Genomic DNA, 144,179 nt, shown 5'->3' on the forward strand with positions numbered 1-144,179 from the left:
CTACATTCACACAGGTAACTTGTCCTACTTCCTACATTCACACAGGTAACTTGTCCTACGTCCTACATTCACACAGGTAACTTGTCCTACTTCCTATATTCACACAGGTATCTTGTCCTACTTCCTACATTCACACAGGTAACTTGTCCTACGTCCTACATTCACACAGGTAACTTGTCCTACGTCCTACATTCACACAGGTAACTTTTCCTACTTCCTACATTCACACAGGTAACTTGTCCTACTTCCTACATTCACACAGGTAACTTGTCCTACTTCACAGGTAACTATGAACAGTTGTGTTGTAATTCAGACTAAAGTGGCTGCTGCACCAGAATTCCCACAGGTTCTGACATCTTTCTCAGAATGGATGCAGGCTCACCATCTAGGAGACGGACACTCATTCGCCATCGTCACAGACGGGTGGGTGTGATATCTTCCTCTTCCAGTAACTTATTCTTGTCAATAGAGTCAGGATACATATTATTTTATCAAATATCACGTGAAACAATCAGATCTCATCATTCGGACATGGAGATATGGTAATGATTTTTCTTGCTAATAATGAGTATTAGTCTCTAGATTAATGATTAAATAATTTTGAAACCCTGGTGTGTGGACTTGGATGATTTATTTGTTTATTGGGTCTTTAAATGGAGGCATTCAGTAAGTGAAATTTGGTGTCAACCTTGCTGGTGGTTAAAGCATTAGGGCCCATTTCACCATGCATTCACAGTGCTATGATGATTGTACGTTTTGGTAACTGTAACATAGGCTTACAATCATTGTAGTCCTAACTGCAGTCTGTGGAGTGGGGCCCTGTTTGGCTTGCATAAGACCAGGTCTTCATTGCCCCAGTTATTGCAGTGATATGGCTGATGTCATGTGTATGTCCCCGACTTTAAATCCATGCTTGCCATAAAAAGCGACTATGCTTGTCGTAAAAGGTGACTAACAGGATCGGGTGGTCAGGCTCACTGACTTGGTTGATGCATGTCATCGATCCCAATTACGTGGATCGATGCTCATGATGTCAATCACTGGATTGTCTGGTCCAGACTCGATTATTTACAGACTGCCGTCATATAGCTGTAATATTGCTGAGTGCGGCGTTAAACAACAAACCAACCAACCAACCAACCAACCGACTTTAAATCATGACGGTGACATTGATTGCAGTCCCTGGGACATGAGCCGGTTCCTCCACATGCAGTGTCAATTCAGTGGCCTGGACTTCCCACGCTGGGCCCGCAAGTGGGTGAACATCAGGAAAGTCTACAGGTAACATAGATGGTCATGTGACATAGTCACCCATGAAGATCCGGGGTAGAATAGGTCTTCAGCAACCCATGCTTGCCGTAAAAGGCAACTATGCATGTCGTAAGAGGCGACTAACGAGGTCGGGTGGTCAAGCTTGATGACTTGGTTGATGCATGTCATCGTATCCCAATTGCCTGGGTCGATGCTCATAATATCAATCACTGGATTGTCTGGTCCACTATTGTCTACTATTGCTGAGTATGGTGTTAAAAAACAAACATCATATCAGTGGTCAGTGTATTTGTGTGATATGACTCATATGCTATTCAAAACAGATTTAGACTCAGAGACTATTCTTATGTACATTTTTTGTGATCCCATAGGAAAATTAAAATGAATATACATAACTTCATCAAATACAGAAATTGTTGAACAAGTCATCTCCTGTAATTTAGTACTAAACCAAAAGATTATGTCTGATGAAGGCCTGGGCCCTGCTCAACATAGCGATCTTAACGCTACGACAGTCGTAAGTCTATGTTAAAGTATGGGAGTTACGATCGTGTTTGTGCTACATTTGCTTTGTGGAACGGGGCCCAGGAGGCTGGAAGATTGTCAATTTGAGATTATGTATATTTATGTATTGTGTAGTTATGTGAAAATAATGAAATATGTGAGCAAGTGTTTCCTTTTTCCAGCAACTTCTACCAGTGTCGTCGATGTGGTATCGAGGCCATGCTCATCAGCCTTGGTATGTCCTTCGAAGGTCAGCTTCATTGTGGGCGGGATGATGCCAGGAACATCGCACGCATCGCCATGCGACTGCTCAGTGATGGTGTCACTTTCAAAATTAATGAGTATCTAACACAGAGCACTAACCGTCGAAAAGACAGAACAGCCGAAGTGGAAAATGTGTCCTCATCAAACCCAATACCGTCAGATATCTGCTCAGAGGACGAGTTGGAAACAGGAGATGGTGCAAAGGTCACTGATGAGGTCAAGACAAAGGTCAAGGCTAGTAAGGTTGATTCAGAATTATCAAGTGGTGTTAAGAAGCTGTCTCTGTGTGACGAACAAGATGAAGGTATTGAAGATTTGCTGGCTTACTACAAACTGCAGTCTTCGTAACGGGCACCAGCTTATGGCCATACAGTCCATCACGACCTTTGTAAGTGCATTATGGTACACACTTTCCACTGATTGGATGATCTCCATATTGCTTCTACTGAGCTGATTGGATGACGTCGTCATTGCTTCTACTGAGCTGATTGGACGATGTCATCATTGCTTCTACTGAGCTGATTGGATGATGTCCTTATTGCTTCTACTGAGCTGATTGGATAATGTCCTTATTGCTTCTACTGAGCTGATTGGATGAAGTCCTCATTGCTTCTACTGAGCTGATTGGATGATGTCGTCATTGCTTCTACTGAGCTGATTGGATGACGTCCTTATTGCTTCTACTGAGCTGATTGGATGATGTCCTTATTGCTTCTACTAAGCTGATTGGACGATGTCGTCATTGCTTCTACTCAGCTGATTGGATGATGTCCTCACTACTTCTACTAAGCTGATTGGATGACGTCCTCACTACTTCTACTGAGCTGATTGGATGATGTCGTCATTGCTTCTACTGAGCTGATTGGAGGATGTCGTCATTGCTTCTACTAAGCTGATTGAATGATGTAGTCATTGCTTCTACTAAGCTGATTGGCTGATGTCCTGATTAGAAGACGTCCTCATTGCTTCTACTGAGCTGATTGGACGATGTCATCATTGCTTCTACTGAGCTGATTGGACGATGTCATCATTGCTTCTACTAAGCTGATTGGATGATGTCGTCATTGCTTCTACTCAGCTGATTGGATGATGTCATCATTGCTTCTACTGAGCTGATTGGATGACGTCGTCATTGCTTCTACTGAGCTGATTCGATGACGTCCTCCCTTCTTCTACTGAGCTGATTGGATGATGTCCTCATTGGTTCTACTGAGCTGATTGGATAATGTCCTCATTGCTTCTACTGAGCTGATTGGATGACGTTCTCATTGCTTCTACTGAGCTGATTGGATGACGTCCTCATTGCTTCTACTAAGCTGATTGGATGACGTTCTCATTGCTTCTACTAAGCTGATTGGATAACTTCCTCATTGCTTCTACTAAGCTGATTGGATGACGTCCTCATTGCTTCTACTGAGCTGATTGGATGATGTCCTCATTGCTTCTACTGAGCTGATTGGATAATGTCCACATTGCTTCTACTGAGCTGATTGGATGACGTTCTCATTGCTTCTACTGAGCTGATTGGATGACGTTCTCATTGCTTCTACTGAGCTGATTGGATGATGTCATTGCTTCTACTGAGCTGATTGGATGTCGTCATTGCTTCTACTAAACCGATTGGCTGACGTCCTCATTGCTTCTACTAAGCTGATTGGATGACGTTCTCATTGCTTCTACTAAGCTGATTGGATGACGTTCTCATTGCTTCTACTAAGCTGATTGGATAACTTCCTCATTGCTTCTACTAAGCTGATTGGATGACGTCCTCATTGCTTCTACTGAGCTGATTGGATGATGTCCCCATTGCTTCTACTAAGCTGATTGGCTGATGTCGTCATTGCTTCTACTAAGCTGATTGGATGACGTCCTCATTGCTTCTACTAAGCTTATTGGATGACCTTTATCATTGCTTCAACTGAGCTGATTGGATGATGTCCTCATTGCTTCTACTAAGCTGATTGGATGATGTCGTCATTGCTTCTACTGAGCTGATTGGATGATTTCCTCATTGCTTCTACTGAACTGATTGGCTGACGTCCTTATTGCTTCTACTGAGCTGATTGGACAATGTCGTCATTGCTTCCACTGAGCTGATTGGATGACGTCCTCACTACTTCTACTAAGCTGATTGGATGACGTCCTCATTGCTTCTACTGAGCTGATTGGATGACGTTCTCATTGCTTCTACTAAGCTGATTGGATGATGTCGTCATTGCTTCTACTAAGCTGATTTGATAACGTCCTCATTGCTTCTACTAAGCTGATTGGATGACCTTATCATTGCTTCTACTGAGCTGATTGGATGACGTTCTCATTGCTCCTACTAAGCTGATTGGATGATGTCGTCATTGCTTCTACTAAGCTGATTTGATAACGTCCTCATTGCTTCTACTAAGCTGATTGGATGACCTTATCATTGCTTCTACTGAGCTGATTGGATGACGTCCTCATTGCTTCTACTGAGCTGATTTGATGATGTCATTGCTGCTTCTACTGAGCTGATTGGCTGACATCCTCATTGCTTCTACTAAGCTGATTGGATGATGTTGTCATTGCTTCTACTGAACTGATTGGCTGACGTCCTCATTGCTTCTACTGAGCTGATTGGATGATGTCCTCATTGCTTCTACTAAGCTGATTGGATGATGTCCTCATTGCTTCTACTGAGCTGATTGGACGACGTCCTAACTACTTCTACTAAGCTGATTGGATGACGACCTCACTACTCCTACTAAGCTGATTGGACGACGACCTCACTACTCCTACTAAGCTGATTGGACGACGTCCTAACTACTTCTACTAAGCTGATTGGATGACGTCCTAACTACTTCTACTAAGCTGATTGGACGACGTCCTAACTACTTCTACTCAGCTGATTGGATGACTTCCTCACTACTCCTACTAAGCCTATTGGATGATGTCCTTATTGCTTCTTCTGAGCTGATTGGATGACGTCCTCACAACTGCTACTAAGCTGATTGGATGACGTCCTTATTGCTTCTACTAAGCTGATTGGATGACTTCCTCACTACTCCTACTAAGCTGATTGGATGACATCCTTATTGCTTCTTCTAAGCTGACTGGATGACGTCCTTATTGCTTCTACTAAGCTGATTTGATGACATCCTTATTGCTTCTTCTGAGCTGACTGGATGACATCCTCACTACTGCTACCAAGCTGATTGGATGATGTCCTTATTGCTTCTACTTAGCTGATTGGATGATGTCCTTATTGCTTCTACTTAGCTGATTGGATGATGTCCTCATTGCTTCTACTTAGCTGATTGGATGAAGTCCTCATTGATGCTGTTGAGCTGACTGGATGATTTTGTTTTGAAGATAATAAATAAGTGTGATTGTGCAGGTGGCCACATGTCTATTTGGATCATCAGTGTATGTAAGGTTTGTGTTCACTGGGAACATGCAGCTTGTTTCTACCAAAGCGCAGTTGTCGGGTTATTATTAGATTAAGAGATTAAATGCTTACCAGTTGGCAAGTATTATTCAGACTTAACAATTTACAGAGTTTTAGTGTAAATATATCAAGCACAGCACTCATATTAACGAATCAGCATTTCGCAGCCAGTTGTTTTGGTTGATCATTAGCATGATTAGAGCAGGATATGCATTTGTTTCCACTTCACAAAGGGATCATTTGATTTCCATGAATCAACATGCCTCATTTCACTGGATGATTAAAAGTAGATATACGTCAAGCTTCCACCACAATGTAGATGTATGTATTTACTGGTCATGAAGAAACCTAGTGTGGCCAAGTGGCTGGAGACAATTCCCTTTATAAGTCCTTATAAAGGATGTTCTTGAGAAGTTACACTGAAGGGGTCGTTGTCGACAGGAGTAATACGGATATGTACCCCAGGTACGTTTCTGTATACAGAAATGTACCCAAGCCAAAATCAGAATACAGAAAGGTACTTGGTACCCTAAACAGCGGATGAGTCCGTATTTCTCAACCCGAAACCGAAACCGGTTCATGTTATGGTCCTGGTTCGCCTGATGACGAGTGCATGCTGGATAATGGTGTGCATCATGGAATATTAGAGTAGTACGTAGATGTCACTGTGTTTGTTTGATTTTAACATAGTACACTGGATGTGTCGTATATATAAGCGTTCAAGGAATCGGTTAAGTGCATTGCACAATACAACCTGCAGCTGAATGGACTCATCCTGGGGTACCTTTCTGTGGCAAGAGTACATTTCTCTGTCCCCGGGGTACATATCTGTAGTACCTGTGCCGACAACGGCCCCTTCAGCAGAAGTTACCTGTTATGTTTCCCTTTACCATGTTGGCTTAATAACGCTCACCTGAATGAAAAAAATGAATGAATACAGCTACTACAACAACAGTGTTCCCGCTGGCTTTTGAAACTGCCAGTCCCCCCCTAATTTTTGCCAGTCCAACCTTTCAACAGATATAAAAATGTATGAAAATTATTTGTTTTTAATTCTTTCAACATCATGTTCAGTGCAAAGATGTCATCTCTGAAGTAACTTTGATCTATACGTCATTCAGTCACAATTTTCTCTTTTTTTTGGTTAATATTTCAAGACGAAGTCGCTACAAATGGATATTTAACCTAGAAATAGACAAGGGGAAACCCTATTGGTAACAGACAAGCTGAAAAATGTACTTATATGAATATCACCGATGTTTTATTCACCAACAAAGATTTACTAGGTACTTTATTTGCCGATCCACAGGGACTGGCAGTCACATAAATTACCGGCCCAAGCCTAATTTTACCGGTAAAAAACTGGTTATTACTGGTAAATGGGAACTCAGGAACAAGGAAATCACCTAATACACGTAGAATAATATGGAAGATTTATGTTGAGTGTGTTCATTTTCATCATCACATATATGTAAATGAGCTAGATATTAAGATTGATAACTGTAATTTATTGTTGATAAGTTTTTTAATTCACTTTGTTGAAAAGCACAAATAAATATCTCAAAATTAAAATAGTTGTGTTGTTTTGTGGATACCATCATGTTAAGGAAAGGATATCTGATGGTTAACCCCAGTGGGGATTTCGGGTTAGAGTAAGCCCCCAGCAATGTATACTTATACAGATTCCACACAAACATCGTCAAAATAAACCCTTCACATTTCAAACACAGCCAGGGTTACAAGTGGCCAAGTTGTCTAGGTGCTGTATTTTGCTGTGCAGAGTTGCATCCCTTATGTATGCCAGAATCCTATGATCATTGGTTTGAATCACAGAATTACCCTGATTTATGTCTGTAGGCTTGTTAGCACCCAATCTCATTAAAATCAGATCTTAGTTTTCGCTACCGCTAAACAAAGATCTGAGGGTATTACGGGTCACGTCAGAATGACCTTTCGCGAATTTTGACCGACCAATGAAATGACTGACAAGAAATCGACATTGGCCAATCAGAAGGCAGCTTTCTCGAGCTTTATGACACTAGTTTCAAACGGGTGACTACGCTTAGAAATATATTTTGACGTATTCTCGATTAACAATTTTAAAACTGATAAGAAGAACATTCTGGAATGGCTTATAGATGGCCTAGATTGTATGGATATAATCATAAAACCCGTAAATATTGTTCGGAATACCCCATGTTAAATATATCGTGGTTGCATGATTAGAAAACACATTCCGACTGCCACTTTCATGATCTGGTAAGCGACACTCTGATTGGTTGGATGAAAGGTCGTTCTGACGTGACCCGTAATGGGATGTCCTCAGATCTTTGTTTAGCGATAGCGAGAACTAAGATCTGATTTTAATGAGATTGGTTAGCACCATACCCATGGTCATGGGTTGCATCAACATGGTAAAAGACCAACACCACTTTGGGCTTTCCTTCAACATCAAGTGGGCATGCCAAGTAAAATATTACTGAAATACAGTTGAGGTGGTGTTCATTGGAAGCAAATTCACTCACTTAGGTACACACAGTACCAGTCTTGATGTGTGTCTAGACGTGGTGAGGTGAGATGAAAGGAGGTTTAACGTTGCGTCCAAGATTATTGCACTTATATAGTGACGTGCATGTACGTGTGTGTCTTTGTGTGGCTGCTTGTACTAGTCCGGACTGATGCCGATTTATAGTGCTAGCTCACTGAGATACCATGCCGCAGTTTAACATGAATACCCCACTCAGACACAGTATACTGACTCCGAGCCGACCAGTCCTTGTTCAGCCCCTTAATGCCGAGTGCCAGACAGGGTAACAACAAGGACCATCTTTTAACGTCTTTTGGTATGACGCGGTCGGGGATCGAACCCCGGACCTTCCGCTCTCCGGGTGGATGCTCTACCACTAGACCACGGAGGCGGTCTGTGTCTAGACAGTAATTAGACAGTATCTAATATACATAACACTCTATCTAGACAGCACCTGCCATTCATTACACCATAATGTGTGAAGCCCATTTCTGGTGTCCCGCGCTGTGATATTGCTGGAATATTGCTAAAAGCCAAAACCATACTCACTCACCCTGATTACACCATAAATTATTCCATGGGTGGCTAACCAATGAAGAATTGACATCAATATTATTTTGTGTTAATGTAGATATAAACATAATAACCAGCATGCACACTTTGCCCATATTTGTTTCTACATCAGTTTTAAGTATCTCTGCACCATTAGACATTCAAAACACTGTTTTAATCTCGAAAGCACCTGACATTCTTGACTGTTGGAAGGGTTTTAGTGAAATGCAACCTTATTATAATAGTGAATATTTTTAGCATTCAACTTAAAATTGGGACTATGACACTGAGGTCATATTTTTATGTATATTTTGTAAATTACAACAGAATAAAATATATATACATACCGTATTCAATGCCCTGGGCGCTCTCACAATTTGAAATAGGGGGCGCTTATTAGAATATTATTTTGAGTTGAAAGATCGTAAATTTCGTGGTTTATGCTAACAGCCTGAAGTGTTTACATACGACAGATATATTTTTCAAGTATTTAATTGCCCATTATTAAGGGTGATATAACACACGAGTGCGTATTATACACGAATAAAAAAAGTCTTGTGTACATTGATCAATCGGAAGGGGTGCTGATTGGGATTGTTTACTAGCCAATATATTAGGAAATATCGCCGTGGGCGCTTATTGGAGCGGGGCGCTTATTACGTCGAATACGGTATTTCTGACTTTAGGTCATCGGGGATAAATGAAAGAATCAAGAATGGAGTGAAGATTCGTTTATTTCACTGTAACTGTTCAGTAGTGAAAACATGACAACAATTATAAAGCTTGTAAACTTAACCTGAAAACCTGAACACAATCATAGCAAAAGAAATGCATACCCTGACCCAGAGTGGCTAGAAATAGGCCAGAGAGAAATGATTTGTCAGATAAGTTGGACGGACATTTGAAATATATCAACCCTAAACCATGTATGTCTTGTGTTTCCTTTTACAGGACACCTCACCCTGCATCCACTATCAGCTTCCCCACACACCTGGATTTGCCACACCCCTTAACTTTGCTTCAACATACTGTCAACAGTCTTTTACATGTCACGTTTTGTTAACTCTCACCCCACCCACAGAATCCTGTATCCTCACTTGACCATCCCCGAGACCTCACTCAGAGCCCTAACTAGCCTAACTCTTACCCCCTTAATTCCCACCTCATCTAACCCAACCCTACCCACAGTAGCCAGATTCTCACCCCACCCTACCCATAGAAGCCTGATTCTGACATAATCTAACCCCACCCTACCCTACCCACAGTAGTCTGATTCTCACCCCACCCTCGAACAGTAGCCAGATTCTCACCCCACCCTACCCACAGTAGCCTGATTCTCACCCCACCCTACCCACAGTAGCCTGATTCTCACCCCACCCTCGAACAGTAGCCAGATTCTCACCCCACCCTACCCACAGTAGCCTGATTCTCACCCCACCCTCGAACAGTAGCCAGATTCTCACTCCACCCTACCCAGAGTAGCCAGATTCTCACCCCACCCTACCCACAGTAGTCAGATTCTCACCCCACCCTCGAACAGTAGTCTGATTCTAACCCCACCCCACCCTACCCCCATAGCCAGATTCTCACCCCACCCTACCCACAGTAGTCTGATTCTCACCCCACCCTCGAACAGTAGTCTGATTCTAACCCCACCCTACCCACAGTAGCCTGATTCTCACCCCACCCTACCCACAGTAGCCAGATTCTCACCCCACCCTACCCACAGTAGTCTGATTCTCACCCCTACCTCGAACAGTAGCCAGATTCTCACCCCACCCTACCCACAGTAGCCTGATTCTCACCCCACCCTCGAACAGTAGCCAGATTCTCACCCCACCCTACCCAGAGTAGCCAGATTCTCACCCCACCCTACCCACAGTAGTCTGATTCTCACCCCACCCTCGAACAGTAGTCTGATTCTAACCCCACCCTACCCACAGTAGTCTGATTCTCACCCCACCCTACCCACAGTAGCCTGATTCTCACCCCACCCTACCCACAGTAGTCTGATTCTCACCCCACCCTACCCACAGTAGCCAGATTCTCACCCCACCCTCGAACAGTAGTCTGATTCTCACCCCACCCTACCCACAGTAGCCTGATTCTCACCCCACCCTCGAACAGTAGCCAGATTCTCACCCCACCCTACCCACAGTAGCCAGATTCTCACCCCACCCTACCCACAGTAGCCTGATTCTCACCCCACCCTACCCACAGTAGCCAGATTCTCACCCCACCCTACCCACAGTAGTCTGATTCGCCCCCACCCTACCCACAGTAGCCTGATTCTCACCCCACCCTCGAACAGTAGCCAGTTTCTAACCCCACCCTACCCACAGTAGTCTGATTCCACCCCACCCTACCCACAGTAGTCAGATTCTCACCCCACCCTACCCACAGTAGCCAGATTCTAACCCCACCCTACCAACAGTAGCCAGATTCTCACCCCACCCTACCCATAGAAGCCAGATTCTAACCCCACCCTACCCACAGTAGCCAGATTCTCACCCCACCCTACCCACAGTAGTCTGATTCGCCCCCACCCTACCCACAGTAGCCTGATTCTCACCCCACCCTCGAACAGTAGCCAGTTTCTAACCCCACCCTACCCACAGTAGCCTGATTCTCACCCCACCCTACCCACAGTAGTCAGATTCTCACCCCACCCTACCCACAGTAGCCAGATTCTAACCCCACCCTACCAACAGTAGCCAGATTCTCACCCCACCCTACCCATAGAAGCCTGATTCTGACATAATCTAACCCCATTCTACCCACAGTAGCCTGATTCCACCCCATTCTACCCACAGTAGCCTGATTCTCACCCCTTTCCATCTTAACCCATCCTACCCATAGTAGCCTAATTCTCACCCCACCCTACCCACAGCAGCCTCATTATCATCCCACCCTACCCACAGCAGCCTAATTCTCATCCCACCCTACCCATAGTAGCCTAATTCTCACCCCACCCTACCCACAGCAGCCTCATTATCATCTCACCCTACCCACAGCAGCCTAATTCTAACCCCACCCTACCCACATTACTCTGATTCTCACCCTAACCTACCCACAGCAGCCTAATTCTCACCCCACCCCCATCTCACCCCACCCTACTCACAGTAGCCTGATTCCACCCCACCACACTCTACCACAGCAGTATTATGCTCACCCTCCCTATGAACTCACTCAGACTCCCCCACTCCAGTTGCCCTTGCCTTCACCCCACCCAGCAGTAGCCTCACTCACATCCATCCAGAATGCCCACCCCCTCACACTTATTGCATATTGATAATCTTCTTCATTGTTTCCCATCAAAAGAAATAACAATAGAACATTAGGAAACTATGACTGTGCAAGTTCATCAAAGTTCACAAATGTTTGGTCCCATAAAATATGATAAAACCTTTTAAAAACGAGATGGACAAAATTATGCTTTGACTGGATGCCATTCAGTGCCACTGAGCTTCCTTGATCACCTGACTGAACAATTCATAGAAATCATCTGAAAATTTAGTGGGAAAAAAGAGATTTCCAGAATGTGTTCGCTGTTATGCTGAGAAGTAGGACCATCTCTTGAGCTTTCCAAAAGTACTATACAAAATACAGAGGTAGAGTAGGAGAAAGTTCCGAGCCAGTTTACAATAAGTGTAACATGTAAATTGTGTACATATATAGATGACTTCAACATAATACATGTGGGGCTATGGATCTCCTTGCTGCAGCCACAAGGCACAGTATCAGCTTTCAACCAAACTGAGTACAGAGTCGGCCAGCCCGGTTAGTCGTGTGACAGCTACCACGCCTTGTTATCCTCAAACATGTCCATCCCAGCCCCGGCTAGCTCAGTGCTTTGGAGAGGCGGATCCAGCACTGCCAAAAAGGTGGGTGTGCACCTTACACCCAAGTCATGAAATGACCTGCCCGAGGGTACAGTTAACATGTAAGATGTCTGCAAGAAAGGGGTGTGTGCACAACCTGCACCCCTTCTCTGGATCCGCCAATGGCATGTCATAACACATACTTTAAACCTAATACATGCTACCGTAACATACTCATTTCACAAGATATCTGTGTAACACGCCGCTGTTATTTTAGTCTTCAACATATTTCTTTACTACTAATAAAATTAAGAACCACCTTATTCTTTCATATTACTAAAGCTGATCTCTAGCCATGACAGATTAACTATAGCAATATCAAAGAATGGTGGTCCTTAACTTTTTTTGAGTAGCATAATTTGAATCATTTGCTTGATTCCATATAAGATTAGCACGTAAGGTTTTAAACATACAGAAATGTAAAAACTTTGGAATGTCAAAAGTTCATTCCAATAGGCCGACATGTTACGAGAAAATCAGTAATGTAACAATTATATAATCAGAGGACCTTGTCACTTGAAAGAGGGTTGACACACTGTTTGATCCAAGGACTTCTAACAAAGATATTACAGCCATGTATGCCTAAGATAAAGAGGCTGGTCCATATTTTATGCTGGTCATTGTGTTGAATTTCTACAATAGTCTTGTCATTCAAATGACAAATGATAAATATTGCAATGTTTAGTTGAAGTTTCCATATCTATAACGCTAAAAAAAATAATAGTCTTGGTTCGTTCTCAGGCACTGCCCGCATCATCATATAGGTTCGTTTATATTTCCATTTTTAGAAAAAAGAAAAGAAAAAAAGTCCAACACCAGTCAAATACTGTTTGCTAGTATTTTACTCATCCAGGCATACATTTATGAAGGAAGGTCCTTTCCCAGGTTGATGGTACACAACTGTTTATTTGGTTACATACTAGTTGGAAGCAAAAAAAAAAGACACCGCCACCCGCACAATATTTTCAAAAACCATTGCCTGAGAACCAATTCTTTAATTTGTTTTAGCCTAAACCTATGCACCTAAAATCTGTACAGTGTCATGGTACCCGGAACTATTTCTCTGTGCCTAAACCTCTCTAATAAATGACAAGTTCCTCAGGAACAAATCACTGCAATGTCATCTTCAAACAGCTGCATCTCATGCCCGACTGTACAGAACACACAATAACACGGACTCAGGACACACACAAACACACATATATATGTATATATATATAAATAATAAATATTTATAGTCCTATTCAATAACCCACCAAACGTGTGAGTCAACGCATTCATTTCACATGTAAGTATGGTTGATATACACAACAGAGTTTATTTGCCCAGACTGCTCTGAACAAGTTGGACGGCTTCATTTGAGAGTTATCTCCCCTACTGGACTCCATTTAAGACCAATGTAGGTCACTTTACAACAAACTGTCTGAAATCTAACACTTGAATGTAGAGCTGCAACACTACACGATGTTGAGATCACATAGTTAATAGCTGAATAATGGGACTAAGCCAAAGATAACTAAAAAATATACTCCTGAAAAAAAGTAAGGGACCACTTGATTCTTTTCATATTACCGTAGGCACCCTTAATTATGGGCAATTAAATTCTGAAAAAAAAATATATCTGTCGTACATATAAACATTTCAGGCTCTCAGCATAAACCACAAAATGCGACGACTTCAGGTCACATGAAGTGGTCACGTGACTTGACCCAAGATGTCTGACAGTCAAAATACTTAGAATGAACTACGGTTATAACAAACAAAATTAGCGGTCCCTTAGAGTTCATTGTAACTAGATTACTGTATAGTAATATGAAAGAATCAGGTGGTGCTTTACTTCTTTCTAGTAGTATATGTTCACATCTACCTTTCATGTTTATAGTTTACATTGTATATAGGTACCCGGTAACTAGTTTCCATTTGTGATGATACATATTTCTTGTATATACCCTGGGTAATAGGTTATCACATCATTCCCATTGTATTGTATATTGTATATTGTATATTGTATATTGTATATCAGTCAAACCAGACCACCCCAGCAGAATATTCATTCTCAGTTGAAGGTCCAAAGCTTGGCACAAGATTTATAAAGATCTCAAAATGTATCCAAATCGTTGAATCTTTCTGCAGTCAAAACATCTCTTAAAAAATACTATTAAACTTGACACATTATTTTCCCATGTCAAGCGCAGAAAATAAGCTGTTCAAAATGGGTTAGAAGTTCAGCACTATATAAATATATGTATTATGATAACTATTATGATATTACTATTATTGCTGCTGTTAGGGACCGATGATTTCATATTCTTTGGAGGGGGGAGTGTGCCTGGGACTGTTTCAAAAGAACTAAACTGTTCCAGTGAGTGAGTGAGTGAAATTTAATGTCACATCAGCAATATTTCAGCCATATCGTGAAGATAAACTGTTCCAAAAAAATGCTTAAAAAATATCTTGATACTGTTGAAAAGAAATGAATTGTGCCACAAAAAAATATTGATGAAACATGTTTGTTTTATTTAAATATTTAGGATCATAGTTTTAATTAAAAATATACGTTTTTTTGCAGTTGTGGCTGAAAAAATATCCAGTCCCCTAGTCCAGACACTAGCCTCAACACACAATGTCTGTCCCACAATTTTGAGCATATAGGATCAAATCTGCTACTGCAAGGGCTGCATGTGATCCTGACCATTGTTCCTTTGTAATATATGCTGGGACTATGTTGTCAAATATCACAAACTACTACCAGTATGTATATATGTATAGAGACTGTACAATATGGTGACTGGTGTATTTTTCCTATATCCACTGTGATCACAATCTCCTGAAAGTTCACTGATTGGACGGATTGAGTCAAACAGACCTACAGGCCTTGTCATCTAGCTAGGTATATATACATTGTACATAGACAGTGGTAATGATTTGCACATTAACACTGTAGATATGAGCAAGTTACATCCAATATACATCAATACTGTTGGTGATAGTCTAGGAGAGCCTGTATTTACAACATCTGCACAATCAACAGAAGTGTGAACTACGAAGTGTCAAATAATGTGAGATTCAGAACCACTTACAACAAACAATACAAAAAGCATATGTAACATATATTATTTGTTTGTGATCTTAATGTGGCATTTTAGACACAAAGATGGGCATGCATTTCACAATCTGACTTGGTCACCAGATTGAAAAAAATAAATATCAACAAAACTTTTATCACCTGGGACCATAAGGTGGAAATAGCTGTATAGCTGATTCATCATTGATCCGATTGTTTGTTTTTTAACTCTGCATACAGTCTGGATCAGTTGACATCATGAGCATCGAACTACGTAATTGGGATACGATGCATCAACCAATTCAACGAGCGTGACCACCCGATTCCGTTAGTCGCCTCTTACGACAAGCATAGTCGCCTCTTACGACAAGCATGGGTTGCTGAAGACCATTTCTAACCTGGATCTTCACAGGTCAGTGAAAAGGTCCACGGTATTTATCATAATAGAATGGAGATATAAAAGGTAATGTGTAAAAGTGGTGTTAAAACCCAATTCAATCACCCTATTTCAATAGTCAAAGACAAGACAATATATCTCTTAATTCTCAATACATAATAAAGACTATAAAACAACACCTTTATGACTGGCCTCAATTACAATGGAACTACGGTTGGTAACTTCAAGCAAGTGCTGAAAGCCTGAACTTCAATTACCACGTAGCCAGGTACACAAGCTGATGACATTCGTGACCAACTCGCATTATTCTGGGACAAGCCGAATAGCGACTCGTGCCCCTCTCAAGGCCATTTTTGTGACCGGGTTCCATCTTAGCGCAAACGGGCATACCTAAAACAATTGTCAACTCAATGCGTAATGGTTCACATATATTTCTCCATTTATAACATATATTTCAGATGCATTTTAAAGCACATCAGGACATGCGGAATTATACAGTTTGATTGAACACATTTAACTGTGTCTTGGGTAAATATTTAGATGCAAGACATATGTAAAATCAAAAATTATTTCTGAGGGATTCTTTGACGAAGAACTTGAAATCATACGCGCATTCTGATTGGTTTGTCGTATTTTCATCGATAGAGGAGCGAGTCTTCTTGCAGGCTACAGGGAGGGGCGAGTGGTGACGAATGAAGCTGATGACTGACTGCCTTTCATGATATTACCCACATGACAAATCTTTGGTAGCGTAAGCCATGACAGTTAAAAGGTGAGATGAAGATGCTCTACACTTAACCCAAAATTTCGGACTTCATAGACTTCGATTCAGGGATATATTTCCACAGCAACTTGAATATGAAAGAAAGAAAAGAAAGAAACATGTAAATAAATTTAGAAATTGGCCCAAAAAATTGAAGCTAGCTTTGCATGTATCAGTTAGACTTAGCTTAGCTCATGTCTTTTTTATGCCTCCTATGTTGTCTTTGTCATTAATTTTTCCAAAAGATTGCTTTTGTTCAGCAAAGTCATTTTGCATTAAATCTGACTATAACTTGTGGGCACAACAAAATAGGCAGTCTCGAAAAAAATTCTTTTTTATGTACCGAGAATGATTCAAATATTTGTTTTTAAAGTTATCATTTCCACATATAGTTGTTATTGCACTTTCTTTGATATTTCAAACTGATAAATCAGAAGTTTATATGTCTTAAATCGAAGTCCATCACAATCCGTCACTACTTGCTTATGACTGATTACATCAAACATGACATCGAAAACAATAATTCCTAATATGACACATGATAATTAACTGGTCACATGACCATTGCTATGGATCACATGACAACATGACCACAGTCAGGTCACATGACCATACTTACTGATCACATGACAATAGCTACAGGTCACATGACCATAGTGTCAGATCACATGACAATATGTACAGATCACTTTCCCTTATGTACAGGTCATGAACATTTGTATTCTTTGATCCAAATACTGCTTGACTTTTAAACAAAATATATCAACTGCCATACAGTACTGCCAAACACTCACAGGCATATGCTACTACAGGACAACTGCTTCCAGTATCACACATTGTTATGTCTTTACTCTGGACTACAGTATTGACAGATTGCATGCTCAAAAATATTGCCTATGTTTATTGTACACCTTGTAAACATTTGCCTAAAAAGTTTGCTTTCTCAAATCATGATGGCATAATCTGAAACAAAACTGGATGATTCTGATAAAGAATATGTTCAAGTGGATAAAGCCTGACAATAGACTCAATAACTATGGGTAGCCTACATATTAGGACATGCTGCCAAAATTGAGGAAACAATTGTGTGAAAATAATTGTAAATAACAGTAAACTGTGTCAGTAGATGAATCTCTGTGTTGAAGTATTATTTCTGTGAAAACATCAAGTTGCAATTACATCTTGTCACTGACAATACAGAAAACAACAGTCCATATATATTTTAAAAAACACAAAACATTTCTGAGACCAGTGGTTGAATAATGATTTTAAAACCCAACAACACAGTCGAGCAGGTGAGCCATAAGTGTTGCCTGCCCATCTTTAAAGTTACCTGCCCACATTCAGACATTATAAATATTGTCAAATTGGAAAAAGTAAGAGACAGATTCAATTCAGTTGAAACAATGCAAACAATTGCTTGAGAATCTAGAAGGAGTTGTAATAAAACTTGAATACGTACGCAGTCCTAGAATGATCTGCCAGACAATCGGGCAGGTGGAGTAAAATGTCAAGCGGCCTCGCGAAACATGTTACCAGCCACGAGCAGGCTGATGATGTATGATTAGTCACATAAAAATATATTTGCCAGCTGAATTTGACAGTCTGATCGTAGCACTAAGACAATGAGAACCAATATCATAGACTTTAACCTTAGGGTTAAGATCACCTTCTCAAAGTGGAGCAGACAAGATACGTTTCTATTGACGAGTGATTAATGCAGACAGTAATTGGATCCAATTATTTCCAATTCCAAAATGAAGATTTATGGCACAAGATTTAGATATAAACAGGACAAGCATTCCATGCTCTGTTCCCCATAACTATCAGCCATGCATCCAATACTGTTGTTCCCATGAAAGCTCAGATACATCGAGCTTTTTGGAAAAGAAGGGGAGAATATGTGATTATTAACAGAAATTGAATGCAAATAGGAAACATGGCAATAAGGAGGTAAACATACCGTGTTTTCAATGTAGAGCTTGGTTATCTGTAGATTTAACTGTGTTAAATTGAATTTGGAACCAGATGCGCAGCTTGAGGTTTCAAATGTTAAATTTAGTGCAGTTAAATCTACAGGTAACCTAGCTCTACATTGAAAACACAGTATGTTTATCCCCATTCTGCCATGGATAAATAAAATGCGAACTCGTTGATGTTAGCAAATATATTGACTGAAGCGGCATGGGTTGAGTCCAGTGTTTTGAGTGGGTTGTCGATCTGAATTTCTGTATCACTGACAACAGCCATTGAACAAAATATGGCACTGTATATGCTCAAGCAGTTTGTTTACACCTTAATATTTCACTCAAACATATAAGCATGGCTGGTTGGTAAGCTAACATGAGGTTGGCACCCCTACCTATAACTGTAGCTATAATTATTTAAATATGCCTACCTACAATGACTGAAAAAAAGTAGTATTTTATTAATATTAGCTTCCTTGGTGACGCGGCCATCAAATCAGCTATATCAATCATAAGGGATTTATTGTGATTTGACAACCTCTGATTGACCAATCAATTACTCTGATTGAGTAATTTCCAAATTCATGCTAGAATTTGCATTTAGTAGTCCTGGTTGTACAATAGTTTTATTTTTGAGTATAGTGTTGTGATCTGTACTTAAAGTATACTCACTCACCAATTACATTTCCAAATATATAAATGTGTAGTATACATAAATTGGACTCTCCTGTCTTGTAACATTCATTATGGCCTCTAAGATGTTGTATATATCATAGTGGACTCTCCCAACTACAGGTGTTGTATACATGATAGTGGATTTGTCCAAATACATCATAATGAACTCTCCCTGGTGTTGTATTCATTATAGTGGACTCTCCCAGGAGTTCATACATCATTTTGGATTTGCCCAAATACATCCTAATGGACTCTCCAAGGTGTTGTATACATCATAGTGGACTCTCCCAGGTGTTGTATACATCCAAGTGGACTCTCCCAGGTGTTGTATACATCCTAATGGACTCTCCCAGGTTGTTGTATACATCATAGTGGACTCTCCCATGTGTTGTATACATCATAGTGGACTCTCCCAGGTGTTGTATACATCATAGTGGACTCTCCCAGGTGTTGTATACATCATAGTGGACTCTCCCAGGTGTTGTATACATCATAGTGGACTCTCCCAGGTGTTGTATACATCATAGTGGACTCTCCCAGGTGTTGTATACATCATAGTGGACTCTCCCAGGTGTTGTATACATCATAGTGGACTCTCCCAGGTTGTTGTATACATCTTAGTGGGCTCTCCCAGGTGTTGTATAGATCCTAATGGAGTCTCCCAGGTGTTGTATACTGCTAAAGCTGCATGGTTGACTGTCCAAGGTGTTGATTACATCAATGCTCAGTGTACATCTAGCTGCCCTTCAGGAGCGTTAAGTATGTCCATAGTGAAACATTCAATTTTCTCATATTATCTTCAGCACTGCAACAGGCATTGAGATACCAACAGAAATATCAGTCTCACAAGAGTCCACCAGCCTGCTTGTGATGGTCAGAAGAACACCACTGAAACAAGCAGTCCTTTGGATGGTCACACACAGATCCATGAAACCACTGTCACATCATTCTAGTCCAAATCCTTCAGCATTCTGAATGGCAGCAATCAGCTTCTGCTTGAGGACCTTCCGGGACTTGTAAGGAGGCAGCACCAACTGGTTAAAACAGGTGTGAGCCATCGGCAGTCTGGCAACAGACACAAGGAGGTGAATGGGACAAGTATCTACGACAACACTGGACCTAGTCAGGCCATTCCTGTACTGCTACAGTCAGGATCACAGATCGGGTCACATGGCAGTGGCGAATTAAGATGAATACATAAGTATACTGACACACTTTGAAAACACATATGTGATTTTTCGTAATAAACACCTATTGTAGCAATGGAATAAAAACAAGATGTATGTCTATGGTTCTAAACTAACTTCAATATTTTGAGGTGTCAATATACTGACACACTTTGGAAACACATATGTGATTTTTTGTAAGAGCTGTGTATTTAGGCATGAGAGTGAATGAGTGAGTATGGTTTTACACCGCTTTTAGCAATATTCCAGCAAAATCACAGCGGAGGGCACACATATGAGCTTCACACATTGTACCCATGTCGAGAATCGAACCCGGGTCTTCAGCGTGACGAGCGAATGCTTTAACCACTAGGCTACCCCACCGCCCCTTTAGGCATGAGATCACCCAACAATGAGATCATCCAATGTCCTCACTCAGGTTTTAATCTCATTCAATGTATTTTGATATATAGGCTTGAGCACAAAACACATCATGTCTGATGTGTGTTAAAGGTGATTATGAGATTTCATTGTGTGTCAGTATACAGTCAAGTCATGTTTATCTTACCCTCTGGTGACTCATTAAACTGACAATCGACTTTATCAGACACTAATGATGGAAACCAATTAATTCAGTGCAATAAAACCAAATACTTGCTGTATAATGATACATGCAGAAATTGGTAAGGTACATCCAAAAATAACATTTTCAATATGGCTGCCGGAATACGGATCAGAATTCTGTGAGCACATTTTTTAGAGGCCTGGGATCATTCACACAAGATTCATCTCCAAAGACGTTGCAGTCTCAGAGGAGATTCAAAAAAGGCAAAGTTAACAATGAATGTACAGATGGACACAGGCCACAACATAAGCAGCACTTACAGATCAGTTCCAGAGATCCTAGAGATCTTGAACTGCATCTCCTGGGTTCCACCAATGGGAATCCGGTCACTTCCTGTGGCAAACAGCAGCAGCTTCTTCTGCAGTTCCATGGGCATACCATTCACCATGTCCCAGAAGTACCTGCCAACACACAGTCAACTGTAGTCAGTGAACAAACACATACCTGGATGGCAAACATCCACCTCAAGCTACCAAGTACTCTGTGTACACAGGTAAATGTAGCCTGATTGTCAGCTCCTGAGGAGTCTAGGGAGGGTATACAGACCTGATTGTCAGCTCCTGAGGAGTCAAGAGAGGGTATACAGACCTGATTGTCGGCTCCTGAGGAGTCAATAGAGGCTATACAGACCTGATCGTCAGCTCCTGAGGAGTCAAGAGAGGGTATACAGACCTGATTGTCAGCTCCTGAGGAGTCAAGAGAGGGTATACAGACCGATTGTCGGCTCCTGAGGAGTCCAGAGTGGGTATACAGACCTGATTGTCAGCTCCTGAGGAGTCAAGAGAGGGGACACAGACCTGATTGTCAGCTCCTGAGGAGTCCAGAGAGGGTATACAGACCTGATTGTCGGCTCCTGAGGAGTCAAGGGAGGGTATACAGACCTGATTGTCAGCTCCTGAGGAGTCTAGAGAGGGTATACAGACCTGATTGTCGGCTCCTGAGGAGTCAAGGGAGGGTATACAGACCTGATTGTCGGCTCCTGAGGAGTCAAGAGGGGGTATACAGACCTGATTGTTGGCTCCTGAGGAGTCAAGAGAGGGCATACAGACCTGATTGTCAGCTCCTGAGGAGTCCATGGAGGGTATACAGACCTGATTGTCAGCTCCTGAGGAGTCCAGGGAGGGTATACAGATCTGATTGTCAGCTCCTGAGGAGTCTAGAGAGGGTATACAGACCTGATTGTCAGCTCCTGAGGAGTCCAGGGAGGGTATTCAGACCTGATTGTCTGATCCTGAGGAGTCCAGAGCTGGTACACAGACCTGATTGTCAGCTCCTGACAATAGCACGATCGCAAGGTTCTGGTTAGGTAAAATAGTTCAGCCTCTGAGACAGCTTTGAGGAAAGGGGACCCTGATTGTTTGTTCAGAGTGTTACAGTACTGACCTAATTGTCTGATCCTGAGGACTGTAACCTTCATACATTGTCACCTTCTTGAGGTCATTGATGTTGATGGTCGGGCTGCCACACACCAACATTTCCACCTCTTCAGGCCGCAACATCTACAACAGCAGTGTGTGAGGTTACGGTGCAAACAATTCTTTTTTGTATTTTTGAACACTAGGGCTGGGACTGGTAACTCGGGTTCTCAGGTCAGGTGGTTCTTGAATAGGATCTAGGACTACCCGGACCCTTGATATATTGTTTTATGACAACGACTCACTATAGCTCAGTGGTTACACTTCAAGACGCTAAAGTTTGCATTTCTTTCTGACGATGAACACATTCCTTTGACTTGTATATGGGTGAGTAGAGATAAAGCTTCAGTCAACTTCCGTGTACGCATGATCTGATCGTTTGATACATGTATCTAAGTAGTTTTTGCCAGGGCTGTGGTAAAACAATTCCCAATCAGACATTTCGTTCCAAACTCTTGAGACCTTCAGTGGGTACCCGGGTAGGGTCGGGTACCCCAGTAATAAATTTGGACTCGTTCCAGCCCTATTGAACACGCCTTCGTGTAAACTCACTATAATATTTGACAGAGTGCAGATAGGGCGTACTTACAATTAGTGCATTTGATGCACACACACTGTGAAATCCATGGTAGAATGCTTGGAATTGTGGGTACACTGACTTGTTGAGAATGAATTCCACATAGAGCTGAACATACTCTGTAGAATACAAGATGTTGGTCGGAAATTTCATATTCAAACATATTCTGGTACTTTAGACACTAAATACATTCATATATATTCAGACAAGAAATAAGATACACATTCACACTTTTAGACACATTTTAACAGTTAAATCTTACAAAGGTTAACTATTTTAGAAATTGGTCAGAGGTGCATTCAATGAAATAAGGAAGAACGAAGAAATAAGTCCTCTGCTCACCATTGGCCAGTAATCAGTGAAATACAAGTCATCTGTACAAAGCACAAACTGTATTCAACGTAATAAGCGCCCCACACTGATAAGTGCCAACGGCGATATTTGCTAATATATTGGCTACTGAACAATCCCAATTAGCACCCCTTCCAACTGATCAATGAACACAAGACTTATTTCTTCGTGTATAACACGCACTCGTGTGTTATATGCACCCTTAATTATGCGCAATTAAATTCTGGAAAATATATCTGTCGTGTATGATACGCACATACTTTTCGTTTGTATAATTTCAGGCTGTCAGCATAAACTACGAAATTTACAATCTTTCAACTCTGTTTTTTCTCTCACCAAAATTATATTCTAATAAGAGCCCCCTTTTTTCTAATTTTGAGAGTGCCCCGACGCTTATTACATCGAATACGGTATGTTAGTTATAACTATGATATAATATCATGTATTCTAAATTCCAATTTGGAAATTTTAACAAACATTTGCTTCAGACTTGGGGATGAATATTGCCAAGTAATCTGTATGTATGTAGATGTTGGCCAATGGGTGGAGGGGTTGAGAAGAATTCTCTTTGTTAAACGTTGTTGATAAAAAAGAATTGGTGGGATGAGTGGACCTGGGCGCCTGCTCCTACAGGCCTGACATCAGATGCTAACAGCGACACTGACCTTTCCTGTTCTCCTTGGTGACTGCGATGTTGTCTCCATTGGGCTTCAGCAGCACTGTCTTCATTGACCCATACTCACTGCTGGACACCTGTCACACACACAACCAGACCAAATTTGGATATGTGACTACAAAAAATAGTGGCTCACCAGAAACTACACTCGCCCCTTTCCGTAACCTACAAGAAGACTCGTCCCCCCTATCGATGAATGTTACGTGCGAAAATACGACAAACCAATCAGAATGCGTGTATGATTCTTCGTCAAAGAATCCCTCAGGAATAACTTTTGATTTTACATGTCAATTTCAATGTATAGTCCAATCAACTATAAGTAATTGTCACTAGGCCAAAAATGTACTGAGAAGTGTAGAATGTTTTATTGGTTTGTTTGTTTGTTGTTTAACGCTGCGCTCAGCAATATTCCAGTTACAGTAAACTACGGTTATAACGAACTCAAAGGGACCACTAATTTTAATTGATTGTAACTGTAGTTCGCTATAAGCAAATGTATGGAATATATACAGCAATAGACAGGACCAAAAAAATAGTTCGTTATATCCGTCAGTTCATTATAAGCATGTTCGTTATAACCGTACTTTACTGTAAATGATGGCTGTCTGGACCAGACAATCCAGTGATTGATATCATGAGCATCAATCCATACAAATGGGATACAATGACATGCATCAACCAAGTCAACGAGCCTGACCACCTCTTACGACAAGCATTGTCGCCTTTTATGGCAAGCATGGGTTGCTGAAGACCTATTCTACCCTGGACCTTCACGGGTTAGAAATGCAGAAGGGTATATAATTTCTGGGTAACTATTATCAAGAAGGGTTATTTTCATTCACATTTAACCCAGTTTGTTTTGTACCACTTGATCTCCCACAACAAATATAACTTGTAATGTACATGGTCAGGGTTGATTTAGCTATATAAAACATGCACCAATGCATCCTATTGTTGAAAAATGCAACCTAACATTTATGTCTACATGCATGCAAGTGCATTTAAAAACTTAAGTCTGACTAACCGTTACTTGTCCACATAAAACTGATCTTTGGACACACTCAATACCTTTAAACTAAATTTACCACATGACATCACAAATCCCTGTGTTATGTGTAGTTAGTCACACTTTCTTGTGCATGACACCATGAAACCGTGGACACTTGTTACAGTAATGCATCATTAATTTATACGACTCTGGCAGCGGACCCACCTTTATCAGCTTTGATAAACTTATGGAACCAGGGTGACGTTGTACAAAGTAATCTTAGTGCTAAGGTGATTGTGACTCCCATACCTTAACATAGACTTCTGACAGTCGTAGCGCTAAGGATGTTTGAACAACGGTACCCAGGGTGCAACCTGGTTTTGTTTGGTGCGACTTGGTTTTCATGTCAACATGCATCTGAGGCAGGTTAAATCAAGTGCCTTAAATCGAGCCCTGATGGTTTATAAGCACCTCCCTTTGTCAATATTCTTAGCATAAATATTATGATCAATATATGATCATAATTCCCAGGTCAGTTTATAATAAATCATTGTCATTTTTAGGGAAAGGAGCAAACATCAGGTACAACAAAAAGATTTGAAGCTTCCTGATGAGACCGTATCATATTTTATATATTTTTGAAAAGTTAAACCAAGATGGCTGCCAGTCACATCTGCTCACCTCAAATGTAAGACAGAAATCCTCCTCCACATCCTCCTCATACTCCATCAAGTCCTTCAAGCCTTTCGCCACCTCCTGCACACAAGACACAACAAAACCTGTTTTTTAGAATTCATACAGTCCATTTCATGTTTTGTCCCACCAGTTCTGATATCTCAAGAAATCAACTCTTCTCAAAGTCTATTGTAATATGATGTTATGTTCAGCATTTGCCTGTGTCTAAAGGGTGCACAGGTGACCAGTCGCCTAAGGTGCTGCAATTTTCTGCAAGGAAAACTATGATTGTGGTCTTGAATACTAGTCTTGCCTTGATTATGTCAGGACCATACCCCTGCTTGAGGGTGTCATCAAAGCGGTAAATAACTTTGATGGTGCTGACAAACCGAGAAACATAATCGGGGCGAACGAAATTTGAACCTACAATCATAGGTTTCTGGCGTGCCGAAGGGACGCAACTCTGCACAGCGAATCGCGGCGCCTAAGACGACTGGGCCACCCGTGCCCCCTTTATTAACTTGAAGATCTGCATATCACTTCAGATTTTCCACCCACATTAAGCTCACATTACAACTGAAATACTGTTCAAAACTGCATTAAACCCAACTCTTACTCATTCACACTATAAAATGTATTCCATTTATACAACATAAAATTATATGAGTATTCTTAAAATAATGAGATTACACTTGTGTGATCATAACAAAGTTGCTTCAGATTCTTTTTGTCAATTAAGAGCCTTAAATTCTTTTATTGTCTTTCTGTAAAACATTCCATTCTGGTGATGTGTACTTACCGGTTTGACATGCATGAGGTCATCAACTGTGACTGTGGTGACGCCAACCGTGGCACGAGGATTGGAGAAGGGGACTACAGCGGGACTGAGCAGCTTCTTGTAGCAGCAGGGCGGGAAGCGGATGTCCAGGTTGATGGAGTTGTACACAGCCAGACCCATCAGCTTCACACGCTCAGGAAAATAGCAACACTCACACCAATGTTCTTAGACTTCTAGTTATAAACCATGATGTAGGTACAGCATTACGTTCAGCATTATCCATGTAACGTTCAAGGTGCGACTTATATTTATATATTTGTCACCTCTAGATGTATTAAGACAAAGTAGGCACTTGATAAATTCTGATGAATCTATTTTTAGCTGATAGTCACGTTGGGATATAATACTGAAAAATTGCAACACCCTGAATCTGTATAGTTTAAACATGTATGTGTGGAAGGATCTCTATAATAACTGTGAGAGGATCTCCATGACAACTGTATGTGTGTTAGGATCTTCATGACAACTGTATTTGTGTAAGGATCTTTGGCAACTGTATGTAAGGATCTCCATGACAACTGTATATGTGTAAGGATCTCCATGACCACTGTATATGTGTAAGGATCTTCATGACAACTGTATGTAAGGATCTCCACGACAACTGTATGTGTGTTAGGATCTCCATGACAACTGTATGTGTGTTAGGATCTCCATGACAACTGTATATGTGTAAGGATCTCCATGACCACTGTATATGTGTAAGGATCTTCATGACAACTGTATGTAAGGATCTCCATGACAACTGTATGTGTGTAAGGATCTCCATGACAACTGTATATGTGCAAGGATCTCCATGACAACTGTATGTGTGTAAGGATCTCCATGACAACTGTATGTGTTAGGATCTACATGACAACTGTATATGTGTAAGGATCTCCATGACAACTGTATGTGTCTAAGGATCTCCATGACCCCTGTATATGTGTAAGGATCTCCATGACAACTGTATGTGTGTATGGATCTCCATGAAAACTGCATGTGTGTATGGATCTCCATGACAACTGTGTGTATGGATTTCCATGACGACTGTATGTGTGTATGGATCTCCATGACAACTGTATGTGTGTATGGATCTCCATGACAACTGTATGTGTGTATGGATCTCCACGACAACTGTATGTGTGTATGGATCTCCATGAAAACTGCATGTGTGTATGGATCTCCATGACAACTGTGTGTAAGGATCTCCACGACAACTGTGTGTAAGGATCTCCACGACAACTGTATGTGTGTTAGGATCTCCATGACAACTGTATGTGTGTATGGATCTCCATGACGACTGTATGTGTGTATGGATCTCCATGACAACTGTATGTGTGTATCGATCTCCATGACAACTGTATGTGTGTAAGGATCTCCATGACGACTGTGTGTAAGGATACAACTCCTACAAGGTTAAACTCCTGGTAGTTCTCACAGGGCATGGCACTGAACCAGTAGCAACCCGCCATCTTGTCGTAGTTGAACATCCCTGGAAAACAACATCAGTAGTCACACCGACTGACACCAATACTGGTTGATACACCTTTGATACAGGGATACATTAGATCTCCACACAACATTAACATACTTTTAAGATAAATCAACCCTGACATACCTCATGCTTGTCATAAGAGCAGACCAAAATGTGGATTCGGAGGTCGACGACACCGTTGATTACGTGTCATCATATCTTGATGGTGATCATTGTTCATAACTTTGTTTTTGACTACTTACAGGAGATAATATCTCTGGAATATTGCTGACTGAGGTTCTTAACAACACTCACTCACTTGCCAATGATCTGTGATAGTCAGTGAATGCTTATTTTATGCTACTGTTAGCAGTTCTATAGCTTAATCAGGCCATGACATTTGAAATCAAGTAAAATCTGACATAGAAACGGTTTATAGCATTAAGTATATTTTTCTTATGTGATTCAAACCTAATTCTATCATGAATTTTGAAAATACTTGATTGCAATTGGTCAATCAGAGGTATCAAACCACAATAGACCGGCTCTGATTGAAACAGCCCATTTGAAGGCTGCATCACCAATGGTGATTCAACCCACCCTGACCCCCCTCCCTTGGCTCAACCCTCCCACCCACCCTGACCCCAACCCCCCGACTCCACCCACTTTGACTCCACCCACCCTGACTCCACCCACATAGACTTTATCCACTATGACTCCACCCACATAGACCCCTACCCCACCCACGTAGACTCCACCAACTGTCATTCCACTCACCCTGACCCCGTAACTCACCCTGACCCCACCCATCATGACCCCACCCACCCTGACACCACACTAAATCCACCCACCCTGACCCCACCTACCATACTCAGGCTGGAATATCTGTCTGATTAGCAGCAGGAACCACTCCTTGGTCAGACCCCCCATGTCCAGGCCTGGCTCCCCGGCGAAGGTCACCTTCAGCTTCTTCTTGAGGTCATGATGCTTCCTGGCAATCTGGAACATGTCAGACGGTATTACACGATCGGAGCTTCGGCCACAGAACTGGATCATCCTACAGGGATGGGCCATTATGACTTCAGATCGTGCTCTGAAGCAGAGCCAGGATTTTTAAAAAGGGAGTGGAGTGCATATTTCCAAATTATCGAAGTGAACAAAACACAACGAGGGGAGGACTGACACAGGTCGACAGAAAAAAGGGTGTCATTCTGATTCTCACCTGGCCAGGTGCTCTGTCTTACCTCGTTGAGAGAGTCAGACACCAGGTGAGACCTCCGCACCGTCAGGTTCAGAAACAACATCCCAATGTCAGGCAGTTGTCGACGCTGCACTTTGGCCACCAAACTTTTCTGTAAGGAGAATGCAGATTATTAATATTCTTTAATATGTGATGCGGCCACACCCATTTTGATCACTACAGTGTCTACCATCTTACCCCTCCCTTCTATAACACTCTACACCTACCCCTCCCTCCTATCACACTCTACACCTACCCCTCCCTCCTATCACATCTCTACACCTACCCCTCCCTCCTATCACATCTCTACACCTACCCCTCCCTCCTATCACATCTCTACACCTACCCCTCCCTCCTATCACATCTCTACACCTACCCCTCCCTCCTATCACATCTCTACACCTACCCCTCCCTCCTATCACATCTCTGCACCTACCCCTCCCTCCTATCACATCTCTACACCTACCCCTCCCTCCTATCACATCTCTACACCTACCCCTCCCTCCTATCACATCTCTACACCTACCCCTCCCTCCTATCACATCTCTGCACCTACCCCTCCCTCCTATCACATCTCTACACCTACCCCTCCCTCCTATCACATCTCTACACCTACCCCTCCCTCCTATCACATCTCTACACCTACCCCTCCCTCCTATCACATCTCTACACCTACCCCTCCCTCCTATCACATCTCTACACCTACCTCTCCCTCCTATCACATCTCTACACCTACCCCTCCCTCCTATCACATCTCTACACCTACCCCTCCCTCCTATCACATCTCTACACCTACCCCTCCCTCCTATCACATCTCTACACCTACCCCTCCCTCCTATCACACTCTACACCTACCCCTCCCTCCTATCACATCTCTACCCCTACCCCTCCCTCCTATCACATCTCTACACCTACCCCTCCCTCCTATCACAACTCTACACCTACCCCTCCCTCCTATCACACTCTACACCTACCCCTCCCTCCTATCACATCTCTACACCTACCCCTCCCTCCTATCACATCTCTGCACCTACCCCTCCCTCCTATCACATCTCTACACCTACCTCTCCCTCCTATCACAACTCTACACCTACCCCTCCCTCCTATCACATCTCTACACCTACCCCTCCCTCCTATCACATCTCTGCACCTACCCCTCCCTCCTATCACATCTCTACACCTACCTCTCCCTCCTATCACATCTCTACACCTACCCCTCCCTCCTATCACATCTCTACACCTACCCCTCCCTCCTATCACATCTCTGCACCTACCCCTCCCTCCTATCACATCTCTACACCTACCTCTCCCTCCTATCACATCTCTACACCTACCTCTCCCTCCTATCACATCTCTGCACCTACCCCTCCCTCCTATCACATCTCTACACCTACCTCTCCCTCCTATCACATCTCTACACCTACCTCTCCCTCCTATCACATCTCTGCACCTACCCCTCCCTCCTATCACACTCTACACCTACCCCTCCCTCCTATCACATCTCTACACCTACCTCTCCCTCCTATCACACTCTACACCTACCCCTCCCTCCTATCACAACTCTACACCTACCTCTCCCTCCTATCACATCTCTGCACCTACCCCTCCCTCCTATCACATCTCTACACCTACCCCTCCCTCCTATCACATCTCTACACCTACCCCTCCCTCCTATCACATCTCTACACCTACCCCTCCCTCCTATCACATCTCTACACCTACCCCTCCCTCCTATCACACTCTACACCTACCCCTCCCTCCTATCACATCTCTACACCTACCCCTCCCTCCTATCACATCTCTGCACCTACCCCTCCCTCCTATCACATCTCTACACCTACCCCTCCCTCCTATCACATCTCTGCACCTACCCCTCCCTCCTATCACATCTCTACACCTACCCCTCCCTCCTATCACATCTCTACACCTACCCCTCCCTCCTATCACATCTCTACACCTACCCCTCCCTCCTATCACATCTCTACACCTACCCCTCCCTCCTATCACACTCTACACCTACCCCTCCCTCCTATCACATCTCTACCCCTACCCCTCCCTCCTATCACATCTCTACACCTACCCCTCCCTCCTATCACATCTCTGCACCTACCCCTCCCTCCTATCACATCTCTACACCTACCCCTCCCTCCTATCACACTCTACACCTACCCCTCCCTCCTATCACATCTCTACACCTACCCCTCCCTCCTATCACATCTCTGCACCTACCCCTCCCTCCTATCACATCTCTACACCTACCTCTCCCTCCTATCACACTCTACACCTACCCCTCCCTCCTATCACAACTCTACACCTACCTCTCCCTCCTATCACATCTCTGCACCTACCCCTCCCTCCTATCACATCTCTGCACCTACCCCTCCCTCCTATCACATCTCTACACCTACCCCTCCCTCCTATCACATCTCTACACCTACCTCTCCCTCCTATCACACTCTACACCTACCCCTCCCTCCTATCACAACTCTACACCTACCCCTCCCTCCTATCACATCTCTGCACCTACCCCTCCCTCCTATCACATCTCTACACCTACCTCTCCCTCCTATCACATCTCTGCACCTACCCCTCCCTCCTATCACACTCTACACCTACCCCTCCCTCCTATTACATCTCTACACCTACCCCTCCCTCCTATCACATCTCTACACCTACCTCTCCCTCCTATCACATCTCTGCACCTACCCCTCCCTCCTATCACACTCTACACCTACCTCTCCCTCCTATCACACTCTACACCTACCCCTCCCTCCTATCACAACTCTACACCTACCTCTCCCTCCTATCACATCTCTACACCTACCTCTCCCTCCTATCACACTCTACACCTACCCCTCCCTCCTATCACAACTCTACACCTACCTCTCCCTCCTATCACATCTCTACACCTACCCCTCCCTCCTATCACACTCTACACCTACCTCTCCCTCCTATCACATCTCTGCACCTACCCCTCCCTCCTATCACATCTCTGCACCTACCCTGGCCATGATAATCATCTGCTGCTCCGAGTCCTTCTGCAGGATTGTTCGTTTTGCTGCAATGCTCAGGATGAAAGGATACTGGCAGAACGAAAACCTGCAACATTGGAAAACATATGACATTGACCAGAGTATCTACACAATAAGGTTATTGACACCATCAATATCGCCCATGCTGGAAACTCTGAGATTTACTGCCTGAAAACAGCTACAAGTTGGCTTCACTGGCCTGTCAAAGAAAGAAAGTGTACACTGGTACATCTACCGTATTGAAGAGACATCATTACGGTTTGTTTCATTGGAAATTTATCAATCTGCATAACTGAAGTCTTAATGGATGGGAACGGACCGGTCATTTATTACAGGGGTGAGTGGGTCATATTTTTGGATGACCCTCCCCATGTCCTTGTACATTTTTGTCATGACCCTCCCTGAAAAGACAAAATGCAAAGGCACTATATACCTTGCAACAGTCTGTCCATTTTTCCATGACATCCCTGAATATGTGTACTATTTTTTATGACCCTCCACTACAGACTGTCATATTGGGTGACCCTCCCCTGTTTCCCCCACCCCCTCCCCTAATAAATGTCCGGTCCCAAATGATACTGATATCATGAGCATATGTACTAATTTATTGATGTATCTTAATATAGTCAAAGATAAATTGGGTTGTACTTCAAAGATATTGTGCATATAATGAACAATCACTGGGAAAATATCTGCCACTTCAAACGTTTATTGATGGGAAAAAAGAAGAAGTTTCATTTGATTATGTGAATGATTTTATTAATCATGTTGTTATATGAACATAAAAATATTTATTTATATGAGTATGTGTCACACTAAATATTTACAGTACAGAAATTACTATTTTTATATTTTTGTTTGTCAAATATGAATATTATGAGCTTTTAAGTATCAGAGGATGCATTTACTTAATGAATATATATAGGAAGTTAGGAACACCATTAGTTACAGTGACAAGCGTGCCAGAGAACACTGAGAGACGGCCCACTATAAAGCTGATGGAAGGAGGTAGGGCTGATGGAGTGGGTAGGGCTGATGCAGGGGGGTAGGGCTGATGGAGGGAGGTAGGGCTGATGGAGGGGGTAGGGCTGATGCAGGGGGTAGGGCTGATGGAGGGGTTAGGGCTGATGGAAGGGGGTAGGGCTGATGGAGGGAGGTAGGGCTGATGCAGGGGGGTAGGGCTGATGGAGGGAGGTAGGGCTGATGGAGGAGGTAGGGCTGATGGAGTGGGTAGGGCTGATGCAGGGGGGTAGGGCTGATGGAGGGAGGTAGGGCTGATGGAGGGGGTAGGCCTGATGGGGGGAGGTAGGGCTGATGGAGGGAGGTAGGGCTGATGGAGGGGTAGGGCTGATGGAGGGGTAGGGCTGATGGAGGGATAGGGCTGATGGAGGAGGTAGGGCTGATGGAGGGAGGTAGGGCTGATGGAGGGGTAGGGCTGATGGAGGGAGGTAGGGCTGATGGAGGGAGGTAGGGCTGATGGAGGGGTAGGGCTGATGGAGGGGTAGGGCTGATGGAGGGGTAGGGTTGATGGAGGAGGTAGGGCTGATGGAGGGGTAGGGCTGATGGAGGGGTAGGGCTGATGGAGGGGTAGGGTTGATGGAGGGAGGTAGGGCTGATGGAGGGGTAGGGCTGATGGAGGAGGTAGGGCTGATGGAGGGGTAGGGTTGATGGAGGGAGGTAGGGCTGATGGAGGGGTAGGGCTGATGGAGGGGTAAGGCTGATGGAGTGGGTAGGGCTGATGGAGTGGGTAGGGCTGATAGAGGGGGTAGGGCTGATGGAGGGAGGTAGGGCTGATGGAGGGGGTAGGGCTGATAGAGGGGGTAGGGCTGATGGAGTGGGTAGGGCTGATGGAGTGGGTAGGGCTGATGGAGTGGGTAGGGCTGATAGAGGGGGTAGGGCTGATGGAGGGAGGTAGGGCTGATGGAGGGGGTAGGGCTGATAGAGGGGGTAGGGCTGATGGAGTGGGTAGGGCTGATGGAGTGGGTAGGGCTGATGGAGTGGGTAGGGCTGATAGAGGGGGTAGGGCTGATGGAAGGAGGTAGGGCTGATGGAGGGGGTAGGGCTGATGGAGGGGGTAGGGCTGATGGAGGGAGGTAGGGCTGATGGAGGGAGGTAGGGCTGATGGAGGGAGGTAGGGCTGATGGAGGGAGGTAGGGCTGATGGAGGGGTAAGGCTGATGGAGTGTGTAGGGCTGATGGAGGCGGTAGGGCTGATGGAGTGTGTAGGGCTGATGGAGGGGGTAGGGCTGATGGAGGGGTAGGGCTGATGGTGTGGGTAGGGCTGATAGAGGGGGTAGGGCGGATGGAGTGTGTAGGGCTGATGGAGGGGGTAGGGCTGATAGAGGGGGTAGGGCGGATGGAGGGGGTAGGGCTGATGGAGGGGGTAGGGCTGATGGAAGGGGGTAGGGCTAACGGAGGGGGGTATAGCTGATGCAGGGGGGTAGGGCTGATACAGGGGGTAGGCCTGATGGTGGGAGATACAGCTGATGGAGGTAGTTGGACATGTGGAAGGGGAAGGACAGATCGAAGGAGGAGAGCATAGCAGCTGCTTCTGCAGGCAGAATGAGGTCCAGGAGAGATATACTGACTCTGAAGACCAAACTAAGACAAAAAACCTATTACAGTACCTAGTGAAAAAAAAAAAACATGAAAAAATGAACAAAAAAATGACTGCCAAATAGTGACACAGACTTTGTCAGAAGGGGAGACAGAGGATAGGAGGCTACCGACCTGAGCTGGCGCAGTTCGCTGGGGACCCCCTCCTCCTCACCCCCAGGGACAAGCTTTGTGTTCATGTACTGAGCCATGCCCATAATGTACAAACACCTAGCAGGGTGAGCAGGGGAAAAGCAAAAATAGTGTTCTCAAATTACTTAAAGTCAAACAAAGTCAAATATTGTAAAATAAGCTTAAAATTTACTATGAAACTGGCTAGACCTACAGTCAACTTAGGAACTAACAAAGTGTATGGGACAATCTGACAATGCTACCTATCTGGACACTGATATGGCTACACAATATGTACTCAATAGGATATAAAAAACACCTGCTTCTTTACTGTTACTATAGTTAATCGATCATGCCATGACAGGTGCCCTTTAACAGGCACTCTTTTTGTTTGGAGTTGTATATAATGGTTGGGGCTAAAATAAAAACATTTTAAGAAAATTGAACCCGAGTTTTTAATTTTAAGAATTCATCAGCACATTCAAACTGTATGATATAATTCAATCAACAATAAATGATCCAATTTAACACAGTGCACTTCTTTAGGCTTTTTAATTACTTGATTTACTAATTTACCATCATACTTCCACATATATGGACAAAATTTAAAGGAGACTTCTTTGTTTTACAAGGTTTGTCAACTTATTTAAGTCATGAAATAAAACATAAAAAATGTAACCTTTTGATAATAATTTTTGCTTTTATAAAAAGGATCACTTTAGAGAGAAATGCATTAACAAAATCATTTTTATTCTTATTTCAAGTACCAGTACATTAGCGTCTTAACCGTAACGGCAAATGTGCATCAGACCAAGAAGCATAGACTGTAATATTGACGGTAACGATGGCTCCATTGATGTTATAGTTCCCATGTTGACTGTATTTGGAAACTATGTAAATTCAGTAACCAATAACAAGACATACTGAAGTATAACATACTCAAATGAATGCTGAACCAGGCAAACAAAGCACAAGCTGGTGAAGAATAGCTGAAGGATATGTGTAACATTCTACAACGTGACAATCTCATCTACTCCAGTAGGTGACACTTAGAAACACTTCGGTTCTCCAGCACAGTGTCAAACCAGCAAAGAAACTCAAAATTATATTTTTTCCTGTTTAACATAAAACAATACCAGAGGTACTGGTGCTCACCTTTCCATTATCTTAAACCACTAGGCAAAGAACCCATTTGAAATATTTTCTCAATTTCTCAAATTGGATTAATTTCTGATGGCATCTATATTTGAATATTTCACCTGAAAGCTCCAATTTCTTGTAGAGCAGTAGCAGGATCATGTAGATATCTTCAAATTTGTTTGTAACAATCTGTCATAGGGTAAAAGGGGAGGGGAGTTTAAAAGATGCTGTACTTCAAACTGTTATTAGTTCCCTTGGTGGCCATTTTGAATTAACAAAATGAAACACTACCTTGCTGTTGTCAAAAATATTGAGAACATGCAGATATCATTACCCTTAGGGTATTAGGGCATTTTTCAAAAGGAGGGCTCAAAAAGAGCATGTGTGTCACACTGATTCTACAAAACTTGTGTAAGAATTCATGCATTACCCTCACTCCTCCTCTGGAAATAAACTCATTCTGACACTCATTTCTCAAAATCAGTATGACACACATGCTTGTATAATAATCTCGGCAAAACCGCATTATCAGTGGTTCATATTGGGAAAGGGAGGTCACTCTAATTTCAAACGGGAGCTATCTCCGTTGTTTTCGTATTTGCGAGAAATGGCGTCACCCACGCTGCACGTTGTTGGTCCAGCTATCAAATGCCCAGCTTATCCCTAAGGTAAAACGTAAGGTAATTAAATGTTTGAATGCATTATATATTTATGTTTCCATCAGTACATCTTCTAAGATTGGTTTAGTGGTGATAACCATTTTCTAACATGTGGGCCCACATTTTTCCCGTCATCTATGGTGATCGAAACAAGTGGGCCCACATTTGTATTTCGCCTAGCTTCGTTAGGTTGTTTCGTTAGTTCTGATAATCAATCCCTAAATGTTGGCAGACGTTCTTCCGTCATATTGATTGCAACAGGAGGGACCACATTTATTAATCGCGAAATTCTACTTAAATATTGATAATCATTTTCTCAAATGTGGGCCCACATTGTTCCCGTCATATATGGTGATCGAAACAAGTGGGCCCACATTTGTATATCGCCTAGTGGGTAGACGTTCTTCCGTCATAGTGATTGCAAAAGGAGGGACCACATTAAAAAATCGCTAGCTTCATTAGCTTGGCTTACTTATAACCATTTTCTAAAATGTGGGCCCACATTGTTCCCGTCTTATAGTGATCGAAAACAGGTGGGCCCACATTTTTAAATCTCTGGGTTTCATTAGGTTGACGAAGTCATTTAGGCTATTGGGCTCACGTTTGTCATTATGTGACCTTTTATATTATTCATATTTTGTAATATTGATGGGAAATATCTTTATAAATCATTTCGTGTGACATTAATTCCATAAAAGGCACAAAAGTCTTTGAAGTTTGAATAACTGCATCATAGCTAACCACACTAGTTTTACAATAATAGCTACCAAGCAAGAAACTTAAATCTACTTCAAATTAAATTTACAGAGGCAATACCACTCATTCTACTTTTTTCAATATAACACATCAATCTAATCATAATTGTTGGTGGCGATATAAGCCAGAACATATGTCTACACTTGAATTGATCTCTGACATGATACAAGCCTCAGACGTTTCCGAGAACTTGTTCCATAAAAGGAATAACTCATGAATATTAATGACCCAACGACCTAGTTTGGCGATGTTCGTAGAAGTGAGTTCTGCTGTATTGCCATCTTATTTGTACATTTTAATCCAATTATAAGTCATAATACTTATTTTAAATAGACAAATTATGAGTTCGTTATGCGGGTTTGTTTACGTAGTATATATTCTCAACAACAAGTGCGTTTAGTTTCGAATGTGGGCCCACCTCGAACTTTCGATTAGGCAAACGGAGTTAGCTCCCTTCTCGAACCACCGATAATGCGGTTTCGCCATAATCTCTATGCATTGTTAATATCTGTAGTGCAGTGCTGACAGACAGACAATTGGACGAATTTTGTCATTATGAATGGGAATCAATAAATAAAGTCTCCATAAAGTAACCCGTGAAGTTCCGGTTGAGAACAACTCTTCAGTAACCTATGCTTGTCTACCCCGTGAAGATCCGGGTAAGAATAAATCTTCAGTAACCTATGCTTGTCTACCCTGTGAAGATCCGGGTGAGAATAAATCTTCAGTAACCTATGCTTGTCTATCCCATGAAGATCAGGGTAAGAATAAATCTTGTCATAAGAAGCGACTAACAGGATCGGGTTGTCAGGCTCACTGACTTGGTTGACCCATGTCATCGTATTCCAATTGCAAAGATGGATACTCATGATGGCAATTATTGGATTGTGTGGTCCAGACACAATTATTTACAGACCGCTGTCATACAGGTGGAGTATTTCCAAGTGCGGTGTTAAACAAAAAACAAACAAACTCCATAAAGTCTTATTTGAGAAGTCAGATGAGGAAAGCAAGTGGAAGGCCTGTAGATGCTACATGAAAGCAGACAGTGCGGCTGGACGTACCCTGCATGTGAGCTGGGGTTCTGCCAGGCGTAGTACTCCGCCATCAAGTCCAGGTGGTCTAGGGAGCTGTTGTAGAAGTCCGAGTACGGCACAATGGATGGCAGCGACAGGTTGTTGGCAGCATCTGAAGACAGTAAACGTTTACAAGTCTTTGTAAAGAAGTTTCAGGTTCTTTGTTGCTCCTGCATCAGGTGAATATAGTTTTCATTATACCTCTATTAAGGATGTTAAGAATCTTGCTATTTCCATGTGACGAAACAATTGATTTCACTGACCTCGAATATTGACTCGTCACATGATCAGTATTGACCTGTCATGGGATGAATATTGACTTTAGTCTGCTAGAAAACAAAATGGCGTCTGGTAGTAACATATTACTGTAGCAGGTTACTGTAATGAAACAGAGGACAGTTTAAAGGCTTCATCAACCTCAAAGTGAGTTTTGGCACAAAAAAATGAAAGAATACTATTGACGAGGTCAACATGCGAAAGAAAGGACCCTCGGACCCGACCCCTTCTTTGTCGAGAGTAATCTTTAGTATACTGCAAGTGTAACTCACTGAATAAAGCCATGACTTTTGTAGCACTCGGTATCCACCATGTGCATTTGGACAGGGGAGGTAAGTCTTGTGGCTTTGGTGGAAACAGGCGACAGGAGATGAAGTTATGAAGACGACCGACTATCGACTTGAACTGATCCGAAGGAATTCTGGAAAGAACACAAAAAGGTGGTTGGTTGGTTGGTTGGTTGGTTGGTTGGTTGGTTTGTTGTTTAACGCCGCACTCAGCAATATTCCAGCTTTATGACGGTGGTCTGTAAATAATCTGGACCAGACAATCCAGTTATTAATATCATGAGCATTGATCCACGCAACTTGGATCGACCACCCGATCCCGTTAGTCGCCTTTTACGACAAGCATAGTCGCCTTTTACGGCAAGCATGGGTTGCTGAAGACCTATTCTATCCCGGAATCTTCACGGTACAACAAAGAGGTGGAAGAGTCAAGGGACAAGCAAACACTTCCAACCAACTTGCGTCAACTAATGTCACCTACTGTCAAGGCATGTGAACTGCTGTTAACTTCATCAACCAATGGCACTACAATCAGCAACTGGCACCTATTGGCACCTATCAGCAATCAATGGCACAATATTTTGTGTTTTTTTTGCTTGTTCAAACTAGTATGTAACCAAATAAACAGTTGTATACTATCAACCTGGGAAATTCCTCCCTACATACACAAGCATACAAACTCCTATTGCCGCCATGACCATAACACAAGATGCGCAGTAAAGCAGTGCACATGTAAAGGGAAGGAGCTGTATGCCATATTGTTTTTAAGTATTTGGATGTTTTGGGGGTTTTTAAAAATGGAAACGAAAACAAAATGTGCTGCAGACTTTATGATGATGCGAGGGGTGCCTGAGAACCAAGACTATTATTTTCTTTTAGCCCAAACTATGTGTCACTTTTTGTCATCTTCTGTTTTCCCTCATGGTTTTCATTGTTTCAAACTTATTGTCAACTTACCTGCGGAGCCAGTGCACCAGAAAGTGATGGTCGTGGTCGGACAATGCCGCTATCTGACGCAGCAGGTGTGCAAATATCACATAGGTTGTCAGATTGCTGAACTGTGGATTCTGCCACACACAAAAACAGTTTCAATAAAAAATATTTTGGGCATAAACATTCACGTCAGTTCATAAAACAAGGTATACAGAAAGTTGATCACCATGGTGACTGAGCAACATTGTGACTCCATGACCATAAACCAGTGACTGAGAGCATGAGCAACAATCCACATTATATGGATACAATTAGGGCTGGGACAGGTAGCTCAGGTACTTGGGTCGGGTGGGTACTGAGTAGGACCCGAGTACCCACAGGACTACCCAGACCAGTGGTTAGTCACATGATAAATTGTTTAATGAGAAAAAATCACAACAATAACTCCACAACAAATCGTTCCGAATCTTTCTGACTATATGCACATTCCTTCGGAGTCTTATATGTTTTGAGTAAAGATACAGCTCCAGTCAACTTCAGTGTATGCAGTGTATGTCTGAAAACTTTTTTCCAGGGGTATGTTAAAAACAATTCCAAATCAGACATTTTGTACCCCACTCTTGAGACCTACAGTTGGTGTCCGGGTAAGGTCGGGTAATAGGTAGTCGGGTAGCTGGGTAGTAAATTTGGTCTCGTCCCAGCCCTAGATACAATTAAAGTCGCAAAGCTTGACCACTAGATCCCATTTTAGTTGGTACCTGTGAAAGGTATGTTTGTTTGCTTGTTTGTTGTTTAGCGCCTCACTCACCAATATTTCAGCAATATGAAGGCAGCCTGTAAATAATCTGGTCCAGACAATCCAGTGATCGATATTGTGAACAACAATCTACACTGTCGGGATAGGATGACATGCTATCAACCAAATCACTGAGCCTGACCACCAGATCCATCTGGTCGCCTCTTACAACCAGCATAGGTTGCTGGGGACCAATTCTAACCCAGAATCCCCAAGGTTTATTTGTTTGTTTGTTGTCTAACGCCGCACTCAGCAGTATTCCAGCTATATGATGGTGGTTTGTAAATTATCAAGTCTAGACCAGACAATCCAGTGATTGACATCATGAGCATCGATCCACGCAATTGGGATACGATGACATGCATCAACCAAGTCAGCAAGCCTGATCACCTGATCCCTTTAGTCGCCTCTTACGAGAAACATAATCGCCTTTTACGGCAAGCATTGGTTGCTGATACCTATTCTAACCCGGATCTTCACAGGTCTACAGGCATGTGGTAATAAGGACTGATTCTGATAGGGAATACCCACAGGGTCACAACACTTACATGAATCAGGATAAGATAGGCCCGCAGATCATCCTTTGTGTTCGGCCTGAAATAAGAGAAACAAAATATTGACACCTTGTGAGGGTTTGTCAAAGCCACAGAAACCATTAGATATGTCGGCCTTCTAATGATAAAGTATTCTTTTGTTTCACGAATATCTAAATTGTATAAAGACTGACTGAACCAGAAAAGATTTTGTACTACATGCCAAAACAGAAGCCTTAGCTAAATGTCCCTTATTCATAATATACCACGTCTCCAACTTACTTAATTAAAAACTGATATGCACTTGATTTGTTCAATACCAATCCCCAGCAGTAACCTCAGACAAGCCTTAATTTATTGTGTGGTCAACATTCGGGAAAAAGAAGCCATTCACGAAGATACAAGTACAACGCTGGGAAGGATGCTCCTTCCTATACTATTCTGAAGAGGAGGGCAGCAGAGTTTAAGCAGGACAGGGAGAGCTTTGAAGACAACAGCCTTGTTTGGCTGGAAGTGGTGAACCAAGGTTTCATCCATAGTCACAAATGGTTGCAAGAACCTTTGCGCATCAGCTTCAAACAGCTAGATTATCACGAGACATGTGCCTGGTGCACTTTTTATGCGATGTCAGAAGCTTTGCAACCCAATGAGCTGATACTTTTTTCATTGCCAAAGTTTCTGTGATAGTGGAATGTACTCTCTCCTGGGAACTGCCTACTGAACAAGCACTATGACACTCCATCATTCGCCGGTCAGACATCACCATATCAAAGGGATGTCTGCTCAGGGTTGTCTTCAAGACTCTGTCATTCATAAACCCTGCTGCCAACTCTTTGAGCTTGCAAAGGAGTGAGTGAGTGAGTGAGTGAGTGAGTGAGTGAGTGGGTGGGTGGGTGCGTGAGTGGGTGGGTGGGTGCGTGAGTGAGTGAGTGAGTGAGTGAGTGAGTGAGTGAGTGAGTGAGTGAGTGAGTGAGTGAGTGAGTGAGTATGGTTTTACGCCGCTTTTAGCAATATTCCAGCAATATCACGGCGGGGGGCACCAGAAATGGGCTTCTCACATTGTACCCATGTCGGTAATCGAACCCGGGTCTTCGGCGTGACGAGCAAACGCTTTATCCACTTGGCCACCCGACCGCCCAGCTTGCAAAGGAAGGGTCATCCTTCCCTTGTCTTGTCCTCATATCTTCATGAATGGCTTTTGGTGTTAAGCTTTGTTTGTGCAAGTACTAGATCACAGCACATTCTTCAAGTTAGTCAATTTTCCAGAAGTCACATACCTCTGCCTACTTTACTGACTTGTCATAGCCAAACAATTTACTCAAATGAAGTTTTTGTTGATATACTTCTATGACATCATGTAATGTCCGCAAGAGATTTCATTGTTATGCAATTCCTTCTATGTGAGGCTAAGAACTTATCAATCAACACATACTGAACATAATGGGGTCACAGAAGCTGTGAAGCTGGTAAATATGAGACATGAGTAATGAATTAGTCTGAACTGTTATCCTGTTCTTCAGACCTTCAAGGCAACAGAGTGAGATGTGTGACAATTTATAAATTACTAAATGACAAGTCAGTGTGCAATGTGGGAGAAACCCCTGTTTGACAAAGGTATACACAGATCACGCAAGGTGCAGCATGCACACGTCCTTGAAGCATACTCAATGTTAAAACATTTACAAGTTCGATGGATGATAGGGTATTCAAGTGTCAAGGTATTATGACACTAACTCATTTGTTTTTTTCCATTATTTTTGTTTATTGTTTAGCGCCACACTCAGCAATAGTCTGGACCAGACAGGCTAGTGATTGACATCATGAGCATCAATCTACACAATTGGGATATGATGATGACATGCATCAACCAAGTCAGCGAGCCTTATTCTATCCAACCGGGATACGATGACATGCATCAACCAGGTCAGTGAGCCTGACCACCCAATCCTATTAGTCTCCTCTTATGACAAGCAAAGTCGCCTCTTATGACAAGCATAGGTTGTTGAAGACCTACTCTAACCCCGGATCTTCACAGGTCAACTAATTTGGTAATATTGTTTCAAGAAAAATAACATGACTACAAATGCATATTGGTTCCAGGATTATTTACATCCAAATAGCACATGCATGTCCAATTTTGACAACAAATGCAATAATCTTTCTCCAGAAAGTTACATCAGTGAGATACTCATCTCTAGCAGTTGATCACTGAGCTCGTCTCTGATTGGTTGAGCTACTAGCTTTGTTCAGTGAGTTACTTGTTTTTGATTGGTTGATATTACTAAGTAAACAGACAGGTGCAAAATACAATGGTCTGATGACAACAGCAGCTACAGGGCCAACATATGCCCCGACTACAAATTGAACAACACATAGTCCTTACCAAACTCTGTGGTCTCTACTCCTGGCAGCCACAGAACATACAAACACATATTAGATACTTTGACATGACAGTTTCATTCAGCACTTTACATATATCGTATATCGCTGTGTATAATGTGGGTTTTTCATACCCAGAAATAGGTACACTTCGTCTGACGTTCAAACCAACATTATTCACACACACAGACCATACATACATATATCAGAGAACACAGGACTCACAGCAAACTGACAGTTAGTCCCAGATATAAAGATATCTTATTTAAAAATATATATCTGCAAAATAAAAACAATAAAATCCAAATGGAGCCCAGAACAATCCTTAATTTCAGGATAGAGCTGAGGCAAATCTAGACTTGCCAAATCATTCTAGACTTGAGTTGGACTCCTTTTTTAATTTTTTTCTCTAGGGTCTGGGAGATGAAATGTGAAAAAAAGGAAAAGCAGGACTTTATACATTCTGCCAAGAAATAAATGAAAGGAAAAAAACAAACTCATTTACTGTTGATGTCAATATAAATAATCATTTTAAAACTACAATTAATACCTCTGGGAAATTTATAATAAAAACTACGAATTATGACGAAACGTGACAGATTTGTGTCTATGACGGAGGAGAGGTATCTGTAAACCTGTTTCTTTCCCTATTCCGCAAGCCCCTTCTTTTTTTCTACTTTTGTCCCTACCTACTTAACATTTTGAGGAAATCAATCAAACACATAAAAATTGGAATTTTTATTTTTATATTTTTTTACCTACTGACCAGAATTTTATTGGCCAAAAAAAGTCTGGACTTAGCAAACATAATGAGGCTGCATATATATAGCACTGACTCAGTACTTATGTCCACAATAAACCAATAAAAAAAATTGATGCAATTTTGGGAAAGGCATTTGAAATTTACATTTAATTTTTAAACAAACTGCATAAACCATCTGTGTATACTGTTATACATGAAGCAGTGAGTGAGTGAGTGAGTTGGGTTTAATGCCGCTTTTAACAGTATTCCAGTTATATCACGGCATGTCAGCTTAATGTGGGAGGGAAGCCCGAAGTGATGCAGGTCTCAGAGGGTTACCACTTCGGTGAAACCCACGAGCACAGGTATGGTGCTGACAAACCTAGAAACATAATCGGGGCGAAACGGGATTTAAACCCACAATCATAGGTTTCTGGCGTGCCCAAGGGACGCAACTCTGCACAGCGAATACCAGCGCCTTAGACGACAGGGCAACCCGTGCCCCCTATACATGAAGCAATGTTTGGCTGGACTATATGTACAGTGTATTTCATTGGGTAGCAAAAGTAGGGAACATACATTACAGCGAGTGAGTTGGAGTTAACGCTACTTTTATCAATAACCCAGCAATATTACGGCAGGGACACCAGAAATGGGCTTTATATATTGTAACTATGTGGGGAATCAAACCCAGACCTTCAGCTTGACGAGTGAATGCTTTAATTACAAAATGACCCCGCCATCCCGGAACACAGTGATTTTCTTCGTATGTGGCAAGGCTGGGTGTTTGGTAAAGGGGCAGCAGGAAAGAAAATCTAACAATTACATGTACATTATCTCAAGGTAACGTTATATACAGTAAACTACGTTTATAACAAACACGCTTATAAAAATTGACATATATAACCAAATGTTTTTGATCCCCATGCATTTGCTGTATATTTTTTGTATATATCCTGTATTTATGCTTACAAGGAACTACAGTAAACTACGGTTATAATGAACTCGAAGGGACCTCTAATTTTAGTTTGTTATAACCTTAGTTTGTTATAAGCATATATACAGCATAACTACAGCAAATAGTCGGGAACAAAAAGTTAGTTTGTTATATCCGTCAGTTCATTATAAGCGTGTTCGTTTATTATAAACGTACTTTACTGTACGGTCATAGCGAACTAAAATTAGTGGTCCCTTTGAGTTCGTTATAACCATAGTTTACTGTACTACTCAAAAGAAGTTAAAGAACACCTGATTCTTTCATATTACTATAATACATCTGCCATGACAGATAAACTAGAGTTATATGAAAAAAAATGGGTGCTTCTTTTGAGTGACATATTTAGTGCAGTCAAAAAATGGTAATTGTGATTTTGTTTTCAAATGAAAAATTGTCCAAATCATGACTACTGCCAGTGACTAGTGCCAGTTATCTGTTCCAGTCAGTACATCTTGGTTTGCCTGGAGCTGCATCTACCTTTTGTCCTTGAGGAGGCTATTGATGATGGCCTTGAGGACTTCCTTCTGGAGATCTTGGGGCTGCAACACGACATTAAGCAGAGTGAGTGAGATGCCTATTTTAGCAATATTCCAGCAATATCACTGCACAGGACACCAGAAATGGGCTCCACAGATTGTACCCATGTGAGGAATCGAATACCGGTCTTTAGCATGACGAGCAAATGCTTTGACTACTCGGCTACCCCACCGCTCCTTTGAGTGAGTGAGTGAATATGGTTTTATGCCGCTTTTAGCAATATTCCAGCAATATCACGGCAGGGGACTCCAGAAATGGGCTGAACACATTGTACCCATGTCTGGAATCGAACCCGGGTCTTCGGCGTGACGAGCGAACGCTTTAACCACTAGGCTACCTGACCGCCCCACCGCCCCTTTGAGCAGAGAGAGTCTTTCAGGTTTAATGCTGCTTTGTTTGTTGTTTAACACCACCCTCAGCAATATTCCAGCTGTATGACGGCTGTCTCTAAAGAATCAAGTCTTGACAGACAATCCAGTGATTGACATCATGAACATTGACCTCCGCACTTGGGATACAATGACATGTTGGTTGGTTGATTGGTTTGTTGTTTAACGCCATACTCAGCAATATTCCAGCTATATGACGGCGGTCTGTAAATAATCAAGTCTGGACCAGACAATCCAGTGATTGATATCATGAGCATCGATCCACGCAATTGGGATCGATGACATGCATCAACCAAGTCAGCGAGCCTGACCACCTGATCCCGTTAGTCGCCTCTTACGACAAGCATAGTCACCTTTTACGGCAAGCATAGGTTGCTGAAGACCTATTCTAACCCGGAATAACATGTAATCAAGCAAGTCACCAGAACCCACATAGCACTGTGTGTGTGTGATGTCATAGCACTGAGTGTGTGATGTCATAGCAGTGTGTGTGATGTCATAGATGTCAGGCAAAGAATTTTGAAAATATAGTGCGGGCAGGCGGTGGTTTTATTTTTGTTGCATGTTCAAACAAGTATTTAACCAAATAAACAGGTGTGTACAATCAACATGGGAAAGGTCTGCCCCTACATAAACAAGCATACAAACTGCTATTGCTGCCATAACAATGGCATAAGATGCGCAGTAAAGCAGTGCGCATGTAAAGGGAAGTAACTGTGTGCCATATTGGGCCGCATTGTTTTTAAGTACATGTAGTTGGATTTTGTATGATTTTTAAATTTTTTGAAAATTGAAAAAAAAACAAAAAACGTGTGACAGACTTTATGATGATGCGGGCAGTGCCTGAGAACCAAGACTATTATTATTTTTACCCTAAGGTGAGTGAGTGAGTTCAATTCAATATTCAATATTTCAGCCATTTACCCTAAGGCATGTATGTGTCAGGGAAAGAACAATCTAGTCCCATTGTGGACTCACAATGCATGCTCAAAGTGATACATTATTATCACCAAGTCATATGGATCAGTGTGCACTTGATCTTTTCATTCTCAGCTCCCTGGGGAAAGTACAACCCATGCTGCCTGTGAGGCACTATCGGGTACCCATCCACTGCTGGGTGAACAGAGGCATATTTTAAACAATGAGTGAGTGAGTGAGTATGGGTTTACGCCGCTTTTAGCAATATTCCAGCAATATCCCGACGGGGGACACTATTTCAAACAAAGTCAACTGCCCAAGGAGACATCACATGTGCTACATGTGCTACATGTGCTACATGTGCTGCAGTGTGGGGCAGGACCAAAGCCCTAGAACTCTCAGGAGTCAAGCTGCCAACACAGTCACCCATGAATTTCACCTGATTTGTGACCTGTGCCCAGTACACAGGACCTCATGCCAGACACGTGTGTCATGGTATAAAGCATATGTAAAAGGAATATGTGTGAAGTAGGGCTGGGATGGGTAACTCGGGTACTCAGGTTGGGTGGGTACTGAGAAGGACCCGGGTTCCCACAGGACTACTTGGACCTGTGGTTAGTCATGTGATATATTGTCTAATGACGAAAATGACCTACAACTATATGGTTACACTACAAGTCACTTATGTTCCCATTTCTTTCTGACTATGCAATCTCTCTTCTGACTTTTATATGTTAAATAAAGAAAAAACTACTTCAACTTCAGTGTATGAATGACCAGATCGTTTTATACGTGTATCTAAATACATTTTGCAAGGTCAAACTATTCCCAATCGGACATTTTATACCTACCTCTTGAGACCTACAGCGGGTACACGGGTAGGGTTGTGTTATAGGGAGTTGGGTACCCGGGTAGTAAATTTGGACTCCTCCAAGTGTGAAGGTATAAGACACGTGTGATACCATTACAGCTCTTACCAGGGTAAGCAGGGTGCTGAACACACTGGTGAGAAGATCAAACTTGAGACCTGGGTCGTCAGTTGTCTTGTACTCCTTCTGTGGATCTCTCTGTAAGTCAAACACAGTACATGAGTGAGTGAGTGAGTGAGTGAGTGAGTGAGTGAGTGAGTGAGTGAGTGAGTGAGTCGTCAGTTGTCTTGTACTCCTGTGGATCTCTCTGTAAGTCAAACACAGTACATGAGTGAGTGAGTGAGTGAGTGAGTGAGTGAGTGAGTCGTCAGTTGTCTTGTACTCCTTCTGTGGATCTCTCTGTAAGTCAAACACAGTACATGAGTGAGTGAGTGAGTGAGTGAGTGAGTCGTCAGTTGTCTTGTACTCCTTCTGTGGATCTCTCTGTAAGTCAAACACAGTACATGAGTGAGTGAGTGAGTGAGTGAGTGAGTGAGTCGTCAGTTGTCTTGTACTCCTTCTGTGGATCTCTCTGTAAGTCAAACACAGTACATGAGTGAGTGAGTGAGTGAGTGAGTGAGTTGTCAGTTGTCTTGTACTCCTTCTGTGGATCTCTCTGTAAGTCAAACACAGTACATGAGTGAGTGAGTGAGTGAGTGAGTCGTCAGTTGTCTTGTACTCCTTCTGTGGATCTCTCTGTAAGTCAAACACAGTACATGAGTGAGTGAGTGAGTGAGTGAGTGAGTGAGTGATTGAGTGAGTGAGTGAGTGAGTGAGTCGTCAGTTGTCTTGTACTCCTGTGGATCTCTCTGTAAGTCAAACACAGTACATGAGTGAGTGAGTGAGTGAGTGAGTGAGTGAGTGAGTGAGTGAGTGAGTGAGTGAGGCTGGTTAACACAGCTGCAACTACTACAGTGTTCCCTCGCTTTTGCACCCTTCAATATAGCGCTAATTCGATTATAGCATGGTAATGTATGGCTCCCAATATATATATTTAACTCAAGGTTTACACTAAAACGATGTTTTTCTCCATCTCAAAAAACAGTATCAGCTGCTCGCTGCAAGTACATAACACTGGAAATACCAGTCAACAAAACCAAACTGAAGTACGTCATTTAATCCAATTATTATACAATCTGGTCATAAAAACGTGTTCATTGTATATCTGGACTTATGTTTGTCATAAATTTTATATATTTTATTTAAAATTTCATTCAATATCTTTTGCATAATTTTGGCGAAATCGCGTGTGAAGTGATTGGTAATCGTGTATATAATATCACTCAAAAAATCGCCAAGTGATGCATACCTCAATCTCATTGAAATATAAGATCCTAGTTCTTGCTACTGCAAAAAAAAAATCTGAGGACATCTCATTAATCCTGTGCCAATGCATCAATTCACGTATTGAATATGTAGTCAAAGGGCATAACGGCATCAATCACATAAAACGTATATAACCATGGTCATAGGTACAGTAGTATAATAACATAAAATAAAACATATTATGCATCAACAAGAAGCTTATAGTGAACATTGATTTGTAAATGTTGCATGAGTGAATGAGTTGTGGTTAACAGTGCTTTGAACAGTACTTCAGTCATATGACTGATCTGGGAGGAACGCCTAAAGGACTCAGGTTGTAGAATTTAATCCTTGTAGTTAAACCAAAGGACATGGTTATCAACCAATGCCACAAACAGATCAGATGTGGAATTCAAACCATCTTACAGCAGATCATCAGACCAATGTTCCACCCTTGCCTTACTCATTTCATCACTTGGGAGATCATCAGACCAATGTTCCACCTTTGCTCCAATCGTGTCATCTTGGGAGATCATTGGACCAATGTTCCACCCTTGCTCCAATCGTGTCATCACTTGGGAGATCATTGGACCAATGTTCCACCCTTGCTCCAATCATGTCATCACTTGGGAGATCATCGGGCCAATGATCTACCCTTGCTTCAATCATGTCATCACGTTGGAGATCATTAAACCAATGTTCCACCCATGTTCCTATCATGTGATCACTTGGGAGATCATTGGACTAATGTTCCACCCTTGCTCCAATCATGTCATCACTCAGATCATTAAACCGATGGTCCACCCTTGCTTCAATCATGTCATCACTTGGGAGATCATTGGACCAATGGTATGCCATAGCCCCAATCATGTTTCACCTTTGTCCCAATCATGTCATCCTTGGGAGATCATTGAACCAATGGTCATATCATCACTCAGATCATTAAACCAATGTCATACCCTAATGCCCCAATCATGTCATTACTTGGGAGATCATTGAACCTATGTTCCACCTTTGCTCCAATCATGTCATTCAGGAGATCATTGAACCAATGATCCACTCTTGCTCCAATCATGTCATCACTTGGAAGATCATTGGACCAATGTTCCACCCTTGCCCCAATCATGTCATCACTTGGGAGATCATTGGACCAATGTTCCACCCTTGCCCCAATCAAGTCATTCAGGAGATCATTGAACCAATGATCCACTCTTGCCCCAATCACGTCATCACCCAGGAGATCATTGGGCCGATGGTCCACTCTTGCTCCAATCATGTCATTCAGGAGATCACTGAACCAATGATCCACTCTTGCCCCAATCACGTCATCACCCGGGAGATCATTGGGCCGATGGTCCACTCTTGCTCCAATCATGTCATTCAGGAGATCATTGGACCAATGTTCCACCCTTGCCCCAATCATGTCATTCAGGAGATTAAATCAATGGTCCACCCTTGCTCTAATCCTGTCATCAAGCCCCCATGTCACCCCACACCACAATGTCACCACAAGCTCATAAATAATTACAAGTCAAAATATTATCCAAATCTATTATCTACCAAAATACACTGACATATTCAGGATGTCACAGCACAATTGGAAGGTTGTCAATCAAACCATGTTTGTACCCTGGATACATGTACACAAACATCCAAACTATCTGAACAATTATATTGATTTCCAGTGTTGATTTTTTTCTACACATTGACGTCACAACAACGTTGAGATTGAGGTGGTGAAGTGAAATGGATTTTAACAACGCGTTCAAGATTACTGCACTTATATAGCAATGTGCATGCACACATGTGTGTGTGTGGTTGCTTGAACTTGTCCGGACCGATGCCTGATTTAAAGTGCTAGGCCACTGAGATACCATGCCACAGTTTAACATTGATACCCCATTCCAACACAGTATACAGATTCTGAATCAACCAGTCCTTGTTTTACCCCCTTAAAGCAGAGTGCCAGGCAGGGTAACAACAAGCACCCTCTTTTAACGTCATTTGGTATGACGCGGCTGGTGATCGAACCATCGACTTTCCAGATTCATTATACATGCATTTACCAAGAGGTCATCCGATGGCTCCAATGACATAAGAAAAGTATAAACAGACACCTGTATGAGTAACCATGGTTACCTTGCTGACCTTCAATGAGAAAAAAATAAATCAATTATTAGATTTTAATCTCCGCCTGCCTTTCACATCATCTTAGTGTCCCCAAGTATCACTCAATAGATTGCAAGTGATTCCGTGGTGTGGCGAACTAAAGCATTCTCTTTCCATTTATATTTCCATAAACCGAACAGAAGTTATTGATTGTTGATTGTTTGTTGTTCAACGCCGCACTCAGCAATATTCCAGCAGTGATGGCGGTCTTTAAATAATCGAGTCGACTAGACAATTCATTGATTGACATCATGAACATCGATCCACGCAATTGGGATATGATGACATGCGTCAACCTAGTCAGCGAGCCTGACCACCCAATCCTGTTAGTTGCTTTTTACGACAAGCATAGTCGCTTTTTACGACAAGCATGGGTTGCTGAAGGTCTATTCTACCCCGCATCTTCACGGGTGTGAACAGAAATAAGGCCACGCCCACTAATGGACTACTCTTTCCTGGTTGGTTGATAATTGAATGGGTGGGCTTATGCTGTAATATTGTGCTGAATGATGTCACTGATTTCATCTAAAGCTGTGTTACTTTAAGCAATCTGTGAACTTCATGGTTATTTATAAGAATTGAAATTGATTTCAATATGTCTTTTGCATTTATTGGGTTATAAACATAACAACCTTTATGATTGCATAAATAAGCATAACACAGTGATTCTTACATTCATAATACATTAAACATAATATATATTAAAGTCAATTCTTGAACATAAAAAGAAAATCTCCATGTGTGTTGGTTTGTTTCCCCGTTTTATGAGTGCACCATATATATATGTTTCTGGAATTTGTTTGATTGTTTGTCTGTTGTTTAACGCTGAATTCAGCAATATTCCAGCTACATGACAGAGGTCTGTTAATAATCGAGTCTGGACCAGACAATCCAGTGATTGACATCACGTCAGCATCAATCCGCAAAATTGGGATACGATGACATGCATCAACCAAGTCAGAGAGCCTGACCACCCGATCCAATTAGTCGCCTCTTAATCTTGGCTCAAGGCTATACATAATACATGATCCAACTGTGTGTACTGAGAGTGTTTCGGTAGTGTTAAACTAGGCTCAAGGCTCTACATAATACATGATCCAACTGTGTGTACTGAGAGTGTTTCGGTAGTGTTAATCTAGACTCAAGGCTCTACATAATACATGATCCAACTGTGTGTACTGAGAGTGTTTGTGTAGTGTTAAACTCGGCTCAAGGCTCTACATAATACATGATCCAACTGTGTGTACTGAGAGTGTTTGTGTAGTGTTAAACTCGGCTCAAGGCTATACATAATACATGATCCAACTGTGTGTACTGAGAGTGTTTCGGTAGTGTTAATCTAGGCTCAAGGCTCTACATAATACATGATCCAACTGTGTGTACTGAGAGTGTTTCGGTAGTGTTAATCTAGACTCAAGGCTCTACATAATACATGATCCAACTGTGTGTACTGAGAGTGTTTCGGTAGTGTTAATCTAGACTCAAGGCTCTACATAATACATGATCCAACTGTGTGTACTGAGAGTGTTTCGGTAGTGTTAATCTAGGCTCAAGGCTCTACATAATACATGATCCAACTGTGTGTACTGAGAGTGTTTGGGTAGTGTTAAACTAGGCTCAAGGCTATACATAATACATGATCCAACTGTGTGTACTGAGAGTGTTTCGGTAGTGTTAAACTAGGCTCAAGGCTATACATAATACATGATCCAACTGTGTGTACTGAGAGTGTTTCAGTAATGTTAAACTAGGCTCAAGGCTATACATAATACATGATCCAACTGTGTGTACTGAGAGTGTTTCGGTAGTGTTAAACTAGGCTCAAGGCTCTACATAATACATGATCCAACTGTGTGTACTGAGAGTGTTTCGGTGGTGTTAAACTAGGCCCAAGGCTATACATAATACATGATCCAACTGTGTGTACTGAGAGTGTTTCGGTAGTGTTAATCTAGGCTCAAGGCTCTACATAATATATGCTCCAACTGTGTGTACTGAGAGTGTTTCGGTAGTGGTAATCTAGGCTCAAGGCTGTACATAATACATGATCCAACTCAACATAAGCCAGCTGGGTGTTATAGCATGACTGACTGGGAGTAAAAGGAACTGAAATATTTATGACTTAAGAGACCTCACTCATACATTCTTTTTTGCGCAACCTTAATACAGTACTGGTCATATGAACTTTTAAATATTCAGACATGTCCGAACCTAGCTGTTCAAGTGGTCAGAGCATGATGGTCAACAGGTGATAACATATATTATACCACAACTTACAGGTCATCATTATCAAACAGGTGATATTATTGATTATACCACAGCTTACAGGTCATCATCCTCATTTCATTCAGGTCACAGCCTAGTCATCCAACATGTGATATCAATGATTATACCCCTGCACACATTTTTGGCCTCAGGGGGCACAGGTGGCCCAGTCGTCTAAAGACCCATGATTCGCTGTGCAGAGTTGCGTCCCTTGGGCACGTCAGAAACCTATGATTTGGGGTTCGAATCCCGGTTTGCCCCGATTATGTTTCTAGGTTTGTCAGCACCATACCCATGCTCGTGGGTTTCACCGAAGTGGTAAACGTCTGAGACCTGCATCACCTAGGGTTTCCCTCCCACATTAACCTGACACGTCGTGATATAACTGGAATACTGTTAAAAGCGGCATTAAATCCAACTCACTCATTGACACTCAGTCACTTTTAGGCCTCAATGTCAGGCCTGACACTGACAGAACCAAGGTGTGCATGAGGTGAAGTCATTGACAATACCAAAGCTAATAGGGCCTTAGCATCATAACAGCTCATATTCATTACACCATGAAGTGCAATGACTCAGCAAAAGAGCCCAATGAAATATATATAAACAAATGCATAAAAGACAGGTGGGGTAGGGAAAAGTAGTTAGCGAGACTTTCTTATCGTGGCAAGATTATCAACAAAATGGCATCGAGGTTGTCAGCTCTTAAGGATAATCATTCATGGTGCAACATTAGAGTTACATTGGGAATAGAAGTTGTAGCAGGATCAGGAGGGATACATGGAGGTTTTATGTGTCCCGTGTTAGGTTTTATAGGTTTCTATATAAAACCTAACGAGGGACGCATAAAACCCCATGTATTCTGAGAAATCCTGCCACGAAGTATTTATCTTACCAGACTTGTTTTTAATATGACATTGAAAAGAATTCAAACAATTTAAAATTGATAGAAAACAGCTGTTCGATTGAGCTGAGGTTAGCTTGCGTTATGTCAAGTAACTTTCATTGATTTGGAAAAAGCGTGTGGCTTTTTGCTTGGAAGCAGGGATTTATTCTGTCTCTCAGCCTGATTTGCTAGTGGAGGGGTATAAGAGATTTGTTCCCTCGCTGAGAAATATATTCTCCTCCAAGGCAGATTACACTGTATTTATCAAGATCATGTGGGCCAATCAGATCTCATCATTCTGACACGGAGGGATGATAAGTATTTTTACACGTTCAGTTTCTTTTTAATATAACAATAATGCTTATCATAAGTACTGTGCCTGCCTTTTAGACATCACTTTACATTTTAGGTGCCAGTGTTTTTTTCCAAGTTCCTCATAGTTTCTAGGTTATTCTCTAAAAATGCACTTGTAGGCTAATTTGCTAAAAAACATGCACATTTTCACAATTTAACAGAAGATCCCATATCAAACAGAAATTCATCTTTAACCAAGTCGCATCTATAAACTAATCCTATCACTAAGAAAGATATCATTATCTTGTTCAGTTTGTTTGTTGTTGAACACCGCACTCAGCAATATTCCAGCTATATGACGGCGGTCTGTAAATAATCGAGTCTGGACCAGACAATCCAGTGATTGACATCATGATCATCAATCCACGCAATTGGGATACGATGACATGCATCAACCAAGTCAGTGAGCCTAACCACCCGATCCCTTTAGTCGCCACTTACGACAAGCCAGTCGCCTTTTATGACAAGCATGGGTTGCTGAAGACCTACTCTACCCCGGATCTTCACAGGTATCTTGTTTAGTGAAACCCAGGTTTTAACATACCATATTTTCTAGTGTTTAGTGCGCACTTTTTTTCCAAAAAACACAGCTGTGTAGAAGGGGGTGCGCATTATACACGAATTATGAGTTTGGATGTTTTTTTCCCCCATGGAAAGACATTACCGTGAGCACGAAACACCTGATATACCATGTCAACAAATCCATACTGAAGTACTCAAATTAATCATGTAATTACACTGTCTGGCTATAAAAAGTGTTCTTTGTATATCTGGACTTATATTTGTAACTTATTTCATTAATTTTATTCAAAATTCCTTTTAATATTGTTTTTATTAATTTCGGCGAAATCCTGTGTGAAGCGATCCGAAGATCGCTCAACTCACCGTTATTAACAGCAACCACGGTCGGAATACCGCTATTGACGCCTTGAAACAAACTTTAGTTGACAGAGAATGGATACATATATCATAAATGCCATACTTTGATTCGTTAAAAGTCATATTTGTTTTTGTTTGACGATTCTATGTCAACATGAAGTTCTCCCGATCACGCGATCACGTGCGCTTGAGCCTTCTGGTTCCATGTAAAAAATAATACCCGGGAATAGCGATCAGCTGCTTCGCTTAGGGTTATTATTATTTTAAATATGTTTAGTAAAGGCTGCATCTAAATAAACAAGATATTGGAATATATTATTCCTGATATAAAAAATAAGTTCAGATACAGTTTCGATCCTTGCATTGTAAATCCTTGAAAGTTATATCATTGGGTGTGTCTTGACCGAATCACCGGTCGATTCCAAGAAAACGTGTGTACAGCTGATTGCTGTTTCCGGCTTAGTTTACGAGAAAATGCACAAGGTAATCTTAATCCCTGGATATAAAACAATGCCTAGCAGAACAATAAATACTATTTAACGGTAAATCAACATGTCTGGTGATTTTTTTTATCTCAAATTCACCTGTTCGTTTGCCGGACTTCGCTGAAGGGGTAGATTCTACGGTGTAATTTTTTTTCTTCGCTTGGTATTTGAATATTTTTTTTCAAAAATACTGAACCCGCTAGAGGGGGGTGCGCATTATACATGGGTGCGCACTATACTCAAGAAAATACGGTAACAGTAATTTGATACCAAGAACAAAAACTGAATTATCTCTCCTTCATGCAACCTTGGATCGCTGACTCTTTGTCAAAGGATGTTCTCGCTAAGTTTTGACAAGACAATGGAAATGGAGACAGTGTTTAATAATTCAAAATTATTTTTCTCTGCAACTGTTTGCATGACTGAGATCAATAAAATCAATGGAGATAATTTTCCAGTCCTTTTGCCTGTCACAACTGAGGAACTGCACTTTTAACGGCCGGACATTGGGTCAGTTGACACAATAGTCTCAGAGTTGCCCTGTTTTCCTAGATACCATCGAACAGCTGCAGATCAATATTGCAGAGCCACATTAGCAGACAATAAGTTGACAGGAGCTACGAGACAGGCCTTTATCGGCAGTGCTGATGGAAACATTTCACCTTTAATGCCTATTGGTTTACTGAAGAGATACGACCCATAGAAGAAAAGATCCATTATAACCAGTAGACAATAACCAGTAGACAAACAGGGTAGGTCATTATGGGAGATTTGCTATAAATATTTTATTTTAAAACAATATGACCCAGAATCCTCAGTTTCCAGTAGGAGTGTGATCTTAGGGACAATATGTGGCAAGGGTTCAGTGATGAGTGACTGTCCGAAGGGCAGGGTCTCACTCCACAAAGGGATGATTGTGCTATGACCGTCCTGTCTCTCATTCTCTAACACAGACTCAGAGTTAACATGGGTTACCGTATTTGACGTAATAAGCACCCAGGGCGCTCTTGAAATTAATAATATGGGGGCTCTTATTGGAATATTATTTTGATGGAAAAAAAGTTGAAAGTTCGTAAATTTCATGGTTTATGCTGACAGCCTGAAATGTTTATACACGACAGATATATTTTCCAGAATTTAATTGCCCATAATAATAAATAAGTCTTGTGTACATTGATCAATCAAAAGGGGTGCTAATTAGGATTCATTAGCCAATATATTAGCAAATATTGCTGTGGACACTTATTAGAGCGGGGCGCTAATTACGTCGAATACAGTATCTATTTTGGGGGTCCAGTTAGACTAACATGTAGCCTATGAAATCTTATATTACACAATACACTTCAATTAAAACAAATAATTTACCTGTTGCTAAATAGAGCTAGCTAGAGCTGGCTAAACTTGCTTTTGTATTGATATCTAGATTGGTTTTGTCTTCATAAAATAAATAAATTCCACAGTCATGGTGCAGGACTAGGGTCAAGGAGACTCCTAGCCTTTAGATATAATTGTAGGAGTCCCAGGTTAACCATGGGAGTCCAAGAGGAATGTTACATACTGAATACAACCATGTTGATTCAAACAAAACAGCTAAATTCCTTGCTTGTGTTTATCTTACGATATACCATATTCGACATAATAAGCGCCCCACTCTAATAAGCGCCCACGGCGATATTTGCTAATATATTGGCTAGTGAAAAATTCCAATTAGCACCCGTTCCAGTTGATCAATGTACAAAAGACTTATTTATTCGCGTATAATACGCACTCATGTGTTAAATGCACCCTTAATTATGGGCAATTAAATTCTGAAAAAATATATCTGTCTGCATAAACATTTCAGGCTGTCAGCATAAACCACAAAATTTCTTCAATTTCAAAACAATCTTTCAACTGTTTTTTTCACCAAAATTATATTCTAATAAGAGCCCCTATTTCCAAATTTGAGAGCGCCAAGGCTTATTACATCAAATATGGTAATATGTTATATGATATATACAGTTTACACATGTTTGTTTGCACTTGTTTACACACACTCAACCTTTCTCCCCCGAAAAACATTCGAAAGTCATGTTGTTCTGCCATACCAATCGATACGGAGACAACACTCTATCACCTTGACAAGAAAATTAAGCATGTCCAGAGGCCATTAGTTAAATATAGATTTCTTCAACTGAAACAACAAGCCAGTTATGAAATAGCAGCATTCAATACTAAACATGCATACAAATTTTCTGTGTCCCAGTGGATGCACCTTGTTTTGGGGCGTCCATTTTCATTATTCATGAATACTGAAAGGGTCTGAATTGCCACGCCTCCATTTAGATGGTGAAAACTTCTAAAAATGACAATCAAACTGTCTATAGGATGCAGGATTTCAGATCCAGTAGATCATTAACACTTCTGGCTCATGGCAAGATCGCTTACTAGAAGAGGACCTGGGCCCACTTGCTCAAAGCGATCTTAGTGCTACGACTATTGTAAGCCTATGTTAAAGTATGGGAGTTACGATCATCTTAGCGCTAAGATCGCTTACTAGAAGAGGACCTGGACCTGATTTCACTAAGCGAAAGTAGGGCTGTGATTGTCGTTTCTCCCATAATGTTAGATACCATACAGCCTACACTCTGAGCAGGGCATTCCCCATTTTCTTCATTTTCCCGCGTTTTCAGGGCCTTGCCCAATCTCATTAAAATCACATCTTAGTTCTCGCTACCGCTGAACAAAGATCTGAGGACATCCCATTAGGGGTCACTTCAGAATGACCTTTCATCCAACCAATCAGAGCTTCACTTACCAGATCATGAAAGTCAGAATGTGATTTCTAATCATGCAGCCTCGAAAACTTTAAAACGGTGTATTCCGAACGATAGTTACGGGCTTAACGACTGAATCTATACAATCTAGACCATATATTAGCCATTCGAGAATATTCTTTTGTTCAGGTTTCAAATTTTTAAGCGAGAATTTGTCAAAATATGTTTCGATGCCTAGTCGCCAATTTGAAATTAGTGCAATAAAGCATGAAATAGGTGCCTTAGGGACATGATTGGCTAATGTCAACTTCTTGTCAGTAATTCCATTGGTCGGTCAGAGTTTGCGAAAGGTCGGTCTGACGTGACCCGTAATGGGATGTCCTCAGATCTTTGTTTAGCGGCAGCGAGAAATAAGATCTGATTTCAATGAGATTGGGGCCTCGCCTTAAGAATGGCAAATGTGATGTCTCAAACTGGCCGATTAGAGAGATAAGCACTCTCGTCAATGAAATATAGCTCAAATGCCCCAGGAAGGCAGAGAACAACACACAAACATGGTATCCTGCTATGTTTGCTTAATTATTTACCTGTTAGTTCATTCGTCAAAGAATAACCCAAAAAGAATATGCTTCAATATCTTTTAAATGTAATTATCACATTTAGAATTAAATGTTATGTTAAGGATAACAGATTGTCAGGAAAATCATAATGTTTATGTTACATTTTTTTAAATATACTTAAAAATACACAAGTATACCAATGAATGAACAATAATATGATACAACTTTTACAAACTGTAAATATCACAGATATTGTTTTCATGCATTTACAAAGATGCTCTTATGTTACAGTCCCATTAATTTCAACAGACATGTTTCAGTGATTGAAGAGGTGAGGTGAGGTGAAATGGGGTTTAACGTCGCGTCCAAGATAATTGCTGTTATATAGCGACGTGCATGTACGTGTGTGTGTTTGTGTGTCTGCTTGTACTTGTCCGGACTGATGCCGATTTATAGTGCTAGCTCATTGAGATACCATGCCGCAGTTTAACATGAATACCCCACTCAGACACAGTATACTGACTCCGAGCCGACCAGTCCTTGTTTTAGCCCCTTAATGCCGAGTGCCAGACAGGGTAACAACAAGTACCGATTTTTAACGTCTTTTGGTATGACGCGGTCGGGGATCGAACTCTGGACCTTCCTCTCTCCGGGCGGACGCTCTACCACTAGACCACGGAGGCGGTCGATAAAAGAGGAAATAAAGGTTATTTACAGTGGATCATTATCATGTTGAAGCGTTTGTCATTTCATGATTAAAAGATCAGGATATTATTGAGCCCCATATTCAATTTAAACAGAAAAATGTCATTGATATATGCATTTGTCAAAAGAATACATGTTATATCTTTTGTTGTATCAACATATTCAACATGTATATATTCCACACATGCACGAACCTCCACCAGAGCAAAAAATCCATTTGTGTTTTCAAAGTTCCTCTCCACTATCACTGGACAACAGTTGGTACATCGTTCTTAATCCAATTATGAAACAAATAGAATATCTTCCTGTGTATTACTTTGCAATATAAGTCTAAAAATGTACAGCAATTTGGAGCAGACGACAGTTTTACAATTCCAACCAATCAGGTGTCTCGGTTTGGTCACGTGACCTAAACACTCCATTTTGAATCAACTAGTGGCTTCTGAATTTCTTTCTTCATTTCGACAGGACAGGAAACAAGTGTCAGTACAATTTAATCAATTGTTTATTTAATTATCCCACAAGGGTATAGCAATGACAGTATGTTAATAACACTTGTGAGATAGTAAGATCCTGGATTTAAAGTATTTGACCCTCTAGTCACATCATTTACCCCTAATGAAGAACTGTCCATTTGAATTGAGGACATCATGATATTTAAACATAACAGTGGCGTTATATGTGCCCTAGAGTGACAGGTCTTTCAACAAGATCACAGATATAAGCGATAAAACTTAAACTGTTGACACTAACAGAATTCCAGAACCAGCTATTTCTGAATGAAATGGCTCAGAAAGGGTGATGCTCTTTAACCAACCAGATTGCTGCACTATACTAAAGCTCCACCTTTTTCTGTGATTGACTGTTTTCCAAATACACCAACAACCAATACAAAATGAAGAATAATGCCTTATATGGCTTGAGATAGAAAGATCCCGGTAAACACTTGAAATACAGAGCAAAACTTCACAACCGGAAGTGTATACACATTACTTTTGAACCGTTTACTGCAGCCAGGCCGTATCATTATGTCTTGATAATTGCATGTAATTGCATGTGAATCTATGCTAAATTCATATGTAAAACAGTCGGTGCTCTTTTTATTTTAACTTTTAAGCAATTGAGATATTTCTAATGACAACACTTTCTTGTTCATCAGCGGAATTGTAGCCAGGTATCAAATTACATTCTCCATAGACGCTGTAGAATCAGAACGAGGCAGGATTCCCCTGCTATAAGCAGGCATACCCACTGAAAGCTGATAGTTGTAGCAACAGTTATGATAGTTGTCATGTGTAAAATGCTTCGTAGAAATGTGCCCTGGTCATAATAGGGACAACTTCCTGAGGCAAGAGAGTTAACTGACTTTAAAAGTCCAGTTTCCACCCTTGCCGAACTACGCTGGAATTCCTGGGCTTGATCATAGCGCCACCAGTGGCTATTACGAGTTATGTCCCTTCTATGCCTCTCCTATTTGCCAATCAGATTCCACCCCTCGTATCACTATTGCATTGGGTAATCAAACAAAATGGCGGCGCTCAGTCAAGACGATCTGATTGATAATCAAGATCTATATTGTGATAAAACGGATCTTACATCGTGAAGTGCATCTAAAATATTGCTAAATGTGGCATTAAACAACAAACAAAGAAACAGAAGCTTCCCAATAACCTCAAATTGTGTAAACCAAACAGGTGAGGCTATTCATTAAACACAACAAAGGCCACTCATTAAATAGTTCTGTTTAGGTTATTACATGTATTTCCATTTTTTTGTTCTCGAAATGACAAGTTAACAAATATTATATTGCTTAGTAATTCTTGGCAGAGATTAATATCCCACCATCAGATTGAATATCAAGGATTAATAACAAATCAATTTGTTGTAGAATGACCAGGCCGATAGGAACAATACGACACTGAACAAGGGTAAGTAGTGCAAGTAAAGACTATTGACCACGATGACCCTCATGGGAGACTCAAAATAGCCCAGTCTTCTCATACCATTAAATCATTTAACACAACACACATCTCGTCTCTACTCATTGTTCAGTGGACCGTGTGATGTGTAGTACGAACTGTGATGGATCCATACAACATGCACAATGCTTGCTGCGAATAGTTCACTATACCACCTGGTCTTCAGAGACTAGCTTAGTGCATTGTCTTAAACATCTATAGCAACTTGCAACACACAATGACAACACTGCAACTCCGACCAACAACAAAAGAATTTATCGCCTTGTGAATATGCTTCATCTTATTACAGAACATATACCGTATTCGACATAATAAGCGCCCAGGGCGCTCTCAAAATTAGAAATAGGGGGCTCTTAATAGAATATTATTTTGGTGAAACAACAGAGTTGAAAGATCGTAAATTTCGTGGTTTATGCCGACAGCCTGAAATGTTTATATACGACAGATATATTTTCCAGAATTTAATTTCCCATGATTAAGGATGCATATAACACACGTATTATACACAAATGAATAAGTCTTGTATACATTGAACAATCGGGAGGGGTGCTAATTGGGATTGTTCACTTGCCAATATATTAGCAAATTTCGCCGTGGGCGCTTATTAGAGCGGGGCGATTATTACATTGAATACGGTATATATGTGGTTTTATTAGTCCCCAGAGGCGAGTGGTATAACATCTAACAAGGGACAATTAAAACCATATGTACACCCTGCGTAATACTGCTACAACTTATAGTATTTAGTTCCCAAGGAACGATAAAACATTTTACGAACTGCCCTTGTCGTGTGAGCCCTGTTGGTCCAGAAATCCTATTAGTCAGAACCCCCTTGGTCAATATATTGTCAATACCAGAGGATAACAAGTCTCAATTATGTGCATAAAAAAGGCACAAAACGTAAAATTGTGGTGAAAATTATATGCATCAGCCATTGAAAATAAGCGATGACACCAGGAGTTTGCAGAAATGGTAAGTCATCTATATCTCAATAGTGAATACTTGTCATGAATATGTAAACTAGTTACATTTATATAATTTTTGTTTACCATGAAAACTCGAAAAATAATTTTTTTTAAAAATCCAAAACATCAAAAGGCACCAGTTCACCGCTAGACCTATCTGTGCGCCAAGTTGGTGAAGAAATGTTGTACGGTTTTCAAGATCAGCTCCGGAAACGAGCGCTTCCCCAATGTCCAGTCCAAGTCCAAGTTGTTGCCATGGAAACTCGAAAAATATTTTTGCCGATAATCCCAAACTATGGAAAGACACCAGTTCACCACTAGACCTAACTAAGTGCCAAGCTTAGTGATGAAATATTGTACAGTTTCCAAGATCTGCGCCGGAAATGACATCTTGCACAGACAGACGTAAGTACTGACGGTGTCCATTTTAAAAGCCCCCAGAAAACGTATTGTGTGGGACAACAATCAAGTCTCACAATTCAGGACCCCTGTCAGTCAGGACCCATTTTAAGGGTTCAGAACCCTACTAGTCTTAACTGAACCTTGTTAGTCCAGAAACCCTGTTAGTCAGGACCCTGCTTCAAGGTTCAGAACCCTACTAGTCTTAACCGAACCTTGTTAGTCCAGAAACCCTGTTAGTCAGGACTCTGTTTCAAGGTTCAGAACCCTACTAGTCTTAACTGAACCTTGATAGTCCAGAAACCCTGTTAGTCAGGACCCTTTTAGTCCAAGAGCTTGGTTTGTCTGGACCTCATTAGTTACGTTTTTGCAAAGGCGTCTTGTATTTCATGGAAGACAGTTCCAATAAAGAGAAGTGTTGCAGTTAACGCAATGTATACGTCTGGATTTAAGAACAAAATAACTTGTGACAACTGTGGTCGAAATAATACTTTTTCCTCCAAGTTTGCCACAAGTCACTGTTTGAAATCCGAGAAAAACGTCATGGATATTCTGATCATTCCACAGTACACAAAACTGAAACTTGATATACTTATTTTGGATATACGTATCTGAGATATACTTCATATCTTTGCATGCCTATGAAATATGTATCAGGTTAAATGATATATACACAAACTCTTCACCTTTTTGGCCACACATCATATGTTCTGGGATATCTCCAGTATAAGAGATACCACCATAAAGACATGCAACCTTGGGAAAGACATCTTGTTTTCTTAGTATTGCATAACAATTATCTCATTATGGTGAGCTGACTTGCAGCATTAAACCAATGATTTTTACATGAACTGCAACTCCTGCGTATATGACACAATTCTTTCCGGAAATACTCAGCAAAAGTTTTTGATAAGTGACATGATAAGTGACATGATAAATTCGCTCAATATTTAAAATAGTTTGAAAATACTGATTGCTACCCCGCTATTTGTTCAATATAAACAAATCTACAAACTTTCAGAATCAAATGAGACTAAAATAACTTTCATGAAAAGGAAACTTGGATTTCCACTGTCTATTCATGGCCGGATCGCTGTCGCAATGCGTAACTGGATTGACCACACACCAGCCAATCAGCTGCTAGTATTTCCCCTAGCGCTTACAGCAGTCACGGTATATCGGACCACAAACAAGCATGGCAGGGCCTGTCAAAACAGAACCAGGTCTTGATTCATTTTTTGTGTAAAGAAAATCATGACCCCCAATTAAGGAAATGACCCCCATCCCAGATATGCGGTCATCGTGACGTCCATTTTCACAAGGATGTGTCAAACCCTGCTAATGATAAATCAATGAGAGATCAATGGGAATTCAATCATGAACATTTGCTGGCTCTCATCTGTTGATGGTGAAACAGTGTCGATGTGGATGAACTACAACAATACCTTGAAAGCTGCATTGAGTTCGATGAAGGACTCAAACAAGGTTGCATAGAAGTCCTGCACGGTATGCCAGTCTCCCGAACTGCGACACAACGACACATCCTCCCTGAAAACAAACAATGTATTACAGAACTCTAACATGTTCGTTTGTTTGTTATTGTCAACGTCCTTTTGTGCTCACTGACGTTCTTTCGTACACATTGTTCTTTCTTTTCTTATGACGTCTTTTCGTAACATTTGACTATTAATATTGCGCACTTTTGACATTTATTTCAACTTTGTATGTTTAACCCTCGTCTGTTTGTTTTGTATTTTGACCTTCAGTTGTAACATTTAGTTATTTATTCGTAATATTTGATCTTAATTGCGTACTTTTGTCAACTTTGTATTTTTTGACCGAATGGCCGCCCATAGCACTCAGTAATATTCTAGCTATTTGATGGCGGTCTGTAAATAATCAAGTCTGGACCAGACAATTAAGTGATTGAGATCATGAGCATAGATCCACACAATTGGGATCGATGACATGCATCAACCAAGTCAGCGAGCCTGACCATCCCGTCCCGCTAGTCACCTCTTATGGCAAGCATGGGTTGCTGAAGACCTATTCTAACCCCGGATCTACACGGGTCCAGAACTCTAACAGCTCCATTCAGGGTAACATGTATGCTTTGGTATAAAATAATGTAGTCATAATACCACAAGATTGTTAACAAGTGATAGATTATTTATTTCAAATTTCATTTTATTGTAGGATTCATATCTTGAATGTATGAATCTCATGTTAAATGTTTGGGCATCATTCGAGTGCTAAAATTTGATAGACAAGCTTAAAAATAATGAAACTTTGGGAATCGATTGATTGATTACAAAAGGCAAATTGGGTGATTCTTCTGCAAAAATTGCAGATTTTGTCTTAAACAGATCTGCGAAATTAGATTAGAGAGATAGAGACGGCCATGAACCAAGTCACTGGGCCTAACTATCCGATCCATGAAGTCGCCACTTACGACCAGTATTCGTTTCTGGGGACAATTCTAACCCAGAATCCCCATGGGGACGACACGAGTAGAAATCTAGAGGTGTCTATGGTGTCCAGATAAAAGACCAGAAACTGAAAACAAATTGTCACCTTGAAGCCCACCTCCTTCATTTTCAGCACAGTCTGCGCTGAACACACTGTCATCCTAGGGATCTTAACCCCCATCATCTTACCACCAAAACCCAAGGCAGTTTGTTCAGCCTGGTAAGTTCAGCCAATAATATATTAACACTAAAATCTAATGAATATCATGCCAAAGACAAGTACGGTCTTGTAGAAGCAAACATTTTTGGCACAGAATGTTGTCAAGGATGAAAGATGTAATGTTCTATTACTGAGCACAATGCATTGATAGTAGCCCAGGTAGCCAGCCATAGGTTCAACAGATAGATAACATCGCATTACAGGCAGAAATATATGAGGTGAGGTGAAATGGGGTTTAACGTCGCGTCCAAGATTATTTGCACTGATATAGCGACATGCATGTACGTGTGTATGTTTGTGTGGCTGCTTGTACTAGTCCGGACTGATGCCGATTTATAGTGCTAGCTCATTGAGATACCATGCCGCAGTTTAACATGAATACCCCACTCAGACACAGTATACTGACTCGAGCTGACCAGTCCTTGTTTTAGCCCCTTAATGCCGTGTGCCAGACAGGGTAACAACAAGTACCATCCTTTAACGTCTTTTGGTATGACGTGGTCGGGGATCAAACCCCGGACCTTCCGCTCTCCGGACGGACACTCTACCACTAGACCACGGAGGCGGTCAGAAATATATGAACAGAGAGTAGATTAGAATGTTACTGTCAAGTTGAAGATGCACGTATCATGTCATGTTCTGAAGGAAAACCAAGTGTTTTCTACTCATATTACAGATACATTGGCTTTACCTTAGCTTTCCAAAAATAGTTCTTCACAATTTCAATTCAATCTAGTTAATATCAAATTTTAGTAATCATTACTGCTACACAAAGATCTGAGGACATCCCATTACAGGTCACACAAGAATGACCATTGATCGACCAATGAAGTCAACATTAATCAATGAGAGAGCAGCTTTCGTAAGTGATACGGCACCAGTTTCAAACTGGCATCTTCCATTCCAGACCAGGTTTTGGAAAATATTTGACAAAGTTCTTGATTCGAAATTATAAAACTGAGCAAAAGAACCTTCTAGAATGTCTAATAGATGTCTGAGGTTGTATGGCAGTACTTCGTGTGGGCAATACAAAGTATCTTTCATTCAAATGTTTATCCCACTGACGCTAGAAAACAGATGATGATTTTGACAGAATCAGTTGTAGAGCCAGTAACTGTTTTTTCTGACTAACCTGTGTTAACTTTTATGAGGTTGCATGATTAGAAAACACACTGTCACTTTCCTGATCTAGTAAGTGATGCTCTGATTGGTCAAATGAAAGGTCTTTCTGATATATCCTGTAATGGGATGTCCTCAGACCTTTGTATAGCAGTAGCAAGAACTAAGATTTGATTCTAATGAGATTAAATTTCAATTCTTAATGCATTTTTATTAAAACAAAATAAATAACATAAATTTGAAACAATTGTACTTCACGATATATTCATACAAATTAAAGTGATTGCAGCATCCTAATTGGTGTTTTCTTCAAATGAAGGCTTTCATAAATCTTGTAAAACACACAAATGTTCAAATATTTTTCTCTCTCTGAAGATTGTTCTTTTTAAGAATAATGATCTTAAACCATCACAAATCCAACTGAAGCTTGTTAAACTGCTGTCTTTGTTTCATATTCATAAGCAGTCAACTGGACCTTCATGAGCCAAAGTAATCACATAAATAATCTATTGTTTTTTAATTGACATGTATTATTCCTGTATCCCTGTTACAAACATATCTCTGCGATCAGAGAAGAGAAAAACACTGGAAAACATCAAATTGAGATATCTTTTTTTTACAAAACAACACAAAGACAGCATTCACTCGCCATTCCCACACAGTAAATAAGGGCTAAGTTATAAGATTAAAGTGCAAGAGATCATAACAACTTCTCTAATAATCATGCGTTCATATTCGAATAAAAATGCCACCCTCGCCCTCCCTTGCCACCCTAAACTATCCTAGCCCCCGAAGCCGCCCCTTGCCACCCTAAACCTCCCTTGCCACCCTAAACTATCCTAGCCCCAGTAGCTGACCCTTGCCACCCCTTGCCACCCCAAACCTCCCTTGCCACCCTAAACCTCCCTTGCCACCCTAAACCTCCCTTGCCACCCTAAACTATCCTAGTCCCACTAGCTGACCCTTGCCACCCTAAACTACCCTTGCCTACAGTAGCCCCCGTAGCCGCCCCTTGCCACCCTTAACCTCCTTTGCCGCCTTAAACCTCCCTTGCCACCCAAAACCTCTCTTGCCTCCCCACCCTCAATGGCAACCTAAACCTCCCTTGCCATCCGATCTCAGCCCTCTCTAGCCCTCTCAAACCACCCTTGTCCTCCCTTGCCACCCTAGCCCTTCCTTGCCACCCTAGCCCTTCCTTGCCACCCTAGCCCTTCCTTGCCACCCTAGCCCTTCCTTGCCATCTTAGCCCTCCCAAACCGACCTTGCCACCCGAGCACTCTATTGCCCTCCCCAACCACCCTTGCCTTCCCTTGTCACCCGAGCACTCTGTAGCCCTCCCCAACCACCCTTGCCTTCCCTTGCCACCCGAGCACTCTGTAGCCCTCCCCAACCGCCCTTGCCTTCCCTTGCCACCCGAGCACTCTGTAGCCCTCCCCAACCGCCCTTGCCTTCCCTTGCCACCCGAGCACTCTATTGCCTTCCCCAACCACCCTTGCCTTCCCTTGCCACCCGAGCACTCTACTGCCTTCCCCAACCACCCTTGCCTTCCCTTGCCACCCGAGCACTCTATTGCCTTCCCCAACCACCCTTGCCTTCCCTTGCCACCCGAGCACTCTACTGCCTTCCCCAACCACCCTTGCCTTCCCTTGCCACCCGAGCACTCTACTGCCTTCCCCAACCACCCTTGCCTTCCCTTGCCACCCGAGCACTCTGTAGCCCCCCGAACCACCCTTGCCTTCCCTTGCCACCCGAGCACTCTGTAGCCCTCCCCAACCACCCTTGCCTTCCCTTGCCACCCGAGCACTCTATTGCCCTCCCCAACCGCCCTTGCCTTCCCTTGCCACCCGAGCACTCTATTGCCCTCCCCAACCGCCCTTGCCTTCCCTTGCCACCCGAGCACTCTATTGCCTTCCCCAACCACCCTTGCCTTCCCTTGCCACCCGAGCACTCTATTGCCTTACCCAACCGCCCTTGCCACCCGAGCACTCTATTGCCTTACCCAACCGCCCTTGCCACCCGAGCACTCTGTAGCCCTCCCCAACCACCCTTGCCTTCCCTTGCCACCCTAGCCCTCCCTTGCCACCCTAGTCCTCTCTTGCCACCCTAGTCCTCCCTTGCCACCCTAGCCCTCCCAAACTGACCTTGCCACCCTAGCCCTCCCAAACCACCATTGCCACAGCCTTCCCTTGCCACCCTAGTCCTCCCTTGCCATCCTAGCCCTCCCAAACTGACCTTCCTATCCTAGCCCTTCCTTGCCATCTTAGCCCTCCCAAGCCTTCCCTTGCCACCCTAGCACACTATTGCCCTCCCCAACCACTCTTGCCTTCCCTTGCCACCCGAGCACTCCACAGCCCACCCCCATAACTCTGCCTGCCATGACTATCTCAGAGTTTATATTTATGACAGTCATCATCCCCACCTTAGTAAACACACTATCAGCATGCATGAAAGAGCCATGCATACCCATCTTGTTTGCAGTTCTGATATAGCCATGGAAAATCAATCCTGACATTTGTTCCTACACAGAGGCAGCATTTCTAAATGCATCTCATTGTCTATGGATGTAAGCTAATAGGTCCTTGAAACATTTCCTCCAACATCCTGATCACAGTTGGACTGGAGTATCACCTGAGACTCCAAACCAAGGTTATCTTGATCAGCTTGAACAGTTTTCCTACATAATATCTATTGGCATTAGTTACATAACAATTCAACTGATCGCATCGTGTTTATCTCACAATACAGTCCATCTCCCCATGACAACAATTATTGTTCTCCATAGTTGTACTTGTCGGTAATATTGATTACACAATCACAATTATCCGCAACAAAAAATATTGTTTGTGAAGTATCATGCATAAAACAGATGAAGCCTAAGCCGGACATTACCTAACAGCAGATGATCGATCTCTCCTCAACACAAGAAACGGAGACAATTCAAATAAATGACAGAATATACATGTCTTCACGTCTACATGGGTACACGGCTTTACTCTAAGTCCTGTAGTCCTTGTCAAACTGCCAGTAGATTTTATCCTCGATTTACTCCAGGCGACTTTTACACCTTTAAGATTGTATCCTTGATTTACTCCAGGCGACTTTTATACCTTTACTCTAAGATTGTATCCTTGTATTACTCCAAGTGACTTTTATACCTTTACTCTAAGATTGTATCCTTGTATTACTCCAGGTGACTTTTATACCTTTACTCTAAGATTGTATCCTTGATTTACTCCAGGCAACTTTTATACCTTTACTCTAAGATTGTATCCTCGATTTACTCCAAGCAACTTTTATACCTTTACTCTAAGATTGTATCCTTGATTTACACCAGGCGACTTTAAACCTTTACTCAAAGATTGTATCCTTGATTTACTCCAGGCGACTTTTATACCATTACTCAAAGATTGTATCCTTGATTTACTCCAGGCGACTTTTTTACCTTTACTCAAAGATTGTATCCTTGATTTACTCCAGGCGACTTTTATACCTTTACTCTAAGATTGTATCCTTGATTTACTCCAAGCAACTTTTATACCTTTACTCTAAGATTGTATCCTTGATTTACTCCAGGCGACTTTTACACCTTTAAGATTCTATCCTCGATTTACTCACAGCAACTTTTATACCTTTTCTCTAAGATTGTATCCTTGATTTACTCCAGGCGACTTTTATACCTTTACTCTAAGATTGCATCCTTGATTTACTCCAGGCGACTTTTACACCTTTAAGATTCTATCCTCGATTTACTCCAAGCAACTTTTATACCTTTACTCTAAGATTGTATCCTGGCGACTTTCATACGTCGGCTCTAGGTTGTATCCTTGATTAACAGAAAGCAACTTTTATAAGTTTACTCAAAGATTGTATCCTTGATTTACTCCTGGCAACTTTTACACCTTTACTCAAAGACTGTATCCTTGATTTACTCCAGGCGACTTTAAACCTTTACTCAAAGATTGTATCCTTGATTTACTCCAGGCGACTTTTATACCATTACTCAAAGATTGTATCCTTGATTTACTCCAGGCGACCTTTATACCTTTACTCAAAGATTGTATCCTTGATTTACTCCAGGCGACTTTTATACCTTTACTCAAAGATAGTATCCTTGATTTACTCCAGGCGACTTTACACCTTTACTCTAAGATTGTATCCTGAGTGTAGTCCAGGCTGATTATCTCCACTTACTTCAGCTGTTCCGCTGTCTTTGTACGGACGGGATAGTTGACCTTTGAGGGGTTGGGTGAGGGACTCTTTGGGGATCTGTCAGGGTTTGGGCTGGATCTCGGGGAACGTGTCGTCCGTGAGCCGCCAGTTGAAAGATATGTGGGTCGGTTCTGGTTCTGTGGTCCAGTCAGATGACCACTGCCTCCTTCTATGCGAGGGAGCTCTGTCGATTTGGACGTTCCATTCTCAGATGATGTGGATCCACGATCTCGACGTTTCTCATCAGGAGAAGACCGAAACAGACTTGTGATGACATTAAGGGGACCAGACTTGCCTTTGTCATTCTGCAACAAAATTAATACATTGTAAACATGTCGCATACAAGACTTGATATAAAATAAGACAAGAGTGAGTGAATACAGTTTAACACAGCTGTCAGAACACAATTAGTTGCCACACACACTTGGCAGAGGTAGTTGCACAATACGCTAGTAGGACTTGGCAGAGGTAGTTGCACAATACGCTAGTAGGACTTGGTAGAGGTAGTTGCACACTACGCTAGTAGGACTTGGTAGAGGTAGTTGCACAATACGCTAGTAAGACTTGGCAGAGGTAGTTGCACAATACCCTAGTAAGACTTGGCAGAGGTAGTTGCACAATACGCTAGTAGGACTTGGCAGAGGTAGTTGCATAATGCGCTAGTAAGACTTGGCAGAGGTAGTTGCACAAAACGCTAGTAGGACTTGGCAGAGGTAGTTGCACAATACGCTAGTAGGACTTGGCAGAGGTAGTTGCACAATACGCTTGTAGGACTTGGCAGAGGTAGTTGCACAATACGCTAGTAAGACTTGGCAGAGGTAGTTGCAAAATACGCTTGTAGGACTTGGCAGAGGTAGTTGCAAAATGAGCTTGTATTTCAGATTGGTGAAGAAAAGATATGATAAGATAAAACTTTATTATCCCAAGGGAAATACATATTGGGCAAGAGCTTATTGCAGCAAGGTGCTTATTAAGGAAAATATGGTAGTTCATTCTAATTTTTGCCATCATCAAGAATAAATGTACAGAACTATTCCATCTTCTGACTTTATGCATCTTCCAAGGGCAAGTGAGTTAACTGACTATAAAAGTCCAGTTTCCACCCTTGCCGAACTAGGCTGGTATTATGGAGTTACATTTTGGCTGGACTAACGAGTCTATGCATACAGTCCAATCAAAATCGCGCACTGAAATTGAAATCCGGTTCGTAAAGTGTCATGCAGATTTCAGTCAACTGCAGGATTTGCAAGGCATGTGCACCACTAACTAGTTGTCAACAGATATTTTCTAAATCTTTTCATGTTTTTAATCAAGTGATTTGATGCACTTTGCGATGTAAGACTCTTTTTATCAGCGAGCCTGGCCAGTCCCTTTAGTCGCCTCTTACAACAAGCATAGTCGCAAGCATGGGTTGCTGAAGAGCTATTCTACCCCGGATCTTCACGGGTCGTGGGTTGATGAGGAGGGACTTATATGTCGCTGAGACGTTCAGGGGATAACACACTAAAAGCATGAATGGGGGCATGGGTGGCCCAGTCGTCTAAGGTGCTGCGATTCGCTGTGCAGAGTTGTGTTCCTTGTGCATGCCAGAAACCTATGATTATGGGTTCAAATCCCGGTTCTGCCCGATTATGTTTCTAGGTTTGTCAGCACCATACCCGTGCTTCACAGAAATGGTAAACGTCTGAGATTTGCATGACTTCAGCCTTTCCTCCCACATTAAGCTGACACGCTGTGATATAACCTTCAACACAGACGTAGGTGAACATTTGACTGAAGCACGAGTAACTTAGCAATGACCTAAGATCAGGAAAGTAGTCCGTCATAATCTGACCTCAGGTCATCACCATGGAGTAGCCAATCAAGGGCCTGGAATTTGATCTCACACATGTTTGATACCAGTTATCTCAAATGGGTTTCTCACCCACGGATTTGTAAGAATACTCCATCTGTAGCAGTATCCTCCTATTTGTCACACACCATAAACTAACACAGGACATGGTTGGCTGTATCATGACTGTATGGGTAATTACATGTACCATATTGTGATCATCTTCCCGAGGCAAGTGAGTTAACTGACTATAAAAGTTCAGTTTCCACCCTTGCCGAACTAGGCCGGTATTATGGAGTTACATTTTGGCTGGACTAAAGAGTCTATGCATAGTCCAATCAAAATTGCGCACCGAAATCGAAATCCGGTTCATAAAGTGTCGTGCAGATTTCGGTCAACTGCAGGATTTGCAAAGCATGTGCACCACTAACTCATTGTCAACAGATATTTTCTAAATCTTTTCATGCTTTTAATCAAGGTGCTCACGTGATTTGATGCACTTCGCGATGTAAGACTCGTTTTATCACAATATAGATCTTGATTATCAATCAGATCGTCTTGACTGCATGGGCGCCACCGTTTTGTTTGAAGCAAATGCAAGTGATACGAGGGGTGGAACCTGATTGGTCCATAGGAGAGGCATAGAAAGGACATAACTCCTAATAGCCACTGGTGGCGCTACGATTGAGCCCAGGAATTCCAGCCTAGTTCGGCAAGGGTGGAAACTGGACTTTAAAAGTCAGTTAACTCTCTTGCCTCGGGAAGATGGACTTTATGATGCTTATTCATGATTTATCCCCCAGTGGTTCACGACATGGTTTAACAAATAGGCCAGTCAAGCTGAGAGAAGCTATCAAACATTAATGAGAAGCTGTAACACACATGTCTGACAGGTCAACACAATAGAACCCCATCTCCAACCATCCCATCCTGCTAGAGGACATTACGCCATCGGTGGAATAGTGGAAACAGACATGCATTTTCTTTTGGCATGTAACTTTTATCAAGAGTGAGTGAGTGAGGTTTACACTGCATTTAGCAATATTCCAGCAATATCATGGCTGGGGACACCAGAAATGGGCTTTACACACTGTACTTTCATCAAGATATGAGATACAATTGTATGCATTTTTTACACTTTTGCTGACACCAGAGATCTTATTGTTAAATATTTAGTGACAGTCACCAAACCCCTATTACTAAATTGCTTATGCTGTAGAAAACATGTACTTTAGATCTCAACTGTTTCTACCACTGTTTCTTCCCAATCTTCTTACTATGTATGTAAAATATTATTTGTCCAATGTTATAATAGTGTCTCATAAACCAAGAAAGGGCGGGTTGTTAAAAATATTTTATGAATTACAAGTGATTTTAACCTTGGACATTTAACTTGTGACACTTTAACAAACAATACCTGTCAGTCTGTGTGTCTGTCTGTGTGTCTGTAATTATCTATCGAGACTGGCTAGTGGTAATCGAGAAATGTCAGTCACAACTGAATTTGGAATAAAACAATACAAATCTGTAGAAAAAAAGTGAAACAACAGTATATATTCTGTGGGATCAGTGAATGGTCCCGTGAGGTTTCAAAATTACATTAGTAGTTCCTGAATTCATGGCATGATATGATCTAATATGAAACTCAGGAGTACAGACACAAGTGAGTGAGTGAGTGAGTGAGTGAGTGAGTGAGTGAGTGAGTATGGTTTTACGCCGCTTTTAGCAATATTCCAGCAATATCACGGCGGGGGACACCAGAAATGGGCTTCACACATTGTACCCATGTCGGGAATCGAACCCGGGTCTTCGGCGTGACGAGCGAACGCTTTAACCACTGGGCTACCCGACTGCCCCAGACACAAGTGAAATCTTTTCACTAATCGCCACTGAGCATTATCTTGCTTCATGCTGATTAGCTTGGTCGTACCAGTCATTCTGTTGTTTTCTTTGTGTATGAAGAGGCACCTCACCAGCCACTATGTTGTCATATCAATGCACTGTCGTAAATAATTGAGGATCATATCATCCTTTATTTATGACATAACAAATGATGCTATGTGACATTGTTCCAACAAAAGGCACACTCCAGCGCAGTGGTGACTTAGCAAAACACCATTGCAACAGGCTAATTTGCATATCATCTGACTTTTCTCTTGTTTGTAAACAAACCCTATTATTGTTTGTAAACAAACACGCTTATTCTAAAATCAGAACAAATTGGCCTAATGCAAACCTTTTGGGACCGATACTGAATTGTAAAATATTGTGTAGCATAAATATATCGACATGCTACTACACAGTGAGGTGCATGGAAATATATATTTATGGCTCAAAAAATAAAAGAATTGGTTCTCAGGCAATGGTTTTTGAAAATATAGTGCGGGCAGGGGTTGCCTTCTTTTTTTTTTTGATCGTTCAAACTAGTATGTAACCAATAAACAGTTGTGTAATCAATAAACAATCGTGTACAATCAACCTGGGGAAGGGCCTCCCTACATAAATGTATTCCTTAATGAGTAAAATACTGGAATACAGTATTTGACTACCGTTGGGCTTGGAATATTTAAGGATTTTTTAATTATTTTTTTTAAATGGAAATAAAAACGAAACATGCGGCAAACTTATGATGATGCAGGAGGTGCCTGAAAACCATGAATATTTTTTTTTTTAGCCTATACATCAAAGCGGTGCAAAGTTACAAGAACAGATAAAATGTTGCCAGTCCAGAGTTTTCTAAACTAACGAACAACCGCGTGGCCCAGTGGTAGAGTGTCCCCCCAGAGAGCGGAAGGTCCAGGGTTCGATCACCGACTGCATCCTACCAAAAGATGTTAAAAAATTGTAAGTCTTCTTACCCTGCGGCGCTTGGCATAAAGGGACGAAAACAAGGACTGGTCGTCTCGGTGTCAGTATACTGTGTCTGAGTGGGGTATTCATGTTACAATCGAAACTAGTCCGGACTAGTATAAGCAGCAACACACACTCACATGCATGCACATTGCTATCTAAGTGCAATAATCTTGGATGCGAAGTAACACCCTACCTTGACTAACAAGTATTGGTTGGTTGGTTTGTTGTTTAACGCCGCACTCAGCAATATTCCAGCTATATGACGGCGGTCTGTAAATAATCGAGTCTGGACCAGACAATCCAGTGATTGATATCATGAACATCGATCCACGCAATTGGGATATGATGACATGTATCAACCAAGTCAGCTAGCCTGACCACCCGATCCCGTTAGTCGCCTTTTACGACAAGCATAGTTGCCTTTAATGGCAAGTATGGGTTGCTGAAGACCTATTCTAACCCGGAATCTTCACGGGTCTGACTAACAAACAAAAGTAACAAAAGGGTAAACATAAGAAGAGTACTGTTTAATGTTAGTTCTCAGAAAATAACAATAAACTGGTGGATTGTCAACTTAGTAACTTTAACTCCCGGCCATCAGGCGTGCAACTTTCCAAAACTGACCGTCTCGGACTGTCGGACATGTGAGTATTTTAAATGCTGGTAATATATAGAATAACCTACTCAATTGTAAATTACAGATTGTCTTTCCCACATGAAATAATAATTAATTTACAATATCAAATAACTATGAACTGATTGTTCCTTGGAAACTATTAGTAAATATATCCTGGAGATAAGGAATAAATATGGGAATTATTAATGGTTTTATAACAGAACATTTTTCAGCAAATGTCAAAGAGACATGAGATAGGATATTGCAAGAAATTGTCAATATCCATACATTATCCAAATCCAAACCGACGTGACACTGGCTCTAAAACTACAGGGAAAAACTACAGGCAAATTATCAAAAAGGTCAAGAGCCAAGGGTTTTAAGATGCTATATTAGATATAAAAGATTGTTATGTTGTTGTTTTTTGTTGTTGTTTTTTTTTGTTTTTTTTGTTGTTGGTTTTTTTTGGGGGGGATCTGCATGAAATTAGCAGTTGTCACTCTCCTCTGCATCATGCAAAACTATCAGTCACTAAACAAAAGAGCACCATAGGGTTGAAATGATACAAGAAGGTCATGATACGATACGTGTCACGATACATAGGTCACGATACTCATATTTACGTCAAATCGCATGGAAACGTCTTGACAGTATTTCAGAGCAGGTACGAAAGGAAAAGCTTAAAAGTAGACACGTGTTCGTAGCAGTGATTTTTAGTAGAGAACTTAAAACGATAATTAAAACATGTTGCAATATTTGACTAACAAAAACGCTGGGGGATCTTTAAACCAGTAGTAAGTATTATATTTTATGAAGTGTATCGTCTTGTATCGATACAGTAAAAGACGTATTGTGTATTGTATCATTGCATGAAAACTCACGATGCACTGGTGCACCGATGTATGGTGAGGTGAGGTGGAATGGGGTTTAACGTCGCGTCCAAGATTATTGCACTTATATGGCTACGTGCATGTACGTGTGTGTGCTTGTACTAGTCCAGACTGATGCTGATTTATAGTGCTAGCCCACTGAGATACCATGCCGCAGTTTAACATGAATACCCCACTCAGACACAGTATACTGACTCCGAGCCGACCAGTCCTTGTACCATCTTTTAACGTCTTTTGGTATGACGCGGCCAGGGATCGAACCTCGGACCTTCCGCTCTCAGGGCGGACGCTCTACCACTAGACCACGGAGGCGGTCCACCGATGTATGGTATCACACCTGGATTACCAAGGTACAGAAACTCAGTCAGTGATACAGAGTTCCAGATAACTTTTTGAGCAATTGAATTTTTACTCGAAGGTTTCTATTTTCATCGAGTTATTATACTTTTTGTTGGGTAACCAATATTTTTTCACCTATTTATCACTCTATTGGGTTTTCCCCAAAATGAGTAAAGATTTTGAGATTTAAAAAAGTATGGAATTATGTTCTAGATGTATATAAAAGTTTTAAATTTTGAGCAGACTCGGAAGTAAATTAGCTCGTAATTGGGTTTCGGAAATTAGCTCCGTTTTACGCATGTTGAAAAAGCTTCATTGGGTATTTACGCATGCGTTTTCATACAAGTATGTTTTTCATTTAATGACTGTTTTTCAGTACGCAAGTTAAATGAAAGTAATTAGGTTTTGCCAGGGTATGAAATTCCCAAAAATTTCAGCCAGACCACAGGACTGGCTAGCTGAAATACTTGCCAGCCCTGACCAAAACCTGCCTGCCCACTATAATCATATGTTTCTCAGGATAAGCTAAAGGGGTTTCTTTTTGGTTACATTTTATCATTCATCTTTACATGTGAATTAATGCTTATCATCGGGAAATATTTTGAATATTTTCACATCTGGCAGCCCTAGTTGAAATCAACCAGTCTCGGACGGTTGGGCAGGCAGGTATTTCGAACACTGGTTTTGCATAGTTTTGGGGTGTATTTTACGCAAATACGCAGCTGTAGCTCTGGTGATATAACATCTGAGGGGTGAGGTTGACCAAACTAGTTCCTGCTACCTTCCAGCATGATTCCAGACCAAAGAACAGAGACAGGCCTGTGTCAAGACATTCCACAGTCACAAAATTCTAGGGAAGTCAGAATTCACCAATTTATCATAGCATCGACAATATTCTCAGACGATATGATATGTAATACCCACCTACCTGTATCCATTCATATCTTAATCCTGTATTGAATTATGTTTTAATCCAGTATCATTTCACACATGGGCCCTTTCATTCATATCTCATATATTTTGGGGTGCACATCTTGGGTATTTCCTGAATAGGGACATTGCTATTATTTTCATAATTTATAATTTCTCGCCTTTTTAATAGTGTTTATGAAACACAAAAATTCATGCAAAATTGATGCAAATTAAGTATCGCAATATGAATCATATTGTGAACAAAGTCTCGCAACATGTTTCGTATCGGGAAACAGGTGCATTGGGAAATGCCTACAAAATATTTTGATATGCTCTGATACTTATTGCCACTGCCACTGATCTGACCTTTTGTCCTGCCTTTTGCGATTGTAAAACTAAAACTGCGCGTTTCAATAAAAATGTTAAATACTAATTGAACTTGGGTGGTCACTTGTTAACACACATATAAACACAAAAACGTTCTTGACAGCTATCTACAAAATAAACATGAAGGGAAGGTTCCTGTTCCACAAAGTGATCATAGCGCTATGTTAAGTCTATGTCAAAGTAGGGGAGTTACGATCACCTTAGCACTAAGATCGCTTTGAAACAATCGTATGCCTTACTAAAATTACTTAAGAATTGACTTTCACTTTGTGTGAGTTCATTGGAGTATGAACCTTCATAGAGTGAGGGCAAAACTGTATGAACGTCGGAGCTTGGGATGATGTTCATACAATGTTTGGCCCTCTCTCTATGAAGGTTCATACTCCAATGAACTCACACAAAGTGAAAGTCAATTCTTATAATTTTTTTATTACAATTTCTTACCTTAAAGGATGTAGGCCAAGATCTAAACACAATTTTATTTAGTACGTGTGACGTCTTGTTTACACTTACAGACATTCAACAACCAGCTACATCGGGGAGTAAAATAGTTCCTCAAAAAGAGAGGTGACATGAGCATGTGGATGCACAACTTGCTCTTCAGAAACATCTTACGCAGCACATGTGTTCAAATCATATCCTCATTAGATGAGAAAGTTCTGTAAAGAACTGCCTCAGTAAGTCAGTCACAATGACAGCGCGTCGTAATACATAAACATCAAATACAAGACGTCAAAATGGCCGACACAATAACGTGACGGGAGAGATTTCCGAAGTTGTTAATGAACCTGTGGCGGTTACATGTGTTAGTCATCATTGATCAACTGGCCGATCATTAAAAGGTGAATAAAGATGCGTCAAACAGACAGTAAGGTTAATTCATAGATTGCTGGAGACACGGATCGAGTCGATACTAAGATAGTTTAGATGTGCATTTCTTCGGTTGTTCATTAGGATAGGCCGTAGCGAGGATATTTGTGAACAATCATGCAGTCACGCTCTCTGACATTTCTCAATGTATACTGAAACGCTGAGACCAAGAATTAAGGTTCCAAATGATCAGAAAGAACGCTTACAGGTATGTATGTTTTCATGCTAGGGAATTCCCAGGGGTTTCCCAGGGAATGTGGAAGTAGTCCGTCAGTGTTTACGCCATTTCAAGAACACAGTCTCGTGAAAAACGTATGAACGTCAAATTGTGTCGTTCATACACTTATGAACGTCAATTTCGCGGACATGTGACCGACCTCTCGTCCAATGGAAAAGCCGTATATCGTGTAAACTTCAAATTAAAAAATTATATAATGATAATTTTCACAAAGTGTGTTCATAAGGTAATCATTTTCCATATGTATGTCCAGCTCAGTTGTTACAAAGTACTTGAATCAACGACCTTGTGCAATAAGGTGGGGTTTAATGTCGCGTCCAAGATGATTGTACTTATATAGCGACATGCATGCATGCGTGCGTGCTTGTACTAGTCCAGACTGATGCTGATTTATAGTGCTAGCCCACTGAGATACCATGCCGCAGTTTAACATGAATACCCCACTCAGACACAGTATACTGACTCCAAGCCGACCAGTCCTTGTTTTAGCCCCTTAATGCCGAGCGCCAGACAGGGTGACAACCAGTAACATCATTTAACTTCTTTTGGTATGACCCGGCCGGGGATTAAACCCCAGACCTTCCTCTCCCCGGGAGGCACTCTACCACTATACCAAAGAGGCAGTCCCTTGTACAATAAATGATGTAACAAAGTATTTTTTGTCAGAAATGTGGGCGCTTTCAACACCATGAACTTATTTTAACCTGCCATAACAACTTCATCAATGTCACTGGCTCTGTAATAAACAGAATGTTAACCCTGTATGTTAATGGCAGGTGTAAATTACAGCTGGAATGAGTCAAAATTTACAACCCTGATACCCAAACCCTCTTACCCCACCCGACCCTACCCAGGCCTCAAGAGTTGGATACAAAATGTCTGATTGGAAATTGTTACATATGTAACATGTTCTGGTCATGCAATATTACACTAAAGTTGACTGAAGCTTTATCTTTACTCAAACATGTAAGTCAGAAGGAATGCATGCAGTCAGAAGGAATGCATGCAGTCAGAAAGGAATGCATGCAGTCAGAAAGAAAGGCAAACATTAAAAGAAATTGGTGACTTGTAGTTTAACCACTAGGGATGGCTATTGGAGGTTTAAAGTGTATAACAATATTTTGCGATGCACAAAGCCGTATCGCAATACGTATCACAATATATTGCATAATTCTAAATTTTGAATTCAGAAGCAATCTGATACATAAAGGTATGAGCTGAAGTTCAAAAATGGAACAAAACAAGATGCTGGTACAACATGATGTTTCCTCAGTCAATAAATACGCAGCCATCTTGGATCCCCCGTGTAATCTCCTGGGCAGTGAAGGCATTTGGCAAGTATATAACAATTACATAATGATAAAAATAGCTATTTGAAATCATCTGATATATCAAGCAAGAAAAAATGATATTGTGATACGTATCGTGGAAAGAATGAACCTCAATTTACCGATATACCGATAATACAGCACAACCTTAGTAACCATGGAGTTTAATTGATTTTTTTTGTCACTAAACAAAATATCACAAGACTAGCGAACCCAGGGCCAACTAGGGCCAACTAGGGCCAACACGATCTGAGTTCCAGTCCTTGTGTGAGTAGCATTAAAGCTCTTTGTGGTCATAACGCCCACATAAGATGAGTAAACAATCGTTTCTCCTCTTAGAATATGCAAAAGATATGCCGGTCACAGAATCTTTTCACATTTTGCTGTTTGTGACGCCAGTCCCAGTAACCATGGTGACCATATATACATAGACAATAAAGTATAATAAAAGCCATCATTTATGCATAAAGAAGTATAGATAGGAACATAAGACCCAGACTCAAAGAAATGTGGAATAAACAATGCGTGTCATATATTTCTCTAACTTCTAAAACACAACTGAGTATCATGAAACAAGCCTGCACACTGGTATACACGTATATATGATGGAACAGAAACATGATACAAACTACATCCTGGATTTAACAATTGAAACCTCATGCTGTGCATTCGGTTCCAAATTCAATTTAGCGCAGTTAAATACACAGGTAACCTAGCTCTACATTTAAAAAACAGTATGTTTATCTCCTAATTAACAACATATTTTTCCATAATTAAATTAAATATTTTTCAATTTGCATCTTTTAATGAATGATGAGCATTGAGAACATCTTAGATTACATGTAATATGAGCCAATTCCACGTAGTACATCAATCCCCCCCCCCCCCCCCCCCAGTTGTGTGTTGTAATTAGTTCTACAAACTGAAGTTGTATTACGACTCGGATCTCGCGAGCTCTATGACTAACAGCGTGGGATTCACTACCTTGCCATTGGAATCCTGGTTCCTGAGTTAATTTTTGAGTTTTGAAAATGAATGATTGCTGTGCGAGAATTGTGGCCGCATGGCAATGGACCAACCTCTGACTTTACTATTTAACGGGGCTGTATATTATTGAATTTTCTACCCCACGGTGAAAAATTTAAAACTGGTTTGAAAAGTGATAATTGTTGTCCAAATTTCTGTTTTGCTAATGAAAAAACCTCTAATATGTAGCTTTTTTATCGTTTTATCTTTTTTATTAGAATTATATGGTTATGTATAAAAAACGAAAATGCGAAAAATAACTTGATTTATGTTGCGAAAATCAATTTTCTGCTATGATGTCACAACATGGCGGAGAGGCAGTGTTTGAAATAGACATCAGCCCGTAGGCCGACAGAATTGTTCTCCGACTGATAGTTTTAAATTTCAGCAGGCCTGCAGTTTAATTTAGGCTGTAAACATGGTAAATAAATAATAACACTGATATTGCTTGGTGAAACAAGGTCCAGCTGCAAATTACTCCGCTCGTAAACTCTTTCAACACCGCTGGCCGGTGTAACAACCACACCATGGCCACGTAAAAATAATATATAGTTTCATGAACCTACCTGTCACATCATTCATTTATCAAATCACTTTTCACAAAGTCAGAAAATACGTATTTCATTTCCATTTAGCATATTTAATAAATAGATTTAAAATTATGAACTATTTCCTTCAATATTATTGAAAAATATAATAATCTGGGACACATGCTTCGATAACGGGTCCATATCGAACATGTCAAAGAGCAATATAAAGATGTTTCAAGCATATTGTAAATAAATTGAATAAAGTAACAAATAAAATCAACAAACATACATCTAAAAATTTCAAACTTACATCCAAGTTTTCATGCGATTTTGCGTAAGGTAAGTCAAATGACATCTCAGATTTTGTCGCCTTGATTTTCAGGCTCGGACATGATGTTTAATGCCAAAATATGAGCATGAGAAATCTTTGTCACAGGTCATCACATAGCACAATATGTCCATATTATTCGCGATTTCCTTCTTAAAATGTTCAAAATATAGACCTCTGTCTAAATCTGAAATATATCATACATGAGGTAGGTACCCATTCCTGTAATTTGGTTGGCTGCCTCAGGTCATGTACTCGATTTTGGCCAATCACGATCCTTATATTAGATTACAACAAAAGTGCATTAGAAACCAATTTCTATCCAATAAAATTGCAAATATACTCCTAGCGAGGATACTGTAATACCACTGATCTTCAGAGCTTTCCAATGAATCCAAACATCGAACGAATCTCTGCATGTGTTATTTATATAGAGCATAGAAAACAAGAGGTACCCGTTTGTCCCGCTGTTTTCTCATGTCAATGTTATCAGGAAATATGTGACGATAGATCGTACTTAAAGTTCTTTTGATCATCATTTTCAGATTACTTTAACAATGAAAATAAAAAAGAAATAAGTTAGTGGATAGCTCTATATTAAGATCTTATAATTGCCTAAAATGGCCATAAATTTTCGCTTTCTTTGGCTTATCTGGACGTCAAGAATGTATTAGCTTCATTTTTTACAAAGAAAACGGGGCATAACTCCACTATTCTTAATTGTAAGCCATTGTAACTCCGTATCCGTCGTGTCGTGGTGAGAATTTGTTGTGGCTTACGACAATACAGTGTAGCATTTGTTCGTTCATGTGTAACTGAAATGTTCCCACACAGCTATGGAGTGAGTTGGGTTTAACGCAGCTTTTAACAGTATTCCAGTTATATCATGGCGTGTCAGCTTAATGTGGGAGAAAAGCCCGAAGTGATGCAGGTCTAAGACGTTAACCACTTCGGTGAAACCCACAAGCACTGGTATGGTGCTGAAAAACCTAGAAACATAATCGGGGCGAACTGGGATTCGAACCCACAATCATAGGTTTCTGGCGTGCCCAAGGGACGCAACTTTGCACAGCGAATCGCGGCACCTTAGACGACTTGGCCACCCGTGCCCCCCACACAGCTATGGATATTGATACCCAGGGTTTCACATTGATTCGGTTTCTAGGCGATGACTGATGGTCATACAAAATGTCCTGAAGACATATTTCAAATTTAGTAATAATATAGAAGAACGTCCAGTAAAATCATCAAAATGTCCTGTGGCCAGTTCTCTTGCAAAATCACTGAAAGAAGATATTTCTCCCATTTTACGAAATTGGAACCACAAAAAATATAATAATAGACGGAGTATATAATTATATTTCCCCAAATATTCGTTCATAGTATAAATATAAAGAACATACAGTAAGGCTTTATCAGTAGAACAGCACGCACATGCACCCTAACCCAAACAGACACATGCCTCGAACCCATGAATCTCAAATGGTCGCTCACTATAAACGCACATCTTGTGCAACCTTTAGACATCAATGTTCTGTCAATCATACAATAAAATACGAACATTAAACAAATCATTTTGTCCACACTTGTGTATATTTATCAAATTTTAACACCTGTACTCATTAGCATCATAATTATACATATCCGAGGCATCACATATGGAGAGGAACTTGAGGCTCTGTATCAACGTTTTCATGTCACTAAATCAGCCTACAGTGTGTGCATCTGACTACAATTTGACTTCTGTGTGTAACAAGTATGTACAAGGTTAACTGAACACAAACTGTGTCCCTTAATTACACATACAAACTGAGAATGGATGCAATAAGTTTCATGATGTACCATATTCAACGTAATAAGCGCCCAGGGTGCGCTCACAAAATTAGAAATAGGGGGCTCTTATTAGAATATTATTTTGGTGTAGAATATTATTTTGGTGAGTTAAAAGATAAATTTTGTGGTTTATGCTGACAGCCTGAAATGTTTATATACAAGAGATACATTTTTCCAGAATTTAATTGCCCATAATTAAGGGTGCATATAACACACGAATGCGTATAATACGTGAATAAATAAGTGTTGTCTACATTGATCAATCGGAAGGGGTGCTAATAGGTATTGTTCACTAGCCAATATATTAGCAAATATTGCCGTGGGCGCTTATTAGAGCAGGGCGTTTGTTACCTCGAATACGGTATATTATATTGTAGGCACACCTGAAAAATGGGTGATTCATATGTTGGATCCATGTCAGTCGTAATTATGTTGTCTTTGTCATCAGTTGCAGAACACAAAAACAAAATCTGAGCACGTTCATCAACAAAAGTTTGGGAAATAAGTGAATGCCAGAGGACACAAACCTGGGACCCCATGTTCATACTTACCGTATTTCCTCTATTAGACGCCGGGCCTCTAATAGAAGCCGGGTCAATTGTTCAGTGCAAAAAATAGAAGCCGTGCCTCTAATAGACGCCGGGTCGATCAAGTGATACAATTAATGATCCTTTTTTGGGACCTAAATTACATAATGAGGACTCAAAATATTTCCATTTTGTGACGATTCGGGACATTCGTGGTCATAGTGAAATGGGGGTATTAATAGAAGCCGGGCCTCTAATTGACGCCGGGTCAAAGGCTTGTCCGAAATGAATAGAAGCCTGGGCGTCTAATAGAGGAAATACGGTAACTCATTAAGATGGGGGTTAGAATTGGTCTTCAGCAACCCCTGCTTGTCGTAAGAGCCTACTAGCGGATCAGGTGATCAGGCTTGTTGATTAGGTTCTTAGGAATGTCATCATATCCCAATTGCATAGATCGATGCTCATGATATTAATCACTGGATTGTCTGGTCCAGACCCGATTATTTACAGATTGCCATTATATAACTGGAATATTGCTGAGTGCAGAATTAAACAATAAATAAAATAAACCCAGCTTGGACCCCAAAATTTATTACTGAGAGTCAAATGGACTCAAAAATAGATATGCCAAGGTAAATCAACAATGCGGTGTATAGTTTATACCATGAGTGAGTGAGTATGGTTTTACGCCGCTTTTAGCAATATTCCAGCAATATCAAAGCAGGGGACACCAGAAATGGGCTTCACACACTGTACCCATGTCGGGAATCGAACCCGGGTCTTCGGCGTGACAAGCGAACGCTTTAACCACTAGGCTACCCGACCGCCCCTTTTACCATGAATGTATCAGACAACAACTGACTTCATCTGTTTCTAACATGCCATTTAAATATCAGACCACCATGACTCTAAATGATGTGTTGATTGAATATTGATTTGTGTGTTGTTTTTGTATCCGAAAGAGAAACAGGTCTTAAACATTTTCCACTGTAGTGAACAAACCAAGGCTTACAGCCAAACATTTTAATATTTCATGGTTTAGAGATATGCAAACCTTAAAAACTGAGAAAAAGGAAAAGAAATAACAATTGAAATAACAAGCCAATTCCAATAAACAAACGGGTGATAAGAAACTTGGTAAATACAAACTTGAAAATTGATATAAAAATCACCAGACATGTTGATTTACCTTTTAAATCATATTTTTTGTTCTGATAGGCATTGTTTTACATCCAGGGATTTAGATTACCTTGTGTATTTTCTTGTAAGCTTAGCCGGAAATAGCAATAACCTGTACATATGTTTTCTTGGAATCTACCAGTGATTCGGTTAAAACTTACCCAGTGATATAACTTTACAGGATTTTAATGCAAGGATCAGGAAAATTTGTATCTGAAACTATTTTTTTATCAGAAATAATATCAGAATAAATAATGTATGTAGATAAATAGAGATTACTACACGAGTGTCCGTTAGATACCATTTATCTTACGAGTTGTTTCAAAACGTATCTTAAGTGAAGTGTATTGGTGTGCGTGATGTCTTTTGAATTTTATCTGACTTTGAATTGCGTGTTGATGAGGTTGGTTGGTTGGTTTGTTGTTTCACGCCGCACTCAGCAATATACCAGCTATATGACGGCGGTGTGTAAATATTCTAGTTTTGACCAGACAATCCAGTGATTGATATCATGAGCATCGATCCATGCCATTGGGATTGATGACATGCATCAACCAAGTCAGCGAGTCTGACCATCCGATCCCGTTAGTCGCCTCTTATGACAAGCATAGTCGCCTTTTACGGCAAGCATGGGTTGCTGAAGACCTATTCTACCCCGGATCTTCACGGGTATCATTACTTTGAAGAGATATAAGAAGAGATATATCCAAGAAGTTTGGCTCTTCAAGTGTAGGGTTCGTGGTAACTCGTACAGTAAATAAAAGTGACAACACCCTTTCCATATTCATAAGAAATCTCTGCAAAAAGCAGAGTCGATTATACGAGTCAGACTATATTATGAGCATGTGTTTATGAATCACTACCTATTCCAGTTATATCACAGCGTGTCAGCTTAATGTGGGAGGAAAGCCATGAAGTGATGCAGGTCTCAGACATTTACCACTTCGGTGAAACCCATGAGCACAGGTATGGTGCTGACAAACCTAGAAACATAATCGGGGCAAACCGGGATTCGAACCCACAATCATAGGTTTCTGGCATGCCTAAGGGGCGCAACTCTGCACAGCAAATCGTGGCGCCTTAGATGACTGGGCCACCCGTGCCCCCCATCATCACCATACATTATGTATCCTTGCATTAGCAAATCTTACCACTGGTACCAAGCAACATACAGATACCTCCCAGAAGCCTTCCAGACACCCTCCAGTCCATTCTCCAACCTCCTAGTTTCTTGGTAATTTTCAGATTTTATTTTCTGTGTTTCACACTTAATTGAACAAAATTAACTACCAATGTGTTACCAATTTTTAGAAAGGTACTTTGAAGGTGTTCAGCCAAGAAGCCTTCTGAATCCAAATGGGAAGGTATCTGGAACGTTTCTGAAAGGTTTCCAGAGGGTTTCCAAAACACGGAAACCTGACATTTCATGCTAAGATGAGAGATGGCAAAAGGCCATGATTAAATAATGGCCTCTTCATATTGTGATGGGAGCTGCTTTGTTGCTGCAACGGATTCCCCGTAATTGGTCATCTAAACATCATCAATAATGTCCTCAAACTGACAACTTGATAATCAGAAAACAGGGCCATCACACTTGGCCTTTGTTAGCAGGTATCATGTGTTGAGACAGATAAAAATATTTGCTGCAATCATCTGTTCCATAGCAGGTATTCATCTTGGATCTCAAACTAATTGCCGAAGGCATCATATTGCAACATAATCAATATTCTGTTCAAATTCTGTTATTAGTTTATTTTACCGTATTCGAGATAATAAGCGCCCATGGCGATAATTGCTAACATATTAGCTAGTGAACAATCCCAATTAGCACCCCTTCCGATTGATCAATGTACACAAGACTTATTTATTCGCGTATAATACGCAATCGTGTGTTATATGCACCCTTAATTATGGGCAATTATATTCTGGAAAAATATATCTGTCGTACATAAACATTTCAGGCTGTCAGCATAAACCACGAAATTTATTTTTCAACTCTGTTTTTTCCACCAAAATAATATTCTAATAAGAGCCCCCTATTTGTAATTTTGAGAGCACCCTGGGCGCTTATTACGTTGAATACGGTATATTTAATATTATAGACTTGCAAGGGCTGTATTGGATATATTTGTTTCAATGGCTGTATGACAGACTAAACACTGCCTTCAATGCAATAATGCTAAACCATACATTAAACATGTTAAACATTCTAAATACTTTTTTACCTTATCAATAAAAGTCACATCTACAGGGCCATAATATTAGTTATAACTAACGACTTTACCTGTACAATGACTGACCTGTCATTGATTAGACTTTACCTGTTCAATGATTGATTAGACACAAGCACTAACTTACCTGTTCAATGATTGACCACACACAGGTTTGACCTTATCTGTACAATGACTGATAAGATACAGGTATGACCTTACCTTTAGTGTTCACAAACACAAGTATGGCCTTACATTTAGTGTTCACAAACACAAGTATGACCTTACCTTTAGTGTTCATAAACACAAGTATGGCCTTACATTTAGTGTTCACAAACACAAGTACGGCCTTACCTTTAGTGTTCACAAACACAAGTATGACCTTACCTTTAGTGTTCACAAACACAAGTATGGCCTTACATTTAGTGTTCACAAACACAAGTACGTCCTTACCTGTAGTGTTCACAAACACAAGTATGACCTTTCCTTTAATGTTCACAAACACAAGTATGGCCTTAACTGTAAGGTGGCCAGACACACATTTGATGACGCCTTTTGGATTATTGATAAGGTATGACCACACTTGTATAATGATTATACACATGTCTGACCATACCTACTCATTGATTGATCAGACATGTCTTACCTTAACGATATAGGGATTGATCAGACATAAGTATGGCCTTAGTTGTAAAGTGATTGATAATCAACACACAGGTAGCACCCTACCTGTATGGTGATTGATCAGGCACAGATATGACCTTACCTGTACATCGATTGATAATTAAGACACATGTATGGCTGTTTCTGTACAGCATTCAGTTGCCATACCTGTTCGATTACGTATCAGGCAATTATGACCTTACCTGTACTGTGATTGATAATTGAGACACATGTATGACCTTACCTGTACTGTGATTGACCACACACAGGTTTGACCTTATCTGTACAATGACTGATAAGATACAGGTATGACCTTACCTTTAGTGTTCACAAACACAAGTATGGCCTTACATTTAGTGTTCACAAACACAAGTATGACCTTACCTTTAGTGTTCATAAACACAAGTATGGCCTTACATTTAGTGTTCACAAACACAAGTACGGCCTTACCTTTAGTGTTCACAAACACAAGTATGACCTTACCTTTAGTGTTCACAAACACAAGTATGGCCTTACATTTAGTGTTCACAAACACAAGTACGTCCTTACCTGTAGTGTTCACAAACACAAGTATGACCTTTCCTTTAATGTTCACAAACACAAGTATGGCTTTAACTGTAAGGTGGCCAGACACACATTTGATGACGCCTTTTGGATTATTGATAAGGTATGACCACACTTGTATAATGATTATACACATGTCTGACCATACCTACTCATTGATTGATCAGACATGTCTTACCTTAACGATATAGGGATTGATCAGACATAAGTATGGCCTTAGTTGTAAAGTGATTGATAATCAACACACAGGTAGCACCCTACCTGTATGGTGATTGATCAGGCACAGATATGACCTTACCTGTACATCGATTGATAATTAAGACACATGTATGGCTGTTTCTGTACAGCATTCAGTTGCCATACCTGTTCGATTACGTATCAGGCAATTATGACCTTACCTGTACTGTGATTGATAATTGAGACACATGTATGACCTTACCTGTACTGTGATTGACCACACACAGGTTTGACCTTATCTGTACAATGACTGATAAGATACAGGTATGACCTTACCTTTAGTGTTCACAAACACAAGTATGGCCTTACATTTAGTGTTCACAAACACAAGTATGACCTTACCTTTAGTGTTCACAAACACAAGTATGGCCTTACATTTAGTGTTCACAAACACAAGTATGACCTTACCTTTAGTGTTCATAAACACAAGTATGGCCTTACATTTAGTGTTCACAAACACAAGTATGACCTTTCCCTTAATGTTCACAAACACAAGTATGGCCTTACATTTAGTGTTCACAAACACAAGTATGACCTTACCTTTAGTGTTTACAAACACATAAATGGCCTTACATTTAGTGTTCACAAACACAAGTATGGCCTTACATTTAGTATTCACAAACACAAGTATGACCTTTCCTTTAATGTTCACAAACACAAGTATGGCCTTACATTTAGTGTTCACAAACACAAGTATGACCTTACATTTAGTGTTCACAAACACAAGTATGGCCTTACCTTTAGTGTTCACAAACACAAGTATGGCCTTACATTTAGTGTTCACAAACAAAAGTACGGCCTTACCTTTAGTGTTCACAAACACAAGTATGACCTTACCTTTAGTGTTCATAAACACAAGTATGACCTTTCCTTTAATGTTCACAAACACAAGTATGGCCTTAACTGTAAGGTGGCCAGACACACATTTGATGACGCCTTTTTGGATTATTGATAAGGTATGACCATACTTGTATAATGATTATACACATGTCTGACCATACCTACTCATTGATTGATCAGACATGTCTGACCTTAACGATATAGGGATTGATCAGACATAAGTATGGCCTTAGTTGTAAAGTGATTGATAATCAACACACAGGTAGCACCCTACCTGTATGGTGATTGATCAGGCACAGATATGACCTTACCTGTACATAGATTGATAATTAAGACACATGTATGGCTGTTTCTGTACAGCATTCAGTTGCCATACCTGTTCGATCACGGATCAGGCAATTATGACCTTACCTGTACTGTGATTGATAATTGAGACACATGTATGACCTTACCTGTACTGTGATTGATAACTGAGACACAGGTATGACCGTAACTATACTGTGATTGATAACTGAGACACAGGTATGACCTTACCTGTTTTGTGATTGTTAATTGAGACACAGGTATGACCTGACTTGTATAATGATCAGACATATTCGACCATACATGTTCATTCCTTATCTGACAGGTGTGACCTTACCTGTACTGTGATTGATAATTAAAACACTGGTTTGACCTTACCTGTACAGTGATTGATAATTAAAACACAGGTATGACCTTATTCGTATAATGATCAGACATATTTGACAATACATGTTCATTCATTTATCAGACAGGTGTGACCTTACCTGTACAGTGATTGATAACTGAGACACAGGTTTGACCGTAACTATACTGTGATTGATAACTGAGACACAGGTATGACTTAACCTGTTCTGTGATTGATAATTGAGACACAGGTATGACCTTACCTGTACTGTGATTGATAATTAAAACACAGGTATGACCTTACCTGTACTGTGATTGATAATTGAGACACAGGTATGACCTTACCTGTTCTGTGATTGTTAATTGAGACACAGGTATGACCTGACTCGTATAATGATCAGACATATTTGACCATACATGTTCATTCCTTATCTGACAGGTGTGACCTTACCTGTACTGTGATTGATAATTAAAACACTGGTTTGACCTTACCTGTACAGTGATTGATAATTAAAACACAGGTATGACTTTATCTGTACTGTGATTGATAACTAAAACACAGGTATGACCTTACCTCAACAGTGATTCATAATTAAGACACAGGTTAAGTCTAACCTGTACCATGGTTGATAATTAAGACACAGGTATGACCTTACCTATACTGTGATTGATAATTAAAACACAGGTATGACATACCTTAACAGTGATTGATAATTAAGACACAGGTTAAGTCTTACCTATACTGTGATTGATAATTAAAACACAGGTATGACCTTACCTCAACAGTGTTTGATAATTAAGACACAGGTTAAGTCTTACCCGTACAGTGATTGATAATTAAAATATAGGTATGACCTTACCTATACTGTGATTGATAATTAAAACACTGGTTTGACCTTACCTTTACAGTGATTGATAATTAAAACACAGGTATGACCTTACCTGTACTGTGATTGATAATTAAAACACAGGTATGACCTTACCTGTACTGTGATTGATAATTAAAACACAGGTATGACCTTACCTCAACAGTGATTGATAATTAAGACACAGGTTAAGTCTTACCTGTACCGTGGTTGATAATTAAGACACAGGTTTGGCCTTACCTGTACAGTGATTGACAATTAAGACACAGACCTACAGAAGGTACCCGGGTATTGTCGCTTATGGGGTGGGTGGGTACCCTGGTAAATTTGGACTCGTCCCTAATAAATACAATACATAGAACATAGCTTATTCTCAAATATATTTATCACCAATCCTCATTTGTCATGATATAACACGCACTGCATGACAACATTTGAAAAAGCGTTAATGTGACAGGAGTTTCAGGTGTACATACCTGGTCCCCCTTGCCCCTCCCCCTCTTCTCTCTCGATCGGTGATATGAGGGGGGTCTCTCCGCAGACGCCCGCTCGTAGAAATTCCCACAGCGCGGACAGATCGTCCGCTTGGACCCGGGCGGTTGTAGGACGGTCTCGCTACAGGTGGGGCAGGTAATTGACACCACACCTCCACTCCCAGGTGAAGCAGCCATGGACAGACTGCACATGGGGGTTAATGTCGTTTATTCCTCATGTTTACATCCACGAATCCAGGACACGTTGGTATATGTACACAATATCACCGTTTGACAGCTTAGTCCGCCATCTTGTTTGCAGGTGCCCGTGACGTCATCACATCAATAGATAATGAAGGAATCGATGGGTATACATAATTGCCATGGCAACGTTGCACCTTCCTTTGCTTTAGTCGAACGTGTAAGTTGTCTTATAAGAATCTGTAACTGATTGAAGGTCTTGAATACTACTGAAAGTTAAATGGCGATATGATATATATATATATATATATATTCGACTTCCCATCAATAGCTCTGAAGCCAGATATGCCGTGAGATACTGCAAGACGACAGGCCGACCTTTTATATATATTATTTATCAGCTACGCCTAAAATACATTCTATACATACAGGAGGCATTGTTATAAATGATTATATTAATCAAAACAGCCTGCTGCGATTGCCCATCAAACTTCTTACAGACTGATCGATAATACTTTCCAATCAGATTATCTTTGCCTGTGTTCGATCGATGTCAATATCGATCTTGCGCTAAAACTGAAGCAGATTGTATCGATAGCCACACGACCATGAAGTCAAAACATATCAGAATCGGTTTAAGATTACAAACACACACTAAACGCGAAACCATTTCCATTGAGGGAGATTGTCATCTGGTTTATTAATTCATATACACATTTTGTGTTTATCCATCTTATAATTGCCAGAGTAAACATTACTGAATTGACAACAGTGCAGACTCTTATTTTTTAAATGGACACGTAGTCATTAACACGTTTGTATAGAGCACTACTATATGAACACCGCTTTATCAACTATTATAACGACTTTATTAAGTAGAACATATATATCAGATCCATCCTCTTTCGCATATATCAATAACTCGTTTGACCTTACCTAAGATATTTGAAATATCAAGTATCAGTATTTCGGTTTAATGAAATAAATAATGAAATACATATCATCAGTTAGATATTATATTCCGCACATCTCAAAATATGGATTTTAACTACAAGTTTAAGAGTAATCTGTGATGTCGGTGGTGTATTATTCACGGTACTCGATATTTAAGAAGCTCTTCTCAAATCGAGGCTTGAAAGTGTACAGGTAGAACCAAAAGAGTCTGATTTCACGAACGTGTGGAGAGTATTTCAGTTATATCATGGCGTGTCAGTTTCACGATGGAGGAGAGGTCGAAATCATGCATGTACAGTAAACTACGTTTATAACGAACACGCTTATAACGAACTTACCGATATAACAAACTTATTTTTTAGTCCCGGCCATTTGTTGTATATATGCTGTACATATGCTTATAACGAACTACGGTTATCACGAACTAAAATTAGTGGCCCCTGTGAGTTCGTTATAACCGTAGTTTACTGTATTAGACGATTACCACTTTGGTGAAACCGACAAACACGGGTATGGTGCTGACAAAATTAGAAATATAATCACGGCAACTGTGTGAATCGAGGCAACAATTATAGGTCCTTGGCACGTCTAAAGAATGCATCTCTACAACTTTCGGCTCCTTAGACGACTGGGGCGGTAGGGTAGCCTAGTGGTTAAAGCGTTCGCTCGTTACGCCGAAGACCCGGGGTCGATTCCAGACATGGGTACAATGTGTGAAGCCCATTTCTGGTGTCCCCCGCCGTGATATTGCTGCAATATTGCTAATAGCGCCGTAAAACCACACTCACTCACTCCCCTTAGACGACTGGGCCATCAAGCGAATACAGAGACACATGCACTTTTTGTGTCTGCGACAAGCTAACTGCAGTTCTCATAAAGGTCATGCATTAGCGGAAATATCAGAATAGAAGAATAGAAAACAACAAAAAATCAACCTTTTTTCTTATACAAGACATGCTTTGTTTGTTATTTATTTGCCAAGTCATTCGGGTCTCGCTGCCGGAACTGCCTCGTATTGTCAACACAGTTTATCTATATATACGCACTAGTTTCAACCATCGTGGCAGTTTCCCTGTATTGTTAATTCTAACAAAAGCCCAGATGTTGTCGCCATAGAAACTTGTCAACAGCTTCAGCACATAAGATTTCTGTGTGAAAAACACCCTTTAATCAATTGTAGAACTTAAGACAAGAATATTGGGTATGCTATTGCAGAGGATTACAGGTATTCGTCGCGTGGTAAAATATTGACAAGCGGGCGCAGAAACCGACGGATATCTTAAGAGCTTTAGTGACTGAACATACTGGAACTATCTCAATGCTGAAGTGACAACTGAACACACCACTTACTGAACTACCTTACCGACGCCTGAACACACCACTCACTAAACTACCTCACCGACACCTGAACACACCACTCACTGAACTACCTCACCGACACCTGAACACACCACTCACTGAACTACCTCACCGACAAGTGAACACACCACTCACTGAACTATCTCATCGACAACTGAACACACCACCTACTTAACTACCTCACCGACAATTGAACACACCACTCACTGAACTACCTCACCGAGACCTGAACACACCACTCACTGAACTACCTCACCGAGACCTGAACACACCACTCACTGAACTACCTCACCGACACCTGAACACACCACTCACTGAACTACCTCACCGACAAGTGAACACACCACTCACTGAACTATCTCATCGACAACTGAACACACCACCTACTTAACTACCTCACCGACAATTGAACACACCACTCACTGAACTACCTCACCGAGACCTGAACACACCACTCACTGAACTACCTCACCGACACCTGAACACACTACCCACTGAACTACCTCACCGACAATTGAACACACCACTCACTGAACTATCTCACTGACACCTGAACACACCACTCACTGAACTATCTCACCGACACCTGAACACACCACTCACTGAACTACCTCACCGACACCTGAACACACCACTCACTGAACTACCTCACTGACACCTGAACACACCACCTACTGAACTATCTCACTGACACCTGAACACACCACTCACTGAACTACCTCACCGACACCTGAACACACCACTCACTGAACTACCTCACTGACACCTGAACACACCACCTACTGAACTATCTCACCGACACCTGAACACACCACTCACTGAACTACCTCACCGACACCTGAACACACTACCCACTGAACTACCTCACCGACAATTGAACACACCACTCACTGAACTATCTCACTGACACCTGAACACACCACTCACTGAACTATCTCACCGACACCTGAACACACCACTCACTGAACTACCTCACCGACACCTGAACACACCACTCACTGAACTACCTCACCGACACCTGAACACACCACCTACTGAACTACCTCACCGACACCTGAACACACCACTCACTGAACTACCTCACCGACACCTGAACACACCACTCACTGAACCACCTCACTGACACGTGAACACACCACTCACTGAACTACCTCACTGACACCTGAACACACCACTTACTGAACTACCTCACCGACACCTGAACACACCACTCACTGAACCACCTCACTGACACGTGAACACACCACTCACTGAACTACCTCACCGACACCTGAACACACCACCTACTGAACTACCTCACCGACACGTGAACACACCACTCACTGAACCACCTCACCGACACGTGAACACACCACCCACTGAACTACCTCACCGACACCTGAACACACCACTCACTGAACTACCTCACCGACACCTGAACACACCACTCACTGAACTACCTCACCGACACCTGAACACACCACTCACTGCACTACCTCACCGACACTTGAACACACCACTCACTGAACCACCTCACTGACACCTGAACACACCACTCACTGAACTACCTCACTGACACGTGAACACACCACTCACTGAACTACCTCACTGACACCTGAACACACCACTCACTGAACTACCTCACCGACACCTGAACACACCACTCAATGCACTACCTCACCGACACCTGAACACACCACTCACTGAACCACCTCACTGACACGTGAACACACCACTCACTGAACTACCTCACCGACACCTGAACACACCACCTACTGAACTACCTCACCGACACCTGAACACACCACTCACTGAACCACCTCACCGACACGTGAACACACCACTCACTGCACTACCTCACTGACACGTGAACACACCACTCACTGAACTACCTCACTGACACGTGAACACACCACTCACTGAACTACCTCACTGACACCTGAACACACCACTCACTGAACTACCTCACCGACACCTGAACACACCAATCACTGAACTACCTCACCGACACCTGAACACACCACCCACTGAAATACCTCACTGACACCTGAACACACCACCCACTGAACTACCTCACCGACACGTGAACACACCACTCACTGAACTACCTCACCGACACCTGAACACACCACTCACTGAACTACCTCACCGACACCTGAACACACCACTCACTGAACTACCTCACCGTAGCCTGAACACACCACCTACTGAACTACCTCACTGACACCTGAACACACCACTCACTGAACTACCCCACCGACACCTGAACACACCACTCACTGAACTACCTCACCGACACCTGAACACACCACTCACTGAACCACCTCACTGACACCTGAACACACCACTCACTGAACTACCTCACCGACACCTGAACACACCACTCACTGAACTACCTCACCGACACCTGAACACACCATTCACTGAACTACCTCACTGACACCTGAACACACCACTCACTGAACTACCTCACCGACACCTGAACACACCACTCACTGAACTACCTCACCGACACCTGAACACACCATTCACTGAACTACCTCACTGACACCTGAACACACCACTCACTGAACTACCTCACCGACACCTGAACACACCATTCACTGAACTACCTCACTGACACCTGAACACACCACTCACTGAACTACCTCACCGTAGCCTGAACACACCACCTACTGAACTACCTCACCGACACCTGAACACACCACTCACTGAACTACCTCACCGACACCTGAACACACCATTCACTGAACTACCTCACTGACACCTGAACACACCACTCACTGAACTACCTCACCGACACCTGAACACACCACTCACTGAACTACCTCACCGACACCTGAACACACCACCTACTGAACTACCTCACCGACACCTGAACACACCACTCACTGAACTACCTCACCGACACCTGAACACACCACTCACTGAACCACCTCACTGACACGTGAACACACCACTCACTGAACTACCTCACCGACACCTGAACACACCACTCACTGAACTACCTCACCGACACCTGAACACACCATTCACTGAACCACCTCACCGACACGTGAACACACCACTCACTGCAATACCTCACTGACACGTGAACACACCACTCACTGAACTACCTCACCGACACCTGAACACACCACTCACTGAACTACCTCACCGACACCTGAACACACCACTCACTGAACTACCTCACTGACACGTGAACACACCACTCACTGAACTACCTCACTGACACCTGAACACACCACTTACTGAACTACCTCACTGACACCTGAACACACCACTCACTGAACTACCCCACCGACACCTGAACACACCACTCACTGAACTATCTCATCGACAACTGAACACACCATCTACTTAACTACCTCACCGACAATTGAACACACCACTCACTGAACTACCTCACCGAGACCTGAACACACCACTCACTGAACTACCTCACCGACACCTGAACACACTACCCACTGAACTACCTCACCGACAATTGAACACACCACTCACTGAACTATCTCACTGACACCTGAACACACCACTCACTGAACTATCTCACTGACACCTGAACACACCACTCACTGAACTACCTCACTGACACCTGAACACACCACTCACTGAACTACCTCACCGACACCTGAACACACTACCCACTGAACTACCTCACTGACACCTGAACACACCACTCACTGAACTACCTCAACGACACCTGAACACACCACTCACTGAACTATCTCACTGACACCTGAACACACCACTCACTGAACTACGTCACCGACACCTGAACACACCACCAACTGAACTACCTCACCGACACCTGAACACATCACCAACTGAACTACCTCACTGACACCTGAACACACCACTCACTGAACTACCTCACCGACACCTGAACACACCACCAACTGAACTACCTCACCGACACCTGAACACACCACCAACTGAACTACCTCACTGACACCTGAACACACCACCAACTGAACTATCTCACCGACACCTGAACACACCACTCACTGAACTATCTCACGGACACCTGAACACACCACTCACTGAACTACCTCACCGACACCTGAACACACCACTCACTGAACTATCTCACCGACACCTGAACACACCACTCACTGAACTACCTCACCGACACCTGAACACACCACTCACTGAACTATCTCACTGACACCTGAACACACCACTCACTGAACTACCTCACTGACACCTGAACACACCACTTACTGAACTACCTCACTGACACCTGAACACACCACTCACTAAAATTACCCCACCGACACCTGAACACACCACTCACTGAACTATCTCATCGACAACTGAACACACCATCTACTTAACTACCTCACCGACAATTGAACACACCACTCACTGAACTACCTCACCGAGACCTGAACACACCACTCACTGAACTACCTCACCGACACCTGAACACACTACCCACTGAACTACCTCACCGACAATTGAACACACCACTCACTGAACTATCTCACTGACACCTGAACACACCACTCACTGAACTATCTCACTGACACCTGAACACACCACTCACTGAACTACCTCACTGACACCTGAACACACCACTCACTGAACTACCTCACCGACACCTGAACACACTACCCACTGAACTACCTCACTGACACCTGAACACACCACTCACTGAACTACCTCAACGACACCTGAACACACCACTCACTGAACTATCTCACTGACACCTGAACACACCACTCACTGAACTACCTCACCGACACCTGAACACACTACCCACTGAACTACCTCACCGACAATTGAACACACCACTCACTGAACTATCTCACCGACACCTGAACACACCACTCACTGCACTACCTCACCGACACCTGAACACACCACTCACTGAACTACCTCACCGACACCTGAACACACCACTCACTGAACTACGTCACCGACACCTGAACACACCACCAACTGAACTACCTCACCGACACCTGAACACACCACCAACTGAACTACGTCACCGACACCTGAACACACCACTTACTGAACTACCTCACCGACACCTGAACACATCACCAACTGAACTACCTCACTGACACCTGAACACACCACTCACTGAACTACCTCACCGACACCTGAACACACCACCAACTGAACTACCTCACCGACACCTGAACACACCACCAACTGAACTACCTCACTGACACCTGAACACACCACCAACTGAACTATCTCACCGACACCTGAACACACCACTCACTGAACTATCTCACGGACACCTGAACACACCACTCACTGAACTACCTCACCGACACCTGAACACACCACTCACTGAACTATCTCACCGACACCTGAACACACCACTCACTGAACTACCTCACCGACACCTGAACACACCACTCACTGAACTATCTCACTGACACCTGAACACACCACTCACTGAACTACCCCACCGACACCTGAACACTAAACCTACTGAACTATCTCACCGACATTGAATATACCACTCGCTGAACTATCTCACTGACACCTGAACACACCACCTACTGAACTATCTCACTGACACCTGAACACACCACTCACTGAACTACCCCACCGACACCTGAACACTAAACCTACTGAACTATCTCACCGACATTGAATATACCACTCGCTGAACTATCACACCGACACCTGAACACACCACCCACTGAACTATCTCACCGACATTGAATATACCACTCGCTGAACTACCTCACTGACACCTGAACACACCACTCACTGAACTATCTCACCGACATTGAATATACCACTGCTGCACTGACAACAGTAAAGAACACTAACCACTGAACACCACCTATAGGTACAACATGGGAGCACTTCAGAAAGCTTACCCTGATAAGTTCGATTTTGCTATAGATACTAACTAGTGGATATGTACCTCGCCGCACACAGACTGTTAACCCCTGAAGGTAGAGTAACCTAGCAAAGCTTGCATGGAAACCTCTTGGGAACACAACTGTCAATGTCATTGTGCACTTTCTTCATCATCTCTCTGTTTGAACGATATCGATTATGAGGATGACATAGACATATATACAAGGGATGATCCACGTGCGTGAAATGAACTCACCACAATTGAAGTAACGTCAGATACAAAGTCTTCAGGTTAAATCATTCGCTGACCAAAGTACTCGGGACGGAATCACCGCTCAATGGGTGAAATCAAATGTTTTTGACACCAACAAAACAAAACCTGGTTTCAAGAATATTTACGGATAATTTGACATTCTGAGGGTTGGGGTTTGGGGGACTGGGTGAGGGTTGGATTAGATATTTATTCTGCTCCAGCTTCAAAACCAGATATGTTATTATCAAAAACTATGAGCCTCGGTATTTGTTAAAGAAAAACACCTTGAAACAATTATTTTTTTGGGCAGGCAATTTCTTTTTGACAATAGTCTAAAGCATACTTATTCTTTTCAAAACTTTTCTTGGACAATATATTATTTTGATAAGAGGTGTTTCTGGTGGACGGATGTCACAAGTCTACACAACGAGCAGCTGGTGCCTGGAAGGTCTTTATGGTGGACGGATGTCACTCGTCTACACCACTAGCAGTTGATGCCGGGAAGGTCTTCATGGTGGACGGATGTCACTCGTCTACACCACTAGCAGCTGGTGCCTGGAAGGTCTTCTTGGTGGACGGATGTCACCCGTCTACACCACTAGCAGTTGATGCCTGGAAGGTCTTCATGGTGGACGGATGTCACTCGTCTACACCACTAGCAGTTGGTGCCTGGAAAGTCGTCATGGTGGACGGATGTCACTCGTCTACACCACTAGCAGTTGATGCATGGTAGGTCGTCATGTTGGACAGATGTCACTCGTCTACACCACTAGCAGTTGATGCATGGAAGGTCTCCATGGTGGACGGATGTCACTCGTCTACACCACGAGCAGTTGGTGCCTGGAAGGTCTTCATGGTGGACGGATGTCACTCGTCTACACCACTAGCAGTTGATGCATGGAAGGTCTTCATGGTGGACAGATGTCACTCGTCTACACCACTAGCAGTTGATGCCTGGAAGGTCTTCATGGTGGACGGATGTCACTCGTCTACACCACTAGCAGTTGATGCCGGGATGGTCTTCCTGGTGGACGGATGTCACTTGTCTACACCACTAGCAGTTGGTGCCTGGAAGGTCTTCATGGTGGACGGATGTCACTCGTCTACACCACTAGCAGTTGATGCCTGGAAGGTCTTCCTGGTGGACGGATGTCACTTGTCTACACCACTAGCAGTTGATGCCTGGAAGGTCTTCCTGGTGGACGGATGTCACTTGTCTACACCACTAGCAGTTGGTGCCTGGAAGGTCTTCATGGTGGACGGATGTCACTCGTCTACACCACTGGCAGTTGATGCGTGGAAGGTCTTCATGGTGGACGGATGTCACTCGTCTACACCACTAGCAGTTGGTGCCTGGAAGGTCTTCATGGTGGACGGATGTCACTCGTCTACACCACTAGCAGTTGGTGCCTGGAAGGTCTTCATGGTGGACGGATGTCACTCGTCTACACCACTAGCAGCTGGTGCCTGGAAGGTCTTCATGGTGGACGGATGTCACTCGTCTACACCACTAGCACTTCATGCATGGAAGGTCTTCTTGGTGGACGGATGTCACTCGTCTACACCACTAGCAGTTGATGCCTGGAAGGTCTTCATGGTGGACGGATGTCACTCGTCTACACCACGAGCAGTTGGTGCCTGGAAGGTCTTCATAGTGGACGGATGTCACTCGTCTACACCACTAGCACTTCATGCATGGAAGGTCTTCATGATGGACACATGTCACTCGTCTCCACCACTAGCAGTTGATGTATGGAAGGTCTTCATGGTGGACGGATGTCACTCGTCTACACCACTAGCAGTTGATGCATGGAAGGTCTCCATGGTGGACGGATGTCACTCGTCTACACAACGAGCAGTTGGTGCCTGGATGGTCTTCATGGTGGACGGATGTCACTCGTCTACACCACTAGCAGCTGGTGCCTGGAAGGTCTTCATGGTGGACGGATGTCACTCGTCTACACCACTAGCACTTCATGCATGGAAGGTCTTCTTGGTGGACGGATGTCACTCGTCTACACCACTAGCAGTTGATGCATGGAAGGTCTTCATGGTGGACGGATGTCACTCGTCTACACCACGAGCAGTTGGTGCCTGGAAGGTCTTCATGGTGGACGGATGTCACTTGTCTACACCACTAGCACTTCATGCATGGAAGGTCTTCATGGTGGACAGATGTCACTCGTCTCCACCACCAGCAGTTGATGTATGGAAGGTCTTCATGGTGGACGGATGTCACTCGTCTACACCACTAGCAGTTGATGCATGGAAGGTCTTCATGGTGGACGGATGTCACTCGTCTACACCACTAGCACTTCATGCATGGAAGGTCTTCATGGTGGACAGATGTCACTCGTCTCCACCACTAGCAGTTGATGCCGGGAAGGTCTTCATGGTGGACGGATGTCACTCGTCTCCACCACTAGCAGCTGGTGCCTGGAAGGTCTTCTTGGTGGACGGATGTCACCCGTCTACACCACTAGCAGTTGATGCCTGGAAGGTCTTCATGGTGGACGGATGTCACTCGTCTACACCACTAGCAGTTGGTGCCTGGAAGGTCGTCATGGTGGACGGATGTCACTCGTCTACACCACTAGCAGTTGATGCATGGAAGCTCTTCATGGTGGACAGATGTCACTCGTCTACACCACTGGCAGTTGATGCGTGGAAGGTCTTAATGGTGGACGGATGTCACTCGTCTACATCACTAGCAGTTGATGCATGGAAGGTCTTCATGGTGGGCGGATGTCACTCGTCTACACCACTAGCAGTTGATGGCTAGAAGGTCTTCATGGTGGGCGGATGTCACTCGTCTACACCACTGGCAGTTGATGCGTGGAAGGTCTTCATGGTGGACGGATGTCACTCGTCTACACCACTAGCAGTTGATGCCTGGAAGGTCTTCATGTTGGACGAATGTCACTCGTCTACATCACTAGCAGTTGATGCATGGAAGGTCTTCATGGTGGACGGATGTCACTCGTCTACACCACGAGCAGTTGGTGCCTGGAAGGTCTTCATGGTGGACGGATGTCACTTGTCTACACCACTAGCACTTCATGCATGGAAGGTCTTCATGGTGGACAGATGTCACTCGTCTCCACCACTAGCAGTTGATGCCGGGAAGGTCTTCATGGTGGACGGATGTCACTCGTCTCCACCACTAGCAGCTGGTGCCAGGAAGGTCTTCTTGGTGGACGGATGTCACCCGTCTACACCACTAGCAGTTGATGCCTGGAAGGTCTTCATGGTGGACGGATGTCACTCGTCTACACCACTAGCAGTTGGTGCCTGGAAGGTCGTCATGGTGGACGGATGTCACTCGTCTACACCACTAGCAGTTGATGCATGGAAGCTCTTCATGGTGGACAGATGTCACTCGTCTACACCACTGGCAGTTGATGCGTGGAAGGTCTTAATGGTGGACGGATGTCACTCGTCTACATCACTAGCAGTTGATGCATGGAAGGTCTTCATGGTGGGCGGATGTCACTCGTCTACACCACTAGCAGTTGATGCCTGGAAGGTCTTCATGGTGGGCGGATGTCACTCGTCTACACCACTGGCAGTTGATGCGTGGAAGGTCTTCATGGTGGACGGATGTCACTCGTCTACACCACTGGCAGTTGATGCGTGGAAGGTCTTCATGGTGGACGGATGTCACTCGTCTACACCACTAGCAGTTGATGCCTGGAAGGTCTTCATGTTGGACGAATGTCACTCGTCTACATCACTAGCAGTTGATGCATGGAAGGTCTTAATGGTGGACGGATGTCACTCGTCTACACCACTTGCAGTTGATGCATGTTCTTCATGGTTGACAGGTGTCAATAAAAGCGACAAATCCCATTCCATTAGAAATCTCTGCCGAAAGACAGATCCCGACCCTACCATGAGCATGTGTTTATGAATCACTATCAAATAGTGATTATACCAGGTATTCGAAAGAGGGTGGGCGTATCCTATCCAACCGTTGACACCCGTCACAACACATGCAAAGTCAATTGTTTACCTGAAAAAAACACGGGAATGTATGGTACAATAGTGAATTGCATTTGACATCATTTTTGTTACAGAGACGTCAAATTTTCAAATGTCCAACATGTCTGCCATGAAGCTGTTTGAAAGCTTTACTGAGGCCTTGAATGTTGTAGCCATTACCAAACTACTGAGCAAGGGTCGTATGACGCTCTTTGAAATCTTGGTAGAAAGAGCACGCCCGACTGTATCCCAAAAGTCGTATAATGTAGACACCAAGGGCTGGAGCTGCAGGAATATTGCTAGACATAAAGGGAAAGTTGACTGTTGGTAAGTTGAAGTCATCCCTCTAGTCATTACAGTCATACGGAGAGTGTCTCGTCGCTCTGAATCTTTGTGCATAGATCTAAATATGAAACAGATGAGGTGATATCACTGGTCTCCTCTATTTCTAGTTGGGGAAATCGGTGAAAGGAAATTGGCTATTTGATGGTTATTGAACGATATCATATCATCGATATACCTGAAGCTGAAGGTAAACTTCTCCGCGAAATTAATCTGCTGACTGCGGTGCGAAAACAGCGGGTAATTTGAGAACGCCATTACCACGGGAATGGGTCCAGGCGTAAGCGTAGGTTACAGAAATGCGCGCCCCGGAGATACGGAGGATGGTGCAGACCTAAATGTCACCTGACATGTTTTATGTCAGAGACCAGTTAGGTACAGGGAGCAGGCAAATAGAGACGTACTGAACGTTGTTTGTTATTTAATATCCTACTCAGCAATATTCCAGCTGTATGTCCGCGGTCTGTAAATAATCGAGTCTGGACCACACAAAGACATGCATCAACCAGGTCACCGAGCCTGACCACCCGATCCCGTTAGTCGCCTCTTACAACAAGCAGAGATTGCTGAAGATCAAATCTAGCCCGGATCTTCACGGGTACATCAGTTACCTACAGGAAGCATGAAAATAGACCAGCAGGGTGGCAAGGATGCACAAGCCTTCAATGTCACCTGACTTAGCTGGTAAGTATAACGTTACCTATTACCAGGTTGTTCCTCAAGAAAGGTAAACCGCAGGACCATTCAGAAATAATCAGGATAACAATGTCATCCTGTATAATAATACTTTTACTTATCAAACGTAGCTGAAGGATGAAGCCTATTTTAAAATCCCTTGGTTCAGGATTTTTCTTCCAAATCCAAAGAATCGGCGGTAAAAGTAATACTAAATGGTAAAAACATGTATTTTTCATGTGATTACTGAAACTAACCGATTTTCGAGTAAAATAAAGAACAAATGTTGGGTTTTGGGGGGCATGACAAGACATTTCTGCGCACCCCATATTAGCCTATTGGAGTTTGTGTTAAGTAAATACAACGGATGAACTTGTCGGATGTCTGGAATCAATATATTTCCCTTTCATATTTTTTAGCGAAGATGGCTCTGATTACACGCATAGTTTAAGAAAACATAAACATTCCATACAAAGTGATGATAGAACGCATGAATATTTTATCAGTAAGGTACGTATGATAACGATTAAGTGCTTCCCACCGACCATGAAATGGAAGTTGAGTTCAGCCGGAACATTTCAGGTTTCACATTTTAAATGCAACAATATTTTTTATTCATGCCAAAACATTGAAAAAGAAATAAAACGTGCCACTGAGTGGTAATCTGAAAATGATGGGAAGCTGGCTTCCAAGCGTTAACTTTCAATCGATCGCTATTCCTAAGACCGTGAATTGCGTCCCATATACAGGAAACTAACACTGATCCACTCACTCACCCACACTCACTCACTCACTCACCGAATGACAGTTCCATATGCAGAAGGGTATACGCAAATGGATATATGACAAATCGATCCGACGGACGGACAGACAGATAGATAGATGGGTGGGTTGGTTTGGGTGTATTTTTTTGTAAGATAGATAGATGGTTCGATTCATTATTAGATGAGGGGCATTCGGGTAGCCTAGTGGTTAAAGCGTTCACGCCGAAGACCCGGGTTCGATTCCCCACTTGTGTACAATGTGTTAAGTCCATTTCTTGTGTTCTCCGCCGTGAGATTACTAGAATATTGCTAAAAGCGGCGTAAACTCATACTCAATCACCCATTGTTAGATGAACACACTCTCAGCGCAGCAATAACATAAAATAACACAGATGAAGTTACCAAAGAATAGCCACCAAAAGGAAAGCACATATGTCATGCTGGTCTCGGTATTGATATCTCCAATAGGTTGCAATGCCTGACTTCTTCTTCGTAACTTCGGCGATTGCGAAACATGCTCTCATTGATTTCCGATATATGCTTAGTGACCCAAGTGGTGTTGGTGTGTCGTCAGGGTAGATCTCCCATCACGTGACCTCCATCTTCGTCTGTCGGCTGTTTTCCTGTACAAACACAAACGATCTCGCCCCGTGCACTGACACAGTGAACAAACGGCCCGGCTGACCGGTTAAGGATGTTTACATGTGTTCGACAAATAAAATAATGTTCCACATCTCCACCTGACTAAATGATTATTTTTTTCTGTGGGAAATTGATTAATTTCACGGTGTAATATACCAGTTCAATAAGTTTGATTTCCATGAGCTACTTTATTGCAGAGTGGGTAATGGGTGTTGTTGGGCTTGACAATTGAAGGTTTGCCATTGTCTGGGTATTACTTTACAACTGTCTTTTTTAAGCCTCTTGTAACTCCATATGGAGTGTTTTTTGTGTAAAACATGTATTTACGTGTTGTATGTATTTTATTAGAGGTGACATTACAATAAACAATATGTTTGTCAGTTCATATGTCTATACTACTTCCACTGCACCTCTCTCTCTATCTTCTCTCTCTCATCTCTCTCACTCTTTTCTCTTTCTCTCCACAGAGCTGAGGAGCGTTTGACTGGCAGGATGTCTCTTTGTCCCTCAGTGCAAATGTAGCTATGTTTTGTCTAAAAGTACCATGGTAGCCCTGATCCTGTTATATTGTTCAGAAATATGGGATTGTGAAAAGTGTACAATAGCAAGGAAAATACATTTTAAAATCCTAAAGCGTGGCCCTGGTCTTCACTGTGTATGGGACCGCCTCCGTGGTCTAGTGGTAGAGCGTCCGCCCGGATAGCGGAAGGTCCGGGGATCGATCCCCGGCCGCCAAGAGTTTGCCACTAACGTGGCTATATCCCCCGCCCCTGTTGCAGAATTTATGACATAATTAAATCTAAACAAACCCGAACCTTTTTTAACCGAGGGGGAACTTGTCATGGAAATTGTAAAAAAAAAGAAGAGTTTGGAACCTAAGTCCATCTTGCTGCCATGGAAACGTAAAAAAATAAAATTTCTAAAATGTCTAAATAGCAAAAGGCACCAGTTCAGCATGTACCTGACAGACCTGCAAAGTTTGATGAAAAAAGATTGAACGGTTTCTGAGTTATGCTCCGGAAACGAAACGTGACGGACGGACGTGCGGAAGGACGTAAGGACGGACGGACGGAGCCCGTTTCTATATCCCCCGCCAACTTTGTTGGGCGGGGGATAATAATCTTGGACGCGACGTTAAACCCCATTTCACCTCACCATCTCACTGTGTATGGTGAACATGACAGGGTACATTTCAGTACACAATTAGCAGAAGGAACTCCATGTATATAATATTGGCACACACTAATCATTTATGTTCTAACGGGGCGCAAAAAATGTCAGACCCTATCTGTCATTATCTCTTGCCATTTTAGGTTTAACAGAAGTGTGTACCTGTAAATACTTGACTCCATGGTTGGTTTCAACTCTCGAAGCTATTTGAGAGATAACATCTTGTTGGGAAGCTATTTCATCTGGTGATAGGGAAATATATTACCAAAATACCACAACTATTTTCGGCTTTGATAAATATATTCTGCTGAATACTAAACCACAACTTAGCAAATGAAACTTGTAAATATATAAATGAAATATATAAAGGGAATTTCGCTTTTTTCGTCAAATGACATCTTTATTTCACCGAGTGACTTTTTAGTTTGTCTTTCTTTTTTTATTGTTATATTATTTATTTTCTCACCGAACATATACATGTCATAGGTTAATCAAGAAGACTAAAACTGTTCTAGGAAAACTTAAAATATCGATTTATATTTTAAGAAAAATATCGTATTTCATCTCTAAATAAATATTAATATGAAATACAATTCCGGAAAAGTGTATCATGTTCTCATAAGTAGTTTGTGCGAAACCTTATCAGTCTGCATTGATAAAGGCTAGGAATCTATCGAGGGCATTTTCACTGTACAGTAAGCTACGTTTATAACGAACACGCTTAAAACGAACTGACGGATAAACCAACAGATTTTTTTTGTACCGGCCATTTGCTGTGTATATGATGTATATATGCTTATAACGAACAACGGTTATAAGGAACTAAAATTTGTGGTCCCTTTGAGTTCGTTATAACCGTAGTTTACTGTATCAGTACTGAGTAGTAGAATATATAATATGTGAAGAAATACAACAATACTATTATTGCGAATGTGTGGCATGTAGTTCTACAGGACCCGTGAAGATCCGGGGTAGAATAGGTCTTCAGCAACCCATGCTTGCCGTAAAAGGCGACTATGCTTGTCGTAAAAGGCGACTAACGGGATCGGGTGGTCAGGCTCGCTGACTTGGTTGATACATGTCATCGATCCCAATTGCGTGGATCGATGCTCATGATGTCAATCACAGGATTGTCTGGTCCAGACTCGATTATTTACAGACCGCCGTCATATAGCTGGAATATTGCTGAGTGCGGCGTAAAACAACAAACCAAACTAATCTTCCCGTGAAGTAGACCAGTGTATTTGTTGTTGATAGGGGCTTTAACCTCATTCGACATTTAGACACAATTTACGTTTAGAACCCTGCAAGTGCATTGTATTATTCAAACCCGTGTCTCGTGCGCCTCGAAAGAACGCCTTGACCTGTAAGCCGTTCTGAAACCTTGACTCATAACGAGCCTATTCTCTGTACAACTATGCGGATGATAGCGTACTATTGTACTCGCATACAGATCCCGCCATGACTTTGCAACCACGCTTAGACGAAGGCCCACCCAGTCAAATGTCAGGCAATATGCCGGGAGAGTAGAACCCACACATATCTTCAAAATGCCAGTATTGGGAGTACAAATATCCCTTGCGGTGACAGTGCTACTCTTCTTGGGCTGGATATTGACCAAAAGCTGACCTTCAATGGCGGCAACTAGCCGCGTCCCAAATAGACTTGGTCCATGAATAGACAAGCATGACAGACAGACAGACAGGCAAGCAGATAGACAGACAGACAGGCAGGCAGAAAAGGCAGGGAGGCAAGCAGGCAGCAGGCAGAAATTTTATTTCACTTTTTATTTGTTTATTAATATCTCACCAGAGAGAATGAAATGGTCATCTGTCAACCTTTTATTATTTCTAATTTTACTTATAATCCCCTTATTTGGCACTTCTGTAACAAGTCCAGCACTATAACAGAGAAACAAATTAAGGAAGGAGACATTCGTTTTGTTTATAATGACAACTGTTCTCCCCTCTCGTGTCTTCTTCTAAATGTCGGTACAGGCTTTTTACATATAAAGCGTCTTAACTTATGGACATGGCACCTGGGGCCTTCAAAATTGTTAAGAAACCATAATCTGAACATTGTTGTTTGCAAATTTTAATTAAAATAAAATATTCCCTTCCTCCCAAAGGCAGGAGTTCACGACTGAATTACCCAATAGTGCCACTGAATTCCGTAAGGCTGAATCATATAGGGAATTCTGCAAACTGGTCCGGAGTTCAATCTCATTAAATCAGATCTTACTTCTCGTTAGCGGTAGCGAGAACTAACGTCTGACTTTAATCAAATTAGTCCAGAACTGCGATGGTCCCATATGCCCTTGCCTAGTATGCCGATGACTCTGCTGTGAACTTATCAATTCTAGTATATATTTTATGGATTTTTTTATCTTCCTAGTATTTCATTTTCTTGTTTTTATTTCTGTTTGTAAATGTTTAAACTGTTTGTCGGAAACATCGCTGTGTAGTAAATGTTCTGTGAATATAATATCCGACGTTAAACAAAGCTTCTTGTCTCTTACAGATACTATAATCATATTGTGAATATTATTTCTACTGCTGTATACATTTTCAATCAGAACATTAACGTTGATAGTCCCAGTCCTCGAGCTAGGTTGTGCATATATACCAAACGCTTTTCCTTCGAAAATATGTGAAAAGAATGAATATATTTCATGTAGTAAAACATAACAAATATCCTGGAAATAGTAAGATCCATTTCATTTTATTATCTAGATTTAGAAAAGTTTTCTTTTATTTTGACATGTCGAGTTAAGTCGCGACAATGTTGATGAAATATGCGCTTTGTGTTTAGTTTAGGTCATCATTAAATGTCGACACTGTCAGAGATATACATATACACCAGTCGCATGGAAAACACTTTTAAAGGGAGGTCACTCTAGTCAAAAAGGTGTGCGTGTCATGGCTGACCCTTCCAGAACGTGTCATCAGTAGCGACATCATCTTGATTTTCTGCGTTTCACGACCTGTTCACAGCGAAACCATCAACTAACAACATGTGGTTCATGTTTGTAATGAGCTGGGTAGCTCTCGTTATTCAAATATTCGTGGTAACATTGTCTATTGGTAAGTTATAAGGCATTCCAAATATTTCCTTTTTTTCCACCTTCGCCTGACTCAGTAACACAATAGAGCTGCTCGGTGACTGTATACCATCAGCACTGCAGTAGCAGCCTTTTTCATAATGCATATGCTTGAGACTCTATGAAATATAATAGATTTGCAAACGTATGGAAGTTTGACATTCCCATGCACTGACCAACAAGCCTTCTTATCTGTGATACTCATCAGAACATGTACGGATGGAGTAAAGTCTATCGCGTCCACTCTGCCTATTGTGTATTGTAATAGGAGCGTTTGAAATTGGAACTAGTACTATAGTCCTTACCAAATTGCACAATAGTTAAGGTATCATAAGGACTAGTAGAAATTTTGCCTTTTTATGGGTTTTGTTATATGTTATCATTATAAGGACTAGTGGACAGAACTGTTAGTTTCTGTCGCTTGAAATTATACATGTATTTTTACAAAATTTACATACCTAATATTGAAATACTGTGTGCATTATTTCGACATAAATATATATTTGGTATATTCTACAGGAACTTTGCATGTCATTGTCAGCTTGAACATTTGCTGGCCCAAATAGGACATAAATTCTGACACACCCCTACAAGTACAAAGCCTGAAATTCTACTAGCTCTCTGGATACCTTTAGCATTTGACATTCTTGCTGGGCCTAGTGTCCATTTGCATCATTGCTGATTCCATATGTTTAGTTGTTTGAAATAAAGTTACAAAATGTACATTGATGTCTGAAAACTAAACATGGCCAATGCTTTGTGGTTAAAAGTGCAACTGAAACCTTTGTTATTTGGTTATTAATCAATGATATGTATTGGGGCTGGGATGAGTCCAAATATATTACCCAGATACCCCACCCCCTATTACCCGACCTTACTTCCGTACCCTCTGTAGGTCTAATGAGATATAGGTACAAAATGTCCAATTGGGAAACATTTGACCGTACTCCTGTCAAAATAAATTTAGATACACGTATAAAACGATCTGGTCATGCATACACTGAAGTTGACCGAAGTTTTATCTTTATGCAGACATATAACGTCAGAAGGAATGTGTGCATAGTCAGAAAGAAATTTGAACATTTGTCACTTATAGTGTAACTAAGGAGTTCTAGATGATTATTGCCGTTAAACAATACAATCATGTGACTAACCACGGGTTCGTGTAGTACTATGGGTATATAGGTCCTACTCCACATGCTCAGTACCCACTTGACCCGAGTTACCCGGACCCGTGAAGATCCAGGGTAGAAAAGGTCTTCAGCAACCCATGCTTTCCGTAAAAGGCGACTAATGGGATCGGGTGGTCATGCTCGCTGTCTTGGTTGATGCATGTCATCGATCCCAGTTGCGTGGATCGATGCTCATGATGTCTGGTCCAGACTCGATTATTTACATCCCGCCGTCATACAGCTGGAATATTGCTGAGTGTGGCGTTAAACAACAAACAAACGAATTACCCGTCCCAGCCCTAATATGTATGGATTAACCATGTCAAATGCTTTCAACCTCTTGAGTGAGTATGACCTTGACAGTGTATGCATTAGACATGCATCATGTTGCTTCCACTTTCACTATCTCAGAGCTCCAGATAAGCTTTTGGTGTTGTGGGTATTTTACCCATGCATTTTAAAATCATTGGGTATCAGTAATTCTATCTGCGTATTCAAATTTCTGTTACCCACTAGTTTTTACACATGTGGGTATTTAAGTTAAATATTTAAAAACACTATTCATCTAGTCCCTGCAAACTGGTGTCGTGTGGGTTCGCGAGCTTTATAGGACTCAAAAATACCACGATACTTCCACACGAAAGTGTGATGGCAAATGATCAGGACGTAACTGTCATCGTGGAGTTTGGCAAGGTTGACGGAATGCCCGTTTATAATTTCAAAATAAGTTGCTGATTTGCTAATCGAATACGCAGGGTTACTTCACAATAATTTGAAGATACGCACAAATTTTATTTTTGTAGCGTATCTGTAATGTTCGTTGCGTATTTGATACGCTTGGATTATATTTTACTGCGTATTTCTGCATTTCTGATGCGTATTTCACGCAGATACGCAGCTTATCTGGAGCTCTGTATCTTCACCTTCTGGTCACGTTTTGGTACAAAGTATGTTTTTTGATTGGTGCATAATATTTACGCTCAGTGGGACATTGGGCACGTTCATGTAGCTAGGTTTATTTTATATAATTATGGAGGGGACACAGGTGGCCTAGTCGTCTAAGGTGCTGTGATTCGCTGTGCAGAGTTGCACCCTTGGGCACACCAGAAACCTATGAATAATGATTGTGGGTTCGAATCCCGGTTCGCTGATTAAGTTTCTAGGTTTGTCAGCACCATACCCATACTCATGGGTTTCACCAAAGTGGTAAACGTCGTGATATAACTGGAATAATGTTAAAAGCGGTGTTAAACCCAACTCAAACACTTTAACTATAACTATAATTATGGGGGCCACTGACTGTCTCTAAAACATTTTACGTCTCACACAGCTGTTACAATTATTGAATGTAAACTTCCTCTTTTTCGTGTCTCATTTTGCTATCAGCCTCTTTCATTGGCTGAAAGTCCCAAATGGACCAATGAGACTCATGCTTACACATTTGTGCAAATATAGTAGACATATGGATGATTTTCATTGGTTCTTTACTGTGACTAATAAACCAAAGCCTAACAGCAAAATCCAAGAGCAGACACTGAAACAGTTGAAAAAATGTTCAGAGATAGATATATTTTAGTTTTCTTTTCGTCGTGAACACAGCTTAAACCATCTTCTGATTAATGCCCAAAATGTTTCTGTTTCGAATGACCGCAGAATCGCCATCCACGGGTAACGTTAGTGAACATGGTGAAACAGAGAAAGTTTTGCAAGGCGCATCTTACAGTGAAAGCTTTGCATAAATCATGTGGAATCTTAAGTCAATGACAAAGCTAAATTATTAATTTTGCCGTGCTAACAGTGATCACAAACAAGCAGTTAGATAATATTTGACATCGGATGTTGTTACGGCAATACATGACGGTACATCTGAGAAAGAAGCCATGGGAAACATTCCATGTATAGCTAGCGCTACCTGTAGATGAGGAGTCTGCAATAACATGCATTTCAGATTTACTACTGTTTTTTTATGATCTCTCAGAGTGTGGCCCCATACTTTTTAATAATGACCCCATGTTATTATGCTGAAGGGATCCCTGTCCCCCACTTGTTCAGTTTCCTTGCAGAGCACTGCACTAAGGGCTGGGCTGAAGGGAAAATAATATGGTTCAGGGACTTTGAGACAGACTATGACATACTGCCTCTCATGTGTCACATCTTGTATATACATGTATGTTACAAATTTTGTTCTTTATGGATGTCAACTTCTTTGTCATAAGGGACAGGGGCACTGGTGGCCCAGTCGTCTAAGGCGCCGCGATTCGCAGAGTTGCGTCCCCTGGGCACGCCAGAAACCTATGATTGTGGGTTCGAATCCCGGTTCTCCCCAATTATGTTTTTAGGTTTGTCAGTACCATACCCGTGCTCGTGGGTTTCACCGAAGTGGTAAACGTCTGAGACCTGCATCACTTTGGGCTTTCCTCCCACATTAACCTGACATGCAGTGATATAACTGTAATACTTTTAAAAGCGGCGTTAAACCCAACTCACTCACTCACACTCACTATTATGAGGAACACAACGATTCGGAGTATATGCTTACCCCTTCATCAGGTGAAGGGGTCTCTGGCATTTACCTGATGAAGGAGTAAGCAATGCTTACTAAGCATATACTCCGAAACGTTGTGTCCTCATAATAAAGAAGTTGACATCCATAAATTCTCGTCCTTCTGTGTATCACTTCTAAATGCCTTTCAAAGACTTAAATTTTGTTCTGTCTTTCAGTAGGATCAAAAAAGGAGATTGGCATTCATATTTGCAACAAGCTAGTTTGACCCACTCAGATTTGAAATATGTTTACTGATGTTGGCCCAGATTTTCTAAGCCTGATGTGGTTTTGAGTGCACTATAACACTTCCTGTGTCTATTCTGACAGCTGCAGGCTTGTACTACCTGGCTGAACTGGTGGAGGAGTACACAGTCACAACGGCCAGGATCATCCGCGTCCTCATTGCTGTGAGTAAACATTTCAGTTGAGAAAGCCTGGGTATTGTTAGCGAGAACCCTGATGGGATTTCGGTACCGTTTTGGTCCCAGTTAAACCATGCTTGTCAGAACCACATATGTGGGAAAATATTCATGGGCAGAGTATATATCAGTACTCACAAACTTTTGTTGTGGGAATGGATCAAGAGTGTGATTGTGTTGGCGGGGGATATAGAAACGGGCTCCGTCTGTCACGTTTCATTTCCAGAGCATAACTCAGGTACATGCTGAACTGGTGCCTTTTGCTATTTAGAAATTTTAGAAATTTTTAATTTTTACGTTTCCATGGCAACAAGATGGACTTAGGTTCCAAACTCTTCTTTTTTTTACAATTTCTATGACAAGTTCCACCTCGGTTAAAAAAGGTTGGGGTTTGTTTAGATTTAATTATGTCATAAATTCTGCAACAGGGGCAGGGGATATAGCCACGTTAGTGGCAAACTCTTGTTTAGGTCAGGGAAAAACCCTGAAACTATCACAAAAATTCTGTGCATTTAGGCTGGGGACAAACATTATACAAACATAATGATAAACATAATACCCTCTGTGTTTCAGTTAACGACAGTTGTGTACATCTGCATCTTCTTCTTTGAAGAGTTCCCACTCTCCGTCATAGTGTGTGGGCTTGGAGCCAATCTATCCTACTTCTTCTTGCTTCAAAGCTTCCCATACTTCGAGATGTCTTCAGTACCTCTAATCAGCGGCATAGGTAGGTGGAACCAAGAAGCTGTTACACCTCAATATAGCCATTCCTTTTCAGGGATTTATTTATGATGCTGAAGGAAGTGCCCTTGTCAGGAAAATTGTGAAAAAAATGTGATGTTCAAAACTGGACGTGTTTTAATGTTCTTATTTTCATAAAGTTTGAGGAGACCGTCTCCGTGGTCTATAGGGTAGAGCGTCCGCCCGGAGAGCGTAAGGTCCGGGATTCGATCCCCGGTCGCGTCATACCAAAAGACGTTAAAAGATGGTGCTTGTTGTTGCCCTGTCTGGTGCTCGGCATTGAGGGGCTAAAACAAGGACTGGTCGCCTCGGAGTCAGTATACTGTGTCTGAGTGGGGTATTCATGTTAAACTGCGGCATGGTATCTCAGCATGCTCAGTGGGCTAGCACTATAAATCGGCATCAGTCACACATACATACATGCATGCACGTCGCTATATGAGTCATTTTCAAAAGATGTCACTTTTTGAGTTTCCAAAATTACAAAATCCAATGGTTGATATAATATCTTTTTTTGGTTTAAATGGAGTAACAAATATCTAAGGCTGTCAGTAACATCAAATGGAAGTCTTAATGATGCTTTTTAGAAAGAGGAATAACCAGTTACCATGGCAACTGAAACTTGGCTTGTCTTTCCAATAACAATGTTTGTGTGAATTATTTTGGTTTGAAATTCATGAAAATGCAAAAAGCACATACCAAACATATTTATTTCTTCATATTTTTGTATATTAAACTTGAAGTGAGGATGAAGGGCATTTATTTAGTCTCTTAATGACCAATATGTACTCAGTGTCAATTCTATGAAATACTGTTACCCCTTCAACATAAATATTATGATTTCTAAATTTTCAAGATTTCTTGGAGGTTTTTTATTTGATGAACAAAGATAAACTGTGATTAACTTATGTCTCATTGCGGAAACTAAAGACATATTAGGAAATATATATTTTTTAAATGAGTGCGTTATAGGAAAGACATGCATGTTACAGGATTGACTATATTTGTTACAGAAAAGACATTGCAAATTCATATCATCAGTATGCAAAGAGTGGTAAAGATTATCTTAAATGTTTCTCATGTACATAATAATGCTTGCAAAAGTAATACCAGTCATTATCTTTTTCAGTTATATTGATAAATTTATTCCAACTTTTTAAAGGAAAATTTCTAAAATCCGTTACAGTAAGGACAAAGGTTTGTTACATGACAGAACAAATTACCATACAATGACATTTTAGATCACAAAGCAGTTTCTGCATTTTTACTGTAATAGCAAATGTGTTACTTTGAATAACAATGCACATGTTTGTTATATTTATATTTTTAAATGATAAATATGAAGAATGTTACCTATGACCTACATTATAACTGTTACAGGAAAGACCTAAGACGTTACAGTACTGACAATGTGAAACAAAGTTTTGGTCAGCCTAGTTAGTTCACTATCATAAGTAAACAAAGGTTTACCAAACAGGGGTACCACTAGATGTAGTTATAGTTATATTTCCATCTCATTGTGAAATCTCCAGATTGATGTGATAGAAGACAGTTATGGTGAAGACAACATTTTGTTACATGAAAGACATTTAGAGAATAGTTTTCATGTCTTTTTATGGTTTCTATGATCAACAATCAAATCCAAAGTTTTTTAGGTTGAGTATAGATTTTACTAATATTGTGAAACACTGAAAGTATTTGGTAAAAGAATTGTGGTATACTTGAGACAATAAAGACTTGGTCAACTTGTAGAATGAACAATTCAGAAAATGTCAGAAAACACATGACCTACAATTAGAACACAACTTTCAACTGCAAGTAAGAATCTAAACTACAACCTGGAATGCAACACTTGAAACATCAAGCCATCTATGAAGAAAGTTGAAAGATTATAGCTGTCTTCCCAAGACATTATACCCCTTCATGGTGGCTTTTAACTGTAGACCAAATATTATTGTCAACCTCACAATGAGATGATTCTGGAGTCTTCTGTAACTTTGGGATGATTGTCTCCATCACTAGCCTCCTCATCTTCAGCCTTCACCTTCTCTCCTTCACTAGCCTCCTCATCTTCAGCCTTCACCTTCTCTCCATCACTAGCCTCCTCATCTTCAGCCTTCACCTTCTTTCCTTCACTAGCCTCCTCATCTTCAGCCTTCACCTTCTCTCCTTCACTAGCCTCCTCATCTTCAGCCTTCACCTTCTCTCCTTCACTAGCCTCCTCATCTTCAGCCTTCACCTTCTCTCCATCACTAGCCTCCTCATCTTCAGCCTTCACCTTCTTTCCTTCACTAGCCTCCTCATCTTCAACCTACACTTTCTCTCCATGACTAGCCTCCTCATCTTCAGCCTTCACCTTCTCTCCATCACTAGCCTCCTCATCTTCAGCCTTCACCTTCTCTCCTTCACTAGCCTCCTCATCTTCAGCCTTCACCTTCTCTCCATCACTAGCCTCCTCATCTTCAGCCTTCACCTTCTCTCCATCACTAGCCTCCTCATCTTCAGCCTTCACCTTCTTTCCTTCACTAGCCTCCTCATCTTCAACCTACACTTTCTCTCCATGACTAGCCTCCTCATCTTCAGCCTTCACCTTCTTTCGTTCACTATAGTTTCCTCATCTTCAGCCTTCACCTTCTCTCCATCACTAACCTCATATTCAGCCTTCACCTTTTCTCCTTCACTAGCCTCCTCATCTTCAGCCTTCACCTTCTTTCGTTCACTATAGTTTCCTCATCTTCAGCCTTCACCTTTTCTCCTTCACTAGCCTCATCTTCAGCCTTCACCTTCTTTCGTTCACTATAGTTTCCTCATCTTCAGCCTTCACCTTCTCTCCATCACTAGCCTCATCTTCAGCCTTCACCTTCTTTCGTTCACTATAGTTTCCTCAGCTTCAGCCTTCACCTTCTCTATATCACTAGCCTCCTCATCTTCAGCCTTCACCTTCTCTCCATCACTAGCCTCATCTTCAGCCTTCACCTTCTTTCGTTCACTATAGTTTCCTCAGCTTCAGCCTTCACCTTCTCTCCATCACTAGCCTCATCTTCAGCCTTCACCTTCTTTCGTTCACTATAGTTTCCTCAGCTTCAGCCTTCACCTTCTCTCCATCACTAGCCTCATCTTCAGCCTTCACCTTCTCTCCATTACTAGCCTCATCTTCAGCCTTCACCTTCTCTCCATCACTAGCCTCATCTTCAGCCTTCACCTTCTTTCGTTCACTATAGTTTCCTCAGCTTCAGCCTTCACCTTCTCTCCATCACTAGCCTCATCTTCAGCCTTCACCTTCTTTCGTTCACTAGCCTCATCTTCAGCCTTCACCTTCTCTCCATCACTAGCCTCATCTTCAGCCTTCACCTTCTCTCCATCACTAGCCTCATCTTCAGCCTTCACCTTCTCTCCATCACTAGCCTCATCTTCAGCCTTCACCTTCTTTCGTTCACTAGCCTCATCTTCAGCCTTCACCTTCTCTCCATCACTAGCCTCATCTTCAGCCTTCACCTTCTCTCCATCACTAGCCTCATCTTCAGCCTTCACCTTCTCTCCATCACTAGCCTCATCTTCAGCCTTCACCTTCTTTCGTTCACTAGCCTCATCTTCAGCCTTCACCTTCTCTCCATCACTAGCCTCATCTTCAGCCTTCACCTTCTCTCCATCACTAGCCTCATCTTCAGCCTTCACCTTCTTTCGTTCACTAGCCTCATCTTCAGCCTTCACCTTCTCTCCATCACTAGCCTCATCTTCAGCCTTCACCTTCTCTCCATTACTAGCTTCCTCGTCTTCAGCCTTCACCTTTTCCCCATCACTAGCCTCTTCATCTTCACCTTCTCTCTATCTCTAACAGCATCTTCAGCCTTCACCTTCTCTCCTTCACTAACCACGTTTGGGGTAGATTGTGTATGGTGGTCTGTTCAAAACATTGGCCAAGTGTGAATTTGCCAGATTCCCATAAAAGACTTGTCCCTCTTCACTTTGAGGGTTTTGAGTCGAAATATGCTTTGGACTATGTTGTCTGCGAGACAAGTTCCTGGAACATATATGTCAGAATACTGAGCATAATGACGTGGCAAGTTATGTCTCTTTACACTGACATCCTTCCTTTATGCCTTGAGACTGGAAATTTCCATCAAGATCTTTGGCTTCATTGGCAACAAGTTCAGGGATTACCTTCACTGTCATTTCGTCTGCTCTGTCAATTGTCCCAAAAGCAAGTACACTGCCATATGATGGTGAGCAGTTAGCATTTGATAACATAGTACAAGGATACAGCTCACCATTTGTCACTGCCATGGTTAATTTAGTTGTACAGTTCCACTCTGAAATTCCACTTTGGAGTTGCTTTGTATTCCAGTCAAGCAAACATTGCTATTCAGTAAACCTTCATGAAATCAGCATTAGTGCATTTCAAATTATTTTGATGATGTAATGAAATCTATACATTGTCATACTTGAGTGTTTGTCTTTGCCAACAAAGACCTTTTCAGAAAATAAAGAAGCGTGGAGAGTTGAATTTTAGTGCAGTGAAATGTTTTTCTCCAAAACTCGTATTCTAAAACTTGTTTGACCTTTTAAAATAGAAAATACCCATAAGCTATTAGGTACTTCATGATCACTGCCATGATTCTATATTAAATGTAAAGTTTGTCTTTTCTATAACCATGGTACCATATTAACTCCGAAATCATAAACACTTATTTTAGCAAGCTTAGGAACAAGTAACTAAAATCTCATTGATCCCTTTAGTACAATATATCATCAAACATAACAGAGAGTAGTTACTTTGATTCTGATTGTCTTATGGAAATGTAGAATGTCATTACTGAAGCAAAACTGTCTTTGCCGTAACCCATTTCTTATAACAATTAGGTGTTTCAATAATTTTGCATAAAATGATGAAGCGCAAGTTTATCCTACAAACTGCTTGATTGAAATAATTAATTAGAATATTGAAAAAGAACAGAGTAATTTACTTTGCTTCTTTATAACTTTTCAATTGCAAAATGTCATTACAATAACAAAATATGTCTTTACTGTAACACATTTCTTATAAAAACCATATGTTCTGACAATGTTACTCAAAATAGTAAGATACAACTTTGTCTTTCAAACTGCTGAATTAAAATATTCAGTTGGAATGTTGAAAAAGAACAGAAAGTAATAGTTTTCTTACTTTATAGCTTATTAAGTGAAGAAAGTCATTACCATAACAAAATCTGTCTTAGCTGTAACAAAATTTAGTGTTACAGGAAAGACTGTTACAGGTAAGACAAATCATTAGATAAAAAATTATACTGACTAATTATTGGTCCCTTCATAAAGCTGAATGTTCACACAATTTTCTGTTCATGAATTGGCACATAATCTTGGATCTTGAAATAACTATTTTGCATCTGTTCCATTGAATCATAGCGTTATGGGAAAGACATGAAATGAAAATACTCATCATTTCCTTACCTTTTTGGTTAACTTTTGGTGCTTATTTGTCTCCTGGTGCACATGGCACATCACACTCCTATTGTATAGGAAATAGTACTAGACATGACAGAAAGTACTGATATCCTTGCATTGGGGATCATTGATTATTCCAAAGTTTTATTAAGTGTTACAGGAAAGACACAAAATCTAAGGACGGTGTTATATATAATCATAATTCAGGAATTATATCAGTTAGATTGAAATTACACACTGAAATTCCTAAATGAATCTTGTTTTTATAAGATAACCACAGTAATATTATATATATGCCAATATTTATAAAATGACAGTTTCTCAAATTTGAAGCTAAATGTACTGGGACAGCCAAAAATGCACTTTCTACCCATTTAAAACGCATCAAAAACACATAATATGACACAATGATTGAAAATAACCATTTTACTAGATGCATTACTTTGCAGGTGATAATCTGTACAAATTGCAAAGTCAATATATTTTTTTTAAATTTTGTAATGGGTTCGGACAGAAATAGTGACATCCTTTGAAAATGACTCATATAAGTGCAATAATCTTGGACGCAACTTTAAACCCAATTTCACCTCACCACCTAAAGTTTGAGTAATTGTATAACTTTTATTCAAATTGGGATTTTTACTGTCATTGGGGCCAAGCATTGGCATCTGAGCAGGGCTAGATATATCCTTGAATTATACTGTGGAATCCCATGTTTATTAAATTATTAAATTTCTCTGGTCAGTGATTTTAAGGCACTGGTTATATTTTATTACTGATTACCCAACTTGGTTTGAGACATGAAATGTGTCATGTAAATATAGAATCTTTGTTGATGTAAGGGCAACAAAAAGCCTCTGAAATGTAACACAATAATACCATTATGTATTTTATCAGTTGATGTAAGCATCGTAAGAGCATGACAAACCATATTCAAGTTGTTCCCAAAATATTGTTAATTGGGATAAAATATGAAACTCAAGTTTTGTTGTTTTTTTCCTACAAAATATGTTTGTGAACAATTATTTATTACATTTCGAGTTCTTATGTGTTGATTAACAGCTGTATATTCCCAGTTATTACATGTTAATTGACAGCTGTATTTTTCGGGTAATTGGGTGTTGATTGACAGCTGTATATTTCCCTTATGTGTTGATTGACAGCTGTATATTTCCAGTTCTTACGTGTTGATAATCAGATGTATATATCCAGTTATACTTATAGGGTGTTTATTGACAGCTATATATTTCCCGTTCTTATGTGTTGACTTACAGCTGTATGTTTCGGGTTTTAGGGTGTTGATTGACAGCTGTATATTTCCGGTTACTATGTGTTGATTTATGTATATTTCCAGTTATGGGGTGTTAATTAACAGCTGTATATTTCCAGTTATTGGGTGTTGCTTGACAGCTGTATATTTCCAGTTATTGGATGTTAATTGACAGCTGCATATTTCCAGTTTTAGGGTGTTAATTGACAGTTGTATATTTCCAGTTGTTTTAGGTGTTGAGTGACAGCTGTATATTTCCAGTTATTGGATGTTAATTGACAGCTGCATATTTCCAGTTTTAGGGTGTTAATTGACAGTTGTATATTTCCAGTTGTTTTAGGTGTTGAGTGACAGCTGTATATTTCCAGTTATTGGGTGTTAATTGACAGCTGTATATTTCCAGTTATTGGGTGTTAATTGACAGCTGTATATTTCCAGTTATAGTTGTTGATTGACAGCTGTATATTTCCAGTTATTGGGTGTTAATTGACAGCTGTATATTTCCAGTTATTGGGTGTTAATTGACAGCTGTATATTTCCAGTTATTGGGTGTTAATTGACAGTTGTATATTTCCAGTTATAGTTGTTGATTGACAGCTGTATATTTCCAGTTATTGGATGTTAATTGACAGCTGTATATTTCCAGTTATTGGGTGTTAATTGACAGTTGTATATTTCCAGTTGTTTTAGGTGTTGAGTGACAGCTGTATATTTCCAGTTATTGGGTGTTAATTGACAGCTGTATATTTCCAGTTATAGTTGTTGATTGACAGCTGTATATTTCCAGTTATTGGGTGTTAATTGACAGCTGTATATTTCCAGTTATTGGGTGTTAATTGACAGCTGTATATTTCCAGTTATTGGGTGTTAATTGACAGTTGTATATTTCCAGTTATAGTTGTTGATTGACAGCTGTATATTTCCAGTTATTGGGTGTTAATTGACAGCTGTATATTTCCAGTTATTGGGTGTTAATTGACAGCTGTATATTTCCAGTTATTGGGTGTTAATTGACAGCTGTATATTTCCAGTTATTGGGTGTTGAGTGACAGCTGTATATTTCCAGTTATAGTTGTTGATTGACAGCTGTATATTTCCAGTTGTTATGTGTCGATGATTGAAGGATGCTTTTGTCTGTTTCAGGACTGATGTTATTAAATCACTATCTGTCATTTTCTCACTTTTCTGAAGTTTGGTACCCCTTCTCAGAGGTGAGTTCTGTCTATTCTGTCACCTTGGATTTGGTTGGTTTGTTGTGTAACGCCGCACTCAGCAATATTCCAGCTATATGATGGTGGTCTCTAAATAATCGAGTCTGGACCAGACAATCCATTGATTAATATCATGAGCATCGATCCACGCAATTTGGATCGATGACATGCACCAACCAAGTCAGCAAGCCTGACCACCCAATCCCGTTAGTCGCCTTTTACGGCAAGCATAGGTTGCTGAAGATCTATTCTACCCCGGATCTTCACAGGTCCTGTCACCTTGGAGGCTTAAGGTCAAACTGACAGCCCTGAACAGCTGACTTATTTAAAACCCCTGTGTTGATCTAGGATAATATGGGTCTTCAGCAACCCATGTTTGTCAAAAGAGGCACAACTAACAGGATTGATTGGCGAGTACATTCAAATGTATTTCTTGCAATCTTGAACATCATGTCAAATGTCTGTCAGATACAGTCTGAATTCTGCCGGGAGTCGTTTAACAATAGTGGAACATGCAACTTATGGGGAAAGCTCATTTCACAGTTTAATTTTGTCAAGACATGAAATAAATGTAAATACTTTGAATAAAAATGTCAGTGCCCACAAGGCACTTTACATTAAATTTTAGCGTGGTATTTCCTATTTTATGTGTGCTGTGGGCATGCCGGCATTAGTAATTTTGAGCTCTGAACTACAATTTATGTTGTCTAACCATGCTAACAGCCAGTTTCTACATATTTCAAAGTAGGTTCCAGAGAATGTTTAACTTGGAGGATTGCAATGCAGTATACATAGTCTGACATCCTTACAAACTGTGCCATAAAAGGCAACTATGCTTGTCGTAAAAGGCGACTAACGGGATCGGGTGGTCAGGCTCGCTGACTTGGTTGATGTATGTCATCGATCCCAATTGCTTGGATCGATGCTCATGATGTCAATCACTGGATTGTCTGGTCCTGACTCGATTATTTACAGACCACCGTCATATAGCTGGAATATTGCTGAGTGTTAATTGACAACCAACCAAACTTACAAACTGGGTCAGGGGATGTGACTTTCTCCCACCGATGTTTCAATAACCTCAGTACATTGTCTCCTCCAGGTCCTTGCTTTCTTCACCATATGTCTGTGGCTGGTGCCGTTCGCGTTCTTCGTGTCGCTGTCAGCCAATGAAAATGTGTTGCCAACTGTGTCGGAGACACAGCCAAGGAATGCAGGTTCGTAGACAGATGTCCATTAGTTGTAGACACAGGTTAGTGGACAGATGACCACTAGTTGTTGACACAGGTTAGGAAACAGATGACCACTAGTTGTGGACACAGGTTAGAAGACAGATGACCACTAGTTGTGGACACAGGTTAGTAGACAGATGACCACTAGTTGTAGACACAGCCAGGAAACACAGGTTAGTAGACAGATGACCACTAGTTGTTGACACAGGTTAGTAGACAGATGACCACTAGTTGTTGACACAGGTTAGGAGACAGATGACCACTAGTTGTGGACACAGGTTAGGAGACAGATGACCACTAGTTGTGGACACAGGTTAGTAGACAGATGACCACTAGTTGTAGACACAGGTTAGTAGACAGATGACCACTAGTTGTAGACACAGGTTAGTAGACAGATGACCACTAGTTGTGGACACAGGTTAGGAGACAGATGACCATTAGTTGTAGACACAGGTTAGTTGACAGATGACCACTAGTTGTAGACACAGGTTAGTTGACAGATAACCAGTAGCTGTAGACACAGCCAAGGAACACGGGTTAATAGACAGATGACCATTAGTTGTAGACACAGACAAGAAACACAGGTTAGTAGACAGATGACCAGTAGTTGTAGACACAGACAAGGAACAGGGGTTAGTAGACAGATGACCAGTAGTTGTAGACACAGGCAAGGAACACAGGTTAGTAGACAGATGACCCCTAGTTGTAGACACAGACAAGGATCACAGGTTAGTAGAAAGATGACCAGTAGTTGTAGACACAGACAAGGAACATAGGTTAGTAGACAGATGACCAGTAGTTGTAGACACAGATAAGAAACACAGGTTACTAGACAGATGACCAGTAGTTGTAGACACAGACAAGGAACACAGGTTAGTAGACAGATGACCCCTAGTTGTAGACACAGACAAGGATCACAGGTTAGTAGAAAGATGACCAGTAGTTGTAGACACAGACAAGGAACACAGGTTAGTAGACAGATGACCAGTAGTTGTAGACACAGACAAGGAACACAGGTTAGTAGACAGATGACCAGTAGTTGTAGACACAGACAAGGAACACAGGTTAGTAGACAGATGACCAGTAGTTGTAGACACAGACAAGGAACACAGGTTAGTAGACAGATGACCAGTAGTTGTAGACACAGACAAGGAACACAGGTATGACATGTATAGTGGATAGAGCGCCTGCATGGAGAGCGGAAGGTCGGTGGCTCGGCCCCCTGCCCTTTTCATACCAGAAAACATTAATAGATGGTCCTTGTTTTTACCCTTCCTGGCGCTTTAACAGGTTAAAACAATGACTATCTGGCTCAGTCAGTATTCTGTATCTGAGTGGGGTGTCCATGTTAAACTGTCGCATTGTATCTCAGTTGGCTAGCACTATATTTCTTGTGGAAGCCCAGACTAGGAAAAAACCAGCCACACACATACCTGCATACATGGTGCAACATAAGTGCAATGATGTTGAATGTGACGTTAAACCTCACCTCACCTCACCTCACCTCACCTCACCTCACCCCACCTCAACCTCACCTCAACCTCACCTCAACCTCACCTCACCTCAACCTCACCTCACCAAGTATTATATGTAAAATACTGTGACCGACAATGACCTTGGGCTCTTCTCTCACATATGCTTGTCGTAAAAGGCGACAAATGGGATCGGGTGGTCAGGCTCGCTGACTTGGTTGATGAATGTCATCGATCCCAATTGCGTGGATCGCTGCTCGTGATATTAATCACTGGATTGTCTGGTCCAGACTTGATTATTTACAGACCGCCGTCATATAGCTGGAATATTGCTGAGTGTGGCGTTAAACAACAAACCAACCAACCAATCAAATCTCTCGCATAAACTGACCTGATGTATGACGAAGTGTTAACCCAAACTCTCCTACCTGGCTCATGATGAAAACGTTCTGCTTTGTTCCAGATGAAAGTGATGTTGTGAGTAACTATTTCCGCAAAAAGGGGAAGAAATATGGTCTATTGTCCTTCTTCAAGATGGCGCAGGATAGTGTTCTACCCCAGAGGGTGAAGAAGCAGTTTTAACAATTAACCAACTCAAATTGATGTGAAAAAGACTTGACTTTGAGATAAAAGTGCTGTTTCTCAATGAGGATGAGTGTGTAGCATTAGCCCGACTTGTACAGACATGGTCATTGTAGATAGATCCATTTGATATCAGTTTGGTCCCGCTAGAACAGAGTCCTAGAACCCTAACATGTTTGTACATTGTCCGACAAGCATTATGTTGGAAGTGTTGGGTCTGGATTCTCTGTTCATTGTATTAAGCACATGGAATATTTCCATGTGGGGACTGTCTCTTCCATTTCACTTTATCTAGTTTATGCTTCTAGATACTTCATTATGACAATGGAGGCACCAGTGGCCCAGTCGTCTAAGGTGACGCAATTTGGTGCAGAGTTGCATCCCTTGGGCATGCCAGAATCCTATGATTATGGGCTCCTGGGCAAGCCTTTGACTTTTAATTTTTTTACATTTGATATCGACATGATCAAAGGACACTCAGGTGAGATTTTTTATTTGTATGAAATATAAGACTAAACTGATTATATACAAAGCTGAAAATAACTGATGCATCAGTTAAAAAGACCTGAACAAAATCATTTCTTATGTTTTGAATGAAAAACAAATTGAAAATTGTATCACTCCGTTATACACTAAACTAAAAACACACAGTAACCCAATGTCATCTTTTTCGTAGTGTCCGATTTTGTTTCAAATATGGATACTAAATAGTCCTGTTTTATGTTCTGAAAAAGATGTATATTAGTCCCAGTAACCATGGTAACTGATGTGCTAGTATTGATTAACACTGCTTCATTCATTATACTATTAGCTTGTTTCGGGATTTTTTAGAATTATTTTTTGTGATTTCATGTTTGCTCAATGAGGTGCTATATATGTTGCATGTATTGCTTGAATCGTAGTTCATTTGCCTGGCATTATTTAGCAGTACATCCAAAGCTTTTGTCTCAGAAAACTAATTCCCTATCTCTGTGGACTGAAACAATGGTGGCCGGGAACAAATCTTCATAATACTCATTGAATACGGAGCAGAACAAGTGAATACTGAGATGATATTCCACCTATGTAACACCAGCTGGGTGATACATAGGTCAAGGTCACAGCACAGTCAACCCTAGTCTGTAAGCATCTTCCCGAGGCAAGGGAGTTAACTGACTACAAACGTCCAGTTTGCACCCTTGTCAAACTTGCCTGGAATTCCAGAGTTACAGTTTGTCTGGACTAACAAGTCTATGCATAGTCCAATCAAAATCGCATCATTAACTAGACTCCCGGTTTGTGAACAACATGGATTTCAACGTGCAGATTTGGGTGAACTGCAGGATTTGCAAAGCATGTGCACCACCAACTGGGTGTCAACACATATTTTGTAAATCTTTTCATGTTTTTAATCAAGGTGCTCAAGTGATCTGATGCTCTTCGAGATGTAAGACCTGTTTTATTACAATATAGATCTTGATTATTGATCAGATCGTCTTGACAGGGTGCCACTGGTGGCACTACAATCGAGCCTGGAAATTCCAGCCGAGGTCAGCAAGGGTGGAAACTGGACTTTTATAGTTAGTTAGCTCCCTTGCCTCGGAAAGATTGGATGTGAGAGTCAATTGAAATCCCTACCTAATTATCTAGTTGTGTTTAGAAGTGTTTCATCTTTCAAGGACGTTAACATGTTCTGACCAATGTTTCAAAATTATTATTTTATCCTGTGTTTTTTTTTTACTGATAATGTGAGTAGAGGGGCAACAAGGATTTAGATGACCATAATGAAAATTTTAATACATTTACTCAAAACCTCCGTTTAAAAATCAGTTTGACACAACCACAAATAAGATTAGTGGAAGATGGGAGTTTAACAATCTCATTAACATCAGATCTTTGTTCTCGCTACCGCTAAACAAAGATCTGAGGACATCCCATTAAGGGTCACGTCAGAACGACCTTTCATCAAACCAATCATAGCATCGCTTACCAGATCATGAAAGTGACAGTCGGAATGTGTTTTCTAATCATGCAACCACGAAATATTTAACACGGGGTATTCCAAACATCAGTTACAGGTTTTATGATTATATCCATACAATCTAGGCCATCTATAAGCCATTTCAGAGTGTTCTTCTTATCAGTTTTAATTTTTTTAATCAAGAATACGTCAAAATATGTTTCGAAGAGTAGTCGCCTAGTTTTAAACTAGTGTCGCAAAGCTCAAGAAAGCTGCCTTCTGATTGGCTAAGGTCGATTTCTTGTCAGTCATTTCATTGGTCAGTCAAAATTCGCGAAAGGTCGTTCTGACGTGACCCGTAATGGGATGTCCGCAGATCTTTGTTTAGCAGTAGCGAGAACTTCGATCTGATTTTAATGAGATCGGAAGTTTTAAAGGCTAGGATGAGATGTTATGATATATTTATGGGTTTCTTTTGAGATTAGATACACTTTTTTTAATATTTGATTTATTTGTTCTGTATATCACAAATACTTAACAAAAGTAGGATTTTGAGGACATTCCCTCTATACCAGTAGGACAGTGGAAATAACCAATGCTATCTTTAAAAAAATGTTCTCTTTCATATTACCGTATTCGACGTAATACGCGCTCCGCTCTAATAAGCGCACACGGCAATATTTGCTAATATATTGGCTAGTGAACAATCCCAATAAGCACCTCTTTCGATTGATCGATGTAAGCAAGACTTATTTATTCGCTTATAAAACGTACTTGTGTGTTATATGCACCCTTAATAATGGGCAATTAAATTCTGGAAAAATATATCTGTCGTACATTAACATTTCAGGCTGTCAGCATAAACCACGAAATTTATGTTTCAGCTCTGTTTTTTTTCCATCAAAATGATGTTCTAATAAGAGCCCCATATTTCTAATTTTGAGAGTGCCCTGGACGCTTATGACGTCGAATACGGTATTTCATGGCAAGCAAAGAACCCCAGCAAAGAGCAACCGAAGTAGATCAGAACCCGCCGGGTGGTCAGGCTCGCTGACTTGGTTGATGCATGTCATCGATCCCAATTGCGTGGATCGATGCTCATGATATCAATCACTGGATTGTCTGTTCCAGACTCGATTATTTACAGACCGCTGTCATATAGCTGGAATATTGCAGAGTGCGGCGTTAAACAACAAACCAACCAACCAACCATTGAAAATGTGGAAGGTTTTAGTCATTACTATGCACACTTCAAGGGGATTGTGTCTTGTTTGTAATTTGTGTGGCTTTTTCTATTTAAGAGTGTAAATATTCCATAATTTCGTTGCTCTCTGTTGGTTTTCATTGGTAGACCTGTGTTTCATTACACCAACAGTCCCACTTGTCATGTTTAGGAGAGATCACTTTTTCTAAGACATGTTTTGGGGAATTTTGTGCTTTTAATTAGGAAATTAACTTACAATATTAGACAAGTCCCTTTTTGTTTTGTACAGAATGTATACCATCAGCCATGTTCATAGGTCATTGCTGTCATGAAGATTCATGTGTTTGTGTATGTAAATATGGTCTGCTTTGTAATCTGCCATGTGTTCAGTAGTTCAGAGTTTGTGTTTATAATGTAGATAAGGTTTAAAAAAATAATGAATTGGTTTTCAGGCAATGGCTTATGAAAATATTGTGCGGGTGGGCGGTGTTTTCTTTTTTCTTTTTGGTTGTTCAAACTGGTAGGTAACAAAATTTTGTTTACTGTAATTTAGGGGAACTTATGTTCTTAAGTATTGTAGCTTTTTACTGCCGGGGTCGTGTGTTCGAGGCGCAGAATATTTAAAGATAATTTTATTTTTTTTAAAAATAAAAATGAAAACAAAATGTGCGGTGTAGGTTATGAGGATACGGGCGGTACCTGAGAACCAAGACTATTATGTTTTTAGCCTCATGGATATGACATATCATCTTGTAGAAACGTTGACACTGACTTATTTGGATGTAACTGTATGTGCACACATTACAGAAATGTGTGTGTTTTTCCACATTGACAGTATATTTCACTGTACATAACCGAATCTCATCACCAAAAGATAATTTATGTTCTAATGAGGAAGCGACCTTTGATTTTCAGTGGGGGATTTTAGTTTTAGATCAGCAGTTTTTTTGTGTTTGACATTCAGGAGCTGAACTATTTTTTCCATCATTAACAGGTGTTCAATTATTTATTTTTTAAACAAAATGTTATAACTAACTATTATTTTGACACTTATCTGCAAGAAAACATCACATTGCTTTTTTCATACAGAGCGAGGCATGTGTAATTGTTTTTCAGTAAAACTATCTTGATTAATATTTTTTACAAAATTCCTGCCCCTACATGAAATCATTTGGCTGCTTCCTAAGATTTTTCAGTCAGTGTACTTCAGTTTTATGGATATTTTTTGTTTCAAAATTGAGTAACTGAAACTAAAATATTAAGATGTATTTTTCAGTATTGTTTAGATGAAAATTTCAGTATAGTCGCTGTTTCTTAATTTGCATATCACTGTGTTACTATTTAGATGCATAATGTGTGGTGACCCTCATCCAACACCATGTGTTGTTGCTAGTCTTGATGTAATGGATGTCTCTTGTGTGTGTCGTGGGTCCCCTGCGACGCGAAGATCCGGGTTACGATTGGTCCTCACCATCCCATACTTATCGTAAGAGGTGACTAAAGGGATCGGGTGGTCAGGCTCCCTGACTTGGTTGATGCATGTCATCATATCCCAATTGCATGGATCAGTGCTCATGATGTCAGTCACTGGATTGTATGGTCTAGACATGATCGTTAACAGACTGCTGTCATATAGCTGGAATATTGCTGAGTGCGGTGTTTCACTAGTGAGTGAGTGAGTGCCATGAGTTTTTGGATGAGTGGGGTGTGGGTTGGTATTGGATGGACAGGGTCAGGTAGATTGTGTATGGCTTAAGAGGGTTTGGGGCAGGGAGTGGGTAGGTAGGGGTTGGATGAGAATTGTTTCTATTGATGACATTGTAATGGAAGAGGTGGGTAAAGATTAGATGGGTATTGTTGTGTATGGGGGCCTGCTTTAAGCATGTAATTGGATGTGTAATCCGTACCCATGGTGTACTCAAAACCCAGCTGTTTAAGATCAGCTTCATTCTTCATGATTATTTTGAGATAGCTTAAAGTACATTGCCCTGCTCTGCTTCTATCAATCAGATATGAAAGTGGCAAACATTACACCTGATGTGTAAAATGGCTGGAAACAAATTTATTATGAAATTACTAAGGTACCAAACTCTTTTTGATGACCTCTACTTCTCAAGCTGGAAATGAATGACTATAGACATGCAATTCTTGTTTTTCGGTAATCGAAATTATTTCTTATCCTGACACAACACATTGCAATTTCCTTCTTCACTCCGACCATATAACACAGAACCCAAAACAGGCCTCTTCTACCTCGGGGTGCCCCTTGCCATTGGTTACCAATTGCTTTTGTGCTTTTGAGAAACTGTTTCCTTGTTATTGTGTTTATTTGACATTCTAGATGAACAAACCTTCTCCAGATACATTTCTAGGAGGTTGCTACATTATATGCTAAGTTAAAAATAAAATTGCAAATCTCATGTTGCAACTTCCGATCACAATAACATCCAGTAGGAGTTATTTATTTGCTCAACAAAAGACACATTGATAGAATAACATGTCTCGAAACGTTCCACTTGACGTTTTGGGATTCAGACACTGAACACTGAACACAGACTTCATATCCATGAGACAGACATGCCTGAACATGTCTTTCTGAGCAGACGCTGAGAACAACATGCAGACTTTTAATATGGAACGTGGAATGTTGGGTGTTGAAGGTACCCATAAAAGCGAAACAGGGCAACAAACATCCCTCAGTTCTTTGACTGACACGTAATACACCATGCCGGATTAGGCATAAAGAGTCGTCATCTGGTATTGGGTATGACTGATGCTGGTACGATGGCAGCCCAACTAGCAAGAGAACTGCTGCCAGACTTGGAACCCAGTCACCACACACGATGCATCAGCAAGAGAACTACTGCTCCTGCTCTCTCTTGAACAACCTCTAGTACCGTTTAACATCTGCTTGCAACCATTATATTCCTGTCTTGCAGAGATTTCATCTCTCGTCTTGCTTTTGCCATAACATGCCTTATTCTTTTTCTTATCCTTATTTTAGGATTCAAAGAAAGAAGATTAATTGTCATTGGTATTGCGGGATCAATAGAGGACAAATCATTTTCATAGAGCTCGTTGTTTTGGGACGAATTCTCTGCTATTCCCGCTTCTGTGATGTTTGTGCTGTTATTTTTGTCATTTTCCTTTCTACCATGTGGCTTTTCCTTACCCTTTTTCGGTGTTTTCTTACCCTTTGGTTAGCCTTTTCTCATTTCATTTTTACATCTCTCTTCCGAAATAGGTTTATGATACCCTTTAATTCTGTTTCCTTTTGTCATTAAGTACACAATTCACCTACTTTCTCTTTTTTGCTTTGTTTGTATTAACTCCACGAGACTTTCCCATTCTAAAAAGAATGATATTGTAATCTACGTCACAAAAATGAAATCTACGATACTTAAGTCATCATAGCATTGGGAGTGAAGCAAACCATCAATAGTAAAGTTTGTATCAGCTCACATTTCATTAAAGGATTAATTGCAGGGGTCCGGAAATGGTCATATGCGCTAGACATGTCCGATTGGGAATCTTAAATATCTGGTTTAAAATATTGCTTACCGGACATTTGAATTTTTCTGTCCGGATAAGTGAAAGATAAGATTGTTTAAACCCAAAGCAATTAACTTAATTGTCTTATCTTTCACTTATCCTGCCTTACTCCTTAATGCATTTACTACTTACCGTAAGACAAAAAAGGACAGGGCCTAGCGATGGTCTTGGGTGAAGAGAAAAGTTGTTATGCTCTCAAATCGCATTTTTTCAAGGACCATTGCCACAGTCATGCGACCTTGATGGAATATCACCTATCACATTACTGCCTGTCGCATAGCAGCCAGGATGTGTCTCAGCTGGGTTCCTCAACTTTCAGATTTACAAATTACAAATGTAAAAAATATTTAGATTTTCCTAATTTTCAGTTCTGTCTACTTTGCAGTCTAGGGGAATTATCAATATTTGGTCATTTTTCAAGGAATTGATGGTAACGTTGATTTCAAGTGCCAAATGAGAGATATGTGAGCATGTTGATGCATTCGATACATTGTCAACACGATTAACAAGCATGGCCCCTTCCCTAACATATGTAGTCACTAATTATGTTTCCCCCCAGTACTAGAAACATAGTTATTTTTAACGGAACGCTTTTTTAAAATCAGTTTCACCATTTGCATGTGTACGAATATTCATGAAATCATCTTTAAAGAAGCAACACAAAAACGCATCTGTGAGACATTCATATTTTATTTGAAAATAGTAGTGCTTGGGCACTGCTTTTTTGCAACATGTTTCTAATTTCTATGTCTTATTTTGGTTTTTGATAGCCTCTTGAAATTGTGATATAATGATACAATTGCAAACCTACAGGAAAGATTGTATTTGTCAATCTTTATGGGTTATTATAAAAATATGACATTATTAAAACTGTATGCCAATGGTGACCTAAATAAACACTTGGAACGTGTCATGTGTCTACTGTTATGACAAAATATTTCATGTTAATTTCGTGTTTGTAAGTTAACAATATGTTCGACACAGTTTGTGTAACAAATTTCCCACTGGTTTATAAATACTTGCCTTAATGTTAAAAACATATAGTTGCGACAGTGTGGATGACAACTTATGGAATTTTTAACTAAATCTGCGTTAAATATTTAAAATGCAAGCTTTTGCTGTTGAACCAAAACACAATCCAACTGGAGGTCTCTCACCCAGAGAGAACCCCTTCAATAAAACAAATAGCCCAAACACACCCAAACACAGGCATAATGCTGCACTTCATACTCTGTGTTTTGGTCATGGAGACCAACCCTGTTGTGATGATCGTAGCTCCCATACTTTAACATAGGCTTACAATAGTTGTAGCGCCAAGATCGCTTTGTTCAAGTGGGCCCAGCCCTGTTGTGAGAAGCTCTCACCATATTCCCCTTTGTGCAGTGTTGGCTGTGCTATATTCGTACTAAAAACGTCTTGTTTTCCTTGTCGTTCTGTATGTTCTCCTCTATTTTGTGCTTGCGATATACGATCTTCATTCTTGGTGTTTTACTGAATATTCACACAGATTTGACACTGACGGGTGTGTTGACTACTGTCAAAAATGACATCCCAGGCAGGACTGTGTTATTGATGCCTTGTCTTGGCAACACCAGTCCACTCTCAACAGAATGTCCAGCACGTCGTGATCCAAGGTCAATGGATCTGGGCTTGAAGACACGAACACTGGAAGCTAATGATTGTCATTTGTTGCAACAGATCAATGTTGGGCATGTCCTGCCGTTGACACTACTATCAAGACTACTGCTGAATACAGTGTTACAACAACTATTCTGAGGGATTCGTGTTATCTTGTTGCTTTGAAGTTCCGACCCTCCGGGTGTCCTGCATCGGAAGCCGCACGTGTACTCGACCATGAGCTTTGCATGTTAAAGCAAGGATGTTACAGTTGATACAGAAGAGGGCACCTGCTGAGCAGTCTAATCCAGATGTCCAGATGTAATCTGAGGCTGGTTACCATTAACATGAATACACAATGCCATTTAGAAAGTGGTCAAATGTAACAAATGTTATATTTGGGATAACACTTTTTTAGTAAAGTACAGATTCTCATACTTTTTTTGGATTGTGTCCCGCCCTGTATTCATAGCTTTCGGCTATGGGAGCCGTGCCAATTTACACTTGTCAGAGGGGTACTCAAAGTACGTGATCTTGACTACCAGGACTTTCATTTTTTGTGGAAGCCTCGGTGGCTGAGTGGGTTAGATCGCTGACTTTGTGTGCTGGCGATTAGGTGCCTCGCTCTGGGAAGTGTGGGTTCGAATCCCGGACTCAACCCCAAAAAAGTATGAGAATCTGTATTTTACTAAGAAAGTGTTATCCCAAATATAACAATTGTTACCATTAACATGATCTGCAGACCAAACCTCCATTTGTGAGATAAGCTTTGCAATATGTTGTGTCAGGATTGGAAATAATTTACATGAATTTGGATATTCATGATATTTGTATACTTATTCTGACACAAGAAGCCTCAGGCCTGTCCATCCGTCTCCTGTTTGTATATCAAACTGAGTGCTGAAGAGAAGGTTGTGAGGGATCAAGGACAGATAATTCATGATTGGTAACCAAGGGCAAGGTCATCTCTGAGGTAGAAGAGGCACGTTTTGGGTTCTGTGTTTTGGGTTTTATGATTAAAGTGAAGAAGGAAATTGCAATGTGTTGTGTCACAGCAAGTATAATAATAACATGAATATACATATTCATGTTATAACAACTGTAGGCAATAATAACATATAATCAATTTTATGTGTACTTTTCACGACACAATTTGAAATATGTATGTACATACACTCTTAGGCTGATGAATACGTTTTTATCTTAATGCAAACTAACGGATGTCCACTACTTTGTTGAGATGACCCGCTGCATCCAAGAAATGCAAGGGTGTCTTTCTTCTTGTTCTCAGGTGATTTTTCAGTCTCTTAAGGTGATTTTCCGATTCCCAGTAGATAAGTTTTGGGGTCGGAGGGAGAGCACCAGTGTCAAGTTGGTCAAGCTTGGCCCTGTTGATGGCTTCCAAGTTCTTCAGGTTGGTCACAAACACAAGTATTTTTGGATGGATCTTGCATTTTATGTTCTTCAGCTGGTGGTGCCACTCCTCCAGATTTTGTTTGTCCTCGTCTTACATGTCCATGTTGTTTCCAGATTTTATGATCCACCCATGTTGAGGTCACTTAAGTCATTAAACCACTGCAGACATAGTGTCTTGGACTTGATCCAGTGGCAGGGTGCTACTCTCCTTCAATGGCAGATACCAGGTGTCTTGGACTTGATCCAGTGGTAGGGTGCAGCTCTCCTTCAATGGCAGATGCCAGGTGTCTTGGACTTGATCCAGTGGCAGGGTGCATCCCTCTTTCCGTGGCAGATACCAGGTGTCTTGGACTTGATCCAGTGGTAGGGTGCAGCTCTCCTTCAATGGCAGATACCAGGTGTCTTGGACTTGATCCAGTGGTAGGGTGCAGCCCTCCTTCAATGGCAGATACCAGGTGTCTTGGACTTGATCCAGTGGTAGGGTGCAGCTCTCCTACCATAAAAGGCCCTATTGCAATAGTCAGTACACTCACAAATGTCCAGAATTTAAATGTCTTAGTTGAAGCACATCCTCCATTCTTGAATCCATGGAACAGTGTTAGAAATGGGCAGAAAAGTTGGTGTTTTCTGATGGGTATCCCGTCCACACTGGTCAAGTCGTAAAAGGCCTTGAATCACCCTCGTCTTCCTCTTATATAGGTACAGCCTGCCTTCTAGAAAATGTTACTTCATGTAATTTCTTGAACAATGTGGCCACTCCCAGTGTCCGTACAAATGGTGGCTAACTTTCAAGTACTCTGGGTGTTGCATACATTCAATCAGAGACCATATACCAAAGTGGTCTCTGCTTCAATATGAAATAATCTAGACAGAACAGAACTTGACATTTTACGAAGGCTTCAATTTGCTGCCACCAACAAATCATCAGGTATAAGCTTAATACACCTACTAGCACATAACAACAGTTTTATTTCATATTACCAAAACAATAACAATAATAACTAACAATACAATAAATAATAATAATCATGATAATAGTAATAATGTTTAATAATATAATATAACTAGAAAAATGTTCTGAAGCCAAATGTTTTGAGTCTTGTAGGGTGGAACTGAAAGATTGTTTTCACATGGTGTTGACAAATTTGTGCATATCGTGAACGACACACACCGTCACTGTCAGTAACAACGTCCCCCTTCACTGTCTGAACAGTCAGACCGCTGACCACCATGGGATTCCAGCAGATCCAGCACTCGCTGATTTCCCCGGAATCTTGCCCAGTCCGCCGCTGTTTGCCCCTTGTTGTTCCTGGACTTATGTCCTCCATGTTTCCGAAGACCCATTGTATTATCTCTTGTGAACGACACACACCGTCACTGTCTGTAACAACGTCCCCCTACACTGTCTGAACAGTCACGACCGCTGACCACCATGGGATTCCAGCAGATCCAGCACTCGCTGATTTCCACTGAATCTTGCCCAGTCTGCCGCTGTTTGCCCCTTGTTGTTCCTGGACTTATGTCCTCCATGTTTCCGAAGACCCATTGTATTATCTCTTGTGAACGACACACACCGTCACTGTCTGTAACAACGTGCCCCTACACTGTCTGACCAGTCACGACCGCTGACCACCATGGGATTTCAGCAGATCCACCACTCGCTGATTTCCCCAGAATCTTGCCAAGTCGGCCGCCGTTTGCCCCTTGTTGTTCCTGGACTTATGGCTCCTTTTGGGAATCATAATAATAGTAATAATGTTCAATGATATATTATAACTAGAAAAATGTTCTGAAGCCAAATGTTTTGAGTCTTGTAGGGTGGAACTGAAAGATTGTTTTCACATGGCCTTGACAAATTTGTGCATATCGTGAACGACACACACCGTCACTGTCTGTAACAACATCCCCCTACACTGTCTGAACAGTCACGACCGCTGGCCACCATGGGATTCCAGCAGATCCACCACTCGCTGATTTCCCCGGAATCTTGTCAGTCGGCCGCTGTTTGCCCCTTGTTGTTCCTGGACTTATGGCTCCTTTTGGGAATCATAATAATAGTAATAATGTTCAATGATATATTATAACTAGAAAAATGTTCTGAAGCCAAATGTTGTGAGTCTTGTAGGGTGGAACTGAAAGATTGTTTTCACATGGCCTTGACAAATTTGTGCATATCGTGAACGACACACACCGTCACTGTCTGTAACAACATCCCCCTACACTGTCTGACCAGTCACGACCACTGACCACCATGGGATTTCAGCAGATCCACCACTCGCTGATTTCCCCAGAATCTTGCCAAGTCGGCCGCCGTTTGCCCCTTGTTGTTCCTGGACTTATGGCTCCTTTTGGGAATCATAATAATAGTAATAATGTTCAATGATATATTATAACTAGAAAAATGTTCTGAAGCCAAATGTTTTGAGTCTTGTAGGGTGGAACTGAAAGATTGTTTTCACATGGCCTTGACAAATTTGTGCATATCGTGAACGACAAACACCGTCACTGTCTGTAACAACATCCCCCTACACTGTCTGACCAGTCACGACCGCTGACCACCATGGAATTTCAGCAGATCCACCACTCGCTGATTTCCCCAGAATCTTGCCCAGTCGGCCGCCATTTGCCCCTTGTTGTTCCTGGACTTATGGCTCCTTTTGGGAATCATAATAATAGTAATAATGTTCAATGATATATTATAACGAGAAAAATGTTCTGAAGCCAAATGTTTTGAGTCTTGTAGGGTGGAACTGAAAGATTGTTTTCACATGGCCTTGACAAATTTGTGCATATCGTGAACGACACACACCGTCACTGTCTGTAACAACGTGCCCCTACACTGTCTGACCAGTCACGACCGCTGACCACCATGGGATTTCAGCAGATCCACCACTCGCTGATTTCCCCAGAATCTTGCCAAGTCGGCCGCCGTTTGCCCCTTGTTGTTCCTGGACTTACGGCTCCTTTTGGGAATCATAATAATAGTAATAATGTTCAATGATATATTATAACTAGAAAAATGTTCTGAAGCCAAATGTTTTGAGTCTTGTAGGGTGGAACTGAAAGATTGTTTTCACATGGCCTTGACAAATTTGTGCATATCGTGAACGACACACACCGTCACTGTCTGTAACAACGTGCCCCTACACTGTCTGACCAGTCACGACCGCTGACCACCATGGGATTTCAGCAGATCCACCACTCGCTGATTTCCCCAGAATCTTGCCAAGTCGGCCGCCGTTTGCCCCTTGTTGTTCCTGGACTTATGGCTCCTTTTGGGAATCATAATAATAGTAATAATGTTCAATGATATATTATAACTAGAAAAATGTTCTGAAGCCAAATGTTTTGAGTCTTGTAGGGTGGAACTGAAAGATTGTTTTCACATGGCCTTGACAAATTTGTGCATATCGTGAACGACACACACCGTCACTGTCTGTAACAACGTGCCCCTACACTGTCTGACCAGTCACGACCGCTGACCACCATGGGATTTCAGCAGATCCACCACTCGCTGATTTCCCCAGAATCTTGCCAAGTCGGCCGCCGTTTGCCCCTTGTTGTTCCTGGACTTATGGCTCCTTATGGGAATCATAATAATAGTAAAAATGTTCAATGATATATTATAACTAGAAAAATGTTCTGAAGCCAAATGTTTTGAGTCTTGTAGGGTGGAACTGAAAGATTGTTATCACATGGCCTTGACAAATTTGTGCATATCGTGAACGACACACACCGTCACTGTCTGTAACAACGTGCCCCTACACTGTCTGACCAGTCACGACCACTGACCACCATGGGATTCCAGCAGATCCACCACTCGCTGATTTCCACTGAATCTTGCCCAGTCGGCTGCCGTTTGCCCCTTGTTGTTCCTGGACTTATGGCTCCTTATGGGAATCATAATAATAGTAATAATGTTCAATGATATATTATAACTAGAAAAATGTTCTGAAGCCAAATGTTTTGAGTCTTGTAGGGTGGAACTGAAAGATTGTTTTCACATGGCCTTGACAAATTTGTGCATATCGTGAACGACACACACCGTCACTGTCTGTAACAACGTCCCCCTACACTGTCTGACCAGTCACAACCGCTGACCACCATGGGATTCCAGCAGATCCACCACTCGCTGATTTCCACTGAATCTTGCCCAGTCGGCCGCCGTTTGCCCCTTGTTGTTCCAGGACTTATGTCCTCCATGTTCTGAAGACCCATTGTATCATCTCTTGTGTTTTATATTAACCTTTGTGGCTCCATTTGGGAATCAACTCATAACACAATCAATTATTTGTAAACATATTCAAGAATTGATTGTCTGCTGTAGATATGACTGATATATAACATGGTTGTTAGAACAAAGGGAGCTACCTCAAACATTAAGCTAAGAAATGTTGACCACTTCATCATTTACTCATATTAAGAGTTGAAACCTTTAACATAATAAGCTTCATTCAAATATGTCAGTCATATCTACAGTTGACTATCAATTCCCGAACATATTTACTGTTAATAGATACTGTTCAGAGTTGATTCCCAAATTGAACCATGAAGGTTAATTTACAATCAAAAAAGATAATACAATGGGACAAATATGTGGCAGCACTACTGAATAATAGGCCCTATTGCAATAGACAGTACACTCCGGTCCACTGGTCAAGTCGTAGGAGGCCTGGAATCGCCCTCGTCTTCCTCTTATATAGGTACAGCCTGCCTTCTAGAACCTGTTTCTTCGTGTAACTTCTTGAACAATGTGGCCAATCCCAGTGTCAGTACAGAAGGTGGCTAACTTTCAAGTACTCTGGGTGTTGCATACATTCAATCAGAGACCAT

At 41.3% G+C, this 144,179-nt stretch overlaps 3 protein-coding genes across 5 annotated transcripts in view; 2 read left to right on the forward strand and 1 right to left on the reverse strand.

Moving 5' to 3' along the window:
* The window catches only part of LOC124143381 (3'-5' exoribonuclease 1-like), a 14,917-nt gene extending 7,887 nt beyond the window's left edge, over positions 1-7,030 (forward strand). For both annotated transcript variants that reach the window (XM_046512339.2, XM_046512341.2), the window contains exons 5-7: positions 314-423; positions 1,180-1,281; positions 1,959-7,030. In XM_046512339.2, the coding sequence (XP_046368295.2) occupies positions 314-423; positions 1,180-1,281; positions 1,959-2,388 (642 nt within the window). In that variant the 3' untranslated portion in view covers positions 2,389-7,030. The remainder of the gene's footprint in view (positions 1-313; positions 424-1,179; positions 1,282-1,958) is intronic.
* Positions 7,031-19,392: 12,362 nt separating this feature from the next.
* On the reverse strand, positions 19,393-94,717 carry LOC124143382 (probable E3 ubiquitin-protein ligase HECTD2). Of its 2 annotated transcripts, XM_048392064.1 has the most exons (21): positions 94,287-94,717; positions 72,078-72,400; positions 65,525-65,627; positions 48,442-48,531; positions 46,098-46,159; positions 43,886-43,906; positions 41,518-41,563; positions 40,198-40,307; positions 39,226-39,374; positions 38,666-38,789; positions 32,291-32,387; positions 29,293-29,400; positions 28,915-29,047; positions 27,978-28,066; positions 26,557-26,718; positions 25,764-25,838; positions 24,084-24,171; positions 23,080-23,186; positions 22,459-22,574; positions 21,336-21,476; positions 19,393-20,349 (listed from the first exon to the last, which is right to left on the reverse strand). In XM_048392064.1, the coding sequence occupies exons 1-21, from the start codon at positions 94,494-94,496 to the stop codon at positions 20,229-20,231; spliced, it is 2,475 nt and encodes an 824-aa protein (XP_048248021.1). In that variant the 5' UTR covers positions 94,497-94,717; the 3' UTR covers positions 19,393-20,228. The 2 variants fall into 2 exon arrangements, with proteins under 2 accessions (XP_048248021.1, XP_048248022.1); XM_048392065.1 differs by lacking the exon at positions 43,886-43,906.
* Positions 94,718-113,339: 18,622 nt separating this feature from the next.
* LOC124143383 (protein TEX261-like) lies at positions 113,340-131,014 on the forward strand. The gene is made up of 6 exons (XM_046512346.2): positions 113,340-113,515; positions 117,577-117,656; positions 118,242-118,395; positions 126,265-126,332; positions 127,435-127,549; positions 129,500-131,014. The coding sequence occupies exons 1-6, from the start codon at positions 113,446-113,448 to the stop codon at positions 129,616-129,618; spliced, it is 606 nt and encodes a 201-aa protein (XP_046368302.1). The 5' UTR covers positions 113,340-113,445; the 3' UTR covers positions 129,619-131,014.
* Positions 131,015-144,179: the final 13,165 nt, after the last annotated feature.

The sequence above is a fragment of the Haliotis rufescens genome, unplaced genomic scaffold (assembly GCF_023055435.1).
Source record: "Haliotis rufescens isolate VD_foot unplaced genomic scaffold, xgHalRufe1.0.p SCAF_108, whole genome shotgun sequence".
NCBI classification, from domain to species: Eukaryota; Metazoa; Mollusca; class Gastropoda; order Lepetellida; family Haliotidae; genus Haliotis; species Haliotis rufescens.

What these genes read in the sequence shown, in the direction of transcription:
- LOC124143382 (XM_048392064.1), bottom strand. Translation starts at nt 94,496, where the DNA reads ATGTGCAGTCTGTCCATGGCTGCTTCACCTGGGAGTGGAGGTGTGGTG. An exon ending in AGTAGAGACCACAGAGTTTG is followed by an intron (nt 41,564 to 43,885) that starts GTAAGGACTATG and finishes CTCTTATTTCAG; the next exon opens with GCCGAACACAAAGGATGATC. An exon ending in AGTTTAACCTTGTAGGAGTT is followed by an intron (nt 26,719 to 27,977) that starts GTATCCTTACAC and finishes GAGCGTGTGAAG; the next exon opens with CTGATGGGTCTGGCTGTGTA.
- LOC124143383 (XM_046512346.2), top strand. Translation starts at nt 113,446, where the DNA reads ATGTGGTTCATGTTTGTAATGAGCTGGGTAGCTCTCGTTATTCAAATA. An exon ending in TCATCCGCGTCCTCATTGCT is followed by an intron (nt 117,657 to 118,241) that starts GTGAGTAAACAT and finishes TCTGTGTTTCAG; the next exon opens with TTAACGACAGTTGTGTACAT. An exon ending in ACCTCTAATCAGCGGCATAG is followed by an intron (nt 118,396 to 126,264) that starts GTAGGTGGAACC and finishes TGTCTGTTTCAG; the next exon opens with GACTGATGTTATTAAATCAC.